We start from the raw sequence: 144179 nt of genomic DNA on the forward strand, positions 1-144179 counted from the left end.
AACAGCAACTATAAATGAAAAGTCTGTGTTCCATATTTTAATGGCACTGAAAGTATAACATATAACACAAATACTCCAAGACAGCCAAAATAATATCATTCCAAAGTCACAGAGCAGAATATCATAATGGCAATAAAGATAAAATAATACCAGAAGCATATCATTTTCTAGCCATGGTTCACGTGACGCTTGTATACGGGCTAATCATTTTCCACACGAAGCGACCATGTCTTATTTGAATTTCACAAATAGAGTGTGGAGTTTGCCAAGTTCCAACTAACTAGATGCTGCGCACAGCTGCTGCCTCTTAAAGGGTTAAAAGCTGGGTTACAAAATGACCCGCCCCCACCTGCCTCTGATTGGCCTACCGAACTTCCGCGTGTGTGACGCACACGGCAGCCCTGCAGAAGCAGGAAGCGCGCCCGAGATACAGACGCTTCAGAGCCGAATGAGGCGTCTACCTTTATATGTCTATGTAGCAGACTGTCTCCAGTGAGCCAATATCCACAATATCAGCACCCTGACTCTGGTGGACCAGAATGGAACAGAGCCTTCATTAGTATCATTGGTACCATAACACCCTGAATGAGTTAAGGAAGAGGCCCAATATGTCTGCTGTGCATAGAGCCTAATCCAAGCATATGGTCTCAAAGCAGATGGTTAAACTGTTCAAATATTTGTCTCAATTTTATATAGATTATAGGAATAATAATATAATATAGTCCCCACTCCTTGGGGTTTTTTTGTCACTGTAGATGTATGAATATGCACAGTCCTGCAGGGACACACATCAACACATAATAATAATAATAATAATAATAATAATTAATAATAAAGTAATCAACAAATCTCTCAATAGCCGCCTTGGAATAAATAACAATAATTAAGTATTTGATTAAAAAACTAAGGTTATATGACCTTTTAAAAAAGTAGGCATATTTAAAGTTGTGATCTGTAGTTTCATGTCCTACCCACCAAGGATTCAAACCCAGGACTTTTGGGTTTGAATTGGAGACCAAACTTCCAGCACTTTTCCAAGAGCACATCCCATTTTGGTCAGGAGTGATATTATGCGTAAAGGAGCATTTGCTTTCACTTAGTTCTCAACGTATCTTCATATAATTGGTCCTCACTAATGCTTTAAGATGTCACTATTTCCATCTAGTCACTCTCTGTGTTCCACTGGTGGGCTGTGGACAATTCCAAAACCCGCCTACCAATGACATCATCAATGGGGATTGATGAAAGTGAATGGTCCTTTTAAAGGGATATTTCACTTTCAAACATATTTGGTGTCATTTTATCGTCTACTCAGGCTTTTGAGAGCACCCCAGACAGTTTGAGTTGCTTGATTCAGTATTTAGACATCTGATATTCATTTTATCAGACACGCCCCCTTCCTATACAAACCCATTGTAACTTGTTGGTAGACTCATTGAAAACATCCTTGGTTCTTGTGACTGATGTTGTCCTTCTAATGCGTGAGGGGGCCGTGTTTTTTCAATTACTTTTTTAATTCATAAATTTTGTATAATTTTTTTCCCCAAAAGAATTATAAAAACTCACAAAAGCCTGAGCAGATGTTAAAATGACCACAAACATGTTTGAAAGTGAAATATCCCTTTAAGAGCTTCAGGCAGTATACCGTCTGCATCTAAATTTCTCAAAGGAAGAGAGACCACCTCCAACCACTGCCAATGGGCTATTCATATTAGCATTATACTCTGCTACCATACAGATTAAAATAACGTTTTATTCATTAAAGGTCCTTATTGCAGCTTTAAAAGCTGTAATCAATAAAGAAGATCAGATTTTTTTTTACAGTATTTCATGGAAAGTGAATATTTTATACACTGAATAATTCATACTGCCTTGGACTCATGAGCTCAGTCATTCTCTGTCTGAACTTTGAGATCAAGATGAGCTTTGAACGACTGGGATTACTATTATTGAGCTTCAAAGTATATCCTGTTTCCACAAAAAAAAATCATCCTATTTAGCCATTCCAGTCATTTAGCACAATGGTCTGCATGACATTAGATAATGGGTGGATGGACAATAAGGGAGACGGCAGTGAATGTTCATTATTAGGCTAGTGCGTTTCTAATCAGTGGTGCGGGACCCAAAAGTGGGTCAAGAAATGTTCTGACACGGTCCACAGTACAGAAACGTCCATAAACAAAGACTCCCCTAACAAGTGCCTCAACACACAAAATGACCACAGCACTTCAGTCATAAAGGGGAACCACATAATAGTCTATATTTTGTCTGGTAAGAGTAGATAAATAGAATCAGAATATTCGTCATATAGGAAGATCAAAGAAGAATCCAAACAAATGGCAAAGCAAATAACAAAACATGCACAGTAAAGTCCTCTGTGTAAAATATAGATATATAGAATGTTAGACAATATGGAATTAATAGAACAGTTCCCTGCCATTAGAACAGCACCCAAGTACCGTAGTAGGATTCTCAGTGAATTGCACAATGAGGTCTGCTAGCATTGCAGAGCTCCTCTGAAAAGCTGTCTCAACACACCACACCTCGTTATATATAGCAGTGAGAGGGAACCACAAAGGACAGGCCTTTTCATTCACTATAGTTTGTCTTTACGGGTCTCCTTGTTTGATCAGACATGTTCGACACGCATGATCCGCTACCTTTTGAACTGTGGTCAATTGGCCCTGTACCGTGCATTTCCTATCCTGGACAAATTGTGAAACATTCACTTCAGTGTGCGAGAGTAATTGAGAGACTAGAATTGACACAAGAGGTTCCCTGTGTACCTGGTATGCCTGCATACACTGATGATGCAACACATATTGTTACTTGGCATAGATTTATCACTACTTTCAACGCTGGTTGTTGCAGAAATAGCAACTGCATTACATTTTCCATGCTCTGTTGTGGCCACAAATTAGAGGACTGCCTCTCAGTTATTTTCCCACACCACAGCACTCATTACAAAGATAAGCTTTCCTCAGTGATTCTGTAGCATATTTTCTTTTAATGAAAACCAAATTCATCTGAGAGAAATAATAGGTGGTAAACTAAACTTGAAAGTGCAGCGATGTTGGAGTGGGCAAAAAAAAAAGGAATGATTCAAGCAAAACGAACCACAGGGTTTTTGTTCTTGCCTTATCTCACTGTCACCATCGACCATAATGTGTCCTCCCGCTATAGATTAATTTAAAGATTGCGAAGTGCCATACATTTGCACAGCAGAGAGGAGCGAGGGAACCAAAGCACATGAGGAATCACGAATCATATAGCCGGGTTCTTTCTCTGCACTGTACAGTACGGAATGCACGGGTCTGTATCCCCTCGGCGTTCATTGTCTGATCGCCTTTGCTTATTCTGTCACAGTGACATATGAAAGCTTTTCCCTGAATCAAATCCACAGGCACAGATAATGTAATGCGACAATGTAACAATGGTGCTACAGTGTTTATTTTTATGTAGGGATATTTCTATCATTCACAAATGTCTTTGAGGGGTATGCAGTAGTGAGAGAGCAGGTGAAAGTTCAGGTCGGCAGCCAATCATATGGCACTGTGGGGGGAAATAAATTAGGTCAAATCAAAATGTTGTTTTTCTCCGCCTATAGGCATGTAGAGGGCTGCATGTATTCCTGCACAGGTGCCTTCAAGTTGTTATGCAATTCGTTTCAAACTGGCAGCCAATTTTAAACATGCAGTCTACATGCCACCTCTCTCCTACATAGTCAATCTATCAAGCCTAACCCGGGCGGTTCATGCATATACTTCCCTATCACAGGAGAAGTGACTGTCAGAGATGGCATGATTGAATTGTTCCCTTGCACTGTCACCAGAGGGGCTATTACTTCAAATTAGCATACAAATTCAAACCAGGACAGATGGATTTGTCACATTCCAGTCGCCATCTTCCTGCGAGATTGGCTGCGCTTGTGCTGCGTGATGGAGATAAGACACCTGTCTGAGGCTCCAATTGATGGGGGGGTGGGGGTTGGGTGGGGGGGGTTCCAGGCTGGCGTAGGGATGGTAGGTGGGCTATATGGGGCGGATGGATGGATTCCCTGGAATGCTGAGGTGTTCAGGCAATAAACTTCCCCACCTGCGGCCCTGAAATGATGATAAGGCACCATCCAGGGCTCTGTGGGTGGTAGAAGATTGTGCCCACTGCCTTTTTGGAGGTGGTGATTTGCGCTGTGTTTAGCAACTGGCTGAACAATGCACTTCTGACATTTGTTGGCCGTATTGGTATTTGCTGTTTTTTTTTAGGTGAGTTATGTTCAAAGCCAGCTCTCTCCACACACAGAATGGTCCCTTTTGTCTCAGCGGGGCATCTGGACGACTCTGTCAGCAAGAAGAGGTCGTACCTATTGAGGCTCAGCAGTGTCCTGTGTCCTCACGTGACCCCTGGCATTTACATGCTGATTTTAGGGGGGATAAAGGGGTACAGCACCTACTATCTACCTAAATTTTGATGTAATTCCAATAGATTCCATGTTCATTAACCATTAACCGAAACTAGTCAAGTCAAGTTCATTAGTGACTGCAGCTGTATGTACAGGTATGAGTAGCAGACTCCGGTCATTGACACTCCTTTGTAATGTAAACATAGGTGGAGGTCATTGCTAAGAACCAAATGGACCCGTATAACTGTGATAATAATACAATACACATTATAATGTATTACAACTATGCAAATTATAATACACTATAATGGATTATAACTGTGATCATAATACAATATAAGTTATAATGTATTACAACTATGATAATGAAAATACACTATAATAGATTATAACAGTAGTTATAATACAATATAATCTATCTATCATGTATTACAACTATATCCTGGTCTAAATAAAAAGTGATCAGTCATTATGAAGTGTTTGGCCCGGTTTGGCCTAGCTCAGACCTACTCTGGAGTGGTGGCAAAATAGGCACCCATTACAGACCCCTTTGACACCACTAAGACCAGGTCCTTGTAATGGAAACGGCAGCACAAGTAGGCGGTGTGGTGCCATGCCAGTGGACATCCGGCTAATGTGTCACATTGCGATGTGTTGAGCTTGTAGATCTTCCATTTTCAACAAATGTTTGCCTATTTTCACAGAATGTTTTGACATACCCAGAATAGATGCTAGCGTTCATGTGGTTAATAGCAAAGGATTTCACATGTACAAGTAACTCAAAGACCACCATTTGGAATGGAGAACGGGGCAAAATAATTATAACTGTTTCTACTGTGTAGCTTCCCTTCAGACACTCACTAACAATATACAAATTGGAAAAATAATGATTTTCTTTTGTAATTATGGCAGTGTGAATCAATGGGAAGTATTGAGCATGAAAAAAATGCTCTTACCTCAGGATCAATTCCATATAATTTCCTGATCAGCTCAAACTAATGGGTTTTCTATTGTCTTCGGTTTGGAGGACTAATCTCCCTAGCACAATTTTACTGCACGTTAAAGAGCAAAGTCATCCAAAATTGTCACCCAATATTCCGATACACAATCTATAGGTTTTTAAACTCACTATTAGACCTATACAGTATCTGCATTCGAAGCGCTACATCTCAAATGCCTGCAGCACATTGTTGAAAGCGCAATCCACCATGGGATGTATTAAAAAAAAAAAAGTTTATGAGATTAGCCAGTTTTAGCCCAGATCAATGTCTTATGTGAGTCACCAAGTCTTAAGAGTTAGCCAAAGTCTGAACACCCCATTAAGTAGGCCCCCGAAACCCATCACCACCATTCACCCAAGCAGCCACAAGGGAGCCCTCTGAGGGCCCCCCCCGACTGTGTTGGTTCTCAAAGACCCAGACTGACCTGATCTCAGGGGGAGAGCTCCCATCTTCACGCTTCTCATGAGTCCTGTTGTTCAATTCCTGCTGGAACTCATGCTCTGCTACACACTGCCAGCTCGCCTCATTTGGGCTGCTGACCCATAGAATGAGAGGGGAAATCTTCTCAAGAAACTTTTGTCAGTGCTCATCCAAACTTTCTCTCTGTTAAAGACTGTGCCAAGTTTAGTCTTGGAACTGCTAACCCAAGTGTGCACTGACAAGTTCAGTGTTTTGCCCATGTGCGGATGAGTACACAAAGTGTTCATTTTTTTTGGCATGGCCGAAGGCCAAGCACTCACCAGGGTTTGTCTGTATCTAGTATCTCTGTGCTCTCATAAGTAGTCCAATCCCAGCTCACACTGCAAACAAACAATACAAATAAAATGCATGTCATGAAACAGAACCACCTCTTATTTACACCAACATTGTCCTTGTGAAGTATGATTAGATTTATAAAGATGGCCAATGGAGACCATCACCACTAAATGACATACCCAAAAGCAGCCAGTTTGTCAATATGGGGATGTGATCCCGATTGTCCTCAGCTGTATAGTATCGACTGGTGCAAATAGTAACTTATTATCCATGATTATAAAGATTGGACAGAGAGGACACGATCATTTGATTCCGTCTCATTTGTCAAGTCACGTATTACATGTAACTTGTAATGTGCCTCTATGAGCTTAGCACGATGGCATGAAAACAAGCACATTTTACATTGAATTTCTTCTGTGACCTTCCTAAATCAATTTAGGTGTGCAATCATTGACATAAACTGTTTAACCGTTGTTTCCCGTCTATGCTTGCGCATTTGCACACCCTGTTCTGGGCACACCTACACCTACCGTAACACCTATTATTAGCTGCAATGCTTACTAGCCTGCCATGTTTTTAACCTTCTGCTCTTTTAAACCCGTGCAGGAAAACAAACTACAAAATGAGCCTAGAGTATCATCCCCCTTTAACCAGGGAAACGATTTGGCAGATTTAACTTGATGACATGATCTCACTGTGAGATGAACACATGCAATGGGATGTAAATTATAGACATACAGTAATATTATAATTTTTTCTCATTATTTTTTACTTCTAAAATGTTTATCCCACGATTTTGTAACCCAATTTTTTACACCCAGTGCCAATTGTCTATGTAATCCTGGGCACTACCTTCCCTCTGCCAACCTAGGGAGGCCAGGGCCGAGCTCATGCCTCCTTCAATGCATGAGCTAACTGACCTTCTTATCACCTGACAGGGGAGAGGTTCCCTGGTTAGACGTAGCGCGTGGAAGGAACACGTTATTCCAACCAGTTCCCTTCCCCTCCATCAGGCGCCCCGGCTGGCCAGGGGGAGGCAGTATAGTGACCAGGATTACTGCATGTTTTTGTGAGGGTACCTACCCTAGGGAACACGGGGAGAACATGCAAACTCCACACAGAGACATACAGTAATATCATCATTCTAAAGCCTAGAAAAAAGAAGCACATGTTTATTACAAAGTCAGTTTAATGTAATTTCAATGGTTTACAGGAAATCTGACCAAATTCCCACATCTCAAAATGCATACAAAATAATTAACATCCAATCGCACTCAAGAGCCCCTCCTGCTTGGACTTCAAGCAATTGTTAAGTATAATAGATGCGAATCCACTGACGTGATAGCAAGGTTTATTACAGATATTTGCTCTTCAAATTAGCGTATTAACATTTTCACAAGAGGAATGTTGATATCTACATGAATGGTCATGCTTTACACAGACATGGTGAGCAATGAAGTTCCTGATGGCATTCTTAACATAGTGCTGACCCCCCCCCCCCCCCCCCCCACACACACACACAGCTAATCTCACAAAATGACAAGACATGGCCCTTAATAAACAGGAGACAGAATTCATCAGTCGTTATGAAAAGAATACAATACAGAGTGAGACAAAAATAGAATCCAAAATGAAAAAATAAATCAAGAGTGCTCAGATGAAGTGAGTTCAGATTCATAATTTGTACAGAGAATGACGATGCTGTTGTTGCCCTATACACTATCATTTTAGTACTGAGAGTATTCCTTGGTTGAGAGCTTTGCGATGATGCGTTCCAGCTGTCTCTTTGCCTCACACTGGGGGAAGTTGCCCATTTCATAGTACTGGGGAGCGACTTTGATCAGCCTGAGAAAGGAGGCAAGTAATCATTAGTCTTAAAAGGTGTGTATGAGTTTATTTGTACATATGTTCTTCTGCCTTCATGCAGTAACCACCACAGGTACACAATATCTAACATATTAACACACAAACAAAGAAAAAAATAATAATAATAATATTTGATTTGACAAAGAGCTTACCACTCTGGCTTGATGTCCGTGCAGGTACGGATGTAGTTCTTGGTGGTGAGCACAAACTCATTGTAGAGGACCCATTCCGGCTTGTGGTCCAGAACTGTGGAGGGGTGGAGTTGCACCACCTGGTTGTCCTTCACCGTCAGGTAATGTCCTGTGCGCTCGAGGTGGGCTATCTGCTCACAGCATGAGAGATGGAGATCAAAAAGGCAAACGGTTACATAACAAGTGGCAATTTTGGCCTATGGGTGGCACTACTAGAGGAAAGGCCAGGGAGTCACCAAAATCAGTAGGGTCAATTAAATGCTTAAGAAGTGTTAGAAAAGGATAACCGCACCATGTCCTGTTTACATTCCTAGTGTCCTGTGTCTCACGCACAAGGATTGAGGCACAGACCCCATGTCCGACATTAATAACATCAATGATCTGTGTTGCCATCACCCACAATCCCTCTTCAACCTGAGGAGTGTAAGGTTGGTTTGCTCTGTTGTTGCTCTATTCTGTCCAGGAGTCCAGGGTATTTTCAAATGTCAATTGAGTGTCATTGACTGTTGAATGTCAACAGCAACAACCATTTTCATGTTTTAACTGATGCACACCATGAAATAACTGCAAGTAACCATAACCTACAAGTATAGGTCAGGGTTATAGCAATTTGTATTGATAAGTGTGATTGTCCATAGGCCAATTGACCCCAATTTGACATATTGAGGGGCCTCCAAAAAGGATTTAACTTAGACCCAATGCACCACAAGTGTGAAATGGTTGAACCTATGTCGTCGGGGGAAACCACTCTTTGTAATTTCTCAAAATTATCTAGTTTGAATTGCTATTGTCACTTGTGATTTTCATTTCCTGTTAAATCTGAATCTTTTTCAGGAATGTTTCATGTCATGTCTAATCCAGAAATGTCCAACTACAATCCTGTGGATGAATTAATATAAGGCAGGCTACCATCAAGGTTAATTCCACATCCACTTAGAGTTTATTAATGATGACTGGGGGTGCCTAGCCTTTGTCATAGATTACTTTAACAACCTTGCAGTAGGTATTCTAATTAAGTTGACCCAACACAATCACTAATGGTGCTGAGCCAAGAGACTTTCTAGACCAAAGACATAAAACTTGTTTTCAACTGGCCACTGAGAGGTGTGATTTTTCCTCTGTGTCTTGCAGAACATTGCTTAAGCGGACAGGGGCTGTTGTGATTAACCAGGGCAATCAGTCTCAATAAAGACCTTTCCAAACAAAGATGCGAGCTCAAATGCCCCGAAAACTCGAACATGAGCCGCAAATTTGTCACCAAGATAAAGGTTAATGTTGACAAATATTTAAATATTAATGCCGTAATTCAAGTTGTCAGGTTGCTTGTTTCAGGTACGCCAAGAAAATGGGTTCCTGCAAAATGCCATTTATTTCCCTGAGTGGGTAGCAAATTGACTTGATTTCTTCCTATGTTTAAATGCAACCAACTGTGCATGTGTGTTTGTGCGTGCATGCGTGCAAGCCCACACATTAGAGGGGGCCATCCATTATAATGAACATCTCACTGTGACTTTTTAGCGAGCGCAAATACTTTGCACACATTAAGAAACATAAATTCACCACATTATCCAAATAACATCCTTTGAAAAATGGATGGAGTTAAACCAGGACAAACACTTAAAACGGGTGAGCATGACAAGGTACAACAGTGTAGTTGGATATAATTAAATGCATTAAATACATTCCAAGATAATAAGATATAGATTGCCAACGTGCATCTGCCACATACATCAATACAGTAACAAGGGGGAAGATCTGATATAGACGATGAAAAAAGTTTAATTATAATCAGGTTCAACTCTTAGATATATGGCCCACATTTTCCCAGAGCATCATTTGTTGAGTGTACTCTTTACAACTAGAGATACCACATAGGAAATATGATTACGTGCATCACAACTGAGGAGCACTTAGTCAGCACATACACTTTCTCAAATGCTACATGACTTGGAGTGATCGATTTCACTTCCATTTCTTAAAATCAGCCTTCCCAGAGCTGTGTATGAACACTGTACTATAGATAGAAATATGTGCTTTGGTGAGCAAAAAACACCTTTACTTAACCCATTAAGACCTGAAGCCGATTCTACAAATGTCTTCTAAATCCCAACAGTTTTCTTTAAAAAATTATGTTTCTATATCAGTGGTGCTCAAACTTTTTCATGTCAAGGACCCCCAAAATTGTATGTATTTGGCCGCCGACCCCATCTCAAAATGTTTTGTCCCAAGGACCCCCAGAAGCAAAGATCTGAGTTAAAAATGTTCGCTTTAAAATAATATATATATTCAAAGATTTGCACACATTTTCACGATTTCTCAAAAATAGCAGATCTACAAGCTCGTAGCGCGGCACTCGGTGCCGCGCTATGAGCTTGTATTTCTGCTATTTTTGAATAGCCGAAGTGTAAAATAAGGATTTTTTTTAGCTCAAATCAAAAAATGACACAGATGCGTTCCAGGTCTCAATGGGTTATAAGTGCTACTGTAACTCCACACTGACCTGCATGAAGAATCCAGTGACCAGTGCTCGGCGGATGTTGATGTAATAGTCTCGGCTGTTGAACTCTGTGCTGCGGCGCGGCAGGCTGAAGCGGTCCATGATTCTGGACAGCTGGCTGCGCACGTTGTCGGCCGACATCAGCGACCGGTAGTTGACAAAGTTGTCGTAGCACCACTGAGTCGACTCGTGGTCTGTGTGTGAGAGACAGAGAGGACAGAATTTTGATTTAGTTTTAGTCATAGTCTTTTCAATGAAATTCCATTTAGTTTTAGTCATATTTTAAGTCATCTGAAAAGTTTTAGTTTTTGTCTGGTTTTAGTCGACTAAATATCATAAGATTATAGTCGACTAAAACTACAGTTGATTTAGTCGACTGAAATGTATTTTGGCGGTGCCTTGATTGCGTCGTAATGGTTTACGACTGATTTTACACTCGTTTGCATGCTGAAAATAGCCGATCTACAAGCTCACAACACGTCGCAGCGCGACGCGTTGTGAGCTTGTAGATCTGCTATTTTTAGAGCGCAACACCCGAGCGCAACCAAACATAAAATGACTTGTCTTTTGGTTCTACTGGATCTCTTCTCCACTTGCTCCTCCATAACATTTTTGTCTAGTTTTTATTTGTTGACGAAATGTTCAATATATTTAGTCATAGTTTAAGTCGTCATTGCTTAGTTTGAATTTAGTTCTTATTTCTTATTTCGTCAGTGAAAAAAGGTAGTCGACGAACATTTTTTCGTCATAGTTTTAGTCGACGAAATCAACACCGTCTGCTGTTGAGCCAATCAGAAGTTGCTACGTGAAAATGAACTGGAACGGTAAATGGGTATGCCACCTTGTGAAACTGGGACTACAGTTTATGCACAGAGCCTATTGTAATGCCTGACTTGACAGCAGCCACTACATTTTACAGCTGAAGATATCAGCTACGTTTCATCTACAACCACATCCTGTGACAGTGGTGGAAAAAGTACTCAAATGTTGTACTTAAGTAAAAGTATCAATACTGCAACGTAGAAGTACTCTGTTACAAGTAAAAGTCCGGAATTAAAAAATGACTTGAGTAAAAGTACAAAAGTATTGGTATCAAAATGTACTTAAAGTGCCAAAAGTAAAAGTACTAAAATGTTTGAAAATAGCAGATCTACAAGCTCACAACGCGTCGCCATGCGACGCGTTGTGAGCTTGTAGATCGGCTATTTTCAAATAGCCTAGGTATAAAATAGGGCTAAAGTGGTTAATGTATGTTTTATATTGTCATACTTTATATCTGCAAAGTAACTAGTAACTAAAGTTGTAATATAATTGTAGTGGAGTAAAAGTACAATATTTGCCTCCGAGATGTAGTGGAGTAGAAGTAAAAGTACTGAAAATTGGAAACACTCCACTAAAAATCCAGTACTCAAAATTGTACTTAAGTACAGTACTTGAATAAATGTACTTAGTTACTTTCCACCACTGCCTGTGGCACACACACACACACATGGGGTTTTATATCGTTAACGGGGGATCACCACGTACTTTGTTTGAAGGCGTGGTAGACGTTGAGCAGCGTCAGGTGGTCCCCGTCGATGTGGGCGAAGCGCATCTTGGACTCGTCGGCCGCCTTCTTAGCCTCCGTGGGCCGGACAAAGCACTGTGGGACTAAACAAGGTTGGTATGGGCCCCAACACAGCCGCCCATAGGGATGAGTTAAGCAATTCCCACCAGAGAGGAGAACAAGGCCTCAGGTTCAACCTGAGGCACAGAGCACCACCACAAGGCACTTTGTGGTGCACGTCGGAAAAGAGGGATGGAGGATGGCCCGAGAGGAAGGAGAGGAGAGTGACGGGAACACACAGGGCTAGATCTCTTGAGTTCATTGGGTATCTAAGTTCACTATTTATACAGTGCGGTATATGGTCATCTGCTGTAGTCAGTGTTGCCAGATTCTGTGAGAGAAACAAGCAACCGGGTCTAGGAAAACCAGCCCAAAAGAAGCAACTACGGGCCACATGAGCACTTTAACATATACATCAGCTATTTGAAAATAGCAGATCTACAAGCTCACAACGCGTCGCGATGCGACGCGTTGTGAGCTTGTAGATCGGCTATTTTCAAATAAAATCTTGCGGGGAAATTGTAATAAGCAGATCTGGCAACCCTGGCTGTAGTAAACCTGTCTGCCGTCTCTCAGCTGTGATGCAAGAGCACTGGCTAAGTAGCACAGCAAAAAAAAATGCTGCTATCCTAGGTTTGCTACACTCTGATGTCATCATCACAGTTATTAAGTCCTGAGGATTTAATGCTACATTATGCAATATTTTAAAGCCAAAACGCAAGTGTTTCGTCAAGCTAAGTCGCGCAAGGGACCGAAAACGTATAAGATCGGCCCCGTCTCTTCTCTGATCTAAAATGCTGTGTAGATTTACATCCATCAGTGGTGTGCGTGGTAGTACCAAAAACAACGTAGGCGAGAGTGGGGAAACTCTCCGGTGCAGCTTTAACAACAAAACCTTTCCTGCACTTTCATCAAGAGTCATATTTTCAAATCTAGCCGACAATATTGTTTTAATATTTGACAGAAACAAAAATCACAACACCAAAAAAATATATATATATTTACGATATATGTGCAATACATGTGTGTACAAATACGTGTGTTTTTCTTTATTTGTACTTTTAGCCCTTGCAGAGAAAAAAAAACCAGGCATCCTATTCCATAGTTTATTTGTTTCTTTTGTGTGTCCGAGCGCTACAGTAAGTTTAAAAAAAAACGGATTCTTCCTCTAAACCTTGTTAATGCGTTATGGCATGGTAAAACTGTGAAGTAGCAGTCGCTGCATTCAAAAGACCCCATTCTTCCGGTTCCCACGTCAAAACATCCTTGATTGTGGCTTTAACGGTTATTTATCGAGCCTCGTGCCCGGGCTGCCGAGGCCCGGGACATGCTTGGTTGTGCGTCTGCTGCTGACTCGGTAATGAACTCAGCAGAAAACCCCTCGCTTCCTGACACACCTGTTCTAAGAGCACGCCATGTCCAAAACAGCTAGTTAAGTCCATTTTCCTCCGTTTTCACAGAGCTCGCCTCACGCTTTCTCCCCTTCACGTGTGTCAGATTCATCTCAACGAGCAGCATTCTGCTTTGGCAAGGCTAAAGTGCAATTACTGCTGCGGCACATTGGTGCTGTTCACACTATACCTATTAATTTGCTGTGGACACGCACTTTTTGTCCGCCGCCTGACAAATATTAACCGACACCCCCCCCCCCCCCCCCAGGTTCACTCTCCTCTTGCTGGGCTGCATCAAGTCGAGTTCAGTAGGTTCCCTTTTAGTCTCTGACCAGACTGAAATTACATTTCTGTGGTGCGACTTTGCTTAAAAGGCTGAGGCCTGTTTAAATGACAGTTCAATATGGGCCAACAGCAAGTCGACATTTCGCAGGAACTTAGCATATGAAAGTTATTTGAAGCAGCACGGCAGTATACTACCCTTATCTGTACATTTAGCCAGGCATGAGTCCTCATTTTCGCACCGGTTCAATACGTTGGTGACTCATGTTTAAGACAATAGACTCATGTTTAAGACAATAGACAAAATAAAAAATGTCCTTTTTTAGAAACATTCAGCCATTTCTCAGCGAAAGCTTTATGAGCACAGCAGCACATCGGAACATTTCAGTGAAGCTCAAACACCTTGCCACAGTAGTGGGCCTCCTGTCTGTCCCGAAGCATTACCTGACAACATGGCGGTGATGGAGAGGATCTCGTTGGAGCAGTTGAACTCGCAGCTGGCGATGACCATCTTGGCCAGCTGGGGGTCCAGCGGAAACTCCGCCATCATGGAGCCCAGCTCCGTCAGGTCGCCGTCGTCGTTGAGGGCCGCCAAATAGTTGAGGAGCTCCAGCGCTCGCATCAGGGTCTCTGGGGCTGGAGTAAAAAAAGAAAAAAAAAAGAATAAAAGGCAAATCTATCTATGTCTGCATTTCCTTTTGCGTTATGTTGAGAACTGTTCATCCCAACAACTTCGGCACTTGGCAGGTGTGTTGCTGATGACCGAAGGAAGTGCGGTGTCTAGTGTTAACCCATTAAGACCTGGAACGCATCTGTGTCAGTTTTAGATGCGAGCTAAAAAGCTTTATTTTACACTTTGGCTATTCAAAAATAGCAGATATACAAGCTCATAGCGCGGCACCGAGTGCCGCGCTATGAACTTGTAGATCTGCTATTTTTTGAAAGATTGTGGAAATGTGTGCAAATCTTTTAACTCTATAAACGCCATTGACTCGAAAACGCGTCAATAACTACTTAATCCACCCACGCCATTGACGCGTTTGACGCGTTGGATTTGCGTTCATTGTTTAATCTCTGATCGCGCTATGCTGCTTAAAATTCAATGTTATTCTCGAGTTCCACTTACTTCACCCATATCTGCATCCGGTTTCATGTCCTGGGTTCCGTTTCCGGTTTTTGATTATTTTCCCCCGGTCATTTCGTCCAAAATAGGTAAACAAACGGTTTTTCACACGGTATGACGGACAAACGGACAGTTTCTCTTCTATAATCTATGGTCTGGGTGACGATCAGTCATCGCCGTCGTGTATCACAACGTAATTCTGACGATCAAAACAATGTGGGAGGACGTCACATCCGTTTTCATGGTTTTCCCTGTCTAATAGCTCAAGAAGGTAAACAGTGACACCAGGAGCTGATCAAGCTATCATGTGCTGCTCTCTGGTGGCGGATTTGTGCGGCGTCTTTAAAAAACAGTCTGTTCAATTATTTTCATAAAATTTTTCAAAATATAAAAATAAAAAAAACACGAAAATTGCTGGCAATGGGGGAGTACTTTATGAAAATACTCTGGCAGTCAAAGAGTTAATATATATATATTTTTAAAGCGATTTTTTTTTACTCAAATCTTTGCTTCTGGGGGGTCCCTGGAACAAAATATTTTGAGATGGGGGTCCGCGGCCAAATACATATCATTTTGGGGGTCCTTGACATGAAAAAGATTGAGCACCACTGATATAGAAACATACGTTTTTTCAGAATACTGTTGGGATTTAGGAGACATGTAGAATCGGCTTCAGGTCTTAATGGGTTAAGTCGAATGGATGAGCAGTTCTACTAGCTCGCGCCGAATGGGCAGGCGTATGTCACAAACCGCTCGTCCGATCGACTTCACACTTGGCGGGTGTATTGCCGAGGACTCAAAGGAAGTGCAGCGTCGAGTGTTAAAGGTAGGGTACGTGATATTGTATGTTTTTTTTTGTTAAAAGGTTAAAGTACTAGATTCTGATAGTAATCATTGCTACAGAGCGTTTGTTCGGTCACAGGGGTCTCTCCAACTCTTTAGTTAAACAGAATATAAATACATTTTCCGGTAGGTGACAACGTTTAAGCCAATCAGGAGAGAGCACTGAAAATGCTTTTTCTGTTTAATAAAGAGCTGGAGAGACATGGGAGAGACTCCTTTTACTGAACAAACACTCTATAGCAATGAGTACTATCAGAATATAGAGCTATTTAACACTTATTTTAACAAAAGTAAATCACTTGCCCTACCTTTAAGTCAATCGGATGAGCTAACGGGCACCGCACTAGTATGGGGGAGGCGTGAGTTGTGTGTCTGTGGGTGGGTGGGTGGGGGGGGGGGTTGTTGGGACAGGTCAAGAACACAAAAACCTGAGGTGAATCAAAGTAGGGAGGCTCTCAGTGTGTGTGTGTGTGTGTGTGTGTGTGTGTGTGTGTGTGTGTGTGTGTGTGTGTGTGTGTGTGTGTGTGTGTGTGTGCGCGCGCGCGCGCGCCCCGAGTGACTTAGTAGTCATGGTGGTGTGGCTCATTTTTCATCCTCCGCTCTGGCGATTCAAAACAACTCTAATGCAATTACAGGGGAACCCTCTACTTAATGCGCAACACAAAAGGCTCCCATCGTTTGGTTAAAAGATTTTTCCTCTAGATGCAATTATTGACCTTTGGCTCTGCTGAGCTGAAGCCTAATGACCAGTTGCATGTTAACTGAAAATTAGCTCCCAGCTTTGGCAAAAAGGTATTTGTTTGCTTTCATTTCTCTCATGTTGGGGCGCCGGGCAGCCCCCCGACACCAAAATAAATACAGAGAAATCCATTTCACACAGCAAGGAGATATTTTCTTATGATGAAAAAAATATTGATTTGGGACATCTAAGGTACTTTTTATACGAAAGTGAGTGCTAGCTAAGCGGCATTACTTACTACACTAAGGCTGATACGCAGGTGAAAACCTGAGCTACCATGCGCTGTTAGCATGATGAAGCAGTGGGGAAATGCAATCTATACACAACGCACCTCATCAGAACGAAAATATTGACTGCCTCAATGCACGAGAATCCGATATATTAACCAAAGGGCCAAATCAATGGGATGAAAAGGCTAAAGGTGCATTAAACCACATTGGCTCTGAAATGTACTTCTCTGGAAATGTCACATGGCAAATGAATCCCAACACGCCAAGTCCTCCGGTAAATGGTAGCGATTTCTTCGTGTTATACATTTGGTTAGCTAGTTGCACGCACAGACACTACGAAGACACTTCGTATATACCAAGAAAGATGGGGCCGTGTTTGAACATTCCTAGGTAAGAGGGAATCAAGGCTCTCCATTAATCCATTAAAGCCGACCTGAAGCCGATTCTACAAATGTCTTCTAAATCCCAACAGTATTCTGAAAAAAACGTACGTTTCTATATCAGCGGTGCTCAAACTTTTTCACGTCAAGGACCCCCAGAATTATATGTATTTAGCCGCCGATTCCCATCTCAAAATATTTTGTTCCAGGGACCCCCAGAAGCAAAGATTTGAGTTAAAAATGTTTGCTTTAAAATAATATATTAAAAGATTTGCACACATTTTCACGATTTTTCAAAAATAGCAGATCTACAAGCTCGTAGCGCGGCACTCGGTGCCGCGCTACGAGCTTGTATATCTGATATTTTTGAACAGCCAAAGTGTAAAATAATGCTTTTTAGCTCAAATCAAAAAGTGACACAGATGCGTTCCAGGTCTTAATGGGTTAAGATCATGGATCGGCTCAAATGAAAAAGACCAGAAGCCAATGACATTCATGGCGGGTTATCTTTGATCATCGATAAGAAGGGGCCCCTCTTAATCAGAGGACAAAGTACCTTGACACAATACACATACACACACATTCAGCTGATTTAAGACCACTGGGATTCCATAATAACCTGATAACCAACCAGCACCGTCTTACAAGAGGAAGCATGCCAATTGTGGCATGGAAATAGGAACTCAACTCCTACCTAAACCAATGCATGTTGACATTTTAATGGATCGAGCCCAGTGTTAACACATTGAGTGCCAAAACGGGCTATAGCCGTTTTTTCAAATACACCCGTCGAGTGCCAAAACAGACTATAGCCGTTTTCCAATTTTTATTATTCCTTTCCACAAGGGGGCGCTCTAACGCAACTTAGGAATGATCCTAGGACCCTGTCAAATGGAATGGACGGATGTGAACCCAGTCCACAAAAAAACGTCACTTCCGTCCGCTCCAATGATAGGATCTTGAGAAAAAAGGTCCATATCTCCATATCTTTTTACAGTGGTCAAAACAAGCCATTTTTCGACGCGCGATCGCTCTGCAATGGCGGATCGCGCTATAAATATTATTGTTCCAGTCGTTAGACGACGGGACCCTCGACCATCACGCAGACACACTTTGTTTACATCCGGGGTCCTCGTGGTGGCTTCTACAGCTCTAAACAGATCGGTGTAAAACGGTAAGAAGCGCCGGCACTGGATGTACCCCGTGTTTAAAAAACCTCTGGCGGTCGATGTGTTAACTGTGTGCTAGTGTGGTGGTAGGCCCAAAAACATCAATATATCTGGCACGTGAACAGGCCATTTGGCATCTATAAATACTCCAAATATAAAACACAATCCAATCCAAGCCCCATTTCTCCCCTCCAGAACTGCACCTAAGCAGCAGCAGCAGCAGCAGCAGCAGCAGCAGCAGCGGCGGCAACTGCATTGTCCGTTCACTCAAAGGGTGTTCCTTTCACAGCGTGCCAAATTGATCGACTCTTAACTAGGTGCTCCTGAAGGAGGAAGTGTGGAATCTCGTAGCCTTTTCATTCCTTTATGTCTAATCAGCCCCAGCTTCCAGCCCGAGTTACTATTTAGCTGGGGAAGTATCTCTGGATGACTTACAGTGCCTCAGAGACGTTTCTCCAACGCGAGCAAATTAAGCTAATCATCCACCTTTTTCTTAATCACCATTTAATCAACACAGGCATTGGCCATACAGAGTAAGTTCACACTCTGCAAAGAAGTGTAGGGGTGGAAGTGGCGGTTGATGTGGGTGGGGGGTGGGGAAGGGTCAGTCACGTTTCACTGGAGGAATATAAAGGGAAGGCAATAGCCGAGGTGATAGCGCCGCTATTGATGTAACCAATTTCATTCTCAAAATGGCGTTTGCCACAGCGGATGGGGAGAGATGGGTTTAATCTCAGAGGTGAGATGAAAACTATATTACGGACAGAAAAGAGTGGAGGGGGAGGTTAAGACTGGAAAAGGAAGGAATGAAGGGGGGGGGGGTGGGGGGTGTGGCGTCTCCTTGGGAGAAAGAGTAGCAAAACACATGGCGTGCTAGACAGTACTACAGCTGTGTGTGTGACTTTGGAACGAGACAGAGCACCTCTGTTTCTTGGCGTGGCTCCAGCCCGGTGCAGAGATGAACAGGGAATAAGGGAGTGAATGTGACAAGAAGACAGCCAAAACATACATCGACCGACTGGCCAGAAGTGACTCCCTACAACTTACTGACTTTCATCCCCGCTGTGAATATATATAGCAGCAATATAGACTGAACCTGCAAGTGTGCATGTGGTTGGTGAAATAAAAAAATGCACACGAACACTGTGTCTTCATCTTTCGCTGCCATTATCGTCAAGTCCCTTAACCCATTAAGACCTGAAACATCTACAAATGTCTTCTAAATCCCAACAGTTTTCTGAAAAACGTATGTTTCTATTTCAGTGGTGCTCAGACTATTTCATGTCAAGGACCCCCAAAATGATATGTATTTGGCCGCGGACCCCCATCTCAAAATATTTTGTTCCAGGGACCCCCAGAAGTAAAGATTTGAGTTAAAAAATTTCGCTTTAAAAGAATATATATATATATATTCAAAGATTTGCACACATTTTCACGATTTAAAATAAATGGCAGATCTACAAGCTCATAGCGCGGCACTATGAGCTTGTATATCTGCTATTTTTGAATAGCCAAAGTGTAAAATAATATTTTTTTTAGCTCAAATAAAAAAATTACACAGATGCGTTCCAGGTCTTAATGAGTTAACATTTGGTATGCAGTGTTTGCTATATGCCAACATCATTTTATCTTTGCTCATGCATTTTTCTCAAGCTTCCCTAGTGACACAGCCGACCCACATTTGATATTATTCATCAAACAACTACAGTAGAATGAGAGATTTGTAGACTTCATAGCTAGGGCTTGTAATGGCAGACTGCATTTTTATTCATAAAGGAGACACCATTATCCAAACCAAGGCTGCGCTGTTAGTTGGTGTTTTTTTTGCTTAATTTGAATTAACGGCGTCTCTCCTGGGATCCAGTTCAATCACAGAACTTGTGGTTTAGTATCAGCGGAGAATACTCACGAAGAAAACTTTTGTTTGTTTGTTTGCTTTTTGCCTCGCAGAGATTAGTCAGGTCTTGAGATGTGTTACAGACAGAAAAACAAATAGCATAAATTCTATCTGTAGTTTAAGCTGAGCTCTGTTTTTGAACATATGGGCCACAAAGTACATAATATAAGATTCCTTTTTTTGTTTATTAAACTCCAAGTATATAATATGCTGTATAACCAAGAGGTTGAAATGCAAATATTGCTCTTGTTTGACCCAGCTGTGTGGCACTAGCAGCTAAGCCTATTGCAGTAGGACTCGCTATTACAGTCGTTCTACTCTGCCACAGTTCAATTAGCTTTTCTTTCACCTCTGTAGTCAATCTCACCCTGTGTGCCATTTTTTTGTTGTTTTGACAGAAATAGGTTAAAATGTACAGATACATAATTTTATTTTGACAAGTGCCGAGCTCCCACGGGCTAGTCGGGGCACTGCCTGTAGCACTGACGTAAAAAGAAATTTGAACTTTTTTTGAAATAATTGGGACATTCTAGTTCTGCTCAAGGACTGGATCCAGGCTGCTCAGATTGACTACAACAGCCCAAGTGTCTAAATGTCCTGACCATGCCGCCAACTTGAGGATTATCTATCTGATCTCAAAATGTAGTCTGTGATGCATGACTGGGTGAATGTCTGAGTCTAGCTCTTGATGTAGTGAAAACAAGTTTTGGCCTGGATATAAGCTCACTGCTCAGCAAAGTGCACTCCTGGCTTCATAATGTAGGCAGTTCTTTTTTTTTCTGACTGTCAGGAGAGTAAGGTATACTACTGTTCTATTTTTTGTCTGGCAACAATTCTCTATGTTACAGATAGTACAGGCTTTTGTGTTACTGAGCACAGAGTGAACATATCACCATGTACTATTGTTCAAATCCTGGTGAAACACCACATTCAGCCCGGCTAGCTGTGGGCCTATAAGGATGGCAGTGACGGTCTGTCCAACACCTGGGACTCAAACAAGATATTTCAAAAACTACTGGCTGGATTTCCATGGATTTTGCTACACACCTTCCAGAATGAACCATACCGATTTCGGTGACCCCATAGCCTTTCCTCTAGCACCATCTGTAAGCCCAGTCAACTTTGCACACAATATTTCTCATAATCTAATGTAGGCAGATTGCATGACGGACCCTAAAGAGCAAAACGCCCCTAGGAGCTGATAGCAGGGCTCTTAGCAGGGATTAAAGCAAAGACAAACTCACAAAAAACACTCCTAACTCAGTTTCTTTTTTTTGCATTGAAAACCATCCGTTTTCAACGAGCCATAGCCCCAAATTGGCTGCTTGCGGTTGAAATGTTATTGTCCCAGTGGATACGCAGTCCCTCCTCCTACCCACGGGGACTTTTTGATTTTTTTTTAATTGTTAGGATATAGATTTTTTTTAGACACGGCCTCACGTCTTAATGGGTTAAGTCTCGTTTTAATCCCATCGTGAGCTTAATGAAGAGGAGCCGTCAATTGTTCCGTTCCTTGCATCAATCAAAGAGTAAGGAAAGCCAACCTGGAGGGTCCATGAAGTCAAAGTGCACCAAGTCATCGATGCCCAATTTCTTCAACTGCAGCACCACCGAGCCCAGGTTGGATCTCAGGATCTCTGGGTATGTGTTGTCCTGCACCAGGCGGGGAGGAGATAAGAGGAGGGGGAGAAAGAGGAGGAGGAGGAGGGGTGGTGGGGGAACAACCCAGGGAACAAATCAAAATGAATTAGTCAGAGATCCTATTATCTCCTCACGCGTCACTCAAGTTAACGCGAACACAGACAGGGAAGTCGAGGGCATTTGAAGGGCTATTTAACTTGTTTAACCCATTGATACCTGGAACGCATCTGTGTCACTTTAGATTTCTTTAGGCTATTCAAAAATAGCAGATATACAAGCTCATAGCGCGGCACCGAGTGCCGCGCTATGAACTTGTAGATCTGCTATTTTTGAAAAATCGAGGAAAAAAAAAATTGGGTTTTTTTTCCAATTTTTTTTTAGGATTTAGAAGACATTTCTAGAATCTTCTCAGGTCTTAAAGGGTTAAAAAAATCCCCATTGCCATTCAGCGTGACATGAAAAAATTAGCCTGTTAAAAAGCGGAGGACCGGGCTGCCACAGGTTCATTTGTCACAGGGTTGTCTAGTGTTGCCGTGCAGGTTATGAGAAAGGGGCCGTTGGCTGGGCAGCAAGGGAACCGAAGCACTCAGAAATACACAGTCATTCAGCTGAATTACAGCTTGTGGAGAGATATTGTATAACATAAATGGCCAAGCACGCTTTTTATGGCAGCTCTACGGGCCTATGAATTGCTTGTGTCACTTAAAACGACTCAAACCCTAATTTACTTCCTCGTATTTTGGTGTTCTGCTAAAATGACACGCCCCAAAATTGGGATGAAAGTGGGTAAAGAAATGTAAATATGGGTATACTGTTCTACTCACAACATTTTATTTGGGATATTATCCTTTAACCACTTAAACCCTATATACTTGGTTACTATACTAGGCATTTGAGCCACGGACCACCATTTGATAAGATTTAGACTCTCAGAACTACCCAAAACTAAGAATATTTTGTTATCGTTGGGTACGATTTTGTCCACAATTCCATGCTGTGTTGATACCATGTTAGCCATGGTTCACATGACAGTCATGTCATGTTTCAGGGCTATAGTAGCATATAGGAGAGATAAAACAGGCAAACGTTGATCAAAATAACAATTCTTCTACATTCTCTAAGTGTGTAGACCAGGGGTCTTCAACAGGGGGTCCGGGACCCCTAGGGGGTCCTCAGAGTTACTACAGGGGGTCCGCCAAATCTTTGTGTGATAAGATTTTTTTTTTTTACATTAACCACTTGAACCTTAGCATCACTTTTCTGAGGATAACTTTAGCCAAAAATAGCAGATCTACAAGCTCACAACGCCTCGTGAGCTTGTAGATCTGCTATTTTTTGGCAAAGAGGTATAGGTGTAGAGGGAAAAAAGAGCAGGCCAAGTAAAAAAAAAAGTTTAATCTGAAACACAATTTTATATAGAGGGGGTCCCTGCTTCATCTCTTTCTCAGCTAGGGGGTCCTTGGCCTTAAAAGGTTGAAGACCCCTGGTGTAGACTTCTTGTAAATTAAGTAATGCTTATGTTTAACAACAATTTAACTCTTGAGAGCGTAAAATGAAACCAAATTTGGTTTCATTTTACGCTCTCAAGCGTTAAAGATCTATAAGGGTCCATTTGATTAACAACTCTCCATCATTTAGCTGGGGACCACCTGGAACCCCCTCAAGGACCACTGGTGGTCCCCGGACCACTGGTTGAGAACCACTGCTCTACACCAAATCTCTTTTCAGAAAATAGCCAAAGATATTCTCTTTTCGCTGAATGTTCGCCCCCCCCACAGTATAGGGACGCTAAGGGTTCATGGGGTTACGTTTCAGGGTGCCGTTATTACCCACCTGCATTTCAGTCTTGTACGCTTTCTCCGTGTACAGGCGGAAGCACTTCCCCGGGCGCGTCCTTCCGGCGCGTCCTGCCCTCTGCTGGGCTGAAGCTTTGCTAATGGCAGTCACCAGGAGTGACTCCACTCTGATGCGTGGGTTATAAACCTGACGGAGAGGGAGGGGGGGGAAGGCACATATTTAAAGTCAACACATTGTCCCGAGAGGTTGTCAGGGGCACGTTTATGCCATTTGAATACGGCATGCACGAGGGAAAAAAACAAACAACGAACAACGTTACGTTTTGCACACACCAACACAATAATGATACATAGATGGTAGCCAGCAGACATAACACACACACACGTTTGTATTACTATACTTGCAAGGACATCAACATTTCAGGAAGCCGATTTTATGATTGATTTATGACTTCTTTGGGGCATTTTCAACCGCAAGTCTAAAGCCGGGAAATAGCAGATCTACAAGCTCACGTGTCGCGCTGCGACACGTTGTGAGCTTGTAGATCGGCCATTTTACGGCGTGTGCCATCGCCGCACAACTAAGTATACTATAAAATGGGAAAAATCTACAACCCGACACCCTAAACCTCTATATGTCTAACCCTAATCCTAACCCCAACCTGAATCTTTTTTTAATTGTAAACGTATCTAAAAAAACAAAAAAAAATCAAACATAGAACAAACATTTTTCTTGCGAGGACCAGGAAAATGGTCCTCAACGTATATTCCTCAAATTCGACTATACTTGTGAGAACGTTTGGTCCTCACAAGTATAGACACACACACACGCACACACAGACACACACACACACACACACACACACACGGTGCATGCATGCATCATCCCCTGATTGAGCCATGTGTATGACTTGGCTGCAGCCTGGAGAAATGTCAGTGGAATAAATAACTGGCTTTTCCATCTCTGCTGCTGTCAGGTAGCGCAGCACTGTGTGTTTATCTGGGGATTCTCAGGCAACAGAAGCAGATGATCGCAGCAGATAAAGAGAGGCATGGAGGGGGTGTGTGTGTGTGTGTTTGTGAGGAGAGGAGGGGGAGCTGGAGGTGGAAGTGTGTGTGTGTGTGTGTGTGTGTGTGTTAGGGGGGAGGCTAACCTTTTGCTTGGCAAATCCGGGATCAATTACAAACACCACGCCGTCAATGGTCAGGGAGGTCTCAGCGATGTTCGTCGACACCACGACCTGTGGAAATGAGAACAGCAGGATTCAGAGAGACGTCCACCTGGGGGAGACGGTGGGGCGGCGGAGCCATAGGCCGGACAAAGAGGCGAGTTTAGAGTCACGTGGTAATTCCTGCACACACACACTGACACAGTAAATACACTGCATGAATGGAATGTCTGTTCAAAAAAACATTCCAAACCACCCTCAACAACGCCGCGCTTTGAAATAAATACAATTGAGAGTTGAAAAAGTCATATAGGGATGGGCAATATGTCAATATTATATCGATGTCGTGATATGAGACCAGATATTGTAGGAGAGGTTGGATTCTGAAAAACGCATGTTTCTATGTCAGTGGTTTTCAAACTTTTTCATGTCAAGGACCCCTAAAATGATATGAATTTGGCCGTGGACCCCCATCTCAAAATATGTCGTTCCAGGGACCCCCAGAAACAGATTTGAGTTAAAAAAAATTGCTTTAAAAATATATATATTCAAAGATTTGCACACATTTTCACTATTTAAAAGAAATAGCAGATCTACAAGCTCGTAGCTGTAGATCTGCTATTTTTGAATAGCCAAAGTGTAAAATAATGTTTTTTTTAGCTCAAATCTGAAAGTGACACAGATGCGTTCCAGGTCTCAATGGGTTAAATAAATTTGGTCAAAAACAACCGATCTACAAGCTCACAATGTGTTGCAAGGTGACACATTGTGAGCTTGTAGATCTGCTATTTTCATGAAAACTTGTCAATTTTTCATGATATTATCGTCACAAAACTATCTTATCTCAAAAGAGACATTGAGGTATTTGGTAAAAAAATATATTTATATTAGATTTTGTCCATATCAGCCAGCCCTGAGGTCAGAAAACAAGTATTCACAAACGGGACACACAGGTGTTCTCACTCAGCATTACCCCCCCAACCCCCAAGCTAGTGGCAAAAGCTCCTCGAGGGCATCGAGCTCTACATATGTCACTGCGTCATCTTAACCCATTAAGACCGGGAACGCATCCGTGTCATTTTTAGATTTGAGCTAAAAAGCATTATTTTACAATTTGGCTATTCAAAAATAGCAGATCTACAAGCTCGTAGCGCGGCACCAAGTGCCGAGCTACGAGCTTGTAGATCTGCTATTTTTGAAAAATCTTGAAAATGTGTGCAAATCTTTGAATATATACATTTTTAAAGTGAACATTTTTAACTCAAATCTTTGCTTCAAGGGGTCCCTTGAACAAAATATTTTGAGATGGGGGTCCGCGGCCAAATACATATACATTTTGGGGTCCTTGACATGAAAAAGTTTGAGAACCACTGACATAGCAACATAAGTTTCAGAAGGCATTTGTAGAATCGGAACCTCAGGCCTTAATGGGTTAATGCAAGCCAGCAGTACTGCAACATATATGGGGCGGCCATAGCTGGCGGCCATAGCTGAGTGGTTAGTGAGCCCGCCTAGGGAACCAGCTGGCCCTGGTTTCCCCAGGTTCGATTCCAGGCTATCCCAGCATATGTGCCGATGATATGAAATTTGTCCCTGAGCAAGACTCTTAACCCCAATTGCTCACAGGTTCTCATTGGAAACAAGACCGCAAGGACTTTCATGAACGACCTGTTAAAAGGAATTATCCTTATCCTTAACAGTTGCGGCAATCAGGTCGAATGTGCCTTTCCAAATACATTACATCTGCTCTTTTTGGTAGAAAGACGAGGAGGATGGAGGAAGGAGGGAGAGGAGAAGAGAGGAGAGACTGTGCCCGTCTGCCCCTAGCATGGTAATAGTCTCACAGAGACAGCAGCTTCTCTCCTGGAAAGATCTTCCCACTGCTCATCAAACTCGCGTCCAAAAACTGATGTAATAGTTTCTCCTTATGTGGCAAACTTTTAAAAAGACGGGAGGAAAAACGAAAAAGCAATCCCCGGGTTCTTTGAAACAAAAAGGCCATGATGACAAGATCCAGGACATTTGTTTTAGAGGAGTGTGTTTAGCAAATATTGATAGTGTGTATTTAAATCGCAACAATCTGGTACGATTTAAGTCAGCCGAGTCTGCAGCAAAGTAAACGCTGACGAGCGCCAACAGCAAACTCATAACAGGTAATGACGCAACATGCTGACTGCACGTCAGCATGTCTCAGTAACAAGCCTGTGTTCACAGGTATCATCTGTGGAGATATTTTTGACCAGTTTCACTGATCTTTATAAGACCTGGCGCGAGTGGGGTAAAGTACCTGTCCACCAGAAAGAAAAAGAAAAAGTGCATTACAAAGAAACCCCTTCTAAGGTTTGTTCTGGTTAACGTGAGAAACAAACCAAAGTCAGAACTTCACAGGTTACGGAAAGTTTCAGGGTATGGAAGGTTCTGGGTTTACTCTTCATAGTCGAAAAGAGCCATATATGACTTGCATTAACCCATTAAGACCTGAAGCCGTTTCTACAAAATGTCTCCTAAATCCAAACAGTTTTCTGAAAAACGTGCGATTCTATATCAGTGGTGCTCAAACTTTTTCATGTCAAGGACCCCCAAAATGATATGTATTTGGCCGCGGACCCCCATCTCAAAATATGTTGTTCCAGGGACCCCCCAGAAGCAAAGATTTGAGTTAAAAATGTTCGCTTTAAAATAATATTAATTTGCACACATTCTCGATTTTTCAAAAATAGCAGATCTACAAGCTCATAGTGCGGCACTCGGTGCCGCGCTATGAGCTTGTATATCTGCTATTTTTGAATAGCCAAAGTGTAAAATAATGAATTTTTTTTTCTCAAATCAAAAAGTGACACAGATGCGTTCCAGGTCTTAATGGGTTAAAATGAAGATGCTGGGAAGACGGTTTCAGTGACAGCGTGTGTGCGTGTGCGTGTGCGTGCGTGCGTGCGTGCGTGCGTGCGTGTGTGTGTGTTGTGGGGATATGTCACAACCAATGCCACTTGAAGCTGTGTGAGAGCTGTGGGTTGTGTTCCGTGTCAGCTTCAAAAGGGAGGCTACAGTTGTTGCAAATTTATTTTTATTCTGTTTTTCTCCCCTTTTTGACACATTACTGCTCGGCTTGAACAGACATTCAACCAACAGCAACACATGGTAATACAGAGCTTTGAGAAAGCCGAGGGTGCCGCGGTGTGCGCACCAGCGTGTGCTACGATGTTGGGTAAGTGTGTGTGTGTGTGTGTGTGTGGGTGTACATGAGTGTGTGTGTGTGTGAGGGGGGGGGGGGGGCAATTCCTCAGCTGTCAGGGTGGTACGCGGGCTGATCAAAGCAGCAGGGCTGGCTGTAACATTTATTTTCTATCAAATTTAATAGGGCACAGACAAATACTGCAAAAGGAGAGAGAAGAGAGAGAGGAGGAGGAGGAGGGGGAAAAAAAGCTGAAATGAAAAGCCGTTCGGGTTTGTAGAAGTGATGCGAGCCTACAAAGCTTGCGAAGGAGCCCCCCCCCCCCTACATCTCTCCCCCCCCCCAGTCCCCCAGATCTTTTTCTATTACAATTATCCCACAGCAAAGGCTTGTCTATGAGAAATGACAGCTGAATGGGAGCAAAGAAATCAAATGAGTCACATCACACCATTGGGTCTCTCTCTCTCTCTCTCTGTCAGCCTGTACACAAACAGAGGGAGTAGAGGAGGAGTGAAGACAAAAAAAGGAGGGGGGAGAGGGGAGGAAAAAGAAGAAGACAGCTGGGATGGCCGCTGGGTGGGCTAGCTAGCGCTTCCCTTGTACTGTATGTATCAGGGGTTCCCAATCTTTTTTTCGTGCCAATGACCCCTCAAAAATAGCTAATAGCATCTGGCTGTGTGGCCCCCCCCTATTGCAGTATCTACATTTTTGTAGATCTGCTATTTTTTGCAATTTGTGTGGAAGAACATTTACAATAATGACATGGCCAAAAGAAGGGGTGCCAGGTTGGAAAGTGGTTAACCCATTAAGACCTGGAACGCATCCGTGTCATTTTTTTATTTGAGCAAAAAAAAAAAAAAGCATTATTTTACACTTTGGGCTATTCAAAAATAGCAGATCTACAAGCTCGTAGCTCGAGCTTGTAGATCTGCTATTTTTGAGAAATCGTGAAAATGTGTGCAAATCTTTGAATGCATATATTTTTAAAGCAAACATTTTTTAACTGAAATCTTTGCTTATGGGGGGTCCCTGAAACCAAATACTTTGAGATGGGGGTCGGCGGCCAAATACATATCAGTTTGGGGGTCCTTGGCATGAAAAAGTTTGAGAACCACTGACATAGTAATATACGTTTTTTTTTTCTTAAAAAAAAAACAGTTAGGATTTAGAAGACATTTTGTAGCATCGGCTTCAGGTCTCCCATTTGCTTCCAATTAGCCCCCTGTGGACAACCTGGGCCTTACGTAACAGCGGAGCCCGACTGGCCACAGAGATACCTTCCCTTTTGGACTCACTTGTGTTTATGCGTCACAGCAGGGTCACACACACACACCACTGTTGTGGGAAGAACTGCCACTTCCAACTACGCCTGGCGTTCATTTGATTTCTTTTAACCCATTAACTCATTCACTGCCACTGACGTAATTGACGTAATTTCTCCCGTTTACCAATCCTGCCACTGACGTAAAAAACGTATTTTTTTTTTTTTTTTTTTTTTTTTTTTTTTTTTTTTTTTTAGTTTTTTAGTTTTTGTTTCAAATTTGACCCAAAGACCAAGGAGATATGATTGTTTAAAGATCTAGACTCCCATCCACTTCCTTGTTAACTTAAAACTTAAAAAATCTGTATCTCGGCTCCTGAGTACTTTTTTTTTTCGATGAAAAATCTCTGGCAGTGGGCAAACGCGGCCAGCAATAATTGTGGCAGTGAATGAGTTAAGACCTGACTGAGGCCGATTCTACAATAAAACAGTTTTTAGGAAAAAAAAACTATGTTGCTGTATCAGTGGTGCTCAAACTTTTTCATGTCAAGGGCCCCCAAAATGATATATTTTTGGCCACGGACCCCCCCCCCCCCCCCCCCCCATCTCAAAATATTGTGTTCCAGGGACCCCCCAGAAGCAAAGATTTGAGTTACAAAGAAATATATATATTCAAAGATTTGCACACATTTTCACGATTTCTCAAAAATAGCAGATCTACAAGCTTGTAGCGTGGCACTCGGTGCCGCGCTACGAGCTTGTATATCTGCTATTTTTGAATAGCCAAAGTGTAAAATAATGCTTTTTATCTCAAATCTAAAAATGACACAGATGCTTCGGTGCCGCGCTATGAGCTTGTATATCTGCTATTTTTGAAGAGCCCAAAGAAATCTTAACACGACAAAGATGCGTTCCCGGTCTTAACGGGTTAATGTAAAGCCGGATGAAAAATGCCTCGCTGCACTTTTTTGCAATCTTTGACTTGCTCGTTAATTGCAAAGACAGGAAAGAAGTCGTAGGCGGTTACAAAAAAAAAAGAAAAATAAATAAATATCAGAGGCACTTGCCCTCGGTGCATACGGGGAGGGTTTAGAGGGGGAAACAGATCCGCGCAAAAAAATGTTGAGCACGCAATTTGTTTCCGGAGAAGAAGACCGTCTTGTCTGTGTGTGCTAAAGTAAAATGTGCCGGCGTTTGGCAGTATAGCCTCCCCGGTTTCTCCAGTGCACTCATGATTAACCCATTAACACATCGGGTGCCAAACACGGTCTGAACCGTGTTTGCGCAGAGTAGCGGTCCGGTGCCGAACACGGTCCAGACCGTGAAATATGTCTTTTTTTTTTCTTTTTTTTTTCTCCACACGGGCGGGGCTAGAGCAGCTCTGGGAGTACCCATTGTGATCTTGAGAAGGATAGGCCAGATAGATCACCGGAAAAAAAAACATGGCTCCCATCCACTTCCTGCCTATTTCCTTCTTTAAAACACCTATATCTCCGAATCTGTTTCCGGTGGGGAAAACCGGTCATGCGCGATGCGCGATCCCCCCCCATTGTAACTCGCGAGTGAAATGTTATCGTTCCAGGCTGTAGCCAGGGTCATCGTGCAACATGAATGGATGTTTTTTTTTACATGGATTTGCTCCTCGTGGAGTCTAGAGCTTTAAACAGCAAAGCGCAGTCAATGGGGAGAATGCTGGCACCCAACGTAAGTTGTTATGAAAAAATGCTGGCACCCAATGTGTTAAGACCTGGAACGTATCTGTGTATTTTTTTTTTATTTGAGCTAAAAAAAAATATTTTACACTTTGGCTATTCAAAAATAGCAGATCTACAAGCTTGTAGATCTGCTATTTTTTTTAAATCGTGAAAATGTGCGCAAATCTTTGACTATATATCGTTTAAAGCAAACATTTTTAACTCTATTCTTTGCTTCTGGGGGTCCCTGGAACAATATATTTTAAGGTGGGGGGTCCACGGCAAAATACATATAATTTTGGGGGTGCTTGACAATTATGAAGAAGTTTGAGAACCACTGATATAGAAACGCTTTTTAGAAAACTGTTGGGATTTAGAGGACATTTGTAGAATCGGCTTCAGGTCTTAATGGGTTAAACATTTTGAAAGTGCAAACCCAAACAGGCTTCTGTAGTCTTGGCTGATCATACATGGTCCACAGAACCGATTGCTGCACACTGGCCTTTGTAGCCTCGTCTCTTGGGTCGTCTTGGAAGCTGTGAAGCCCAGGAGACTTTTAAATCCCACCTTTTAAAGCGAGGATTTCTCCCCCCAGCCTGAGAATGCCTGACTGTTTAGTTATTAATGCCAAGGACGACCCTCTCCCTACCCCCCCCCATCCACCTTATTCAGCCCTTGACCTCTTGTAATTCAACCATCAAAAAAAGACCATCCTCCCTTTTTATTCATGCAGAGAAATGAAGGGATGGCAAAAAGGACTCACATGAGATTGGAAGATGGTGGGGCTGAAAGACACGAGGACGCCGATGGCTTCTACATAATTTCTTTCTTTCTCGGGGAGAGCGAATGATAGCATTTATATCTTGCTCAGTCTGAATTAAAATGGAAGAGCAACTTGATGCTTAGGCCTCACAGCATAGCACAACTCACGTTTCCTTTTTTTTCATTTTTTTTTTCAAATTTGACCCAAATACCAAGGAGATATGATTTTTCGAAGATTTAGACTCCCATCCACTTCCTTGTTAACTTAAAACTTAAAAATTCTGTATCTCGGCTCCCGAGTACTTTTTTTTTTTCAATGAAAAATCTCTGGCAGTGGGCAAACGCGGCCAGCAATAATTGTGGCAGTGAATGAGTTAATGACTGACAAGAGCACTACTGACCTGTGCACTACCGTTTCCACCATTTTCATCATAGTGGAATCATACTATCAATAATTACAGCCAAACCGTATCGTGTAGGCAGGCTCTGACAGAGGAATAGATTATAAACTTTTACTTTAATAATAATAATAAATGTAATGTTTTAATTTAATGTGAGAACATTAAGTTCACTCACTTCCATGACATTTACTGAAATAACCATAAACCTCGCTGATCCGTGGCCAGTCACAAGAGAGCTGAGCAAAATAACGTTCGCCATCGAGTGCCATAGCTCCATAGTCAAGTTGTCATTTCAATCTACAAATTTCAACCTCCTGCTGTGTTCCTCAAGAATCTGTAGTGTCATTCTTCAGAGACGATGAGAACAGTATTAGCTATTAGCTCAGTAAATAATGTCCTGAAGAGATATAAGTATCTTACTGTAACTCTGATCCAACATTCTTTCAAGTTGTGTGACTTTGTAAATGATAAAAAGCCAAACAGCTCTTTGGCTCTAGGCTCTCCCTAGGCTGGCAGAAGGAGTGTAGCACCCAGGATTACTTAGATAATTGGCACTGGGTGAAAAAATGGGTTACAAAATCGTGGGATAATAAAAAAAATAAAAAAGCCAAACAGCTATGGACAAAATCAGGCACTAAACACTACACCATCGCTACGCTAATAGCCTTTTCTCTCACCATTTGACCACAGTGCCTTTAGTGCCTCTCAGCTACAGTATGTAGCCTTAAATGGATGATGGAAATTGTAGTTCTTCTCCGTTTTTGCGGCATTAGTCTCGTACGCATACGGTGGTATTCTTAACAAAATGTTCCACCCCCAATCACTGTGATTGGCCGAGATGTGTGCAAAGAGGGTGCTGATTTTGGTACATGCATACAACGTATTCCATCCACTACCGCGGCTCGCCAACTCTGGATGCCAGGGCTCAGCACGGGCACTCGCTCACCTGGCAGCTCACTCGGGCGATGCCTCACGAGTCTCGAGAATAGAAGACGCACGTCAAGTTAGGCCGTTTGGCTGGTGGCACTTGTAGTCATTGGCTGGTGGCACTTGTAGTCATTAGGTTTAAAAAGCATTATTTTACACTTTGGCTATTAAAAAATAGCAGATATACCCACGCTATGAGCTTGTAGATCTGCTATTTTTTAATAGCCAAAGAACATTTTGTGCAAATCTTTGAATATACATATATTTTAAAGCGAACATTTGTAACTTCTTTGCTTCTGGGGATTTCTGGAACAACATATTTTGAGATATTTTGTATTTTTTTGTATTTTTCATATTTTTTGTATTTTTATATATTGTATATAAAAAAAGAAAAAAAAGATTATTATAATTTTTTTTAGTTGGAACTGAAAAAACGAGAGAGATTGTACCGAACGTGACGTCACGTTCGGGTGAAAATCAGTTTGGTCTGTTTTGAGACCAATTTACAGAAAACCCCAGATATACTGTGAAAGCCTGAGTGTTCAAACTGGGGTATTTTTTGGGATAGAAGGAGAGGTAGGGGAGACCAAAAACACACAAAAAAGAAGGAAAAGTTAAAATTCATGGTGTAGTCCCTTTAATGGGTTAATACAACTACAAAAACTACTGTAGTGTACTTGACATGTGTGTGTTCTCTCGGTATTTGTATGTATCAAACAGTGTGAGTGAGAGTGTGCATCAGTGCGGGGGGCTCTACTCTGCTGCTCTCTTCTCTCCATTCTTGAACTCGGACCTTTGGTAGTCAATGTGTTTCGGTGCTCTGTGCCACGCGTTGACACCTCAAAATTAGAAACCGTGCTCTGAGAGACGCGTCAACAGGTTTTGACGTGTGTACTTGACGCCTCCAATGCGCACGTCTGACACTTTAACCCATTAAAACCTGGAGATTCCGATTCTACAAAATGTCTTCTAAATCCCAACAGTTTTTTGAAAAAACCTATGTTGCTATAATCAGTGGTTCTCAGACTGTTTCATGTCAAGGACCCCCAAAATGTATATGTATTTGGCCGCGGACCCCCCCCCCCCCCCCCCCCCATCTCAAAATATGTTGTTCCAGGGACCCCCCAGAAGCGAAGATTTGAGTTAAAAATGTTTGCTTTAAAAAAATATACATATTCAAAGATTTGCACACATTTTCTCGATTTTTCTAAAATAGCAGATATACAAGCTCATAGCACGGCACTCCGAGCTTGTATATCTGCTATTTTTGAATAGCCAAAGTGTAAAAGAATGTTTTTTTTAGCTCAAAACTAAAAATGACACAGATGCGTTCCAGGTCTTAAAGGGTTAAATGTGTCAGGGCCTTAACACATTGACTGCCAGAGTTTATTCATAATGTACTCTCCCCTGTGCCAGCAATTTGCGTGTTTTTTAATTTTTTTGTTTTGTAATTTTTCATTCAAATACATTCTCTGATTGTGTTGTCAAGCACCTACGATTGTTCCACCAGTAGAGAGCAGCACATCCAAACATTGATCACCTCGCTCACCCCCTCCCAAACAGGCCCACGTCATATCCGGTCATTCAAAGGATGTGACGTTTTCGACAATTCCCGGCCCGCTGATCGGCCTGAAAACGACGTGATACACTACGACGATGGCTGTTAGTCACCCGGACCAAAGAAAATAGAAGTTGAGCTGTCCGTTTGTCTTTTCTACCGTGTGAAAAACCGTGTTTTTCCTTATTCTGGCCGAAAATCACCGGAGAAAAACAACGTGACCCGGAAATGATTTTTTTTTTTTACATCCGGCTCCGGGTGAGTGTGACGTAAGTGGAAAACGAAAGTGTTGATGAGAAATAAACACAGCCGTGCGATCACAGATTAAACAATGAAAATTCAAAAGAACGTGTAAACAGGCTCTTATGAATCCTGGCACTCAAGCGATGGATTTGAAAGAACGTGTAGACGGGATCTTGGCACTGTATGTGTTAAGAATGACATTATTGTCATTATACCACAGTACAATGAAAAAAAAAAAAAAGGTGCGATCCTAAATGATGCTTTGAACAGGCTATAGAAACTAAAGACGGTGATACAAGGCCTTGTTCTCCAAACATCAAGTGGTTTAAAAAGTCATGCATTTTGTTGTAATACCTTGCTCATTAAATTAGCAGACCGGGTGCTTATGTAACGCCCGGGATTCGAACCCAGGGGCTCTCCCGCATGGAAAGCTAACATCTACTAGCCTAAAGGGGAATTCCCTTTTGGCCGAGGGAGATATTAGACTTTTGGTCATCAGAGCAGAAGCTCTGAGCCATTACTGGTACACTTGGACCGAAAAAAAACAAGCACTCCCTACAATGTTTTTGTTGGGAATCGCATACACACATCTTGTACTCATTTCTCAATCAATTGCACTAATCTCTGCTTCAGGCACATTTCAGACCACTTGAACATGGGAAACCATATAAACCCGGCTACCTTAACTCTCACTGCCAGACTTATTTCTGGCCGCGTTTGCCCACTGCCAGCGATTTTTCGTTTTTTTTCTCACCTTTTTCAAGTAGTCACAGAATATTTATCTCCAGTATAATCGATCCCCTGATGGTTGCTAATCACTGAGGGTTGCACTGTGTGGTTTCACAAATGTCAACGAGGTCATCGCGACCTCGTGACATTAATTGTCTGCCTTTGAAAATAGCATGTCTGGGCCAAAAATACATAGTAAAAACATAAGTGCTCAGGAGCCGAGATACAGCCTTTTTCAGTAAAAAGTTAAACAATAAGTGAATGGAGCAGCAAATCTTTGGATCACGATATCTTGGGTTCTGAACTTTTTTTTTAAAACTCGTGAGAACTCGTTCTTGGCACACTACAGAAAAATGTAGTAGAGCACACAGGCAAAACTGTTCAAGACCCACAAGGGTCTCAGAGTATCTGACTGCCAAGGTCTAGATTACTTGGAATTTGACTACAAGCCTCTTTCATCGTGCGAATAATTTAAATACAATCTCTCATATTGAAGATTTTTCTAAAATATTGCAGAGAGACCGTAACCCGTTAAGACCTGGAACGCATCTGTGTCACTTTTTTCATTCGAGCTAAAAAAGCATTATTTTACACTTTCGCTATTCAAAAATAGCAGATATACAAGCTCATAGATTTGTAGCTCTGCTATTTTTGAAAAATCGTGAAAATGTGTGCAAATCTTTGAATATATGAAAATATTTTTTTAAAGCGAACATTTGTAACTCAAATCTTTGCTTCTGGGGGTCCCTGGAACAACATATTTTGATATGGGGGTCCACGGCCAATTACAAATAATTTTGGGGGTCCTTGACATGAAAAAGATTGAGCACCACTGATATAGAAACATACGTTTTTTTTCAGAAAACTGTCGGGATTTAGAAGACATTTTGCAGAATCGGCTTCAGGTCTTGAAGGGTTAAGAAACAAGCCAGGTAAACATTGGAATTTAACCAAAGCCAACTGCTTGGTTGAAGGCTATTAGTTACACTCAGTGGCCCATAGGTGTGGGGGGGGGGGGGAATCATCACATCTTTGTGCAGTCAATGAGCCACACTGTCGCAGTCTGGAAGCTAAGTGACTGGCCAAAAAAACAAATAAGATAGACCGGTGATGTCTCACAACAGACACCGTCAGTCGAGCCAACAATTTGCCCACGAGGAGTAGGAGTGGATGGCACAGAAGCACTCCTACGATGTCCTATTCAAAAAGGAGCTATGGGGGGGGGAAGTTGCCACTGTCCTCCTGCATGCGAGGGGTCAGTTGATGCCCCCCCTGATGGACACCATGCATGGCAGCCCCCTCTCACATTTCATCACAATCATATGGGAGAGCCCTTCATTGACCGGCATTGATTCTGAAGGCATATGCAGGCCAGGGGCTTGGGCCCATTACACTGAGCACTGGGCTGGCCTGGCTCCTTCCAGTCTGTTGGTGTACCGGGGGTGAGTAGTAGTTTCTTCATCAGTAATACCATTAGAGCATCATCTAACGCACGTTATTTCTGGGTTATTAAGCCATTGAGGCCTGAGGTTTCCGATTCTGCAAAAATGTCTTCTAAATCCTAAACGGTTTTCTATATCAGTGGTTTTCAAACTTTTTCATGTCAAGGACTCCCAAAATGATATGCATTTGGCCGCGGACCCCCATCTCAAAATATTTTGTTCCAGGGACCCCCAGAAGCAAAGATTTGAGTTAAAAATGTTCGATTGAAAACAATGTATATTAAAAGATTTGCACACATTTTCACGATTTTTCAAAAATAGCAGATCTACAAGCTCGTAGCGCGGCACCGAGTGCCGCGCTACGAGCTTGTAGATCTGCTATAGCCAAAGCGTAAAATAATGCTTTTTTTTTAGCTCAAATGAAAAAGTGACACAGATGCGTTCCAGGTCTTAATGGCTTAACCAGTTTGGGGTGGGGGTGGGGGCTTGGCACTATGGCTAACACAGGCCATCTTTCACCTAAACCGCGCTGGGAAAGGACATCTTGTTGACAAATAAAGCCTCCCCTCTGATTGGTAAAAATGGAGAGCATGCCTCTCCAACGGTACCGCATTAGCCTCTCATTGAAATGGATGGCAGGAAGGGGTCCAGCGCTGACATTTGGGGGAGCAGCATCTAAACCGCGAGAATGCGCCGCAAAACAAACCTGGCCCGCTGAACAAAGCCCATTTGTCAGAGACAATCTACGATGCGCTAGGAAGCGACAGAGCAGGGATTATAGTCTTTGTTAGTAATTACAGTGAATTGCAGCTTTGCCTCTAAATCATTAAACTGTTCAAAAAACGGGAGATCAGTGGCTTTTTCAGGGGAGAAATGGAGAGATGACGAATGAGCATGTTATGATAATTGACGGATGCTTAATGCAGTCGTTAGCATGCGTGGCAGCAGTTTGCGGCGGATTCTTCCACGGCCCTTCCTTTAAAGGGTGATTTATACTTAGTTGCACGCCGGTGTTGCACACAGAAGATAGCAGATCTGATCTACAAGCTCACGATGCGTTGTGAGCTTATAGACCTGCTATTTTCGGTGCGCAACACAAGTGTGCAACAAGTATAAATCTGGCATTAGCTTGCTTGGGCAACATACACATATCTCAATCACTGGCTGTCTCTGGTGGACAGGAAGGGGCATTAAACTGAACTTCAACTCCCCAACCCCATCATTGTCTCCGCCAGGCCGAAAGGCATGGCGAGAGAGTATGTTTTACCCCCTGTCCGTCCGTCCGTCCGTCCGTCCGTCCGTCCGTGTGTGTGTGTGTGTGTGTCCTGTCTGTGTGTTACCAGCTAATCTCCGGCACCGTTGGCCCGCTCGCTGCAAAACTGTGCACACACACTCCCTCGATGCCAATTCAGAACCTCTGCCCCAAATTTTTCACATGGGCCTGTTATAGCTCAACCAGGAGGCCGATTTGTGCAAAACCCATTTTTTTTACATTACCCCTACAGATTCTATCCAAACCTCATGCAAATTGGTACACAGTATCTCTATAGTCATGTGATCAACCCGGATCTGCCCGATTTCCCATATTCCATCCTGATTGGCTAAGGATGGCTTCCAAAGTTTGCAGGATTGGTCCGTTTTGAACAAAATGCCTCAAATCATGAACGCAGCTTGCAATTTCCGTGAAATTCCACACGCACATTCCCACTAGGCCGAGGAATAGAAATGCCACCCATTTGACATTGGCCTGTTATAGCGCCACCAGCAGGTCTAATTTAGCAAAACACATTTTTGGAACAAAATGCCTCAAATCATGAATGCACTGTCTGATTGCTGTGAAAGGCCTCAGAAGAAATGGCACCCTTTTCACATTGGCCTATTATAGTGCCACCAGGAGGCCACAATAACGTACCTGACCTGGCGGAGACCTGTGCTCCGAGGAGCACTTTATCTAGTTTTAAATGATTTTGAGGTGGGGGAAGCTACCCAAAAAAAAAAAGGTTCGACAATTTCACCAGATGGAGGCAGCACTGCTATCATTTCTGTGGAGAAATGCGCTTTCCTCACGAAAGCAGTGAAAGCCCAAGCTCCATAAATCAAGACCACCGTAGCTCAAACTACAGGGACCACGAAGGCGCCGCCATCTCCTGGGCCAAGTAATACTCAAAGCCAGTCCCTCTGTGTAACCGTGCACCTTCTTTCATGTCTACATCGCTTTGAACCGTACGGTACAGGCAAACACGAGGGATGATGTTTGAACTTTGGAAAAGATCCCCATCTCTGGCTCTGGAATAATCAAGCCAGTGAGAATGCTGAGCGTGTGTAGTATATCCCATTAAGACCTGGAACGCATCTGTGTCACTTTAGATTTCTTTGGCTATTCAATTATAGCAGATCTACAAGCTCATCTACGAGCTTGTAGATCTGCCATTTTTGGAAAATCTTGAAAAAAAAAAAGTTTAGATTTTTTCCAAAAACTGTTAGGATTTAGAATTTTTTAAAGAATCGCGTCAGGTCTTAACCCATTAAGACCTGAGACGATTCTTAAAAAAAATCTAAATCCTAACAGTTTTTGGAAAAGAAATCTAAAAAAAATATATATTTTATTTTCAAAAATAGCAGATCTACAAGTTCATAGCGCGGCACTCGGTGCCGCGCTATGAGCTTGTATATCTGCTATTTTTGAATAGCCAAAGACATTTAAAGTGACACAGATGCGTTCCAGGTATTAATGGGTTAATGGGTTAAATACACTCACACACACGCACAGAGACAGCTGGTTGGGATGAAACGATACCTCACAAGGGGGGAGGGGAGAGCCCGTGGTAGACAGTGGGTGGTGGACATTAACCACATTAAACCCTCTAGGACTTAGTAAACTGGCCCTGAGTTGGCGCTGTACTTGGATCGCTTTTTTCCGTCTACACAGACGGAAGATCACACTACACAGATTTCCCATTTTTGGCTAATGTTCCCCTCAGAATATGGATGCTGGGGTTCATTTGGCATTCAAAGTTTTAATGCATAAGACCATACACACACACACACACACACACACACACACACACTCATGCACAGTTAGGGAGGATGATGGCGGCGACAACGAGTCGCTCATCAAATCACCTATATCAGATTGTTGCGGGGGAATGTTTTCTAATTCAGTTGGCCCCGGAGAAGGGCCCTGATATTTCTGTCTGATCCCAGGCCAGCCAACCTGAATGGCCGGCCAGGTGGTGCCACTACTGCTGCGGTGATGATGAGACCATCTGAATAGATGTCGTCAGACAAAAAGCCAGACGAGTCCATATGTCAGTAATAATAAACTGGGGCTTGTTCTCCCTGCTCTGTGGCCGTCGTCTGACAGCAGTGGACGAAAAAACAAACCAAAACAAGGACGTTTTCAGTTTGGTTCGTCGTAACTGACCATAAAAGGTTCATTGATGCCTCATTTATACTCGATTGTGCATCTTGTCGTGCACAGAAATTAGCCGATCTACAAACTGAGGCATAAGACCACATACACCAGGGTTAGGCAACACAGTATATGAGAGAGAGGATTTTTCTTTTAACCCATTAACAACTCATTCAGTGCCAATGACGTCGCCGACGTCACGTTTTACATAAGCCCAGAGTGCCAATGACGTCTCCGACGTCATGAAATAAAATAATACATTTTTTTGTTTTTTGAAAAAAAAAAAAAAAAAAAAGGTTCAGAACCCAAGATTCCCCAACTTCAAGATTTGAAGATTTGCTGCTCCATTCACTTCTTGTTTAACTTCTTACTGAAAAAGGCTGCATCTCGGCTCCTAAGCACTTTTTTTTTACAATGTATTTTTGGCCTTGGCACAGGGGTGATATAGCCAGAAATATTTTTGGCACTGAATGAGTTAAGACCTGAGGCCGATTCTGCAAAATGTCTGTTTTGAAAAAACTTACGTTGCTATATCAGTGGTTCTCAAACTTTATCATGTAGAGGATCCCCCAAAATGATTATGTATTTGGCCGCGGACCCCCCCATCTCAAAATATTTTGTTGCAGGGACCCCCAGGAGCAAAGATTTGAGTAACAAATGTTCGCTTAAAAAATATACGTATTCAAAGATTTGCTCAGATTTTCGCGACTTTTCAAAAATAGCAGATATACAAGCTCATAGCGCGGCACTCGGTGCCGCGCTATGAGCTTGTATATCTGCTATTTTTGAATAGCCCAAAGAAATCTTAAATGACACAGATCCGTTCCAGGTCTTAAAACTCTGACTGGGGTGGGTGAGTCTGGAAGATAGGTGGGTTGTTGCTCCGAGTCAGTTATATAAGGTTGTTATATATATATATATACATATATATACACACACACACACCGGTAGATATATATATGGAAAATCACAATCTGTTGGAAACATCTGATTTTGATGTGGTGTCATAATTATAAGTTAATGTTGATACGGCACACTGACTATCAAGAAAAATGGCTCTTCATGTCAAAAAAGGTTGCCGACCCCTGCCATACACAACTTGTAGATCTGCTGTTTCCTTTGCGCAACAAGGACGCAACTGACAGCAAAGTATAAATCAGACTTGAGTTTGAGAAGTCATAGGACTGTTGGCCTATAAGACCATATTTACACGGCGGCCATGTTGCTATTAAGTCAATGAAGTGCCACCCCGGTTGCCACGGCAACGGGGTGGCACTTTCAATGTTAAATTTCAAAATGGCCGCCGTGTGAATATGGTCTATACTCTTCCAAGTGACTTCAGAGCAGAGGCCCTGCGCCGAAGAAGCCAGTACTGGAGAGATTAAAAAAACACTGAATGCAGTGCCTTCTCCTTGGGCCTCAGAGGGTGTGAGTAATACCCCGGTTATAATTTAGAGCAGGGAATCGCACGCTGACAAAAGCACGGCATATGTTGTATGAGTCAGTTCTGCGCCAAAGCTGGGCGAGAGAGAGTGTGGGGGGGTTGAAGGGGGTAGAAAAGTTTTGAACCCCCGCCCCCCCCCCCATGAGCTTTCTCCCTCACCCAACCTCCTTCCCCCTGTCTTCATACATCGCTCACTCTCAATTTGTCTCTTCCTGCCGCGCCCCCCAACTTCCAGTCACCCACTCCCACTTAACGCTTTGAGTATTTTCATAACGTACTCACAGTGCCAGCGATTTTTCGTGTTTTATAACCTTTTCAACCGGTCACAGGATTGTTATATCCATTAAAATCGTTTGGTCTGGCTGTGTTTATAAACAAACACGACAGATCGACCAGCACTCAAAGAGTTACGTTTTTTCTTTCTCTCTCCGTTGTCTCTCTCTCTCAGCCCCCTCCAACCAGGCTCCAAAACTTCATATCCGCTGGTGTGATCGTATTTCCACCCCTCTTCCGCAGGCCATCTTAGCTTAGCTTATGATCGGGTTTCAGATCGTTGGTAAACGCAACGGCGATAACCGTTCGTCGTCCAGAGAAAAGAAAATGTAACCGGAGCTCTCCGTTCGTTTTTTCTACCGTGTGAAAAAACAAGTTTTTCCCTATTTTGGCCTAAAAATCTAAATTTTCAAGATAAAACCGAGAACCGGAAACGGAACCCATTAATTCTGCATTCGGGTGAGTAGGAAGTGAGTAAAAAGGGAACCTGATGGTGGAAGTTACATAGAACAGCGCGATCGCTGATTAAACAATTAAAAAGCTATCAACGCGTCGACGGCGTGGATGGATTAAGTAGCAATTGACTAGAAAACGCGTCGATGGCGTTCAAAGAGTTAAAGAGCATAGTGGGGCATAGTTTCATAGCAAGTGGGGCGTCCATACCTTCCTTCCGATGGCACCGCTTGGTTTGGGGGGCGGCGGAGGCTCAAAGATCCGTTGCTGCTGTTGAGGAGGCAGCGTGGAGTACAGCGGGATGATTTTGATGTCGCCGACGTCGGGCCCCAGGTCATCGATTTCCCTCTTGATTCGCTTGCAGGCCTCGTCAATTTCCTAAAAAAAAAGACAACAAAAGAAAGAGACCAAAATAAATAAACAAGGCGTCAACTTAACTGCGGCCGTTACCTGGGCACGCAAACAGCCTCAGATAACACACGGAGAAACAACGGAGGTGAATCTCGATGACAGGGGAGCGAAGTGGGAGGCGGCCCGGGAAGCGGTGGTTCCCCGCTACAGTACATTTGTTCTGCCTATCGCTCCATCTGACGGAGGAAATTAACCCATTAAGACCTGAGAAGATTCTAGAAATGTCTTCTAAATCCTAAAAAAAATTTGGAAAAAAAACCAATTTTTTTTTTTCCTCAATTTTTCAAAAATAGCAGATCTACAAGTTCATAGCGCGGCACTCGGTGCCGCGCTATGAGCTTGTATATCTGCTATTTTTGAATAGCCTAAAGAAATCTAAAGTGACACAGATGCGTTCCAGGTATCAATGGGTTAAACCTGGACTGCAGTGTGCTTTGCCGAGCTCCCCGTGGCTTTGTTGTCAAACGCAGCAATCATGGAAAACACGGTGTGCGCGCGCGCGCGCGCACACGCACGCACGCACGCACTCTCACTCACACACACAGCCAGACAGACACAAACAGGGTTCATTATTCCACAGTGCAGTATTGTAAGGAGAAGGCGGGGGGAATGTGAGATGAGACTGCAGCACTGATGCATAACCGGCGGCAAATCATGGCAGATCAGTTTAGTGAAGCTGAACGTTCTAGAGCCGGTGGGCTGGCAGACAGACAGAGAGGACCTGAGCTAGCGACAGGAATGGAGGAAAAACACGATGACAACCATGAAGCCCAACCCAGTACAAGAACATTTATATTTATTAAAAAAGGCACAGAATAGATACACACACCCTGCAGATGGCCTCTGTATAACGTATTAAAAGACAGCCTGACTCATGAGTTATTCTTATTTCTTTTTTTTTGTTCAAACCCTGAGTCTAACAAAATACACAAATAAGCCTTTTATTTTTCCAAGCAATTCCAATAACCAATGTAAGCGCAACTTTCTCTATTTTTTTCTCCATCAAAGACACCAGACTGAACCGACATGCAAATCCCTCACAGCAGGGCCCCATTGTAATCATCTCCAAAACACACCCTGTGCTGTTGCACCACCTACAGGCCAGTAGGAGTAGTGCAGAGGTCCCCCAACTGTTTCGCACCGAGGACCACTTTTATCCCATTAAGACCTGGAACGCATCTGTGTCACTTTAGATTTCTTTGGCTATTCAAAAAGAATGGCTATACAAACTCATAGCGCGGCACCGAGTGCAACGCTATGAGCTTGTAGATCTGCTATTTTTGAAAAATCTTGAAAAAAAAATGTTTTTTTTTTTTTTTTTTTAAACAGTTACTACTACTAAACAGAGAGTTTACTCTCCCTATTCTTTGTACTTGGGATATTTAAAGGTAGGGTAAGTGATATTTTTTGGTTAAAACAAAAAGTATTTTGTTAAAAGGTTAAAATACTATATTCTGATAGTAATCATTGCTATAGAGTGTTTGTTCAGTAACAGATGTCTCCCTGTCTCTCCAGCTCTTTAATAAACAGAAAATACATTTTTCGGTAGGTGTCAAAATCTCAGCCAATCAGGATAAAGTACCCATTTTTAAGCTTAATTTGTATAGTGTTCCAGTTAAAATTTTGTCTGCTCATTTCTTAGTGTCATCACTTCCAATTTCACTTGTTTAATCTATATCCTGATTGAGTTCTCTGTCCTGGTTAGATAAAATTGGAAATGAAACTACAAAAAAAAAAAAAAAAACTACAAAATACATTTTCTGTTTTATAAAGAGCTGGAGAGACATGGAGACTCTTTATATGGACAGGACACTCTATAGTAACGAGCACTATCAGAACATAGACCCATTTTGCAATTATTTGAATAATTGCAAATCACTTACCCTACCTTTAATATTGTTGTCCTTATTATCTGACTTTATTTCTTCTCTATTCTATATTTTGTAACTCCAAATCATTGTACATTGTACAGAAAATAAGGTCACTGGTTTGTTCCCTCTTCATTTACTTCGTGGGTCTGTGGTGTACAGTTGATTTAGTCGACTAAAATGTATTTTGGCGGTGCCCTGATGGCGTTGTAATGCCGGATTTTTCACTCTGTTGCATGCTGAAAATAGCCGACCTATAAGCTCACGACGACGTTGTGAGCTTGTACAACCGAACCTAAGTTTTTATTTGTTGACGAAATATGTCAATATATTTAGTCATAGTTTTAGTCATCGTAGCTTAGTCTTTATTTAGTTGTCTCCGCCAGACCGAAAGGCATGGCGAGAGAGAGTATGTTTTACCCCCTGTCTGTCCGTCCGTCCGTCCGTCTGTCCGTGAGCAGCTAATCTCCGGCACCGTTAGCCCGGTCGCTTCGAAACTGTGCACACACTCTCCCTGGATGCCAATTCAGAACCAACATTTTTTTTTACATGGGGCTGTTATAGCGCCACCAGGAGGCCAATTTGTGCAAAACAATGTTTTTTATATTACTCCTACAGATTTTATCCAAACATCACGCAAATCGGTACACAGTATCTCTATAGTCATGTGGTCAACACGGATCTGTCCGATTTTCCATATTCCATCCTGATTGGCTAAGGTTGGCTTCCAAAGTTTGCAGTATTGGTCCGTTTTGAACAAAATGCCTCAAATCATGAACGCAGCTTGCGATTTCCGTGAAATTTTACACGCGCATTCCCACTAGGCTGAGGAAGAAATGCTACCCTTTTCACATTGGCCTATTATAGCGCCACCAGCAGGTCTAATTTAGCAAAACACATTTTTGGCACAAAATGCCTCAAATCATGAATGCAGCGTCCGATTGCCGTGAAAGGCCTAAGAAGAAATGAAACCCTTTTCACTTTGGCCTATTATAGCGCCACCAGGAGGCCACAATAACGTACCTGACCTGGCGGAGACCTGTGCTCCGAGGAGCACTTCTTCAAGTTTTTATTATGTTTTTGTCAGTGAATTTTTTTTGAGCATTTTTCGTCATAGTTTTAGTCGACTCAACACTGCTGTGGTGGTTGGGAAGAAAAAGTCCAACTCCACTGACAGTGAAGCCGTCTCATCCTTCTCACCAGCAGGGAGAAGGATGGTCTCAGTCAGTCTCACAGGATCCCTGCTAATGTTTGGAAGATATCAAACATTCCCCGGGGGTGTAAAGTAACTAAGTACATTTACTAGAGTATTTCCCATTTTTCAGTACTTTTACTTCTACTCCACTACATCTCAGAGGCAAATGTTATACTTTTACTCCACTACAATTATTTGAAAACTTAAGTTACTAGTTACTTTTCATATATGAATTATGATATTATGAAACATTAACCACTTCAGCCCTATTTTATACATTGGCTATTTGAAAATAGCCGATCTACAAGCTCACAACGCGCCGCGATGCGACGCGTTGTGAGCTTGTAGATCTGCAATTTTCCAAACATTTTAGTACTTTTACTTTTGGTACTTTAAGTACATTTTGATAACAATACTTTGTACTTTTACTCAAGTAAGTTTTGAATTCTGGACTTTTACTTGTAACAGAGTATTTCTATATTGCAGTATTACTTAAGTAAAGAATTTGAGTACTTTTTCCACCACTGCAAACATGCCCCTGTTCACTCACCACAGCTCAGCTCATAGCGTGGCACCGAATGCCGCGTTATGAGCTTGCAGATCTGCGATTTTTGAAAAATCATGAAAAGTTGTGCAAATATTTGATTTTTTCCCTTTTTATTTGTGGACATTTGTAACTCAAATCTTTGCTTCTGGGGGTTCCTGGAAATAAATATTTTACAAACGTTCGCTTTAAAAAACAGATAATCCAAGATTGTGCCACGAATTTTCACAATTTTTCAAATATAGCAGATCTGCAAGCTATGAGCTTGTATATCTGCTATTTTTGAATAGCCCAACGAAATCAAAAAATTACACACAGATGCGTGTCCCGGTCTTAAAGAGTTAATGTGGTTGATTTGAGGTTTTCAGGTTCACATTTCGCCCGTTTCTGGTTTGATACAATCATTGCGTAACTGTCACTAGAGAAAAGGTGTCATTTATGGGCGAGTCGGTGTGACCATTACGCACGGCTGTGAATATTTATAGCTCCCATCGCGCTGAGTGAAGACTTGGAAATGAATATGAATCTCACTTTCCAGCCGTTAAATTTGGTCATTGTACCTGTCATCACATTCTAATTCTACTATGAGCTACGCGCACAGATGGGCAATGTGGTTGCACGTTGTAATATCCTGTAACAAGTTTGTTGTGGCCGTGCATGTTAACCCTTTGAGACCTGGAACGCATCTGTGTCACTTTTTGATTTGAGCTAAAAAAGCATTATTTTACACTTTGGGCTATTCAAAAATAGCAGATATACAAGCTCGTAGCGCGGCACCGAGTGCCGCGCTACGAGCTTGTAGATCTGCTATTTTTGAAAAAAATCGAGAAAATGTGTGCAAATCTTTGAATATATAAATTCTTTTAAAGCCAACATTTGTAACTCAAATCTTTGATTCTGGGGGTTGTTGGAACAAAATATTTTGAGATGGGGGTCCGCGGCCAGATACATATAATTTTGGGGGTCCTTGACATGAAAAAGTTCGATAACCACCGACAGCAACATCGTTTTTTTTTCAAAAAACTGTTAGGATTTAGAAGACATTTTGTAGAATCGGTCTCAGGTCTTAATGGGTTAATATCAGCATTTAGCACCCTGTTGAGACACTGGACAGACAGACAGACAGACAGACAGACAGACGGGGGAGGGGGGGGATTGCACACTGCACACAATGGGTTTCAATGGGTTGTTGTCTTTTGATTCGTTAACTACCCACAACAAAACAGTAGGCTTAAGGCAGGTACACACTGTAGGATATTTGATCCGATTATGCTGTCGGGGACCTTTTTTTGGGGCTCGCCGACAAAACCCCCCCCGATCTGACGCAGATCGGGCTGTGATCGGCAAGGTTTTGGTCGCTGCGTGTGAAAGACTCGAAGAGGATACGGCCACGATAATTAGTAATAGCGCTCGGCGGCGATGGCCTTCCCAACCGTTTCAAATATCTAGCAGGTTAGATATTCGGCCCCGTCGCAGACTAGACATCATACAATATCATAGAGTTTGAAAGGGTCTGAGATAAGTCTGCGAGGAGATGCACGCTACAGCCAATGAGAGCACGTTACACAGCCACCGTGGCTATGGAGGGTCGCTGCCTGGATCTGACCACAACGAACAGATCTACCGAACAGATTTACCGTCCAGTCCTGTATTGAAGTTAAACATTATTATAAAACAGAATGAATGATGAATGAATGAGTGTGAGCGAGCGTGCTCGAAGGGGGATGTTTATTTGAGAAGAATTGCACACAGAGAGAGAGAGCAGCCGCTGCCTCGCACACGGAGCCTGTCTGAAATGTTGCCAGATTTTGCGAGGGAAATAAGCAACCAGATCTATGAAAACAATCCCAACAAAAGCGACCACATGAGCACTTTAAACCTATACAAATACATTGCATATTTGAAAATATCCAATCTACAAGCTCACAATGCGTCGCAGCTATTTTCAAAGAAGAATCGTGGGGGAAAAATGAAAATTGTGGAATATTTTCCAAATCCACACAAATATGGCACAACATTTGCAGAAGGGGGGGGGGGGGTCTGCGGACAAATACATATGTGTTGTTTACTTTAAACCACTGGTTTAAACAACATTAGGAAACAAGGCCAAATAAGCAACTACACTTTAAAAATAAGCAAAAAAAATAAAATAAGCAACCCGCAACAAGCAATATTTACAAGCAACTCTACAGAAAAACAAGCCCAAAGTCGCTTATAATAAGTGGACATGGCAACACTGTTTCTGAGTTTCATTGCGTACTTTTAAGCTGGTTGACTTGTTTCAGAGCGAGAGAGAGATAGAGGCATACAGAGAAATAGATAATTAATTATTTAATGTCAACAATCAATAGCGTCCTGTCTCGGTCTTGCGCGTATCACTGGAGCCGTGCACGTTTTCTTGAGACGTCGGTTGAAAATGAAAACAAATGTATGTATGTATCGGGTCTGGATAGCATCCTAGTGAACTATCCTACAGTGTGTGATCCCTTGTCTGCGCTCATTCTATAGGGTGAAAACCAAAACGATATATGACAGCCGATTTGCAGTCCTCCTGCAGTGTGTAATGCTTATAAGACCTGGAACGCATCTGTGTCACTTTAGATTTCTTTGGCTATTCAAAAATAGCAGATATACAAGCTCGTATACAAGCTTGTATATCTGCTATTTTTTGAAAAATCTTGAAAAAAACGTTTTAAATTTTTTTCCAAAAACTGTTAGGATTTAGATTGTTTTAAAGAATCGCCTTAGGTCTTAATGGGTTAACGATCAGATGACTCCCCGACCACTTTAAAAGTCCTACAGTGTGTACCTGCCCTTACTGAGACATAGCAAGAGATTGGACTGAGGGAGGCTGTTCAACAGAACATTCTGAAGAAGACTATGTGTCGAAACGTTAATCTACAATAAAGCCTTGATTAGGAGCTTTTGCAAAGTCACAGTGTGCGGACTTCTTTTTTTATTCAGGCTGTTCATCAGATACATGCGTATTGGTCGTGATTATTATATATAAAATAAAATAATGAGGCTCCAGTTGTCCACGGACCACAGGCTGGGGACCCCTGGAGTAGTGCACTAAGAATCAGGCTCTGAATATAATATGAGCACTTTTGAACTTCAACGCATAATGTTATCACGTGTCGTTATTGGCTCATAGTTTACCAAATAATGTATTCATATACACTAGATATCAGCGATTCCCAACTTGTGGGCTGTGAGGGTATTGCAAATTGGCCCCCAAATCACTGGCAAAACACTATGATTTTAATGATAACTAATGCGACGCCCCTTCGATTATGCAACACTTGTAAGCATCGTCAGAGATACCCATGTTGTTGTTATCATTCGTTTAGTTTTTTTTACCAGGTCTGCTCGCGTGCTCGCCCGGCGTCCCCAGTCTCGTCTCTTCCCGTTTGGTTTGGCCACAACCCCCCACCCCCCCCGGCCTCGACTCGTGGCCAAAAAACGCTTCTCGTTCCGCTTTCCCCACATGAACTGGTTTCCTACATGTACTGTAAAATAATGTTACGGTACATTTTGAAAATCAGTCAGATTGGAAAAAGGACACTTTTTCGACGCCACGGCCTGGCCTTTTTTATTGTCTCTTCTTCTTGTCTCGAGAACGGGGTGGGGGGGAGCTAAACCAATAAGCTAACAGGACTCCTCTGGGTCCCCATCTCGTCTCGGCTCCTGGACCGGGGTCTTTCTTTCTACGCTCCGTCGGGCAGTGCGTCGACGACGAAATAATCATGCTCGCGGATCGGCCGTTGATGTTTATTTCGCCGTTGGGAGTTCGGCCGAACGGTCGGCATTCGACTTTTAACTGGCCGCGGACGGTATGTATTGTATACACTGTGTATATATATACGTGCGAGTGTGTGTGCGTGAAATTATGTCATTTGTATTCACACATGAAGCCAACATCCACTTGCCTCAACACGAAAAAGTTGCAAACCGTACCGCTTCCCCGTTTGTCCTCTGGTTTGGCACCGTCCCCGCCGCGTTTCACAGCATTAATTCGTACCCAGCTGACGGGCATGTGCCTCTTAATCAACACATTGACAAGTCGTCAGGAGTGGAAGAGAGCAAATCTGAATGGATTGGTAAAATTACTCTGTGTATTAATAGCCTATCAAGCCCCTGGATGCAGCAGCTGCCATGAAAAATGGGCCCGTTTTTGCCAGAGCGCTGCGAGCGAGCGGGGCTGGCTGTCCCCCACCCTCCCGATGGAAGAGAGATGGGGGGGAGAGCGTGAGGAGCGGAGGCAGTCGGCCAGTGGCGGCACAACCTGTCCACCGGCGTTCGTCGAGACACCCAGGAGCAAACAATCTACAAGCCAAGCCCCGCACAAATACAGTTAAGAACAGAGGACTACACATCTCAACTAGCGAGCAGCACGGCCCCTGCCAATCCCCATGTTCTGATGGTAGCCGCTGTGGGGGCAGCTTAACATTAGGACTTATCGGAGCTCGACAGCTGTGATAGGTTTGGATTTTTCTTGTTTATGGAACACATGGTTTCAGTTTTATTTGTATAGAGGAGTGGTTCTCAAACCTTCTCATGCCAGGGACCCCCAAATTGATATATATTTGGCCGCGGACCCCCATCTGAAAATACGTTGTGCCAGGGACTCCCAGAAGCAAAGAGTTGTGTTAAAATGTTCGCTTTAAAAGAAATATATTCAAAGATTTGCACAAATCTTCGAGATTTTTCAAAAATAGCAGATCTACAAGCTCATAGCGCGGCACTCGGTGCCGCGCTATGAGCTTGTATATCTGCTATTTTTGAATAGCCAAAGTATAAAAGGTTACAATTATTGTGATGCTATATTAACACATTTAGCCGGGGACCCCCTGGAACCCCCTCAAGGACCCCTAGGGGTCCCCGGACCTCACTTTGAGAACCAATGGTATAGAGGGGAGGTAAAGAGCCCTGGCCATCCTTTGCTTTCGTCGGTCATATGTTATTAAACACTTCAGCCCCTATGTACTTTAAGTTTGCCATATGATAAATAGCGGTAAATAGCTGATATGATGCATTGTGAGCTTGTAGATCTGCAATTTTTTGCCATTTTTTTATATTCTTCAAATTTTTGTCTATTATGACATGCCCAAAATATGGATGCCAGGGGGTTAATGTGGTTAAACAGGGGCTGGATGAAAAGGCTGTACCATAGATCCTGCCTCCGGATCATTAGGCCAACATCAAAGTTGCCAGGAGAGTGAAAGGGTTAAGAAACATCTGAGGGCGTGCTGCAGCACCCTTTGAACGCCGTTCTCCCACCGACCAACACCGCATTAACTTAGTTAACCCAATTAGGGCCGTGTTAATGAAGGCTCCATTAACGCCTTAAGACCTGGAACGCATCTGTGTCGATTTTTGATTTGAGCTTAAAAAAAGCATTCTTTTTTTGAGAAATCGTGAAAATGTGTGCAAATCTTGGAATATATATTGTTCTGAAGTGAACGTTTTTAACTCAAATCTTTACTTCTGGGGGGTCCCTGGAACCAAATATTTTGAGATGGGGGTCGGCGGCCAAATACATATCATTCTGGGGGTCCTTGACATGAAAAAGTTTGAGAACCACTGATATAGAAACATAGGTTTTTTTCAGAATACTGTTGGGATTTAGTCAGAAGACATTTGTAGAATCAGCTTCAGGTCTTAATGAATTAACAGCGCTCTCAAACTGCATTGGTATGAAAGCGAACGGATCCACCGCTATTGAGGAGAAAGGAGAGGCAGGTGTATGAAATAAATAATAATAATGAAATAGCACCTGCTTTCTCCACATTCAAAAAAGCTATAGGTGTCCCTGGAAGCACCAGTAACATCTAAAAGAAAAATCAATCACAAGCCATCCAAGGAAAACACTGTCCCTAACTTCATCCCTTTTCGCAGCAGAGAGCCTCCCTGCCATCGATCTTGCATTGGCAAAATGAAAACGTATGTTATACGCACAGAGGCGCAATTGCTGCCGGGACGACATAGGCGGCGCTTTTTGGACGAGTAATTGCTGCTCATGAATAGACAGCCTGTATTGTCTGATAGGGTAGAGCCGCGAGCATGTGGGTTTCCTTTTTACAGATGGCTCGTGTGTGGTTGAATAAAATTAGGAGCCATGTGTGTGGAAAAAAAACATGAGGGAAAACAAATCTAAATATGAAAAGAACAATGCGACAAGTGGGGTAGGTCCTGGGAGCAATAAGGCTCGTGGTATTCACACCAACGTGGGGCTCTTTCTCAACCACAAGCAATCAACCAACCTAAATACCATTTTGTGAGAATGGTGGCGAATGTAATCACACCAACACAGGCACCAATGGGTGTAACAAGCTGTCAGCACCCATGATCAGGTTACCGAAACATTTCTGTACACTGTGTGGGGGTGTGTGTGTGTGTGTGTGTGTGTGTGTGTGTGTGTGTGTGTGTGTGTGTGTGTGTGTGTGTGTGTGTGCGCTCATTTCTGGCTGCCCAGCTGGGACCGAATTCATCATTTTGAGCTTGAACCTCGCCCTCCATTACACACCAGTGGACAACATTTGCAGGAGTTTTGAAAAAATAATAATAAATGACTTAATCTCGGGGACGTGTGTGGAAGGGGATCTGGGTCAGAAAAAAAATAAATCTGGTGGCTTCCAAGCTGGCATGGAAACATGCATTAAACATCTCTATCAACATCGCCATTGTTCATTTATACTCTGCGCGTGTGTGTGTGTGTGTGTGTGTGTGTGTGTGTGTGTGTGTGTGTGTGTGTGTGTGTGTGTGTGTGTGTGTGTGTGTGTGTGTGTGTGTGTGTGTGTGTGTGTGTGTGTGTGTGTGTGAGAGAGAGAGAGAGAGAAAGGAGGAAAGGGTGTGAGAGGGATAGGATTATGTGGCAGGTATGGTAATGAAGACTACTCAGGAGAATTATTAAAAAGTACAACAGAGAACAAACCAATAATACAATGATATAAGAATGACGTCATTCTTCCCTGTGGACCGACACATGGGCACAACCTGGGCCTGGGGTTGAATCCTGCTCTACCTGGAATGCATTCTCTCCTGTACCTCCGCCCTACCTGTCTAAATAAAGGATATGGAAATACAAGATTTAATTTGAGTGTCCACTCACACACACTCGCCTTTGGACCACAAACTTCTAGGTTCGATCCCGGGCACCGCCAACTCAGCGTATGAGTAGCACAGCTTGGCTAACTAAGTTGTGCGTTAAGTATGGCTGATGGTGGCTGTAGCACTCCACCAAAAAATCCATCTCCCAGGGGTGTAGCGCATTGAATGGGTGATATACACTGTCGTGGGGCTGATACCGACAATACACCACTCCGACCTACTTACTTACAGTTATTTAGATGAACCCTAGCATTCCTATTCTGGGCACGGCATAATGGGCATGCATTGGCTATTTTCAGGGAGGAGATTTGGTGTAGAGGGAAAAAAAGGAGGGTGTCAAATATAGAGCCCTGAGGAACCCCAGTCAACGAATCATATGTTTAACCCATTAAGGCCTGAGTCCGATTCTTACAATGTTTTCAGTTTTTTGAGAAAAAGAAAAAAAAATGTTCACGATTTTTCAAAAATAGCAGATCTACAAGCTCATAGCGCGGCGCTATGAGCTTGTATATATATTTTTTAATAGCCGAAGACATCTAATATGACACGGATGCGTTCCAGGTCTAAATGGGTTAAGTGGTTAAAAGATTTTTTTTTCTTAGCATCAATTCACCTAATTATGATTACTTCTACCTTAAACTAAGATCAGCGAAAACACTTTGGTTCCGCCAGTGGCCATCATCATCTCCTGACTCTGCCTCCCGACCAAAGTAACGTCTATGCTGCTTACAGCAGCACTTTTCAAAGAAAGTATAAAGCTCTCCCAGGTGGCGACTACAGGACAACAACGGAGGCCAACGAAAGCACAACCCGACAAAAAAAAACATACATTAAAAACGTTACCTCTTGTCCGGTGAGGAAGAGCAGGAGGTCTCCCTCGTCCTCCTCGCACATGTGGATCTGGATGACGGTGCGTATGGCCGCCTCCAGGTAGTCCCTCTCGGGCTCCGGCGTGTAGAAGATCTCCACGGGGTGCGTTCGCCCGGGGATGGTCAGCAGCGGGCAGCTGTCGAAGTACACCTGAAACTTGCCGGCGTCTAGCGTGGCGCTCATTACAATGACCTGATGGATCAAAGAGGGCGGGGGGGGGGGAGGGGGACATTTATTCTGGTGAGAAAGGGAAAAAATAAAACCTAAAACCACAAACCGGCCAAGGGTAAATGAGGGTGTTATGGGAGTGGGCAGTCGGTCGCGTGAGGAATGAGATGGCATTTGATACGGCTCGGTGGTGGCACTAAAAAAGGGGATGATGAGGGCACATTGGAAGTGGAGACGTCGTGAATGACTGTGCTACCAAGTTTAGAATGGCAAAGTAGGGTAAAAGAAGAAGAACGCGCTGTGCTTGCGAGGAGGAGAGTTTAGAAGAACAAGGGCACTGGAGCAAACTACTGTATCACTTGACATTAAACGTTTAAGTCCTTGACCTATACAGAGCCGTGATAGTCCTTGCAGAAGTCAGGTACACAAGCTACCCTCCCCGCCCGCCCCCACGAGCCCCATTAGGATTGTGATGCGAGATGCTGCATCCCTCATATTTTATCTCTGGACATTTGCACGGACGGGGACAGCGTCTCGACATTTCACTCAACGCTCCGAGAGACATCATAATTGCTCTTAATCAGGGCAAATTAAACATGCAAATTTTGAAAGGGGAATGAGGGCAGGGGGGAGGTATAGGAGAGGAGAGATGGAGAGCGTGTGTGGACAGGAAGATCATTCCCTGTAACCTCAACCTCATTTATCAGTCCCCCCCCCCCCCGAATGACTGTCTAACCTTTTGATTCCACACTGACAAACAACACCGTCATTACCCATCTGCTTTATGAGAGTCGCGGTCAGCACATTCCACCCATAAAAAGCCACGCTTGCCTCCGTCCACCCTGCCACGACACAATTATTACCGCGACCCGTCTGGCTGCCTTAAAATGGCCTGACCCCAGGAGCAAGGATCTACTGCTGTCACTGAAGGGGACTCGCTGTGCCATTTCTGGGGCTGAACAACACCGTTTGTCTTTTCCTCAAACAAACACCCAGCTGTCAGCCACAGAGAGAGAGAGTGTAAGCAAAAGGTGACAGAACGGAAGAATAGGGGAGAGACGGAAGAAGGACAACAGCGTTGTTTGTCAAAAGTTCATGCTAGGGGAAGTAATACTTTTGGGATGGAACGATGTGTTCTGTTGGAATGAACTGGGTTGTGTGAATATGAGAAACACCGCAATGTACTCAATTGCAGGGAGACTTGGATTTGGAGAAACCAGTGGCAAACTAGAGCAGAGTGTCTAGACTATTAAAAAAAAACTTTTAAAAAAAACAGTCAAACTGGGTACTGAAAGTCACATGCACAAAAATGTGTTTTCGTTTTTGCTGAAAATTCATTTTTTCCTTTTTCTCCCAATTTGGTTGAATCAATTGTTGTCGGTAAGTAAATGTGATGTTAGCACAGGTTTCTGTTGTAGACTATTTTTTTTACTTGCCAGAGTCGCATAATGACGTTTACCAGTTCAGTCGATCTACATAAAATCTAAACAGTTTAAAGGTTCTATGTCTATGACATTCATTTTCACTTTTTTTATTTTTTATGTTTTTTTGGGGGGTTTTATGATCTCAATTACACCTAAAAAAATCTAAACTTTGAACATTCAGTGGATTTTCTGTGGTCTGGGGTTTTCTGAATAATTAGGCTGAAAAGTAATCTGTGCTTGGCCCTTAGAGTGTGAAGTCATAGGTCATTAATCCCGCCCACTCTCCTCCTCACCCCTCCCCTCCCCTATCCTTTCCTTTGGGGGGGGGGGGGGTGAAGCAGTGGCGATGATTGACAGGCAAAATCCCTCAACAGCGACACCGCAAGCAAAGATTCCTTTTTTCATTGCAGTTGAAAAGGCTTTAGAAATGTGAGAGAAAAACACCTGCCATGGATCACTGGAGTGGAATTTTTTGTTAAAACTTTTTATACACATTTGAAGGACCATGACAAAGACTTTTAATGTGTGGTAAAACTGAATGACCTTTAAGCTCATACACCGGACAAACCCAAAATCAAACTAGCTCTACTATGATTACAAGGTTTTGAGGGTAACCTCAGTGCTCATACATGCATGCCTAAATAAAGGTTTGAAATGAAATGAAGCACAAATACAGTTTGACTTGACATGACTAAACAAGACACACAAGAACATACAGGACTACAAGTGTCAGGGTTTACCTTGAGATCATTCCTCTGACGGACCACTTCCTTGAGGACACCCATGAGGATGTCGGTGGCGAGCGTGCGCTCGTGGGCCTCGTCCAGGATGATGACGCCGTAGCGCTCAAGCAGGGGGTCGTTCATGGCTTCACGCAGCAACATTCCATCTGTCATGTACCTGGTTGACGGTGCAAAGAGCCAGACCATACGTTTTTCACATAATAATCTTTGCACAAAAATGAGACCGTGGCCCCAACTCTAGAAGTAACTGATAACGATTAAGTAAGTAAGTAAATAACAGTACAAAAAAATTGCAAAAAAATCTGCAAAAAGTTGAAATTTTTCTTTAACTCTCTCAGTGCCAAGCCCCGAGTTATCCCGAGTTTTTTCTGAATGCCCTCAGTGCCAGAACGAGAAAGTTTAAAAAAAAAAATGTTGGGAAAAAAATGTTCAGAACCCAAGATATCATTATCTGAAGAATTGCAGCTCCATCCACTCTTTGTTTAACTTATAACTGAAGAAGGCTGTATCTCGCTTCCTAAGCACTTTTATTTTACTTTGAAAAAGAAAAATTTGCTGGCAGTTTAGAGAACATATTTTTTTATTTCATTGGCACAGAGAGTTAATGTCGTATTTTGTGCTTTGTTTGCGTTCCTTCATGTGTTAAAAGAGTGACTTTGAGAGCGGTTTCACTGTGCAATGTAAGTCAATGAGGAGACTATTATTGGAAAACACATTTCTAATCAATGTAATCAAGATATCTCGCCAATATTTCAACTTTCAAAAATAGCGAAAATAGCAGATCTGCATGATCATCATGCATCGCACCGCACTGCATTGTGAGCTTGTAGATGTGCCATTTCTGAAATTATCGTCACAATATTGAAATAAGAGGTATTTGGCCAAAATATTCGGATATTTGATTTTGTCCACATCACCCAGCCCTAGTTTGAGACAACAGGAAGTCCCCTTCTCTCCTTACTTGAGGATGGTCTTTGCTGAGCTGCAGTCCTCGAACCTGATGGAGTAGCCCACCTCTTGGCCCAGCATGATGTCCATCTCATCGGCCACCCTTTGGGCCACACTCATGGCCGCCACTCTCCTGGGTTGGGTACAGGCCACGGCTCTCTTGGGACCCGGAATGGCCTTCTGCATGTCCACGCACCACTGGGGGATCTGAAGAAGCAGATACAGACGGTGGTATATATCAGAGAACAGCAATATATGGTGATGTTATGGTCTGTGACCGTCTAAGACAGTGGTTCTCAACCTTTTCATGCCGCGACCCCCCCAAAACAGTCATATTTGAACTGGGGACCCCCCCCCACCCTGATAAGCACTTGGAATGTAGGAGTTGAGGCATTCAATTTAGTTTGACTCCGTTCCACCGATAAATATTGTGAAAATAGCAGATCTACAAGCTCACAACGCCTCGCAAAGCGAGGCGTTGTGAGCTTGTAGATCGTCTATTTTCAGAATTTTTGCCTCTTTCATTAACCATTTGACAATTTGGCCAGTGTAGTTTGTTGATTACTTTTGATGCAGTAATGGTCTTTTTCGAGGTAGTAAAACATTCTTAATAGTCATAATAATTAATAATAATTGTCATCTGGGGACCCCTCCCCAAAATCATGTGGAGACCCCACCTGAGGGTCCCGAGTCCCGACCCACAGGTACTTCACACAGAGTGTGATTTTTACTTTTGAATTGCCTATTCAAAACATGTTCAAAATGAAAAACTACAGTAGCTATTGTTTTCCAAACGGGAAAGGAAACTGTGTGTACAGGAGTTTCATTTCCTCAAGTTGCGTGCTCTCGTCTCTCTCTATACCGCTAATGAATAAAGGCTTGAAAATGCCCTGCGATTTTTTTTCATAAAGAACACGGAAAGATGCTAAATGTATGCAGCGTAAAGCTTGTATATGTGATAGCAATATTTCCCATTTAATAAAACATTTATGAAGACATCACCCCACCCAGTGAGTCTGATGACAGCACAAGGAGGAGTTGGGTAAGAGAGAGCACTTCCTTCTCCCCGTAGCATTTAAACAGCATTTCCATGCAGATTAACCCTTTAAGACCGGGAACTCATCCGTGAGTCATTTTATAGATTTCTTTGGGCTATTCAAAAATAGCAGATCTACAAGCTCATCGCGCTATGAGCTTGTAGATCTGCAATTTTTTGAAAAATCGTGAAAGTGCGTGCAAATCTTTGAATATATATATATTTAAAGCGAGCATTTGTAACTCAAATCTTTGCTTCTGGGGGATTCTACAAATGTCTTCAAAATTCTAACAGTTTTTTTAAACGTATGTTGCTATAATCAGTGGTTCTCAAACTCTTATGTCAAGGACCCCCAAAATGATATGTATTTGGCTGCGGACCCCTCCATCTCAAAATATTTTGTTCCAAGGACTCCCACCAGAAGCAAAGATTTGAGTTAAAAAACATTTTTCAAAAAATATATATACTCAAAGATTAGCACCAAATTTCAAGATTTTTCAAAAAATAGCAGATCTACAAGCTCATGAGCTTGTAGATCTGCTAATTTTTTTAACAGCCCAAAGAAATCTATAAAATGACACGGATGCGTTCCCGGTCTTAATGGGTTAAGAGTTCAAACAGATCAAAGTCCATAAGTAACGCATTGGGGGGTCTATAGTGAAACATATGCATCCATATGCAGTAGTGGAGAATATTGGATCTCAGCATCCTACACTTGCAGAATACAGAGTGGTTCACAAACCTATTCCTAATAGATCCTGTCCATTGCAGTTGTTACATAGGACTTTGAAATCACATTGCACTTCAAAATGATTCTGACAAAAACTACAAACCCCAAATATGCTACTTCCAACAGCATATGAGTGGATAACAACAACACAGTTTACTTGCCAATTGCAAAGCAAACATCCATTTACAGTCACATCTGCGCGATTTCTTTATTTCCACCTGACATCACACACAGTAGGGGTCCCTTCTTGACAGTTAAAAAGCAGATGCAGGCCTGATTAGGTCTAAAGTTAAGGGAAAAAAATCTTGTTTCCAGGCTATTAGGCTCGGGTTATGGTTCACTGCCAGTAGTACGAGGCAAACATAACCAAGTCTTTGGAATGTCAACCCATCAGGAGGAAAACACGCAAAATGAAACTAAAACACCAGATGTAAGCGAGGGTAGGGAGAGAGGAACATTTCACATTAATTCGTGTATTTTCCTCAGGGCCTTGTTTATTAGCCTAAAGACAACAATAAGTACTCCAGCTTGAACTCCAAAACAAGACTTTTAACCCATTAAAACCGGGAAAGCAACGGTGTCATTTTAGATTTTTGCTATATATATATATATATATATATATATTAGACCTGGGACTCGATTAAAAAGAATTATCTAATTAATTAGAGACTTTGTAATTAATTAATCGCAATTAATCGCATTTTAATCGCATATCAATACTTGACCTGAGAACAGTGAAAATCATTTTTTTCAAATGGATTTTGGCATACATCTTTAAGTACATGTACTCAAGAACTGTACTTAAGTACAATTTTGAGGTACTTGATTTGCACTTGACTCGAGTATTTCCAATTTGTAATACTTTTACTTCTACTCCACTATATCTCAGAGGCAAATATTGTACTTTTACGCCACTACAATTATTTGAAAACTTTATTTACTTTGTAGATTTTGATTATTACAAGTAAGACGTGCGAACGCTGGAATCGAACGCAGCTCGAAAATATTGTGTATTTACGGACTTGTAATCCGTGTTATTTCACCGTGATGGGGAGAGAACATTGACTGTGTGTGTGTGTGTGTGTGTGTCAGGCTGGTGTGCATTGTCTAAATTCCTGCACTCTGGCGCACTCTGGAGGCTGCTTACAGGCAGTGCACGCATGTGAGTCACATGGGGGAGCGAGCCAATGAGAGCATGAACACAGACAGAATCACAGACAGACAGACAGACACAACCTGAGCAGGGTTACATAGTAAGCTCCACTTGGTCGGCTTCACCGCGCCTCCTTCCACGTTCGCAATTACAAAACAATACAGTAGCCACTTAAGCCCTATATTGGCCATTTGAAAATAGCAGATCTACAAGCGCAACGCATTGTGAGCTTGTAGATCTTTTCCACCACATTTGCCCAGCCATCATTATCAAGCAGGCTATGCAGGCGTGTCTTCATTCATGTTTTAATGCACTGTGCTGGCTGCAGTTTACTTTGTTGTTGTCTGAGAAGTGAGAACGCTTAACTCTATGTGAGAGCGACGTCGGTTGGTGCGCTGGTACGATCGGTCCGTCTGAAACTCATCCAGTGAGAAACGTTCCGCGGTGCAAAAACGGGTGCGATTAAAATATATTTTTTTCTGTAATAATAGTTTTTCAGAAAACACTTAGGATTTAGAACAGTGGTTTAGAGCAGTGGTTCTAAAAAAAATAGATATACAAGCTCACAGCGCGTCACTTTGTGCCGCACTGCAATTTATTTTTTTACATTTTGAAAAATCTTGAAAGTGTTTGAATTTCATAATTTTGAATTGTTTGACACAAATCTTCTCTTCTGGGGGTCCCTGGCACAGTCCGTCCTCATTTTGGGGGGTCCTTGACATGTGAAAGTTTGAGAACTACTGATTTGGAAGGCATTTTGTAGAGTCGGCCTCAGGTTAATAATTTATTCATTTAACCCATTAAGACCTGGAACGGATCTGTGTCACTTCTTGATTTGAGCTAAAATAACCTTATTTTACACTTTGGCTATTCAAAAATAGCAGATATACAAGCTCATAGCACGGCACAGAGTGCCGCGCTATGAGCTTGTAGATCTGTTATTTTTGAAAAATCGTGAAAATGCGTGAAAATCTTTGACTATGTATTGTTTAAAGCGAACATTTTTTACTCAAATCTTTGCTTCTGGGGGTCCCTGGAACAAAACATTTTGAGATGGAGGTCGGCAGCCAAATAATTTTTTTTAGGGTCCTTGACATGAAAGAGTTTGAGCACCACTGATATAGAAATAATTTAGAAAGAAGAATTTGTCAGGTCTCAATGGGTTAAGTGCATCATCAAACCCCAGCCCTCCCCCTTTGTCTTTTTTCTCCTACCTGCGTGGTCTTCCCGGAGCCCGTCTCGCCCACCAGCACGAAGCTCTGGTTGCGTGCCAGGATCTCGTTGAAGGTCTCTTTGTACTCCCAGACGGGCAGCATCAGCCTCTTCTTGAGGATCTCGTAGTAGCGCGGCGTGTGCGGCAGGTTGGTGAAGGGGTTGATCTGCTGCTGCATGGCGGTCTGCTTCAGGAAGCCCGTTCCGACGGTCGAGTTGAGGGGCGTGTTGAGGGGCATCGTGCTAGGCATCTTTATGGTCCTTTCTCTGTCCCTGTCGCGGTCTCTGTCTCGGTCCCTGTCCCTCGGCCGCTCGTCGCGCTCCCGGTCCCTGTCGCGGTCACGCCTGCAATGGCAAATGCACGCTGGGTTAGGCCACTTGAGACTAAGGCAGAACAATGAATCGAGGAAAATGCTGCGTAAAATCGTTATTTGCATAAGAGGGGATATTTTAGCCCATTGACCGAAAGCTGCCACTCAAAATAAAATGGAAAAATGAAAAGAAAATAGAAAGAAAATAGGAAAGACATCTTTTTTTTAAGAGTCGACTTTATTTTCCATGTTCGACTCTCGTGCTATCGAACGAAGCTTCAAATATTCGAACAAATTTTGGGTCAGCCCTAATATATCCTATTCCTACCTTCCAGAGAGCCATTAGTTTCCAATCATTTCAGTACACAGTATGAAAATCAACTTGTAGAATTCCTGAAACTTTCTTAAAATAGAGTGAACTTGGTTAAATTCACCTTTATTATTAGTCCGTTTAGCTTACATTAGTGTTGCATTTCTAATGCAGTTGAAGGTAGGTACAGATTAATTTGAAAAGTCTAGCCAAAAATAGTCCCAGGAAAACATTGCTTTATGAATGAAATTCCAAAGTCCAAGACTTCATCAAGGCGACAGGGAACATTAGCCGGGGAAGCAGATACTTTTATCTGTGCTTTTTCACCTGAACCTTTTAATGGAAAACATTTAAGGAAGAATAGGGGACAAAATAGGGAAATAAAAAAAAACGAGCTGTGCTTTGGAAACAGGAAGTGGTCAAAAGAAAGGCATAAAAAAAAAAAACACTGCAGACTGCACCCAAATGTTAGGCCATGTCAATTCCTTGTCTTCAAATCAAACAGAAAAGGTTACTGCACATCCCCTTATTCATGCTGGAAAAGCCAGAGCCTAATCAAGTGTAGCGTACAAAGGTCAAGACAAAATTAATTGTCTACAATGCAAATCATGTACAAAGAACACTTCTTATTCTCAGTCTAATAAGAAAGCAGTTCTCTCTGTCTCAGAATCAGGCCTCTAATCAATGATGTTATCTGACACTGCTGTATCAATAACAACTGGAAGACAAAGCTTCATTTTACATCAACTGTCTCTGATCTGAACCATAAATATCTCTCTCTGAGGGCGCTGTCATGACATCATGACTTCACAGTTTCACATATTTTTCGCAGGTGTTGAATAAAAAAACAACAGCAAGGGTGACAGCATGAAAGCCATGCATTTTGACTGATACTGTTAACTGTAAGTGTCCCAAGAAGTCTACACCAGACAGTGCATAGGGAAACATGTGCACTGTAGGCTAAGAGACTACAACTTCGACACCAAGTCTAGTCCTAGTTTATGCGAAAACGTACAATCAATAAATGTGACATCTGAGCCTGGATATTGAACTGGCAGCATTGTTCCTACAATGCACTGCAACCTAAATTCAGGTGTAGCCATAGGACTAAGTGCACTTTCATATCTATTGGAATGCAACATGTTTAGGGCACAGATTGGTTAGAGATAGTTTAGGTTAGGGATAGGGTTAAATGGTTGTTTAGAGAAGGTTTAGGATTTGTTTAGGTATGGGTTTGGCGTTAAGGTCAGGTAATTGCATAGGTTCAGAGGACACGACCAAAGATGGTTCATTTTTAGGAAGATCCTTCATCCCAATAGGAGCCACTAGCGCAGAAATGGTACACAAATCCTACAAACGGTCTCCTAAGTGGGCGCTGGCGTCTGACGGACATTCTCGCGGACGTCTTGTGTTTACTGGTGCTAGATACCGCAAGAGTGTGTTGCTGGGACAGAGAAAGGTTGATAATATTTTTTCTCCTGATTTGTCTCTCTGAAAAAAAGCCATTTTGAAAATCTTGGGAATAGTGTGTGGCTTGTAACGATCGGGTCCAATATTTAGTTCAGTGACCATGGAGCTATGGAATGGTTCATAAGCTGTGTTCACGTTCACTCTTCCATTGGAATTAATAGGCTCCAACCTGCTTCCGGTCTCCTAAAAAGGCGTTCACCTAACCGGAGATGGCAAGTCTTGACATTTTTGTCTTGGACACGACTTTGACATGCCCTGTGCCATGGGAATAGCAGATATCAAAGGCTGTATTGTACTGTCACATTATATTTGGCATAATGTGTAACCAGTTAAAGGTTTGACAGTCAAAACGAGTAGTAGTAGTAGTAGTAGTAGATTTTATTTGGTCTGTAAGGCAGTTATATACATACACTTTTCTTTTCACTCTCTTTTTTTTTCCCATCAATAATAATTACAATAATCGTAGTAATAAATAATAAATAATAATGATGGTAATACACAGACCAAAAGGTGTAGGCTGAAGCCTAAGCTTATTATGCCTACCCTTTGCACATGTTAATAAACATCATGCTTAAAGGAGATACTAGCATACTGGAGTAATACAAACACAAAACAACCAAAACAAAACAAAGATCAAAACATACAAGATGTTTTGACAGAAACGAGTACAAAAAAATAAATAATCAAAGTACAATCGCTTGAATTTGCAAACAATAAGAAAGAGAAGAAAGCAATGAAAGGTGCAAGAAGTTTTTTTTTTTTTCTTTTCCTTTTTTTTTGTGTCACCTGATGTCTTTTTTTATAGGACACGTATATATATATATATATATATATATATATACATACACATACATATATATATACACATTCACATATATATATATACATATTACGATTATACTACACCTAGATCCTCATTTTGTATATACAAATTAGAATATACTTCACTCTAAGGTTCTATATTTATGTATTACTTTTGATTTGTACATCTTTTTAAATTTATATATAGAGCTACAGTTTTTTAAATCGTCATCTAAACTATTCCATAACTTTACCCCTATTACCGATACACAGCTGTTTTTGTTATTTATTCTTGCGTTATTTTGTTTGAAAATGGCAGTTCCTCTGAGCTCATACTGGCTCTCTCTGGGGTGAAACAGTTCCTGGACACAGGTAGGGAGCATATGATTGTGTGCCTTGTACATTATGATTGCGGTACTCAAGTCAACTAGATCCTGTAGTTTTAAAGTTTGAAAATCAATGAATAATGGATTTGTTGGGGCAAAGTAGTCTGATTTGCTTACAATTCTTAAGGCCTTTTTTTGAAGTAAAACTAATGATTTAATAACCGTTTTGTAGTTGTTCCCCCACACTTCCACACAATAACTCATGTATGGGAGTACGAGGGAACAGTACAATAAGTACAGTGACTTTTGGTTTAGTATTGGTTTCATTCTGTACATTACTGCAATGGTCTTAGATATTTTGGTCCTTAGGTTATTAATATGCGTTTTCCAATTTACTTTACTATCTATCGTAATACCCAAAAACTTAGTTTCAAATACGCGTTCTATTTCTACGTTATTAATCGTTATTTTAGCCCCTTTGGTAATTGGTCTATTACCAAAGATGAAGCGAAAAGAAGAGGAGGAGAAAAACAAGGAACAAGACACTGACGCCGATGCTGACGCAGACGCCGAAGAGGGTGAGGAGGAAGAGGATGAAGATGAGGAGGAGGAAGACGAAGAGGAGGAGCCTGCAGAAACTGGAGAAGAAGATGATGCTAAACTTTACAAAAAAGTACAATCACTCAACTCTTGCCTCTGATGGTGTGCAATATAGAAAAACAATGAAATATAGATTAGATTTTGGCAGAATTTTGTTTGCCACTTTAAAAACACAGCAGTTTTTTCACCGGTAAATGATGTTGAGATTTTGTTAAAGAACTTGAATAACAGCAGAGACAGATGGAGGAAAGTAACTACTCAAGTACTGTACTTTCGGAGGTATTTTTTACTTGGAGTATTTACAGTTTTCAATACTTTTACTTCTACTGCATTACATCTCAGAGGCAAATATTGTACTTTTACTCCACTACAATATTTGAAAACTTTAGTTACTAGTTACTTTGTAAAACATATATTAACCTTTTCAGACCTAAATATACACTTTGCCCATTTGAAAATAGCAGATCTACAAGCTCACAACGCATCGCAAATCTGCTATTTTCAAAGGATTTTATATATTTGGAAACTTGTGAAATGGGATATTGTGCATAATGAGTATTTTTACTTTTAAGTATATCTTGATGTCAATACTTTTACTCAAGTACATTTTGAATACTGGTACTTTTACTTTAACAGAGTATTTATACATATATTGCCGAGTACATTTTCCACCACTGACAGTGACAGATACCGACCCACAGCCGTTAAAGTAAATGTGTTGGCATCGTTATCCCCATATTTGCAGAGCCATGATAACAGGGAACGCTTAGCCGTGTGGCTAACACGTGTAGGCCACACTAGCATGCTAAATCCATTCAAAACACGTGCACCAATGTTCAAAAAACTAAACAACCGCTTAAGTGCTGTGTTTGTTTTTAAATTAGTGTGGTTGTTTACATTCCACACAGTGTGTGTGTGCCTTGTCAGATGTCGCTCACTAACAGACAAGTCGCACACACACACACACACACACACACACACACACACACTGTGGAAGTAGCACGTTAGCCGCAGCTGGCCTAGCATGGTGGTCAATTGCCGTAGAAACACTAACTAGGGGCTACATTACTACAACAAACACTAGTGGTGTCTTTTGTATTAGTGTGGTTATTGTTTACATTCCATATTGTGTGTGTGTGACTTGTCAGTTGTCACTCACAAGACACAGACACTAGACACACACACTGTGGAAATAGAGTGACTAGCACGTTAGCCGCCGCTAGCATAGCATGGTGGGTAACCTCGCTTCACCAGGCTTTTCCTCAGCACCCGCGGGAAGCCTGGTTTCTATTGAGAATCAACCAGTGTGATCCGGTCTAGAGCCCGCCTACTGTATCCGGTCTTGTTTCACGTACACACACATGCAAGAAACCGTTTCCGTATCCGGTATAGACCCAAACCGGATCAGCAACATGTTGAAGCAACTTAAGATCCCGGTCTAGCATGGACGGCTATTGCCGTAAAAACGCCGACATGCGGGGCTACATTACCACAACAAACCCTCCAGAGCTTTACATACCCGTCAGAGGACGATTTCTTTTTACCCGCCGCGTGATCGTCGCCCAGATCTAACCGATGTCGCTTGTTCATGTTCACCCGACTCTATTTAAGTACTAAAACAACAATAAACAGGCTGGTTGTGTGTGAATGAACAATAACCATGCAGTCTTTTTACTCTCTCATCAACAACGCGCTAAAAAACACACCCGGCAAAATGGCGACCGGAAGCCCTTCGATTCTCTTACCTCATCGTTATTATTGTTAACCTTTCTTGTTGCTATAAAACGACAGAGAGGAGAAAGTTGTGGTGATGATGTCGCGCACGGTGCGTGAGAACGGTCTCTTTGTTATTGATGTGTGCGGCACATCATCCTGATGATCCGTGGTCCTTCCTAAAAGCACGGACTGGGATGATGCTGCTGCTGCTAGTGATGATGATGATGATGCAGGCGGTCTCCCTGTCGGGGGGGGGGGGGTGTGATGATGATCATAATCAACATGCACAGACATATGCCTGCAGTGGTGGAAAAAAAGTCAGACACTCATATGTTTTACAATTACTTAAGTAAAAGTATCAATACTAATAGAAATACTCTGTTACAAGTAAAAGTCCGGAATTCAACAAAAGTATTGGCATCAAAATGTAGCCTACTTTAAAAGTACCAAAAGTAGAAAGTATTCATTATCAGGGAACTGTCTTTATGCCTACCTCTGGAAAAAATCACTTATATACTTATAGGGACAAAGATGTGAGGTGTGGGGTCGTTTTATACAGTACATGGAAAACAATAATCTGCCACATTTAATGGAAGAATCTGGAGAGGAGTAGTGCTGATGTCAATGTGTGTTTTACTTTTGTTTTTCTTTTTTCATTGATTGTCTTGTAATGTTTTAATGTAATTGTCCATTTTGTTTTCTGTTTTGTTTGTAATATAATGTTGAAATATTTAGTGAAAAGAAAGGAAAAAGAAATAAACATATTGTTGAAAAAAAAAGAAAGTATTCATTATGCAGAAGGTCCCCATTTGCAAGTTTTCAAATGTTTTACAATCTTTTGAAAATAGCAGATCTACATGCTCGCGAGCTTGTAGATCGGCTATTTTCAAATGGCCGAAATGTATAGGGCTGAAGTGGTTAATGCATGTTTCGTAATAATAATACGAATCTACAAAGTAACTAGTAACTAAAGTTTGGAGTTAAATTATAATATTGACCTCTGAGATGTAGTGGAGTAAAAGAAGTAAAAGTATTTGAAATCGGAAATCAAGTAAAGTACACGTGCACATGTCTGTGGTGCCTAGCCCCCTACAGTTGGATGCTTCAGTTTCACTGCAGTAGGATGCATGTGTTGTGTGTTGCTTCTACAGACAACATGTGGTCTTGGAAGTGTATGTGTATGTGTATGTGTATGTGTATGTGTATGTGTATGTGTATGTGTATGTGTATGTGTATGTGTATGTGTATGTGTATGTGTATGTGTAAGTTGTTGTCTCTTGTTTTATTTTTGTATTGTTTTATTGGATCTTGTTTAGTCAATACACTTATTTGTTTTAGCTTGTGCTCATTTGATTTTGCTATTTTGTCTCATCTGGTTAAGAAAGTAGGTAGCTGATATATTGCACTTTTACCTTAGCGCTAGGTATACTCTTGGTTGCTTGTTTATGCAGGAAATGCACTTAAGACTTCTGGTGATTAGTAGTTTCGTTCCCTACCTATGTTGAATGCACTTATTGTAAGTTGCTTTGGATAAAAGCGTCTGCTAAATGACTGTAATGTAATGTAATGTAATGTATGTGTGTATGTGTATGTGTACAACATGAACATACACATAAATATCATTGTGGCAGAAAAACTAAAACAAGACTTGCCAGAGATGTAATCAAGCAACATAACAATCACCAATCAAAAACAAAAACAAATAGCATGCTTATGAATAGTAGTCTATACTATTTGTATCAATATTCCACAAATGTATGTGGGACCATATAACTTGCATTTTAGTTGTGGTATTTATGTGCATGGCATAATAGCAGTCATTGATAGTAGGCTACGCATCATCATAGTGTTCAGCTAAAAACATCTGAAAATGTTCAAAGGTAGGCCTGGCCATAAACAGAAGATTATGGGCACCTCAATGTTACATTGGGTATTTATTTCCAAAATAGTAATTTGACAATAATTTGAACATGCTTGAACATTTGACATTTAAGGCCTTATATTTCTACACTTGCTTCAACTCCCTGCAAAACCTGTGGATAGCCAGTCATTATGGGTAGGTATTAACAAGAAATTGAAGGGTACGTACATTTAGGGCTGTTAATGATGTACCGGTCCGTGCATGTTTAAATCATGTGTACTTACATTACTTCAGACTATTTTCCAAATTCTTTATTAAAATGTTTTATATTTTGGGGAAAAAATGACATTTTGAGGTGACCCACAATGTTTAGGTGCCCACTCTTCCTGTTTCCGGCCTGGTCTACCGAATACCAGAGAAAATATACGGTTGCAAGTGATGATTCAAGGCTGTTAGAAGCCCCTTTTCAGCCTCTACGATTATAAGGTGATGAATAATCTGTCACTGAAGACAATCATTGCCATTGACACAGGTAATTACACAGCCTGGACATTGCTAACAAGCTGCGTAATGGCAAAGGGCTCATTGCTTATATAGCTAGGGATTGATGGTGATGGCGAAGGAGAAGTCAGCGGTACAACAAAGCCATATTAATGCTCTGATATTCAAAGATAATTTAAAATACCAGCCTTTTTTTCTATCTGTCTCTCTTTCACACGCTATTAAATAACAGTCCAATTGTGTGTGAAATAGCTCTGCCAAACAGTGTTGCGGTAAGGAATGTGCAGTTAGATTGTTGCACATGCTGGGAACTGGAACTTGATTTCTAGTTTCAAATGAGCAGAAGTTAGAAGACTGCACTATAACACTGTAATTCTCATTATAGAGAATGATATTAAGTGGAAGCTGTGTTTTGCTGTCCATACATGCCCCCTTCATTGGGTCATTGAGTTTTGTACACTAGAGGAGGAATGTGATGAATGAAAATAAGTTAATTTGATAACATTGTGAATCGGCGTCTGATGGAACAGAAATAGATAATGATGTTAGAATACAATAATGTCTGGTATCATACAGTAATTATGTATGAGACAAAGCCAAAAAGTAATGTTATATGCAAACAACGGTGTGTTGCATAACTCTGGGATTCTCAACCTTTTTTTGTTTTACTTTCAAAGACCACCAGTTTGAAATGCACTATAGGACCCCCATTTCATACTTTGGGGGTATCATATTTTCTTTTTCTCTGGTAGACTGGGATCTCAAATCTACACTTTAAAATCCTCAGTGTTCATTTAATAGTGTAAATGGAACCAAATATCATTTATTTTATTTAAAATATTTAAATTGTGTGGATGTGGGGGGGGGGGGGGGGTAGAAAAAGAGAGAGCAATGGTGGTGCAGTCGGTAGCGCTGTCGCCTCACAGCTAGAAGGTCCTGGGTTCGATTCCGGCCCGGGGATGCTGTGGGCGCTGGGGCCGTGTCCTCTCCTCAGCGTCATCAGTGCCCATACCCTATAGGTGGGGTTGGCGAAAGGGCCTACTCTGTGTGGAGTTTGCATGCTCTCCCCGTGTCCCCTAGGGTAGGTACCCTCACATAAAACATGCAGTAATCCTGGTCTCTATACTGCCTCCCCCTGGTCAGCCGGGGCGCCTGATGGAGGGGAAAGGAACTGGTTGGAATAACGTGTTTCTTCCACATGCTACCTCCTACCGGGAAACTCCCCCCTGTCAGGTGATAAGCAGCGGACTGCTAGCTCCTCATGCATTGAAGGAAGCATGAGCTCAGTTCTGGGCTCTCCCCAGGCTGGCAGAAAGAGAGTAGCGCCAAGGATTACATAGGCAATTGGCACAGGGTGAAAAAATGGATTACAAAATATATATATATAAAAAAGAGAGAGAGAGCATGTGTTATGGGCCAACTGCCTTCACTTTTGAAAAGAACAGCAGACTTGCATATCTATGAGCTATTTTCACTTAATTACTCTATGAACTCTATGCCTCTTGCTTTTTTTCTTCTAATGCTTTTTGTTTCTATCTCCGAGACCCCCCCCCACACAATCGCTTGTTCTCTCTCGCTCTCTCTCTCTCTTTCTGTCTGACTGATATAATCTCATTTACCTCTCTCTCTCTCTCACACACGCACGCACGCACGCACGCGCGCACACACACACACACACACACACACACACACACACACACACACACACACACACACATACACACACACACACACACACACACACACACACACACACACACACACACACACACACACACACATGTCTCCCCCCCTTGTTAAGGCCCCTTGAGGGCGGCTGTCCGTGGTGCTGAAAAGTTTGGTCAAATATTTTGCACATAATGCCACAGTTGAATTCCTGCCAGTTCTGCTTCGCTCTCTTCAACAAAACCATGTATTCAGTTCTTCTTCCGGACAACAAGAATGTCAGTCCTCTGCATTCCAGCTTGTTACGACCCTGAGGTCGGACGAGGGGAATTGAGTGAGAGCGGCAAGGCTCCGTTCTATGTGTGATCACGAGAAAAATGCGGAATAGGTGAAAAAGGGTGCAGAGCAGTGGTTAAAGTAACTAAGTACATTTACTCAAGTACTGTACTTAAGTACAATTTTGGGGTATTTTTTACTTTAATTGAATCTCTTCCTGTACTTTTATTATTTTAAAACTTGAGTTACTAGTTTCTTTGTATATTTTGATTATTATTACAAAACATACATTAACCACCTCAGCCCTAAATACATTTCGGCCATTTGAAAATAGCCGATCTACAAGCTCACAATGCGTCGCATCGCGACGCATAGAGCTGCTATTTTCAAAAGATTTTTATACATAGATACCCTGTGAAATTGGACATTCTGCATAATGAGTACTTTAAGTACTTTAAGTATAGTATAAGTAAAACATTTGAGTACTTTTCCCACCACATGGTGCAGAGCCTTCAGAAGGCTCTGTAAGTAGCACACCACGCTGTGAGAAGCAGCGAGGACTAATATGGATTGATTGATTTATCTTCATTTGGAGTCTCTTTGACCCTACAGCACGTTTTATCCTAGAGCGAGGCTCAGGTTCTGATATATACTCAATCTATAGCCTGGTTAAATGAAAGTGTTTCTCTCTTTTTTTTAAACTTACTCTCAGGTCACATTTCACTATGTCATACAAGATTTACAACTCACTACAGAATTGTGTAGCAAGTCAGCATCTGACGTAGTTTGATAGAGGAGCATGAACATGGTAAACTTCATTGAATTATATTTTTGTGACTGCCTCTTCATCGTAGCTAGCCTGTAACCTGCCCGTATCTTGCGTATACATGGATACAACAGGTCTTATTGCAGCAAGCCTATACGCACAAAACCAAACACAAATAATCGTCAAACTCCCAGGTTTTCATATCAATGACATTTTTACATATGCTGTCCACTTCCTCCAGTTTGGCCACTTTGGTAGTGACTGCACTTCAACTACGACTGTGCATTCAGCACCATCCCAAATACCCATGGGGGATTTGGGCAACTTTGGTTCCTGTCATGGCCATGTCCACAAATTGCTACAGTACTAGGAGCAGTATTGTGCAGTGATGGAAAAAGTACTCAAATGTTTTACTTAAGTAAAAGTATCAATACTGCAATGTAGAAGTACTCTGTTACAAATATAAGTCCGGAATTCAAAATTTACTTGAGTAAAAGTACAAAAGTATTGGTATCAAAATGCACTTAAAGTACCAAAAGTAAAAGTACTAAAAGGTTTGAAAATAGCAGATCTACAAGCTCACAACGCGTCGCAAGTTCGCAACGCGACACGTTGTGAGCTTGTAGATCGGCTATTTTCAAATAGCCTATGTATAAAATAGGGCTAAAGTGGTTAATGTATGTTTTATAATGTATTCATTTATAACTGCAAAGTAACTACAGTAGTAACTAAAGTTTTCAAATAATTGTAGTGAGTAAAAGCTCAATATTTGCCTCTGAGATGTAGTGGAGTAGAAGCAAAAGTATAGACAATTGGAAATACTCCGCTAAAGTAAAAGTACCTCAAAATTGTACTTAAGTACAGTACTTGAGTAAATGTACTTAGTTACTTTACACCACTGGTATTGGGACATTGAGTAGTAATCCATGAGAGGGAAGCAGTTCCACCCTGTACTGTGGTAGAATACAGTGAACTCACAAGGCTCTATTACTACGGAAGACCGTTTTCTCAAAATGCAGTAATTACAAGTATTACATGTTTTCTAACCTTGTGCGGTATTGAATGTACATACTGGTACCCTATGTGTGAGTAGTACACTTGATTTGTACTCAATACATGAGCAATCGTTATTTTATTCATTCATGCATCGTGTAATGTTTATACTACTACACTCTGTGTTCTTTAAACATGCACAATATGTTTTTATCTACCTACTGTATGCTACTGTACTATTCTACACTCTAGTGTAAATTGTATATCGTTCGTGGCTATTTCTGCTGATTTTTATATTTTATGTAATAGTTATAAATAATTGAAATGATTCTATGCTGTTGCTTCAGTTTAATGCACCAATCTGACCGAGACAAATTCCTTGTACTGTATGTGCAAACATACCGATCTGAAATCAGGCAGTTAATAATGCATTGTATAAATAAAGACAAATAAAACTACTTCACTACTTCATTATTGGAAAAATGTATGTCAATCCATCTGATGCTTTGGCTTCATTTTGATGTAAACATTAAATCAGCTTATATTGCTGAATAAAGTTTTTCATTAAAACATAGTTCTATGTATTCACATAAACAAACTTAAATATGATCAGCACAAATTCTCTGATGCTTTGAAAGTGAATGTAATCTACAAAGCTTACCTGCAGAGTTTGTGGTAAAGTGATTTTATATTTACTGTATCTGCAAGTTCAAATGACAAAGTTACCTGCATTTGGTAGATTTAAAGGTCAGGGCTGATAAAAACATCTAAAGAGAAAACCACTGAGTCATCATACACCAATGTAAATGAGTACGACATCACTCTTTCAAGACACTTTAAGACATTTACATCTTAAAACATTTTCAACTTTGTGTCATTCACTGGGCCAGGAGAGGATTTACAACATAAAATACAGTGTCTCATACATGCTGGTTAAGCCTGATTTATACTTCATCGCACTACGGTGTCGTACGCTGAAAATAGCAGAACTACATGCAAGTTTACACCTTAGGCATTAAGCCAGTGGTTCTCAGGGGGTCCTTGGGGGGGTTCCAGGGGGTCCCCAGTAAAATGTGTTAATATAGCACCAAAATCAGTGTAACCACTTTAACCCGTATACAGTAAGTACATTGGCTATTTGAAAATAGCCGATCTACAAGCTCACAACGCGCCGCCATGTGTTGTAGATCTGCTGTTTTCAAAGAATCTTGAAACATTTTAACAACACAAATCTTGCATGGGGGGTTCACTGGCCCAACATACCTATATGTTCAGATGGGGTCCACGGCCAAATACATATTAATTTGGGGGTTCATCGACATTGACAAAGTTCGAGAACCACTGCATTAAGCCACTGAGCAAAATGGCTGTCATTGCAAAAAGAAATACAGAGGCATTTCTACCAGGTTAACCGCAGGCCACCTCATCTAGCGACACTGTGAACACATTTAGTTCAGTCCGAACCCCCCCATGTTGGCAGAGGACAGCAGCATGCACTGCTGCTGTGCTGTCCCATCGCTGATATCACCAGGCCCTGTCTGCTCTTATCACGCCGGCCCACCATCTCCTATCTTAATAGAGATCTGACTGTTCGCCATGGCTACGTGCTGACCCCGAGCATGGCCTTTCCGCTTATCATCCATCCACAAGCTCTCCCACCTCCAGCACCAAATGCGACTTCGCCGGCCTTGCTTCTCAGCAGGGCCTAGGGGACCCGTGTTGACGCTGTATCCATTTTTCCTCCATTAAACTTGGAAACTACTGAGGTAGGTCAAAAAGTGACAAAGGACTATTCGATGGCAGTGCAGGCACCATAGTGGAAAACCTGCTTCTAGGGTTTTCTTTGTAGGATGGCGATGTCGGTCGGACCGTCGGCCCGTCTTGCGGTTCCTTTGTGCTTCCTGGAGGATGAACCCAACTGATTTTGGTGACCTCATGGCCTTTCCTCCAGTGTCTCCTTCAGTGTACTTAAAATATATATGCCCCCCTTCCCCAATTCTGCCACTATAACATGTCATTTTCCTTTCTTTTATTTGTATCCCTACTTGTGAGAGCATGGGGCTCTAGGGATGGCAATGTTGGTCAGTTTACACCACTAGGTCTGGTTGAGCATAAGGATCAGCCCAGCCTCAAGGGGGCGCTAGCTTAGGGTGCTAAGTAATGATCTCATACACTCAAATATTGACATAGTCTCAGAACAAAATATACAAACCACAAATAGCCCTGGCACTTAATTAATTTGTTTATTTGTTTTCTCTTTCTCTTAAAGTTTATTAGAGAATCGAGATGGTAACTCTAGTCTCCAGCCTATTCAATTAATTGATGATTCTGAAAGACCACAGAGAGATGCTAGGAAGTTCACTTATCTTGAGGCCTCCTCTCATTCATGACTACGATTTTAGACACTCACAGAAACATTCTCCTATTTATCCAATCATAATATATATTGCTGTATTGATTAATACTTTATTCCCTTATTTAAAAAAATAAAATAAAAGTAAACCTCTGCATCAACATTGTGTCTTCAGTTTGTATTGCTACAAACCTGCCACCTTGATTTGTTATTGATGAAGCATATTAATAGTGGCATAAAAGTAAAATGGTAATTCCTTTTGAAAACCACTGATTTATAGCATCTGCAATTGGTTTAGGCTAACGCTCAAAAAAACCATTTATGATCAGAAAAATTTGCAGCACTCAAGTAGTTGCCATGTCATTAAATCCAGGTGCCCACAAAAAAATTCATGATGCGAACATGCATTAAGCATCCATGATGCATCAAAATGATAACCTCCACTAGAAATGGGTAGGAAACAAGATGACTGACACACTTGTACTCCCCTTATCTGAGATAATAACAGCCCTGTCACGCGTCTGAGTGGAAAGTTACAGCGTTCAAATCACATCACCAAGAGAGCAAAAACCCGCAGGGTTTGGTGAACCTGAGTATCCAAGAGACACCTCATGATAAAACTCAGGTAAGCGTAAAAAAAGGGAACAGACTGAAGGGTGGGTTATGGGGGGTTACAGGTCGTCTCTAGCTGGGTACTCTTGGTTGGTAGAGTAATTAACCTCACCAAGTGGTTGGCCTGGAAACCGGTGGCTCCCAATGCCCCCTGTTCAACCCCATCCCTTGATTCTTCGGAAGGACCCAGAGCTGACGGGGTGTCAAACCATCCCACACCTAGCAGTCCCGTGGCTCTTTGATCACACTTATTAGAGTCAGCAGATACTGCTGTGACCTGCATGGGCTGTCTCACAGCATCCAGGTTCTGTGGCAGGCAGAGTGGGGGGCTGGGAATTAAACAGCCAAAAACTGGCCCAGGGATAAGATTAGCAGATGGATGATGTACTGTAACGCATTAAAAGGATACCGGCTAATGCTAAAAATGCAGTTACTAAACACACGGAGACGTGCGTAAATAAACGTACCGTATGCAAATGCACGCTGACGTGCGTGCGTGCGTGCGTATAGAACCACATAAGGAGTTAAGCATCTACCTCAAACATGTAGATTGTAATTTGTGAAAGAAAGTGAAAAAATGAAATTGAAATTTCTTTTAAACGTCTTTTAAAAGTGGTTAATTGGCCCATAATGCAAAATCAGGCTGAACCACAAGAGAACTCTGACATCCAGCCCACAGTGCAAAGTGGCAGGCTGTAAAAACTAGGCTATAGCGGAGAATGGTTCGGAGGTATCCCTGAAAGTTTCTGCGCTATAGTCTGTTACAGAGCAGGAAAAGAAACAAGAGAATTGTCAGCTTCAATTCATATCACATCTCAAACAACCCCAGGAGGGCAGCCAGCCCCGTTCACTTCTAGAACAGCGTCAGTCTGTTGGATTGCCAGGCACAATGCGGTGACAAACCGCATACCCACACACTATCACACAATACATCTCTCTGCCATGTACCGACTTCTCTGATAGAGAAGCAAAAGCTCACTAATTTGATGAAAATATTCATGCTCATGCAACCCCCCCCCCCCCCTAAAAAAAAACTAACAGGCTAGACACTTTATGAGGTGCCCAAAGGCACACTGGTGTTCCCTTACAACTTCATTAACTCAGATTCCATCTGCTTTATAAACTTATCAAATTTCTCTGGAAAAAAAAAGAAAAAAAGACTCATTGCAGAATGCCCAAATCAGCTGCCTGGCAGTGGGCCGACACAGTGTATACTACTGCCTCCCAGCGTTATTTTCTCTCTCTCTCTCTCTCTCCTTGCCTCTATTTTGTGTCAAAGATTAAAAATAGCAAGTGGCCTTCTGCAGAATAAGCAGTTCATGGATTCTGGCTTTGACGTTGTGTTTGCCTGGAGAGGCCAGCTGTCACCTGCATGGCGGGAGCGGAGGGCTCAACACTGATTCCCCGTACGCAGCAGGTTTTGGACTTTGGCAACAAGACAAACACGGGTGTGTTCGTTTGTTTTATTTTACAAAGCTACAAACTTTTTTTTTTTTTTTTTGCATTTTTTCTGGGTGGCTAACAATACTCCCTTATGTTATGGAAGCGTGATGAGAATCTTTAGTGCCAGCATGTGCTGAAACAAAGAATCTTTGGACTCAATTGTGGATTTAAAGCAATTAAATGTGAAACAGATGACAAGCGCACCTCCCTCCTGTTCAATAAGTAATTGCTTATCCTCCCATAGGTCAAAAGCAAATATACCCTGCATGAGAATTTGTGTTGGTCCGCACTCCGCACCATACTTAATCTTAGTCAGTGCCCAAGGTAAAAAGAAAAGAAAAGGAAAGAAAAGAAAAAAAGTTAAACCACTTTAATCCATAATGTCATCAAATGACAAAAGAACAGAGCTGTTGCAATTACACTTAACGGGAGACTGGCTTTGAGAACACTGGTGATGATGACATTGTTCAGGGTGATTTTCTGGGTTTATGGGCACATTTTCTGGCTCAGAACGTTCCAGGTAAATAAACCTCATTTGTGCGTGAAAGCTCCAACTAACATTTTATGAGTGCTCAAAGTCAGCCTCCCAATGAATGCTATATTGGAGCAGCCTCATACTCAGTCTGTTAATGAAACCAGAAACGATACAGCGTTCTAGCTTTGGGAGAGAGCAGATCATTTTGATGAATATTGATATAACTTTGGGTGGGTGTGAGGATGGTGCGTTTAGGGGCATTAAGAGAAGAATTTATGTCTCAACCCTCTATTCTCTCTTTTTTTTCCTGACTTGATATGATTCTGCCCTTGGCAGGATATCCTACCTGTGGAGTTGCACTTGTTGGAGAATAAAAAGAACAAACATCGCTTCAGGTTCAGGTTGTATTTTTATGATTCAAAGATTTAGAAATACCAGCAGTGTATATTTCTATGCATAAGTCACATTCTAATGTCAACAATAATCCAAAATGTTTTGGACACATTTTTTCACCAGACGGCAACAATATATATATAATATATTTGTGTGTGTGTATTACACATACATACACACGGTATATATGGACCTTGTCTAATGTCCCAACTGATGACATTTGGCCATCTACACACCCATGCACAAAACATTCATAAGAACTTTTTTCTTGGATCCCATACCAGAGTAATCAAAGACACAGAATCCTAAGCCTTTATACAATAATGTAAAAATTAGGCTTTCGGTAGAAGCAGAAAGCAAATAGCTGGGATTATCTCATCACAGGGGAATGGAGGAGGAGAGCAGGGTTGGACAAGTGGGAAGCTGCCATATTTGATATTTTCTTTGCTAAACTCCTCCCGTGGGGCACAAAGCGTGTAACTGGATTGATTTCAAGATGGTCTGCGCAGCAACAAGCCTGTTTGGATGCAAAGTGCACCTCAGGCTCTGTCAAAGGCAGCTGAAAAAGCATTTTATCCATCGCATTGACTAAAACAGAACTGCCAACAGTGGATATGCGAGCTGTGTCGCAAGGTGTGTGTTGGTGCAACGCAATCACCAAATAGGAATAGAAAAGGATTCTAATAACTTAACGGCATCTTTCAGTGAACGTGTGACTACGCCAAGTTGTCACCACGGCAGCTGTCACTTTGTCTCGATCGACAGTGAATGTCCCACCCCTCTGTGCTTGTATAGTTCGGCGACTGGCGCACAGGAAAGGAGTCTGAGACTCTGTTACCTTTAGGTTCGCCATTAGACCCTGCCGCCTGGGAATGGCAGGGTAGGGGACCAGTCTCTGTCTCCTGGGAGTGGCAGGGCGCAGGACCAGTCTCTGTCTCCTGCGAGTGGCAGGGCATAGGACCAGTCTCTGTCTCCTGCGAGTGGCAGGGCATAGGACCAGTCTCTGTCTCCTGCGAGTGGCAGGGCATAGGACCAGTCTCTGTCTCCTGCGAGTGGCAGGGCACAGGACCAGTCTCTGTCTCCTGCGAGTGGCAGGGCACAGGACCAGTCTCTGTCTCCTGCGAGTGGCAGGGCATAGGACCAGTCTCTGTCTCCTGCGAGTGGCAGGGCACAGGACCAGTCTCTGTCTCCTGCGAGTGGCAGGGCATAGGACCAGTCTCTTGGGAGTGACCACCAACCGCAGCGTGTACAACCGAAAGCCACGCCGCGTCCGCCTCCGTGGGCGGGGCGGCGTCCAGCGCCAAGGCCGCCTCCTCCCCCTCCTCCACCGTGGATCCCAGCTCTCCGTCTTCGTCCCCTTCCTCCTCGTGTCCTTCCTCCTCCTCCACGGGACTCCGCCCCTGCTCGAGGTCCGAGGCCGCCCGCTGCTCCGCGCGGGTCGCCGTCGTCTCTGCCCCTCTCCCGTCAATCACGCTCGTCCCGGCTCCCCCTTGGGGCTCGTCAAGCGGCGCAGGTGTGTCCTCCTCCCCGCCGCCGCCGCCGCCATCTGCCCCGGCGCCGCCGCCAGCTGTGTTGTGTTCCCGCGACGACACATGTGTGCTTCCTGTTCTGTCAGCTGATACACGAGGGAGACGGGAGATGAGAGAGCAGGTCATTTTTAACCCTTTAAGACCTGAGAAGATTCTAGAAAGGTCTTCTAAATCCAAAAAAGAATTTGAAAGAAAAACCCAATTTTTTTTTCCTCGATTTTTCAAAAATAGCAGATCTACAAGTTCATAGCGCGGCACTCGGTGCCGCGCTATGAGCTTGTATATCTGCTATTTTTGAATAGCCTAAAGAAATCTAAAGTGACACAGATGCGTTCCAGGTATCAATGGGTTAAAAGGCACATCACATCATTAATACATGTCATTGTCTATTCACACAGTTATACATTGTATGTAAACATAGACCATTTTCCCATTACTGGATTTATTTAAAATGTAATTACATTTAATTTTTTTTACATTTTCTTCAAAGTCATTAAAATGTTACCGGACTTGTCTGAATAATTACAGTCAATTTGGCTAGACATTGACTGTTAATAAGTGATGTACATTTTAATAGCGTCTGTAAATCAATCTTTCCTCCAAGGACCATTTTTGGCTAGACTTTTCAAATAAATCTGTGCTTTAAAATGCATATAAAAATCCAATGGCAATATAACTTTGACTCAAACTCAAATTGCACAATGAAATTTAGTGTGTTGGATTACCTCAAGCACGCTTTAAGTCCCTGCAAGTTTATACTGAAATGAGATAAAAGCTTTGGAAAGTGGTCGGCAGCAATGTCAAGTATATTACGTGAATCATAGCCGGTCTAAACATTTCAGACGCCAGAATAGTCCTCGAGCCCCCCCCCCCCCCCCCTCCAATGACAAGGCATTAATATTTAGAATGAATGATTTATGTACAGTATTTTTCCTTAACGCTGAAGTTAACCCATTGAGACTTGAAGCCGATTCTACATGTCTCCTAAATCCCAACAGTTTTCTGAAAAACGTATGTTTCTATATCAGTGGTGCTCAATCTTTTTCATGTCAAGGACCCCCAAAATTATATGTATTTGGCCGCGGACCCCCATCAAAATATTTTGTTCCAGGGACCCCCCAGAAGCAACGATTTGAGTTAAAATGTTCGCTTTAAAAATATATATATTCAAAGATTTGCACACATTTTCACGATTTTCCAAAAATAGCAGATCTACAAGCTCATAGCGCGGCACTCGGTGCCGCGCTATGAGCTTGTATATCTGCTATTTTTGAATAGCCCAAAGTGTAAAATAATGCTTTTTAGCTCAAATCTAAAAATGACACAGTTCCAGGTCTTAATGGGTTAAAGTTGAGGTATTTCTTGAGGCAATAGGCTACATCCACAAACTCCATAAAAGTGTAGAGAGGCTTGTAAACAGGGTCATCCAAGACAGAAGACACAGTAGCTGTTCTGAACGTCTCTGGATGTGCTTCACCAAAGCCAAGCCATGTTTTAAATCATGAGAGAACTGGAAATTTAATTTAATGCAAGAGGGAAGACATTCCTCTTTTGAAAATTTGACCACCGAGAGAGAGCGGAGAGTTATTTCAATTACTTTATGACAGAAGTGCCTCCATGGCAACAGGCTAAATATAGCACCTAGTCCTACGCCCCAGACAAGGGGACACAAAGCGTGACGCCCCGCATCTTGGTGACGGCAACAGCTTAGTTCTGCCTCCACGCTGCAATAAGCTCTCACATGGGGGACTACTGACCCATATTTGTGAATGTGGAGCCAAAAAGGTTAAAGACTGCTCATAGACCAACCCAGCACCCCAGTATATACACATAAAGAAACAGAGAGAAACATTGTATGAATTAGCATCCATATTTATGGGTCCCCCCTCCCTCTAATCCATTAAGACCTGAGGCCAAATCCACAAATGTCTTCTAAATCAGTTTTCTGAAAAACTTATGTTGCTATATGAGTGGTGCTCAAACATTTTCATGTCAAGGACCCCCAAAATGATATGTATTTGGCTGCGGACCCCATCTCAAAATATTTTGTTACAGGGACCCCAGATGCAAAGATTTGAGTTAAAATGTTTGCTTTAAAAGAATATTTATATTTGAAGATTTGCACAAATTGTCACGATAAAAAAAAAAATTTGCAGATCTACAAGCTCGTAGCGCGGCACGAAGTGACGCGCTATGAGCTTGTATATCTGCTATTTTTGAATAGCCTAAATATAAAATAATGCTTTTTAGCAAAAAAAAACTAAAATGACACGTATGCTTTCCCGGTTTTAATGGTTTAACAGAGAACACGGCAGAAGTTTTCTGAATGTCAGCGGGCGAGAGTTTGCTCTCACATTTCCAAAATGCCACGGCATTTGGACAGCTTGCACCACTGAGGAGCCGACATGGACCAAGAGGATGAGAGAGAAAAATGGATCCGGGGTCAAAAACAAGGGGAGGACGGCGGGAATTGTTTAGCGGGCGCCCGCCAGCTAATTACAGTGTGTACACCATCGGGTGTGTGGGGCACTGTTGACGATGAATCCTGTTACACACAATTACACACTCACCTTTGGTTGGCTGCATTCTTGGCTGAGTGCGGGGCTGAAGTGTAGCACCTGCTGGATGCAGCTCGGTCCGTAGGTTCTCAGTAAGGGTGATGCTGTCTCGGCGCCCTGTACGGCCCCCGAAAAGAATAAAGACCACCGTCACTTTCGTGAACAAACGCACAAGAAGAAGTGGCTTTCAGAAGTTGGTGGGTGGTAAAATGACTCAATGCAAGCTGTACGTTACTTGATGAAGACCAACTAATCCACGCACGTAAAACATGCACACAAACAACTAAGGCCTGATTCATACTTGCGTTGTCATGCATCGAAAAACTGCAGAATTACAAGCTCACAACGTGTCACGCTGCAACACGTGAGCTTGTAGATCGTCTATTGTCGATGTGCGTCACAATGCGCAACCAAGTATAAATTAGCTATAACAGCGCGCGCACGCACGCACACACACATACACGTGCGTGCGCGCACAGCAGTGCTCACAGGAAGTGGCTGCAGCCCGCTGTCATCTGTCTTCATTAGTGATGGCTGCACGGCTCCTGGGCTGACGCCATATGCTACTCACAGGGGACCGTGCACTATATACTAGACACCAAAAACACACACGGCCTCCCACACACACACACACACACACAAAAGCCTGCAAGCACGCACATAGGACTTTGCACTCCCAAATGATGTGAATAGGCAAACCTCCCCCAGTTTCTGTGACCAGTCAACCATGAGACACAGACACAAACTGAAGAATGAGAAAATGGATGACTAGATGACACAATGTGTGAAAATCATGAATGGTGAATGGAGACCATATTGTTATGAATGCTGGCCCCATAGTTATGAATGCACGGCGCTTACATTGACGTAGGAAGGTTGGTAGGCACCGAGTGGGTGGGGGTGCAGCTAGTACATCTCAGATTGAGTTGATGGTTCTTAGCTGACCAGACAGTTGCTCAATCTCAACACTCATCTGGACAATTTTCTTTTTTAATAATTGAAAATCTTTGTCCCAGTTTTTAAAAAAAGTAACCATTGATATGCAGGTTACGAGTTGGTTGACATCAACATGATTGAAGACGACTGCTGAATGGAAGCTGTATTTTTCATTAACAATCTAAATATTTTTTTATGCTCTACTTTTGTGTTTGCCTTGAGAGTCTAATAATTCAGTGGTTTATAACTTTGGCACAGACTGAACAACAGTCTCTCTCGTCCCTCTGTGCCTGTCATTGTGGTTCAAAGTACAGGATTAAAATGACCCCCTTTCACACAAAAACATGGTGGTGCTTCTTCAGCGGTTCTTTGGGGTGGCGGAGGTGCTACGTACTGTACATATAGCACAGCTGCCCTAAAAAAAAAAACTGGTTAAACCCCCATTATTTTTTTTAGAGGCCCTCTACTGGTTCTTCAGCATAGTTTAGTTTATTTGGGGAAATAATTTGAATAGAGTGTATTTCCTGGGTTAACACATTAAAGCAATAGTTCTCAATTTCCTTTTCCTCCCCAAGTAAATATTCCAAGGCCCCCAAAGGAGACATGCCTGTTATCCGGCGATGCACACTCCAAACCTCGAATGGTTCTATATAGCACCATTTGATGAAGGTGCTACAGTATATAGCACCTATGATTACGAGCCAAAGAACCACATTTAGCGCCATTTAGCACCCTTTCGGTTTAGGGTGTATGTATGTGGCCTGTACATTCAAAACGGATGTCAAAAATCTCTCAGATGTAATCTCTGTGCGTCTACCTCAGGCTCAGTGAACATACTATAGATGGGGGTCTGTAGCTTTAAAGCCTTCCTTCCAGACACGGCCCTGCTCTCACAGTTTGTTGAATTCCACAGCCTGCCTTTTTAAAGCTTATAGGTGGTGATGGTGATTAGGTATGCAGAGCGGAGTGCAGACTGAGCACAGCAGTACGTCTGCATGAACCAGCCAGCGCTCATGAGGAGTGCCCAGAGACCAGCTGCACGGTAAGCTGCCAGTCCATCCGTCCAGCCTTCTCTTGAACACTCACAGTTACTAATTTAAACACAAACGCACGGGTACATCGTACTGACGGAAAGTGAGAAGGAGCTGAAAACACAGGCACGCACGCACGCACACACACGACCTCATATTTACATTACAAAGCCAAGGACACAAAAAAGGAGGCAGGTACACTCAACTGTCAACTATTCGTATAGTGGCAGGTTGAGTAAGCACTCGCACTCACTGCTGTGTGTCTACTGCTCAAGACAACACAAACGCTGCGTCATTGGACCACAACAGACTCTGTAATGATGATACAACCGCCGGTACCGCACGTGCATGGAGTATCCAGCATATGTGAGTCACGCAACACGCCTCTGCTCCTACAGGTTTTTCGGTCGGTGCGCTATACGTTCGGGACACACACACACTCCTTTGGCAGGATACAGGTCTATCATAACTCTATCTGAGTCAGCTGACAGTGTTATCCCCCCAATACATTCTCTCTTTTTCTCTCATCCTGGCTTTCTAGTAATAGACCATGGCCCTCGGTGCCATCCTGTTTGCTTTAATTTTAACCAGTCCAACAACTTCATATCTCATCAAGGCCGCAGACTCGCATTCTCTTTCTCTGTCTCTTTCTCTCGCTGGTGGACAGCGCGGTTGCGAGGCACTTTGGGCCCTCGTCTACAAATTCCCTAATAACGGCACATTCCCCTAAATGTGTTTGTAATGTGGGCAATCATTTTCAGTAATGGATGCTTGTCAGTTTTATGGCTGTGAGAATGACGGTCTCATGACAGGGTACCTCCATCCAGCCGCAGCCCCTCCACCTCTCCGTTTCTCTGCTGTGGCTCATTGTCGGCGTAACATCGCCCTCCAGTGGCCGAGAGGAGAACAATCGTTTTGAGATGCTACTTGTGTATTTGTTTCAGTAGGAAGATATTTTCTGGCTGAAAGTGAGGTTTGGTGACTTTACACTTTTCCTGCATTTTCCGTTCAGTATTTGTTTGACTCACATATGCCATATTTGTTTCTGCCGTATGCTCTCAAGTAAGCATCAGTATGTCTGAGGAGATCATACTTCATAACAAATGACTATCTCTGCCAGTTGTATGAATTGCTTTTTAGGGCCCAACAGTTAGTATTACTGGGTCATATTGGCTTTAGAGATAGCCTACTTTGGCTCAACATATATCACTATTGACATACACAGCACCAGTAATGCCACCAATTAATTTTGTACTTGGTCATTCCATGGTGTCACATGGTGAAAATAGCCGATCTACAAGCTCACAATGATGAGCTCGTAGACTGGCTATTTTCCCTCTTTTTTAAAAGGTTCTCTGGAATAGGGACACCGGGTTGAAAGTGGTTGGTAAGTAATTAACTCAATATGTTACAACAATTACTTTAATTCATTTCACATATACTTCAACTTCTGTTTTAAAGTGCCATAACTGTATATTTGTGTTTTAGAACGCCATTTAGATCCAGTGGTGTAAAGTAACTAAGTACATCTACTCAAGTACTGTACTTAAGTATAATTGTGAGGTATTTTTACTTTACTGGAGTATTTCTAATTGTCTATCCTTTTACTTCTACTCCACTACATCTCAGAGGCAAATATTGTACTTTTACCCCACTACAATTATTTGAAAACTTTAGTTACTAGTTACTTTGCAGATATAAATTATTACGTTATAAAACATACATTAATCACTTTAGCTCTATTTTATACATAGGCTATTTGAAAATAGCAGATCTACAAGCTCACAACGCGTCGCATTGCGACGCGTTATGAGCTTGTAGATCTGCTATTTTCAAACATGTTAGTACTTTTACTTTTGGTACTTTAAGTATATTTTGATACCAATACTTTTGTACTTATACTCAAGTAAATTTTGAATTCCAGACTTTTACTTGTAACAGAGTACTTCTACATTGCAGTATTGATACTTTTACTCAAGTAAAACATTTGAGTACTTTTTCCACCACTGTTTAGATCTCACACGGCCTGTGATTATTGTTAGCGCAGTTAGCACAGCATCCGACTCAATATAAGAGGTATTTTACAATCCGTGTATAAGCATCCGTGTTGGCAGTCGGCCTATCGAGTAGAAAATGATATCACGAGCACAAACAAATGGGCGGTCAATGGAGTGGACACATTGGAAAGGTGGGCATGAGGTGGCACGCTTTCTGGGCGAGTGCCCAGGTTTGTGCTGGCATGACATAGTGGAGGGCATGGATGGGGTAAGTAGGGCAGAAGGAACACATACTCCCAATTCCCAGAGATATGTGGTAGGTCAAGCCTGAGATGCAGCCATAGAGGGGAAAAGACACACTCTGTTAATGACACAGCATCTGACATTTGCTGGCAGAAAAAAGGAATCATTATTTTCTCGATGCGACTTGATAGTTGAACTAACTTGACGGGGACTTGGCGAAGGCGGCTAAGCATCGTTTCTGTACAAGGTACAAATTTCAAGGTAAAAAAACTAACAAAATGTATAGACATAGTACTACTAATACTTAAAAATGTTACTGTGGAGATCATTTTGTTTAGTCTAATTCATTGGTTCTCAAAGTGGGGTCCGGGGACCCCCAGGGGTCCTTGAGGGAGTTCCAGGGGGTCCCCAGCTAAATGATGGATAGTTAGGAACCAAATGGACAAATGGTCTGTAACTCAGAGAGTGTACAAATGGAACCAAATGGACCCTAACGGGTCCATTTGGTTCCATTTGTACACTCTCAGAGTTAAATTAAGATTGATTTTCCGATATAAATTGGGGTCCAAGAGATAGAAATGCCATTAGATGGGGGTTCGTAGCCTAATGCATGTCAAACTGGGGGTCCAAGAAATGAAAATGGTTGAAAATCACTACTATAGAGCCGTAAAAATCTTCTCTTATGGGGGTCCTTGGCATATCTTTTCAAATGGGGGTTCGCGGGCTAATAAGTGTCAATTTGGGGGTCCTTGACATGAAAAGGTTTGAGAACCACTGGTCAAATTCATGCAAAACCATGTGAACTGTGTACACTCAACACACAAATGTTTGTTACTGGTCACATGTTCTTTTCAATGTCTAACATGTATAACAGGGAAATAGCATCCTGGTAAGACAACATTGCATCACACTCATAGTTGCACAAAGAACAGGGTAATTGAGGGTAGAGCTTACATGTAACAAGAGTTTACAGTTGTTTGATAGCAAAAAGGAAAGCTCTAGTTCATTACCATGTATGATGAGATAAAGTTCTGTTCTGTATTCTGTAAAAAGCTGATAATAAGCAGTAATGAGCTGTAATAAGCTCTCGGTTTGTGCTTGAAAATTGGGAACAGAGTTGCTTATGGCTCGTTTCCACCAGACACATTTTGTGAGCATACGTCTGGTGGAAACGGGCCATTATACTAGCTAAAAAGAAGAAGAAGAAAGCTTAGGATGCATCAAGCTGTCAGTCAGCTGAAAACAGTGGGATTTCAGAGCTTTTGGGAGAGAATGTGTATGCGTGAGTTCGGCTGATGGCTATCATCTGTAGAGGGCGGCAGCATTTTCCGCAGAAGTGCTTAACACATTGGGTGCCAAAACCGTATATATACGGTTTTGCGCATACTAACGTTGAGTGCCAAAACCGTATATATATATATATATTTTTTTTTTTAATATTTTTTTTTTTTTCCTTCACAGCAACAGGAAATATCACTCCTACAAGATTTAGACTCCAATCCACCTCCTGGTTAACTTATGACTTCAAAAACCTGTATCTCGGCTCCTGTGCACTTTTTTTTTTTACAATGTTAATTTAACTATTTTCAACTGGCTGCAACTATGGAATGGATTTCCGAATGTTTTAAATTTTTTCCCCCCGATTGTACGAGACCTGTATGTGTGTAATGAGGGGATCACCGTGAGGACGGTGATCACTGAAAATATTTTGTGACTACTTGAAAAAGGTTCAAAATGTTTAAAAAGTCCTGGCACTCAAAGTATAATATTTTAATAAACCTCTGGCACCCAATGTGTTAATATGGTGGCTGTAATGTAAATGAGGAGCTCGGCGATCCACTGGCGGAGTGACAGTGTTCTGTCTGAGAATGTATTCTTTTTAAGGTTATCACTGCAGACCCTTGCTGCTATGACCCCCAGTTGTCGTGGCAATGGTCAGCTGGATCTATTTTGTGCTTAAGAGTCTAAAAGCCCTGCTTAGTGGCCCCTAGAGGCCGTGCCACTCATTACGCCCCGCATGACAGGGGTGTAATGAGGGGGATTGAATGAACTGAACCTTCATTAGAGCCTCGCGGTCTCGCTACGATGACGGACAACGTATTCATATTAACATAATATTACACATCTCAAATTGATTGCGAACCAAGATTGTAGACGATGATAATGGCAATGTCCAAATTCCGGTTCATAAACTGGATAGATTGCCGTGTTATAATTCTTTTCTAATTAAGTTTGAAAGACTTGCAAGGCAGAGACTGTGTCACAGTAGTCTGGGCACCACATTACAGAGCTACGCCTATGCCTGAAACCCACCTGGAAGACTCCACAGGCCTGACAGCTCCAAGGTCTTTAACTTCTTCTCCAGGTCTGCAACTCGGTTTCCTAGAATCCTTATGGAGACACGTCAACTCATGTTACTTAGGATGCGTGCATGCATGTATGTGTGTGCTGCAGTGGTGGAAAGTAACTAAGTACATTTACTTAAGTACTGTACTTAAGTACAATTTTGAGGTATTTGTACTTTACTTGAGTATTTCCAATTTCCAATACTTTTACTTCTACTCCACTACATCTCAGAGGCAAATATTGTACTTTAACTCCACTACAATTATTTGAGAACATTAGTTACTAGTTACTTTTCAGATATACATTATGATATTATGAAACATACATTAACCACTTTAGCCCTGTTTTATACATAGGCTATTTGAAAATAGCCGATCTACAAGCTCACAACGCGTCGCGAAGCGACGCGTTGTGAGCTTGTAGATCTGCTATTTTCAAACATTTCAGTACTTTTACTTTTGGTACTTTAAGTACATTTTGATGCCAATACTTTTGTACTTTTACTCAAGTAAATTTTGAATTCTGGACTTTTACTTGTAACAGAGTATTTTTATTTTGCAGTATTGGTACTTTTACTTAAGTAAAGAATTTGAGTACTTTTTCCACCACTGGTGTGCTGTGGTATTTGACTTGGAGGCGGAGGAGGATTCTCACAACAGGTAGATAAACATTATGCAGGGGATTAAGACGGTGGGGCTAAAAGGGTGGCTTTATAATTCAGGTGTGTATACAGAATGTTCTCTCTGTGAAAGGGGAGGCGACAGCAATGTTCATCAGCTATGTACGTATACGCCAGACGAGGAAATGGGAACAATGGCAAAATGTGCTGAGCTAGCTGCCACCTGCACCAGCTGTGGTAATGGTGGTCGTAACGATGAGACGTCACCTGTTTCAGCTGCTACCGTCTGGCAAGCAGTTTCACAGCCCTAAGGCCCAGGTGAGCAAGCTACTTCCACCAGGTTTATGAACAATAAGTTAATTGTTGCCTACTTTCCCTTCTGCCCATAGGGAGAGTCACAAATGTGAATAGTTGCACCGTCTGTCATACAAACTATTTCCCGACACAGCTTCCTCGTGTCCAGACCTGGCAGAGAGCTGCGCTCCGAGGAGAACACTTTTCCAGTTTTTGTTTGTTTGTTATTGCTGCTACAATATTGAGAAACCGAAACACAAGAATGTTACCCTTTGTGTACTTACTTGTATAAGAGATGTAACAAATACAATCTTGAGTTATACTATACTACATAATATCCCCTCAAGGTGTATCTTGTGGGGAGATTTTTCTGGTCTCCATGAGGGCAAGGGACGTTTTTATGGTTATGGTCCACAATTAGGAAAACATTCAGACTGGGATAGGATTAGGGATTCAGGGATTCAGGGATATACATAGTTAGGGTTAGGTGTGGTTAAGGTTGGGATGGGCCAGCATGTCGAGTAAACATTGCTTTTGATGTTTCCACAAGTAATGCAAACGTGTGTGTGTGTGTGTGTGTGTGTGTGTGTGTGTGTGTGTGTGTGTGTGTGTGTGTGTGTGTGTGTGTGTGTGTGTGTGTGTGTGTGTGTGTGTGTGTGTGTGTGTGTGTGTGTGTGTGTGTGTGTGTGCGTGCGCGTGTGTGTGTGTGTGTTTTCCCCTGTGCCTCAGGTCCTACCTGTTGGTGTGTCTCTGGTGCTGAATGACCAGGTTCTTCTCATGGATGGTCTCCAGCAGAGCTGTGGCCAGAGACTTGAGGTCAGCGATGGACTGAGGGGTGGCCGGCAGGCTGCAGCCCTGCTCCTCCATCAACAGCTCTTGGACTGAGGGAGGAGAAAGAGACCGCGAGATTTACGTCACACAAGAGAAACCGTGTGTGTGTGTGTGTGTATATATCTTGAGTTGCCAAAATACTCCTAAAATATATGTATTTATTAATTGTGTGCGGTATGCATGGGGAGCAGGTGGCACGGGCCAGGGGAAAGAAATGAAAGACGGAGAGGTGATATAAAAAGACGCAGCGTGAGAGGCGTTAAAGAGAAACAGAGAAATACAGTATATGTCATTCTCTGTACAGCTTTGACTCTGAACCACACTGTGCTGCTTCTACCTGCCACTGTGAGTCAACACTGTGAACGCCACCTACTCATAGTACACTCATTGCTACCCTATTGTGTGTCCCTTGTTGGCGGTTTGAAAGTTATGCACAAGAGCATTCATATGGACTTTATGACTTTAATGCGTAAAGATAAGGGGGTGACTATTCAAATTGGCAACTTTTACCAATTTACAAAACTGTAAAAAAATCACATGGAAACTTGAAATTGTGCGTAGTATGTATATGTTACAGTATGATTGGAGAACCAGTATGATTGAAGAAAGCGCGCTCGTTTTTACCACCCACCCAGCACTAGAGGGAGCCACAAGCCAGGCTTGTGCACAAACATATATGGCCACACACACACACACAGTCACACACACACACACACACACACACAAGCGCACACACACGCGCACGCGCTCATGCTTTTTTTGGTTTATTGAAAACAGGACTGTTTAGATACTTTTATTGTGTTCTGGCTTTTGTTTTACTTTCTCCCTGACACACACACACACACACACACACACACACACACACACACACACACACACACACACACACACACACACACACACACACACACACACACACACACACACACACACACACAGTGATCCATGAAAAGAACTATTCTGTCCCTATCGGTTTACAATTCAAACGGCGCTGAGTCGACTAGTAGAGCATCGGCCGGTCAGCGCGGGCACTCGCGCCTGGGGGCGCGAGGGCGCGCTTCCTCGGCCTCAAGCTCTACTAAGGCGGCGCGCCTCCGTCATGGACAAGCGTGTGCGTGTGAACGCGTGTTCAGCGTTCCCCTCATAGATATTATGGTTCCCCTGGTTGCTATGTGGGGGGGAACAACAAAAGACAGGTCTGCGTCGGCGCATCAAAGCCCCGCCTCTCCGCGTTCTCCTTCTCCTCCTCCTCCTCGGAGGAGAACGAGAGAAGGAGAGAAAGAGGACGGTTTATTACGTGAGGAGGAGGCTCCTCTTCCTCGCGAGCCTCGCGTAATAAACCCCCGCCTCGCAGCGCCGCGTCCTCCTTCTCCTCCTCGCGAGCCTCGCTAATAAACCCTGTCTCGAAAAGCCCCGCCTCGCCCCGAAGGAGCCCCGTGCCTAAAAACGAGCGCTCTGTCTTCAATCGTACTGGTTCTCCAAACGTACTGTGACATATACACCAGAGTGTAGAAAAGAGAGTAGCGACACGCTTTGATCTCGCCGCAAAGCGGGCTCCTATGGGCTATAGTTCCAAACATTGGAACTATCTCATTGAGATAGACAGAGCACTTCCGCATTCCATTCTTACAATGGGAGTCGACGCTAGTGTCAGAACTCTCTTTATGGCTCTGGTATACACCTACCAGTGTTGCCAGATTCTGTGAGAGAAACAAGCAACCAGGTCTAGGAAAACCAGCCCAAAAGAAGCGACTATGGGCCACATGAGCACAAATACATCAGCTATTTGAAAATAGCAGATCTACAAGCTCACAACGCGTCGCATCGTGAGCTTGTAGATCGGCTATTTTCAAATAAAATATTGCGGGGAAATTATAATAAGCAGATCTGGCAACCCTGACACCTACTAGGAGAAGTAGGTGCCATGATTTGTCTGACAATGGCTGCGGAATAGATTGTGAGAAAGCGCACCATTATGTGATAAAGTGATTAGATGCCAGAAAGTGACATGATGGATTGTCAAGTCACATGGTGTCGTTAGACTTGAGAAAATGAAAGATTATCAAGGATTACTTCCTCTGAATTGTACTCTTCCTACTTTCCTCCTCCGATCCCATGGTGCATGGCCTGTTTTTCCCAATGCACTTCTGAAAATGCCCAACAAAAGGGGTGGCAGGCTTAAAGGAGGAGTTCACCCAAAAAAATACTTATTTTCTATCATTTACACACCCCATGAAGCCTTGATTTCATGGATTTATTTTTGTTTTTGTGGCATTCCTAAGACAATAATTTGATGACCGTGTGTATTTCCGGTAGGAGACACAAATAATCTACTTTGTGTCTCCTACCGGATACATTAGCCGGTAGGAGACGGGAATCAAATTATTAGCTTAGGAATGCGACAAAAACAAAAAAGAATCCATGGATTCAAGGCTTCATAGGGTGTGCAATTGATAGAAAATAAGTAATTTTTTGGGTGAACTCCTCCTTTAACTTTTAATGCACAGTAAAGGTTTAGCGTGCTCCTTAGTAGACACACCCACTAGATCAGGCAGTGTAACTCTACTATATCTTTTAACTCTTCAAGACCGGGAACGCATCTGTGTCATTTTAAAATTTCTTTTGGCTATTATAAAATAGCAGATATACAAGCTCATAGCGCGGCACCGAGTGCCACGCCATGAGCTTGTAGATCTGCTATTTTTGAAAAATCATTTTGTGCAAATCTTTGAATATGTATTTTTTTTAAGCGAAAATTTTTAACTCTCCTACAACTTCTGGGGGTCCCTGGAACAAAATATTTTTGAGATGGGGGTCCACGGCCAAATACATATAATTTTGGGTGGTCCTTGACATGAAAAAGTTTGGGAACCACTGATATTACAGCAAACATACGTTTTTTCAAAAAACTGTTAGAGATTTAGAAGACATTTTGTAGAATCCCCAGAAGCAAAGATATGAGTTACAAATGTTCGCTTTAAAAAATATTTATATATTCAAAGATTTGCACTCGGTGCCGCGCTATGAGCTTCAATATCTGCTATTTTATGAATAGCCCAAAAAAAAGAAAAAAATTACACAGATGCGTTCCCGGTCTTAAGGGATTCATTCAGTAGATTCCCACCTTGTTTGGCAGACAGGACTCCAGTGAGCGCGCTGCTGTGGGAGCTTCCATATATGTTCTTCCTCCTTTCCAGAGCTGTCTGTAGGAAGCAAAAAGGAAAAGAAAGAAGAGGAGGAGGAGAAAAAAAGAGAAAAGAAAGCCTGTCTGTTTAATTAATTCTAACATTACGTTAAGTGTTTCTCTATATGCACATTATTGTTGTGATTTAACCCTTACTCTGTCCACACCACAATGCCATGAAGAGGTCCCATCTCTACCTTGTATTTCATGATGTTTGCTTTCAGCAGGTTCACCTCCTCTTGTACTTGGTTGAAACGCTCATGCAAATACCTAGCAATGGTCAAAACCACAACCAGATAACAGCTATAAAACAATCAGCAGTACTATATGCTAGCAGTATATGGATGTAATGTTAAACTGAATGACACAGTCGTTGCATTGAGTTCAAACTTAACCTACAGTATATACAGTACCTCGTTGACAGGGGTCCCCCAGGGGTCTATGCTTGGCTCCTTAATCTTTTCTATCTACAACAAATCTAAAAAATACCAGATCTACAAGCTCACAAAGTAAAGCTTTGTGAGCTATTTTCCCAGAATGTTGACCTATTTTCCCAGAATGTTCATCTATTATGCCCAATGGACTGCCCTGATGGTTGATCCTAGGTTTGATTCTAAGTTTGGAACTGGTCTCCATCCTCACTTTTCCTTTCTCTCTTCACTGTCCCCAACTTCAGTTAAAAAGAAGAAATGCCTTAAGAAGCATTGTCTTTAAAAATGTTAACCGTTGTAATGTCATCTATCAGGGACAGGGTGAGGTTTGAGTACTAGAGGCATTTTTCATGACATACAACCTCATGTTATGCTGACAGCTCCATGCATCCCTCACAATTCAGCTTGCCACCAACCTGTTCTCCATGCAAAGTGCGTCCACGTCCATGATGCGCCCGTCATGTCCTCCCAGGACGTGGTTGAGCTCCATGTTGAGGCGGTGTGCCTTCTCCCTGTACACGCCACCTTCTGCCTTCATGTCCTGCAGTTCGTCAGTCAGAGCTTTCATGTTGTTCTCCATCTCCTCCATCTTGGGAGAAAAAAAAGGGCAGACGGCTACAGTAGCTGGAAAAACTGACAGAAAATGGTGACCCATATTTACAATTTTTGACTCGAGCAACACAGGTGTTACTGGTGAGCAACACGGGTGTTACCGGTGAGCAACACGGGTGTTACCGTTGAGCAACACGGGTGTTACCGTTGAGCAACACGGGTGTTACCGTTTAGCAACAATGGTGTTACCGGTGAGCAACACGGGTGTTACCGTTGAGCAACACGGGTGTTACCGTTGAGCAACACAGGTGTTACCGTTGAGCAACACGGGTGTTACGGGTGAGCAACACGGGTGTTACTGGTGCACAGAGCCCTGGTGGAGAGCTTTGTAGGATGGCATGATAACAACCACCTCCAGCTCAACTTCAGAAATACCAAAGAGCTTGTCTCACGGTGAGGCCCCCCCCAACTCCCATCACAATCTGAGGGGAGGAGGTACAGATGGTGGACACCTACAAGTTCCTGGGAGTACACATGAACAATAAACTGGCCCTCTATAGGAAGGGATAGAGCAAGCTGTTCTTCCTGAGGAGACTCAGGTCCTTCAATGTGTGAACCAGGCTGCTGCAGATGTTCTACCAGTCTGTAGTAGACTAGTCAGTGTCCTCCTCTTTGCCGTGGTCTGTTGGGGGTAACATTAAAACAACTGTACAAGCTGGGTGGGGAAGGCTAGTTCCGTACTTGAAGTCAAACCGGACAATATGCAGGTGAATGCGGAGAGGAGGACAAGGAGGAAGCTGAACTCTGTCCTGATGAACTCCTTTCATCCCTTCTATGATGTGCTAGAGGGGATGTGGAGCACATTCAGCCACAGACTCATCCTCACCACTTGGGAAGTTGGGATCAATAAAAGGTCGGTCTATCTAAACACAACGTCATATTTAGGACCATTAATACCCCCTTGTTACTCACTCACCTGTAATCCTGCCTTCTCTAGCTGTCGTACTAAGTCCTCTCGCTCGTGCGCTGGGAAGTGGCGTGACCCAACCTCTTCATCGCCCAGTCTCTGCCGGGTAATGGTCATTCTCAAGAGCTGTGTTCAAGGGGAGAGGACATGTTACATTCAATGCTGTCCTGAAACAGAGATACAATACTTGTAAACTGTTCTATAACATTTAACATTCACCAAACCATTTGAATTAATTCGTTTTGAATTTGTCAGTTGTTCCAGTTCCAAAACGCACACCAGTCCATCATAAAAAAAAACTGCAACGTCTGACAACAAGGGAATCTTTCACATTTGACCATTTTCTGAAAGATTTTGACGGCATACTGTACAGTACTTTTTCTTTTACTGTAGAGACAGGTTTAGTTTAAACAGGGAAGGGTTTGACAGCTGTTTTACCCATCTCTCAAGGTTACATTATAAGTTAGTGTCCTGTATAGACAAGTACTTCGCTGAAAACCCCCTGTTATTTTACGTTTCTTATACTTTTTCCACTCCTGAGCGACAGGAGAACCGCAAAAGAGAATTTTGCAAAAGTGTCAGGCAAGGTGGGAATGTATGTCTTGTAGGGCTAGACGATATGACTTCAAATCCATATCACGATTATTTCAAACTTTTGCCTTGATTGCGATTAATGAACGATTATTAAAAGAAAATAAATATAGTGAAAATAGCAGATCTACAAGCTCACAACGCTATTATTGCACGCCACCATTGCATAAGGAAGTGTAATATAGGGCTTAAGTGCTTAATCAGATTATAAAAAAACAATTACATGTTTTCGTGTATTGACATTGATGTATTATAAATTAGATTAAATATAAAAAAATAAAACTTTGCTTCGCGATTATTCGATTAACCTAAGGTTATTGGTTACAAATGTCGGTTTTGATACATTTTCAGTTAATTGCCCAGGCAGCCCTACAGTAAGCCGGTCTAGTTTGTGTACAGTATGTGCCTGTTACACCACCAAACCTTGTTATCCCCCTGGGCCTCAGCCAGTCTCTGATTCAGCTCCTTCACCTCCTCAGCGAGCTGTTTTCCTCGCTCCCTCGAGTCTCTCAACAGCTGAGCCAGGTTCACCTGGGGAGAAAGTGAAGTGGTAGAGAGGGAGCAAAGAATTATCTGGCAGCATGCTTAAAATGAAGGGGAAAAAATGTTGGCTCGCCGAAACCGAACAAGTTCTCTGCTGACAAAATTGTATTTTTTTGCTTTGCTTTGAGTGCCGCCCAATATATAAAGTGCTGTAATGGTTGATTTTGACACCTGGATTTCCGCTCTTTGTGCACATCACCCCCCAATGCACTGTGACTTCGACATAATGTATTTCTGAGATTTCTCAATTTCTGGCGATAGACACAGTGGACAATGTGTGTGCTATCTCTCTCCATTAATTAATTGCCATCTGGTGATGTTTGTAGTCCCTCAAATAGTGAATATAGAGGTTTGTACCTCCTAACCTCCGCAGCGAACCTTTCTACAAAACTATCCAGCAAGCTATGCCAGCAAACAAAGCAATAAACAAAGCACAAGCATAGCGTTTCTGACCAATCACAGTGACTAATCTCTGTGCTAATGTTCGCAAGGTTAGAAAATCTTGGAGATGCAAGAAGTGCTGAAACGAACTTCGGCGAGGCATTTGTTTATTTACTCCGCAATGATGTCATTTTGTTCTTACTACCTTGCCGAACTCTGTTTTAGCAAGAAGTATGCTTCAGCCTTCTTTTAGCCTTGCATAGTCATCCTAAAATCTCACAAGCTCAGTTTGAACTATGAGATATACCGGTACTGTATTAGGCTGGAAAACATCCACTGAGAATTGACTGAGCCCAGCAATCAGCAAACTAAATCAAGCTACTAAGAGGACGAAGGGATGTTAACTTAACCTATTCCTAACCTTTTTTAACCTAATTGTGTATCTTATGTTTTTAATATTTCTTTATTTGTATTTGATTCTATTTAATTAGAGTCCATTACTATTATTATTTTGTATTGCTGCTGTTGCACAGTCTTGCGGACAATGTCACACCAACATTTCACTGTTTGTACCTGTACAAGTCAATAAACCCTCTTGATTGGTTCCTTCATTGACCCTTTTTTTTAAATATTTTTTCTCCCAATTTAGTTGCCATTTGCATTTTTTCCTCACATGTGTAGGCCCTGTCATGTTAACCCCTCCAGTTGGACATATGGGAGGGCATGTGTCTTCTCCGATACACATGAAGTAGCCCGCCACTTCTTTTCACCTGACAGTGAGGAGTTTCACCGGTATGGCATAAACGCATGCGGAGGAGCAACACTTATTTGTTTCCAACCCCCTGAACAAACACCCTGACCAACCTGTAAGAGTTGTTAATGCAGCGAGAGAGATCGCTCTCCTTACCTAGCCTGAAAAAAAAAGAATGATTGAAGTGTTGTGGGGGTTGTACATCATGACATGGTTTGTGGCTCTGGCTGGTTAACAGCCTTGTGAGTCTTGCCAGACACCCAGACTCACTATCAGCAAAGTGAAATTTGTGGGCTGGCATTGCCAGGCTAGACAAGACTAGAGTCAGGAGAATGATGTAGAAAGAAGGATGCAAAGCAAAATGTGTAAAAGTTCAATATGTTTTTATCCATGCCATCAATGTGCCACTCAGTGGTGTTCAACTTTAGTTTATAATATAAAGAAGTACTATAACACTGAAATACTGTATACAATTCTCAATGGGATTACATTATGCTTTACATCAACTGTAGTAACTATCATGATCAAATCATTAACTACTCAGCTGGGCACAGGGAAACTGTTTTTAACCTAGCTCCCCCCCCCTCACGACCTGTTTACTGTACATATTTTTTGTTTTTTACTATTTTTTAAACTGTTTATATGATGTTCTGCATAGCAGTCTATATCGGTCTGTCATTTAATGTCACTATGAATTGAGAAGAAAGGACCCCAATGGAAACAAGCCAATGACTTTCTTGGGTTTTTTAATTCTCATTAGCTGACCTTGTATTGAACTGTACTTTCATGTGATTTTTTCAGCAAACTTCTAATAAAGTATTCAATCAATCAATCAATCAATTAACAAACGTGTTCAATAACCAAATGTCGAGACCGAAACTGCCTGTCGGGTGATGTTCCCATTAATTAAGAGAATAATTAATCACAGCATAGTTTTCGTCATGCAAATAAAAGCAAACGATCATCGTATGAAAAACCATATGATGGATGGCATGGTATGGGCACACAGGGGGCTCTGTGCCCATACCATGCCATCCATTAACTGGCTTTTTGCACCTGTCCTTATCCACCTGCCGATTGCTACGGCACCCCACCCCTCAAGGTGAACCCGCTCACAATCAACCAGAGGCACACAAGTAGAATGCAGGTTCCTTCATCAACATTATCTTCAATGCATTCATAAGCCACTGATTTGGAGCTTGAAACTAGAAACTACAACAAGTAAGGAATTACCTGATTGCGTTTCTCCGGTGGCAAAGAAGGGTCATCATCCTGAAATATTACACATTCACATAATACAGATTAGCTACCCCTTTTGTACAATATTACTCATATTTAAGGATGTGCCTATTGCCCCTATTCAGAACACACAACCAACATGGATGAAGAAAATATGGTCCACATTAATATCAGTCCAGGTTCGATTAGGCAGCTACGTCCACAGTGCTACCAGTAAACACACACACATCGTTGTTTCGGGTGGAAACCTTGTATATACAAAACTGTTATAAGGAAGTGGAAAACAATTAACCTGTGTTCCAATGGATCCAATTTAGTTATTATTTAGTCACAAGCTCTTGTTGATACTTTTCATTGGTTCAATATTTATAAAAAAAACACAAAACACACAGAATCACTTTCACTCTCAAAATGTTTCAGAAATAGCTAAAATATTAGATCTACAAGCTCACACTGGGTCCAGATGCGACACGTTGTTTTTTACATGGAGATACAAGGTTTTTGCCTTATAATCTCTCTGTCTCTGTGTATAATAGATAATAAATAATGAATTAGAGTTAATGTCAACTCACAATGAGTTCCCTGTACTTGTATTTGAGTCCCTGGTGGCGTTCCCTCAGCTGGTTGGCCATCAGCTTGAACTGATCTCTCTCCTGCTGGCAGGTGTCCAGCTCCTTGGAGAGGATGAGCAGGGCCTCCTTCTTACTGTCCAGCTTACGCTTACACACCAAGAACTACCACACAAACACACACACAGAACAAAATGGAAACGCTGTGTCAAATGAAGAATTATATTAGCTGACACAGACACACAAGGAAACTCTGCTACAACAACACACAGGGCAAGAGAAATTATGTATAATCAGTGAAAGCAGATTGATGATTTATGTGCTTTTACAGCTGGCTTACACATCAAAAGTAGACACATTTACTGTACACCACAGTATCAGAATAACACAGGCCCGAGAGTACAGAATGATAGGAATCACAACTGCCATAGCTGTGGTGAGATTGGTCACTGAACTAATAAAATAACAGGCCTGAGACGTGTGCCATTAGCACAATCTCCTCTCTCTAGGCAGTGGTGGAAATCAACTAAGTACATGTACTCAAGTACTGTACTTAAGCACAATTTTGAGGTAATTTTACTTTACCGGAGTATTTCCAATTGTCTATACTTTTACTTCTACTCCACAACATCTCAGAGGCGAATATTGTACTTTTACTCCACTACAATTATTTGAAAACTTTAGTTACTAGTTAATTTGCAGATATAATTTATTATATTATAAAAACATACATTAACCACTTTAGCCCTATTTTATACCTAGGCTATTTGAAAATAGCCGATCTACGTGTTGTGAGCTTCTATGTAGATCTGACATTTTCAAACATTTTTGCACTTTTACTTTTGGTACTTTAAGTACATTTTGATACCAATACTTTTGTACTTTTACTCAAGTAAATTTTGAATTCCGGACGTTTACTTGTAACAGAGTACTTTGACATTGCAATATTGATACTTTTACTTAAGTAAAACATTTGAGTACTTTTTCCACCACTGCCAGTAGGAATAGTAAACAATGGGAGCCTACTGTGTAAAGAAAGAGTAGAGATAACAGCCCAGGGTGCAGGCTGAACCTTAACAGCAAACCAGATCATCATATAACCAAATGAAATAGCAATGACACTGGGCTAATGTAATCTATAAGGCATGAATGGCAAAGGCCATCCATGGCTGGCTGTTACTATTTATATAGAAACACCTCATAGCCAATTCAACACATTGTATAGCCCCCCCCCCCCCCCCTCTCCTCTTAAACCACTGGTTTAAGAGGATGGGAGTCGCATCGCGTTCAGAGTAATGTCAATCAGTACAATTACACAGGCCTCCCTGCAAAATAAGTCAAAACAGAGAGAGTCAAACTAAATGTGATTCCTACATTCCAAGTGCTTGTCAGGGTGGGGGGGGGGGGGGTCCCCGGTCCCCAGTTCAAATATTATTATTTATGGGGGGGGGGGGGGGGTCGCGGACTGAAAAGGTTGAGAACCACTGCCATATGGAACAGCCAGCATTATTGCACGCACTGGCCTAGCCCTGAAACATGATTGTCATGGATAAACTTCAACATAGTGTTTCCACGTTCTCCCTTTTTGGCCCGGACATCTACATAAACGTTCAGATTTCAAATATAAAGTGCTTACCCCATGGCCACGGATGTTGCAATTATGTACGGGCTCTCAAAATAACCCTTATCTTCCGTATTGTTCAATAAAAAGCAGTTTAATCCGATCGGTGGCCATTTTCTCATAAAGTTATGATGTATCAGAGTGCAGTACACCTCCCAACCAATAGGCTCACTTAGTAAAACAAAATATATAGGAAATACGGAGAAATGGCCACTGATCGGATTAAAATGCTTTTTATTGAACAATACGGAAAATACGGGTACTTTTGCGAGCCCGAACATAATTTCAAGATCCGTGGCCATGGGGTAAGCACTTTATATTTGAAATCTGAACGTTTATGTGGGTGTACGGACTGTAAATGGAGAAAACGCAAACACCGGGTTGAAGTTCATCCATGACTGTCATGATATGAGGTATCATGTGGCTGCACTTACCTCGCTTACAAGCCCCTGCCAGTCACTCTCGCTCCTTTTGGAAGTCTGCATCATCGTCAGAAGAAGATTTTCAGACAATGTTTGGATCAGGATGGAGATTTGTCGTCTATTTTCGTCCGATCAGACCAGACAGTGTCACCGATTGTGCGTTTGTTTGTTTATCCGGAATACAGCGTCATTCATACGGTTTGTGTGCAGGTGGGCGGGTCGCCTGGGGAGGCGTGGTGCACAGTACTACACTACACTAACAGAAGAGGCTATCCCTTATTTTTAACGCTATGGCCTATCCTCAACATGACAGCATGACACTATTATTACATTGTGGAAAAAGTACTCACAATTTTATTTAAGCAAAAGTAGCCTACCAATACTGCAATGTAGAAATACTCTGTTTTAGTGAACAGAAAATAGCCTACTTATTATTATTTTCAGTTAGGATAGAGAACCCCCAAACAGATATTCTAATCAGCTTGTGTTCCCAGTTCAAACTGTGTCTGCTCATTTATTTGTTTCATCACTTCCAATTTCACTTGTTTATCCGGATGTATCCTGAGTTATCTCTCCTGATTGGATAAAATTGGTATCTTCCTGAGATGAACATTTCTGTTTACTATAAAGAGCTGGAGAGATGGGGAGACCCCTGTATCTGATTACTGGCGGAATATATAACTGTAGCCTACTTTCATTTGGTCCAATTGTATTTAATGAAGCAGTATTCTTTGTTTAAATCTCAACCTTAGTGTGTCTCACATTTGTTGTGACCAAAGCCAGGTCATAACATAATCATTAACAGGAATGTGGGAAATAAAATGTAGCTACAGTTTAATGTTCACTTTTACTCGTCATCACATAAAACCAATCAATCAACTGCCAGTGTAAAATGACAACCCCAGCATATATATTGCAACAACAGCTTTATAATGGATAGTCACTCCGCAAAGGAAAACATATTTTCTCTGAACTATAATGATGTCATTCATGACAAATGGATGTAACTACAAGAAAAGGGTGTCAGTTGAAACTGACTGACCTGTTTAATGAGATAAACTGGTGCCAATGACCATATAATATTAATGATTTAATGATTTAATCTAAACATTGAAACACTAAATGCAAGTGCAACCATCACTGCAAGTAGGTATATGACCTCAAACAAATGTAGGCAGATGTATTCTTTTTATTTTAATGTATTAAATAAATAAATAAACTTACTATTTATAGCTTTCTTGATACTGTACTTACTATTTATAGCTTTCTTGATTTGGGATTTGTATTTTATTTTTTAATCGAGAAGTCATTAAGAGGAAAGGGAATGTTAGAATGCTTGATCCAAGCTGCAATATGCTGTCATTTCTATTTGAATAACAGGTGAATGGGCTGTGACTCACTGACATCCCACTGAAAGAGACAAACATGATGGACATCTTAAATAAATTTAACACTTTTTATTTTGGTACTCAATGGAATAAGCTTACAATATAATTTTAGAGTAACATTCAGTATATTTTTTTAAAAGCAAAAGCATATTTAAAAAAGACAATGCGTTGCGCACTCATATGCAGTTTGCATATCGTTGCTGTCGGGAAGAAACCTTGCCTCTCCAAATTTCAACTATGTATGTTTTCTTCTCGTAAATTGACGCCCTAGTTCATCCTACAAGAGTGTAGCACAAAAGTAGTGAAAATAGCAGATCTACAAGCTCACAACGCATCACGATGCAACACATTGTGAGCTTGTAGATTAGCTATTTTCACAATTTTACTTTTGTTTAATAATAATGATAATAATAATAATAATAAAGTAAAGTTTTTTGGACATACAAGGTTTCCACCCAACAGCGACGATTTGGATTGGCAACACCTTCCATCCAAAAAATAAGTAGAAGCACGTTTTGAGAGTTCTTCAGTTTGTTAGTCATATCTAAAAACAACATGGTGAACATTCTGTTTAGACGGGCATGCTCTTGCAAGCTGCGGGGATATTTTCAAAGTCGAGTGCAAATATGTGTTCTGTTTCTTTTTTTGTGTGTGGTACAGAATGACAATCGGGTAGTAGTGCCATTTCAGTCTTTCACATTGTATGTACAGTTTGTAGTTTTTGTATTTCAACATTCATTTCTTTCAAAGAGATGTAAGACAGAAGGGAAAAACATTTCAACGCAGGCTCACAATCAACTTCAGGACCTGATACTTTGATATCTTTCTTTGTGGCCTTCAGAAGTCATGTATTTCTTCATAACACATACCTGTGTTATTTGTTATTTTCTATTTCAGCCTTTATCATGGGGTAAATTTCCCTGAATTTCCGAGACAAAGACCTCTCAATGGAATGGAAAAGGTGACTTTCTACCCCTTATCACAATATGACATTTAATTCTGACCTAAAAAATATATTTTAATGGGAAGTCTGGCAATATAACCATCTCTAAATAGTTATCTTCCTAACACAACAAACCACAATTTCATATTTTGCTGTATGCAATATAATCTATGCAACTACAGTATCAAATTTGACTTAACAACTATACTCTAGGGGGTCCATAATTAAAGGTTTGTGCTTTCAATTAAATATACATCCCTGCATTTAAAAAGCAAAGGGGTGTGATCGTTCATTATGGCCAGAAGGGGGCACCACAGGCCCACCAGAACATTGTACCCCAGTGCTGATAAGGCAACATACCGTACATCAACATGGGCACGCAGATATGAGGTACATGATGGCATATGGATGAACAACTAAACTCCATGCTGCTTAACTTCACCCCAATTTACCATTAGAGTTAAACAAAGTGAGTAATGTTATGTTAGTGGGGGTCTAGTGTACAGTTTTGTTTTGGGGTTTTCTGAGTATAAAACAATAAGGACCAGGACTATGAAATTGATTTGAAAATTCATACTGTACATCCAAAACAGCTCAAAATGTGTTTCAAAGCCTTCAATGAACCTTGAGTTTTCTAGAGGGTGCCTATAACGGGAACCGAAATGGCCATGTCTAGCTGTTTCCCCGCTTGACTGTCTTCCACATGCTTTCCTAAGCTGCTGTACTTCTCAAAGTCCATGAGGCCACAAGAATAGATCATAAAACAAGGCTTGTTTTCTATTGTACAAGAAAGATACACTCAACCAAGCTCAGCTGAATGCTCCAGGTCTAATATAAACAACAGAAGAACCAAAGAAGAATTGACACTTATTAGTAAATATCCCCTCCCTCCCTCTGTTTCCCCTTCAAAAATGTTATCTTTTTTTTTACGTGGAAGACATTGGATGCATGGGGAGGGGGTGGGATGGAGGGGGATGGAGGGGGGGGGCAATAAGGCACAGCCCCAAACTAGCTTACAAGCTCAAGTCAATGATAATGTGTTCGTAGATCTGGGTGTTGCCCTTGAAGCTGGAGGCAAAGAGGAAGTCCCTGCGGTCAGTGGACACCACAGTGAAGGAGCGTGGCGCCTGGATGTAGACCTCCTTGAAGCGCTCAAATAGTTTCTGTTCATCGTCCCACAGGTAGATCTGAGAGAACGTATAGTCACTGCCCAGGGCCAGGTAGTAGCGTTCCTTGAAGGAAAACGGCTGTAGGATCATGGAACCTCGTGACGGCAGGGCCTGGATCTCCGTAAACAGCTTGGCGCCCCAGCGCAGGACCTTGGAGTCGCCGATGTAGCGAGTCATGGCCAGGTAGAGCTCCTCCTTGATGCGGAAGTGTTTCACGGCCACCACGTCCTCCATGTTGGGGATCTCGCCCTGCAGGGCGAACTTCTGGTTACTCCGGCTCCACTGGTAGATCACCGGCACCTGGGAGCGACTCGCCAGGATGAGGTGGGCTTTGCCGTCCAAGTCTAGGAACTCTGCGTCGGTGTCGCGGAACCACTCGTGCAAGGACTGGTACGAATAAAAGCCCTTGTCGTTCCATTTGTACAGGGTGGACAGCCCTGCTTTGGAGCTGTCTGCGATGACAAAGTACCAGTCGTTGTTAATCTGGAAAGACTCGATGTCATTGGGCTTGGAGATCTTGGATACTTCAATGTCCTGGAACTTGTTGAACCTGCTCTGGTCCTCCTCAAACCTGTAGATGTGTGAGCCACCAAAGAGCTGAGCCACAATGACAAATACCTGATCCTGGATAACCACCGACTTGCACCCGACAATGGACTGACCTAAAGAGCAGGGAAATGACAGCCATGGCTATGATCATCAATCAATAATCAATAATATTAGGGAATTAATTTGATCATTTGAGTGTAAACATTAACCACATGAACCCTAGCATGCCTTCTCTAGGCATGTCATACATAATACAGTTGGTGAACATTTGGCGAAATTAGCTGATGTACAAGCTCACCGCGTGTCACAACGCAACGTGTGGTGAGCTTGTAGATGTACTATTTTCGACTAAGTGATTTGGTGTAGAGGGAAAACAGGTAGGTGCCTAGTATAGATCCCTGGGGGATCCAGGTCAAGGAAGTATACCTTGACCGATTGATTAGTATAGGGTTTAAGTGGTTAAGCGATTCATGAGTAATTTGCTCTAATGTTTAAGCCAGTGGTTTTCAAACAGTGGTCCAGGGACCACCAGTGGTCCTTGAGGGGGTTCCAGCCAGGACAGGTGATCCCCAGCTAAATGATGGAAGAGTTTGGCTGTTATCTCTCCTATGGTACCAACATCAATACAGAATGGAATTGTGGACAAAATCTCATCCAACGACAACAAAATATTCTAAGTTTTGGGTCAGAGAGGCTACATCTCATCAAACGGTGGTCCGTGGCACAAATGCAGAATAAACTAGAAAAAGTGCTCCTCGGAGCCCAGGTCTCCGCCAGGTCAGGTAGGTTATTTTGGCCTCCTGGTGGCGCTATAATAGGCCAGTGTGAAAAGGGTGCCATTTATTCCTAGGCCGTACACGGCAATCGGACACTGCATGCATGATTTGAGGCATTTTCTTCTAAAAATGTGTTTTGCTAAATTTGACCTGCTGGTGGAGCTATAACAGGCCAATGTTAAAAGGGTGGCATTTGTTCCTCAACGTAGTGCAAATGTGCATTCAAAGTTTTACCGCAATCAGACGCTGCGTTCAAAACGGGCCACTCCTGCAAACATTACATGTCAATGTTAGCCAATCAGGATGGAATATGAAAAATCAAACAGATCCGTCTTGATCACATGACTGATCATGTGTACCGATTTGCGTGAAATTTGGATCAAATCTGAAGGCTTAATATCAAAAAATGTGTTTTACATAAAGTCTGCCTCCTGGTGGCGCTATAAAAGGCAAATGTGAAAAATGCAGGGCAAAGGTTTTTCCTTGGCCTCTAGAGAGTGTGCATACAAAGTTTTACACTGATCGGTGCAGTTATAGGTAAAAACACAAATCGGCCTGTTACAGCGCCACCATGAGGCTGATTTGAACATTTTCAAATGGCATTTCTTCCTCGGCCTAATGGGAATGTGTTTGCAAAATTTCACGGAAATTGCATGCTGTGTTCATGATTTGAGGCATTTTGTTCAAAACGGAGTACTCCTGCAAACTTTGAAAGTCAATTTTTGCCAATCAGGATGGAATATGAAAAATCTGAAATTAGCCGTTTCTTTTAATGACTATAGAGATACTATCTAGCGATTTGCGGGATTTTTGGCCAAAATCTGTAGGAGTACTGTCCAAAAATGTGTTTTGCACAAATCGGCCTCCTGGTGGCGCTATAAAAGGCCCATGTATGTGAAAAATTTGGAGCAGAGGTTCTGCTCTGGCATCCAGGGAGTGTGTGTGCACAGTTTCGCTGCGATGAAGCCAACGGTACCAGAGATTAGCTGTACACAAAATGACAGAATGACACACGGACACACACACACACACACACGGACGGACGGACGGACAGGGGGTAAAACATACTCTCTCGCCATGCCTTTCGGCCTGGCGGAGACAATAATGGACCTTGATATGAAAAGGGTTGAGCCATAGCCTTACTGTACCTGTGATGTTGTCGTAAGTCCTATAGTTCATTTCTATGTGGTCCCATTGGAAAACCAAGCAGCTCTCCGCATTGGGAGCTGCGATTGTCACGTAGACATCGTTTTTATAGTTGAATGTGTCGACAGATAGAGACTCGGATACCACGGACTGGTGGAGGATGAAATCTACGAAGAGAAAAGATTCCCAAAGTGAGTTCAGGCTTTAGGTATGAAGTTCATCTAACAAAAAAGGTTGATACAGGAATGTCAATCTACTTCAGTCTACCCTGCCTATTTATAATATTGCTTGTTGTAAGTCACTTCCTGATGCTGACGAATGAAGCCTATAATTTATTCTACAACGGTGTCACTTGCTGGAAATAACTGATTATTATTTATTACTTGCTTGAATCCGATGCACTTATTGTTATTATTGGCGAGCAACAATGTCGTACGGCAAAGTATGAATTAGGTATTCAGCAGTGGTGGAAAGCACATTCACTCAAGTACTGTGCTTAAAGTAAAAATGTGAGGTATTTTTTACTTTACTTGAGTATTTCCAATGTTCAATACTTTTACTTACCTACCTAAAGTAAAAATGTATGGTACTTTTTACTCCACTACAATTATTTGAAAACTCAAGTAACTAGTTACTGTCTAGATTTTGATTAATGTTACAAAACATACAGTACATTGACCACTTGTATATACTTCGGCTATTTGAAAATAGCCGATCTACAAGCTCAACACGTCGCAAAGCAACACATTGTGAGCTTGCAGATCTGTTATTTTCAAAGGATTTTTATACATTTGAAAACTTGTGAAATGGCATATTCCACGTAATGAATACTTTTAGTATATTTAGTATATTTTGATGCCAATATTTTGTACTTTTACTCAAGTAAATTCTGAATACCAGACTTTTACTTGTATCTGAGTATTTCTACATTGTGGTATTGGTACTTTTACTTAAGTACAAAACGTGAGCACTTCTTCCATCACTGGTATTCAGCGGACAGAGAAAAAAAACACATTTCCAGCTGGCTCAGGTCTTTTTCTCACCCGTGGAGATGCATTCGTTGTGCAGACTGGTCATATCATTGAGCCGCTTGTCCTTCATCTCCTCGGGCCCGGCACACACGACATCGGACACCGTGGCATTGGTGCTCTTCAGCCACATCATCAGCCACTTGGCACGGCAGTCACACTCAAAGGCATTGCCTCGCAGGTCACTGCAAGAAGGGCGATGTGTCAGTGCGGATAAACAAATCGGGAGAGTCATGGAGAGATGTCGGAGAGACCGGAAACCAATAGCAGAGAGAGAGAGACAGAGGACAGACATTCGAGACAAGACGGGTTGGATTCAAACCCGGAATGAGCATATTATCATCGCTGTCGGGCACAGACCTTGTACTGCACGTCCAAAACCGTTTGTAAATGGAAAAAGAGAACCTTTGTTCCAATATGGAACTCCGTGCACCCCGATTTTCTGCACCTTTCTAAGTGGATTTCTTCATGAACTCAAGAGATAACTGCATATTAAAGAGAGTGAATTGTACATGTGTAGTGGAGCGGCCAGAAGGCAAACTTACAGCTCTATGAGTGAATCCATGTCAGTGAAGAGATCCCTGGGCAGGGCCTTTATGTTGTTGTTTGCCAAAGACCTGCGAGTTAACAGCAATGTCAGGACAATGTGGCAAATGGCATCCAGCTTGGTTTCACAAAGTATGTTTGGTATGAGTTCATCTTGATTGCAATGGGAATAGATGATGATCTAAGCTCAAAGAAACTTTTTGGGGAAAACCATGCCTGTGCAATAATGATGTATTATAGCAATATTTATATAATATTTATACATCCAAGTTAGTTTATAAAAGTTCACCATGCTGAGCATGAATCTTGTGATAGTCAAGGAAAACCAACTTTACACAGCAGTTCTAGCAGTAGTCAAAACTAGTTTATCATTCTGTTTATCAATATTTCCTCTTGTAAGACTTCATATTCAATAGTTATTTGTAGTAAATACAATATTCCCCAAATAGTATTTCTTTATGAGAGATGAGAGATGACAGCATTTGAAACCTACAGGTGAGTCAAGTCCCTGAGTCCTCTGAAGGCATATTTGGAAGCATGTTCTAGCTTATTACTCTCAATGAACCTGTGGAGCAGAGCAGCACAACAGCACAAATCAGGACAAACACTTTTCTAGCAAACAAACCACAAAAAACAAAAAGCTGTGTGTGATAGGAATTCATCAAATAGTGAATATATATTATATGGATACATTTGCATGTATCCATTCATTTGCATGCCCTGTAATATCGTCAAAGATTAATTGCTGCAATGTTTTGGTCATAGGCCTTCATCAGTAGCTACAGTACATGTCCTAGTAGTAGTAATGAAGGTATATGACAGAAAATGTTGCAACATCATACTTTGGAAGTTTGCAAGCTACGGTAGAGTACTTTTATACGGACGTGACCAGAACAAATCTTTTTAGGTGTTCATATTACAAAACTACTACAAAAATATCAAAATAAAAACTTTACAAACAGAAAAGGTAGTGGATACAGCTGACTTCACAAACTACGTAATTTCATTGGTCGAGGGGCAATCACATCACATACAGTATGCGCAGCTGGCAGTTTAGGAACCAGTATGTTTAGGCATGGGTTTGAGAGGTTAAGCACTTGAACCCTATATACTTAGTTGGCTGGGATCCTCCAGGGCTCCATACTAGGTCCACTTCTTTTTTGCCTCAGAACCAAATCTCTTTGCCAAAAATAGCCAATCTACAAGCTCACAACGCGTTGCAATGATGCGGTGTGAGCTTGTAGAGCTGATATTTCCGTCGAATGTTCATCCCTGAATAGGGGCGCTAGGGTTTAAGATTACGTGGGTAGGACTTACAGCCCTTCCTTTATAGAGGCAGAATATCTGCTGCTTACTGTACATAAAATTCCTAGTAGTAATCAAAATGCAATGTTCTTTTCTACATTGGGCCATTTGCCAACCACAGAGAGTAGCTCCAAACTCAGATGCCTGAAAAGGCATTTACAGCCACTGTCATAAACGTCTTTCCATTATAATTTGCTGGCTGGCAATGCCATGGTTGTGGTTATATTTAGTTTTACTCTCATATCAACCTCTACTGTACTTAAACCACATGAACCCTAGCATCCCTATTCTGGGGGAACAGTCTGTGAAAATAGCAGATCTACAAGCCAAGAGATATAGTGAAGAGGGTTAAAAAGGAGCACACCAACTTTTGAGCCCTGGGGGACCCCGGTCAACTAAGTATATTGGGTTTAAGTGGTTAAGATTCAAGTTGTTTTATTTGTCACATGCTCATACAAGTATGTGCAGTGAAATGTCGGTGTAGCATACTCCGCCAGACTGTGCTTACAATGTCCAGCATAAAGGTACAGTATAAAACACAGGTCTCCGCCAGGCTGGGTTGTCTACTCAGGGCCCGCAAACTTTGAAAGGCAGTCATAGCCAATTGGAATGAGATCTGAAATTCAGACTCATACATCTTGATCACATGACCCCGGGTATAATGTGTACCGGTTTGTGTGAGTTTTGGACAAAATCTGTAGGAGTAGTAGCAAAAAGTGTGTTTTGAAGAAAGTGCACTATGGCAGAAAATGTAATCTGGCACAAACGGAGCCGCTAAATTGCGTCATGATCCAAGGAATCCAGGGGGAAAATATGTTGATTGACCTATGGTTCAAGAGTTATAGGCCAAAACGTGAAGTGGGCTGTTGCGCCACCATGAGGAGATTTAAAAAATTTGGGATGGAGGTTCTTCCTTGGCTTAGTGGGAATGTTCGTGCAACGTTTCCCAGCAATCAGGCGGCGCATTCATGATGTGTGGAATTTTGTGCAAAACGGGCCACCCCCGCAAACCTTGGAAGCCAACCATAGCCAATCGGAATGGAATATGAAAAATGTGACAGATACGACTACAGAGATAATCTATACCGATTTGCATGCGGTTTGGACTAAATCTGTAGGAGTAGTAACATAAAATGTGTTTCCCAAAACTCTGTGTCATGGTGACGCTATAACTGGCCAATTTGAAAAACAATTGGGTGGAGATTCTTCCCTGGCCTACTGGGAGTGTGCGTGCAAAGTTTCCCACCGATCAGTCCATTGGTGCTTGTAGTATGTTGTGCGAAACAGGCCCCTCCAGCAAACTTTGAAAGCCAATCGTAGTCAATCGGAATACAATCCCAAAAATCTGACAGATACATCTTGATCACATGACAACAAGAGATAAGGTGTACCAATTTGGGCGAGGTTTGGACAAAATCGGTACGAGTAGTAGCAAAAACTGTGTTTTGAAAAAAAAAACGCAACATGGCGGAAAACTTGTTAGGTGGAAATAGGCGTGGCTTATTTGGGGAGTTGCGTAATGAGCCAAGGAATCCAAGGGAAAAAGGATGGACGGACGGACGGACGGACGGACGGACGGACGGAAGGACGGACGGGCGGGCGGGCGGGCGGGCCCACGCCTTTGGCCTGGCGGAGACAATAAAAAAAAACTAAAACGTTTTTTTTTAAGGTATGACAAAAACAAAGTTATCATAAAAGAGTGATGAGCATTAACTAAGTACCAGCATATGTAAAGAGTTTTAAGTGTGTAAAGTGTGTATAAAGGTCTTGGTAGGAGAACAAACAACGTATGGGTACTTACAAGTATTCCAGGTGAGAAAGGCCAGCGAATGCATCATCCCTTATAGTTGTAAGAGAATTTGAATTCAAAAGCCTGAAAAAATCAGTAAAGTAGAGAATGTATCAACACATGTCACAATAAGACTTAATGAGCTTGATCATTGAAAACATGTTTTCATGTGATGAACAGAACAGAGTGGATGCACATCAAAATTGATTTGAAAGGTCATTCACCTTGCTTGCCTAGCATTCCGGCACCCATTATAGTCCAAATGATGCAAACCTTGCCAAACGTAGCACCCATGAGCTAGTGTACAATTTCACCCATCTTCGTTATTCTCTATGACATCATGGCGATGCTTTGTGTTGGTTAAACAGAAGCCACAGGCACTCTCAACCTGGTGTCCCTATTTTGGGCATGTCATTATAAGCAAACTATTTTCGCTACTTTTGCAAGACACTGTCATATGACGAAGTATAAAATAGGGCTAATTAAAAAAAACATAAAAATATGAAATATGGAGATTACAAGTTGTCTGCATCTGACACTGATGCACACAGAACTACCTACGCAACATCTTTCCATGCACTATCCTGCTCAGTGCAACTGCACTGTTACAGTCTATCGATCCGGTTGGAGACTTGCACTTGTTATTTTCTCCTACAGTGACTATTGTGTTGCGAAAGACTGAACACCATCTTGCTGCTTTGACCCTTCTTCCCCAAACAAAAGTCATGTGCTGGCAATTAGCAGGCAGGGCGGGCCGGAGAGGACTGGCAGACTGGTCAAGTAAGCAGCTCACGAACAACAACATGGTGGAAATACAGTATGGAAACGATTTGAAAGATTATGCAAAAGAATTGCGATCATCGCAAATAACTGCGATCAGGCGATTATGTAATAATTGTGACAGGCTTAACCTGAGTCTGAGTTTCATAGACTGGAGGAGAGAACCATCGCTTGAGAGATAATGCTCTCGTGCCTGGCTTACACCTGCTGTGAGACAAAGACTGAAGAGGGCGATCATATCATATGCTTGCTTTCTGCCCACGCTCACCATTCCACTGTATTTTGGTGCTGTGAAATGTCGTGATCAGCAGTACGCTCCAGTTACCAACACTACTTGTAAGTAAAAATAAAGGCCTACTTTTAGAATGTGCAATTAAGCTGTTACACCCTCAGTGGTGCAAGCTACAGATACCCCCTATATATAATTAATGTCACTGTTTCTTCCCCATTTTGTCTATCCACACTTCAACATTGAAGAGACTGTGTCCTAGCGGTTACATTTTAAAAAGGTACAATGATAAGTAATGGGTTTGTAGTGAAAACATCGAAACGTTGGGATCCACATGGCTCCAATGTAGACCTCGGACATCATGTGGCCAGCCGGTGACATCAGTCATCTATGACGTCAGTCGACCTATCTACAGTATGATGTGTGACTCCAAATTTGGGCAAGGTTTCAGCCCGATCCGAGCCCCAATGACTACAATTACAATGAACCCCTTAAACCCCAGTGTTGCATCGCGTTGTGAGCTTGTCAATCAGCTATTTTCAGCCAAAGCTTTCCCCTCAATAACAGAAAATATACTAGTATAAAATAAAATGTGTGTGTGTGTGGGGGGGGGGTTGTAGTGGAGGTAATCCTTTGGCTTACTGCCAGTGTGCACAAGAAATGTGGTGCTGATCGGTCTAGCAGCTCCACACAAACCCACACAGCCACTCATACTACAGATCAACCCTCTCATAGACGACTAGTTTCCTGCAGAGCCACGCCATTAAAAAAAGCTCTATATTCCGATACTGATAGTATTCATTGCTACTGTAGTGTTTGTTCAGTAACAAGGGTCTCTCCATCCATCTCCCCATGGTCTTTACTAAACAGAAAATACATTTGCACTCTCCATTTGAGGTGCAAGGGGTGAAATGCTCTTAGCATACCTGCCACGCCTACATGTTTATGCTGACATCATAACAATCAATATTGGAGTAGATCAATGGCTTCCGGTAAGTATGATTAGTATGGCGTGACTTGCTCTCAAGCTCAAATCCACTACAGTTGTGGAAGATGCATGATCCACCCACTTAAGTCCGATCTACAAGCTCACAACGTGTCGTGATGTGATGCGTTGTGAGCAGGTACAGACAGTAGATCTGCTATTTCTTATTTCATTTTTTCGCCTATTATGAGATGCCTAAAACAGGGACGCCAGGGTTTAAGTTGTTAAGAACTCCTGAAGAGCTGTGAATGTTATATAACATCAGTTCCACCAGTTCATCAGCCAGTCACAGCCAGGCAAGTTAGGAGATGTTTCCTTAACATAATGGATGTAATCATTTTCCGTGGACTGCCAGGCCTAAAACAAGCACACCTATTTGTATTTTTGTATTCATATTATTTTCTATGTGGATATTCGATTGGTTTGCAATAGCCCAAATACAAGACCTTTCCATACTTTAGCAATAGCTGTAATATAAGCCACAACATGGCTACAGGTGGGCCTATATCTGTCTCATAGTGTGAATATCCATATCAAGCAGGAGCTTGTGCCAAGTGTGATGAGGCTTTAGAATGACTAACAGTGAGGTTGTAGCTATTGGGTTGGGATCTGGAACCGGAGGAACCGGAGGAACCGGATCCAACATTGAGCAACCGGAATCAGTTCCGTCACATTTGCAACCGTTTCTGGAACCGGTTTCCTCACACTGTCAGAGCTGGCATGTGGACTTGACCCTAACTCTCAGAGTTACAGACCTGTTAGGGTCCATTTGGAACCCCCCCCCCCCTATAGGAATCGTTAAAGGGAACCGTTATGGAATCAGACCGTTAAGAGGGAATCACTAAACCGAAATCTTTAAAATCCTTAAGGATCCCAACCCTGGTTGTAGCTGACCGTTACTGCTGTGTGTGGTTTCCCAAGAGGCACAGGGGCCAATCATTATAGGCTGTTGACCGTGTCTTTGTGAATGATCACAGCATTCTGTGAGCATCCAGATCATGGTTGGTCTGATCTGGTGAGCCTTAAGAAACCTCAACATTTACTGTAGGCTATATATGTCCATTGAAGTCTGAATATTAAAAGTGCCTTTGAAAACAAGATAAGGGCAGTCCATTGGCTAACTATTTTGCATAGGCTATAATATACAATAACACTGCAGGGATCATAGAGGGTGAAATATTCTTACAGTATTTGCACGTATTGGCTATAATAGTATATGCTATAAAATAACACTGCAGGGATCATAGAGGGTGCAATAGGCCTACAGTAGTTGCATGATAGGCCAGAATATACAATAACACTGCAGGGATCAAATAGCTAGGCTTACAATAGTTGCATGTAGGCTATAATATTATGCTATACAATAACACTGCAGGGATCATAGAGGGTGAAATAGGCTTACAGTAGTTGCAGTGAAGGCATGTGGGAAAACATAGCCTCTTTGATCTCAAAGAACGTCCCATTGACGATACTCCTGTTAGGAAAACAAGTCAAAAGGATTATTATTATTTTTTATAATAATATTTGTTTCTGAATAGCAGGCTACCTGAACAAGGCAAGAATTGGAGATAGCCTAACTTGCCACATTAACAAGATATTGAGATAATAGCCAAACTAACTAGGTAGGGCTCATCACCAAAACACAGGCTATCCTAATAGCCAAAAGCAGGGGTCTTCAACAGGGGGTCCAGGACCCCTAGGGGGTGCTCAGAGTTACTACAGGGGGTCCACCAAATCTTTGTGTAGTGGGGAACATTAACCTAAAATAGGAGATCTACAACCTCACAATGCCTTGGCCTGCAAGGTGTTGTGAGCTTGTAGATCGGCTATTTTCTGAGAGGGGAAAAAGAGCAGACCAAGTACAGAGCCAACGGTCAAGTTGACTCAAATATTGAGGGTTTCAAAGGTTAACTATCTGAAAATACACATTAACATGAATCCAGCTATGAAATCTATGAAAAAGTTTAATCTGCAGCACAATTTAGGCTATGTAGTGGGGGTCCCTGCTTCATCTCTCTCTCTCAGCAAGGGGGTCCTTGGCCTGAAAAACGTTGAAGACCCCTGGCCAAAAGCCTTTACAAACAGAGACACAGGTCGGGTTAATATCTATACTTACAAAGAATTGACGTCGTTGGGGGAGATCCTCGGGACATTGGAAGACCCGACGCAGATGATGGACTCCTTGGAGCAGCTGCATGCCGAAGGGCATCGGAAAGGCTTCTTGGCTGGATGGACCGGCTGAGACAACAATGACACCAAAAACAACGTCCAGACGTTACAGAGAAGTGATGGCAACATCTTGATCCGGTCGGTGTTTGCATGTGTGATGGTTTGAGACGAACGAGGCGTTTACACCCTCCTGCACCATGAAATGCTGCACTGGAACCCTGACATCAGCAAATCAGCTGCAGCTCTTCTCCCTTCGCACGATTTATTTATTTATTAAATAAGGGTTTCGTTTCGGAGTGTGTTGGCCAAACATCCTTAGGCTATTATAATGGGATTTTTGTTTTGTACCACAATGCTCCTTATTCTTTCAACACTCGAAATATCTTTATTTAATTCAAATGATTTATTTGGTGCCAGTTGGCGGAGAGATAGCCCTGATACATGACTGTCATATATTATATGACAGTCATGGATGAACTTCAACATAGTGTATGCACTTTCTTTCTTTTTGGCCCGTACATCTACATAAACGTTCAAATCTCAAATATAAAGTGCTTACCTCATGGCCACAGATGTTACAATTATGTACGGATCCTCAGAAGTACCCGTACCTTCCGTATTGTTCAAATTGTTCAATTTAAATCCAATCTGTGGCCATTTTCTCATAGAGTTATAATGTATCAAAGTGCAATACACATCCCAACCGATGGGGTTGCGTAGTTGAAAGCATGTGGAGAAAATGGCCACCAATTGGATTAAAATGCTTTTTATTGAACAATACGGAAGATACCGGTACTTCTGAGGACCCGTACATAACTATAACATCCGTGGCCATGGGGTAAGCACTTTATATTTGAAATCTGAATGTTTATGTAGATGTACGGGCCAAGAGGGGAGAAAGTCCAAACACCAGGTTGAAGTTTCGCCATGACGGTCGTGACAGATGACCGTCATGTGATCCATGGCTAGGTGGAGAGTGATTGGGGGAAACGAATGGGACTCACCTATAGGAGAGTCGTCGTGTTGAATCATCATTATTCGTACTGTTTTATTATGAGAACATGACGTGTGTGTTCCCTGTGTTAAAGTATGAGCCGATCACTGCACCGCTTCTCTAATATAGTGCATCATTTCAGAACCATGGACAGTGCCAAGTAGGTGGCAGTGGTGTAAAGTAACTAAGTACATTTACTCAATTACTGTACTTATAAGTACAATGTTGAGGTATTTTTTTACTTTACTGGAGTATTTCTAATTTTCAGTACTTTTACTTCTACTCCACTACATCTCTGAGGCAAATATTATGCTTTTACTCCTCTAGTTACTAGTTACTTTGTAGATTTTGATTATTATTACAAAACATACATTACCCACTTCAGCCCTATATATTTCAGCCATTTGAAAATAGCCGGTCTGCAAGCTCACAATGCCACAATGCCTCAGGATGCCACTCATTGTGAGCTTGTAGATCTGCTATTTGCAAAATACTTGTGAAATGGGGACATTCTGCATAATAAGTACTTTCTACTTTTGGGACTTTGAATACATTTTTATACTAATACTTGTGTACTTTTAGTTTACTCAAGTAAATTTTGAATTCAGGACTTTTACTTGATACTTAAGTAAAAATGTAGTTCTTTTTCCACCACTGTTGTTCCCTGTGTTAAAGTATGAGAGGATCATGGCTCACACCTCTTGGCTAATATAGCACATCATTTCAGCACTATGGACAGTGCCAAGTAAGCGGTTCATGCCAACTTTATTAAAGCAGAAGAATGAATCCCATCAGCCATGATTTGAAAACCATTAAAGATTTAATATTAAGGCCTGTATAGAATGATGGGGGTTTGGTAGACTGTTGTATAACAGAGTTAAATGTAGCCAGGTCTACGATATTACATAATTTAGGAGCCGAGAAGGCCGACGGGGCACTTGTCCCTGAAGCTGACACAAACCGGGTATGGTCACAGAACCGTAACCTACCTGGCAACTGCACAAATGGTGTAAAGTAACTAAGTACATTTACTCAAGTAAAATGTTGAGGTATTTTTACTTTGCTGGAGTACTTCAGTGATTTTGCTTCTACCCCACTACATCTCAAGAGACTAATATTGCACTTTTACTCCTCTACAATTATAAGAACACTTTAGTTACTAGTTATTTTGTAGATTTTGATTAATTTTACAAAATATACATGAACCACTTCAGCCCTATAAATATATATTATGGCTAATTGAAAATAGCAAATCTACAAGATTTGTATACATCTTGAACTTATTGTACTTTGACTCAAGTACATTTTTTATACAGGACCTTTACATGTAACAGAGTAAATCTACATTGGAGTATTGATACTTTTACTTAAGTAAAACATCTGAGTACTTCTTCCGTCACTGGCGATTTGTTACCTGGCAGTGTCCCTGGGGTACTTGAGACTTATGATCGAGGGCAGCACAAGTGCCAGGTGAGCTATTTTTACAAGGCGTTCTATTTAGGTGAGGATGACGCCGGTAAACAGCTTGTTTGGTATACCAAAGCTCTTACTTACATTGCCAGCTAGTTCTGGAGGTGACCGAATCCTGCATGTTTAATCAATGCATTCATGGGCTTCTTGTCACAATTGCAAAGCTTAGGGACAAATGGACAATACTGTGTAAATCTAGCTAACAATAATGTGCAGTGCACTAACTGCATTACCGTTTCCATTTTTAAATGTTCCATTGCTGCAAAACATCAGTTATCACCAACCATTACATTTTGAAGTGAAAGACAGATTCAATACATAGTATTTACATACTGCAGCATGTGGCATGGTATAGCATTGATCAATAAGGACTCCTTTAAAAGGAAATATGTCCCATCAATAAGGACACCTTTAAAAAGAAAGATGTACCTCATGAAAAAGAAAAGAAAAAAGAAAGTGACTGACTCTCTGTGCTCACAGCATCCCTGCAACATCAGCACAGCACCAGACAAGGAGGCAAGTGAGGTATATGTGAGGAATATACTAAGTGAGGAATATACTACCACTAGTGCAGTGAGTAGTAACCACTTCAATACACTCAGCTTGTGTCGATGCAGTGGAAAGCAGAGCACATAAAAAAGGAAACAACCGCAATTACAAGGAGTGCTTGTGAGGCTGAGTGATACAGACAAACAAATAAACAAACAAGCAAACAAATAAACAAATGGATACTGTATATAGGGCAAGGCGGAGACAGAGGTGGAGAGGGAACAGGGAGTTATTTCAGGATTTTTGTACATGGCCTTTGCATGTCAAAAATGCAAAGACAGGGTGGTAGAACCCAAGACAATTCCACTGCTGAGAAGAACAGCATCTCCATCTCCATCTGTTTGCTTCTCTGAACAGCCAGATTTTGTGGATTTATCCGACAACTGAATCACAGCAATTTATGCTTGAAACGGGGGGGAAAAAGAAGAAAAAATTCAAATCATTAAAATAAATCTGTTAAGCAGAGCATTTTAAGAATTGAGGCTATTTCTGCAAATATCTAGTAATCCATGTTTTAAATATTCAGATTTAAGAAAGTGCACTGACTTCTATTTCACATAGTTGCAGATTCTCAAAGCACAATCAACCTCAACACTCTCCATAAGGTGTCAGCAGTCGCGTATGGACGACTTTGGTACAGCGAGTGCAATCGAAATATAGATAAGTCAGTGAAGCTTCACTGGGAGTTTATTTTTGTGCCGCGGGGCACTACCCGTTCCGCCACCAAACCACTCAACCTGCCATCCCTATTTTTGGAATATCACCAGAGATGGAATTTTCCAGTTATTTTGAAAAATAGAAAAAATAGGAGAAACAAATAGGAGGAAAAAACAAGTGCAAGCACAGCAGACAGCGCTTTGGTTACAGCTACAATCCCCATGGTCTAGTTCAAGACCTAGATTCTCAATTCTACAGTAAATAGAATAGAAATAGAAAGCTTTGCTATTTCTTAATATGAATGATCGGCACAGACACAGACTTTCACAGAGAATAGGCTCCATTATGCTCTACAGATCTGTGTTGGATGCGTGTCATTGACTCATTGATTACCTGATTTACCTCTTTCGGTCATATCAGTTACATAGGAAAATGAACAAGTGAATTCAATAGTGGGATAAAATGGGGGTTAATGTTCCCATGGCATTTGTATCATATTACAACTTACAGCCAGCTAGAGGGCATACCAGAACACACACACGTTGTAAACACAGCATTATATAAATACATTTTATCCTCTGTAATGAAATGGATAAAAGGCAATACTGTACATCACAATACATGGCATTATGTCAGCGTGGATCATGGACAACTATTAATTTCAAATACATTTACTTTGTTTTCTTGCCTAGTATCGCTTAACAAACCAAGAATTTAGATACATTTCAATTGATAACCACACCTTCTTGGCCTTACTATGTGATGCTGTATGGATGTGTATATGTGTGTGTATACATACACACTGAATACGTAAGACTTTAATCTAGAGACAATAGGACAAAGAGGAATTAAAAGTCAGCAAAAGAGATTATTTATTTATAGGGCCATAAGTTCAGGTCCCAAATACATAAGAATAATAACCAAAACATCCTTAACTCATTTACACATGACGGTGAATCACAAGTCTCACAAGAAACTCAAGAAAAGATGTTTCCTCAATCTCTGGAGCCGTGTTGCTTTCACCATTGTCACAGTAATGTAGGAAATATCAAGGTGCATTTAATCAGCAGCTGGGGATACAGAAATAAAATGTATGGACATCATGGTCTTTGATCATATGAGAGGATTGGAATGATATCAAAATACACACACACACCAGTATACTCCCGTTTGCACATTTATCTTAGGGTGGTGATGCTTCGAGCCACCAGGCTCTTCCTCAGAAGTAAGGTCTGAGGAGACATTTTTGCAAATGGGAGTATACTGGTGTGTGGACTATTTATTTTGATTACATGTTGAAGTTTTGATCCAGCACCCAGCCTAGTAGGTTTGGGATGTCTTCTGCCTTTTTCTCATCAGGATTGGAATGATGTAGCCACAAAACATCCATCAATAAGTGCTGTGCAACATACAGTACGCTACGGATCCAAGGGGGGGCAGGTGCAATCCAGACCCCAGAGGTTGGAACGGCAGACAAAAACGAAGTTGCTTTATTTATGTCACACTTGTCCTTGTAGAAAGACTTGAGCAGTGGAATTTCCTTTTGTATATACTTATTTGTTCAGAGTGCAGTAGTGGTTACAGTGGTTGTCGTGATCATTCTTGATCATTTAAGGGTAAAACTTCACGACCCCATTGACAAGTGTCACGTGACAAACATTGTGTTTTCAGCTGATTGGCTCGACAAAAACGATGTATTACCAAATTAAACCTTTGACACGAGTCGCAAGAGTCATGCAATTAAGTATAAATTAGTCTTTACTCTCCAGTAGAGTCCTCCTTGCCCGTTGCGGTCAACGGCGAACTGCTTCGGGCAGCGCTGCTTTCTTTCTTCAGCGTCTTCAGGCACTTGTCCAGTCTTTTGATGCACAGCGTCACGTCTTCTTGCGTGATGCCCACGGCTGAGGCGGCGTTGAGGTAGGGGCAAGGGTACGCCTCCGAGTGGGACATGAAGCCGCGGAATGTGTATCCGCTCACTGTCTGCTCCTTGCCCAGGGGTATTACCCTAGAAACAACAACCAGGATGGTTTAGTACAAGGGCTGAGCAATTATTCATTATGGTAGGCAGCATAACAATATACGATGCCATTTCTGCGCTGTATTCTGCCCTCCTAAACATAACTGGGCTTAAAGGGCTATTTCACCTTATTACACTTCTGGGGTCATTTTCAGGCATGCAAACAGCCCCGAGGTGAAAAAGGTGACAACATGTTGTTTTCTTTCGGGTCAGGTGTCACACAATTGCCCTATTTGGGTTCAAAAAGGTGACTGTAGCTGAAAAGTGACACTTTTGCATGTCTGCATTTTAATGTCTACTTGGACTTTTGTATGCACCCCAGACAGATTTTAAGTTGTTTGACAGTTCTTATTTGACGCGATATTAACTCTTTCATTACCAGACTTATTTCAGGCTGTGTCGTCCCAGTGCCACGAAAATGTGCATTTTTCCTCCGTTTATTTTTTAACATTGAAATGAATGGAGCAGCATTTTTTTGGATAGCGTTATCTCCTAGTTCCTTTGAGATAAACAAAAAAAAAAACAAGACCAAAAACTAAATATATATATATTAAAAAAAAAAAATAATAATAATTTTGTAATTTCCGTCCATGGCCATGAGAGCCATAGTAGAATCGGACGGGAATTCCGTTTTTTGTCAATAAAAGAGTTAAAGACGTCTATGGGAATTCAGAATGGGGGTGGGAAACCGCGAACCAGGTAGGATGTGTAAATTACGTCAGACTTCGGTGCTCTATTTTTAACCATGTTAGACTGACTCATTGAAAACACACATCCTTGGTTCTGGTGACTGATATTACCCTTCTAATGCGTGAGCAGGCCGTGTTTTTTCAAATTACTTTTTTTCTTTCTTTATTGAAAAATATTGAATATTGAAAAAACACGCCCCCCTCACGCATTAGACACAAAAGCCAGAGTAGACGTTAAAATGACCCCAGAAGAGTTTTAAACACCCCTTTAACGCTAAGCTAAAATGATGCACAATTTGAGAGAGAGGAACTCAATGTTTGGCTAAAAATAATTGAGAATTTGTATTAGATCAAAACGAGCAAGTAGTAAACACGTTAAGTGATGTAGTCTCACCTTTGGGACAGTCAGTGATTGGTGGGTGTAGGCTACTTATAGTATGGGGGAAATCGTAGAAGCATCTTTTGGTATGGGAAAATGGAAAGGCCAGATTTATATAGTTACATCATTAAATGTATAATTTTAATAGTCCTGTTTCTATGCAATATGCTCCCAAAATGTAAGAAGTACAATAAGCAACCAGTGGGAATGAACGTGTCGGGGAAAAAATGATAATCACAGAGAATGATGAGTCAGGTGTAAGAGCAGCTGAGTTGGAGCAGGCGTGTAGATGGAGATCGAACGTTAGCCTCAGAATAGGGACTCTAGGGTTCAAATGGTTGGTTGATGGATATAACCTCGACCAAGAACAATAGATGAAAGGAGAAATACTGCAACAGCTCGACTAGGCAGGGAGGGGGTACTGTCAAAACATATCTTGAGTAGGGCAGCAGGACGAACCATTCTATCAATGGCTTTTAGCGGCACAAACCTGAAACCAATCATTTCCAAGCACGTCAACGTGCTCGTCCCATTAGTTCTTGTCTCTATGGGAAGTGAATTCACCAGTCACCCAGCAACGCACCTCTCTCTTTACGCAGGCTCCTTGTGCTTTGTCAAACAGCAGAGCTGAGACACACGAGGCACTGCAGCATCCGCTGCTGAACACACAGCAAGCCTTTAAGTCTACAGCAGTGTCTGCTTCAAAAACACAACAACAGCTACAGTGCCGCTCTACTGTAGTGAGAGCCATACCTAGGGCTGAGCGATGTGACTACAAATCAATATCACGATTTTCTACAAACCTTTGCCTCGATTGCGATTAATGAACGATTAATAAAAAAAAAGATAATAGCGAAAATAGCAGATCTACAGGCTCACAACGTGTGAGAAAAGGTTAAAGCTCTATATTTTTTCTTTAATAAAGAGAATACACATTTCCAGGAGGGTTGCCAATTTTAGCCAATCAGGAGAGAGTACCCATTTACAGCTTAACATTTATAGTTTTCCAGTTCCAATTTGTTCTACTCATTTCTTTGTGTCATTACATTCCATTTATTGAACATATTTTAACAAAACAATATCACTTACCCTCCCTTTAAGTAGTTATTAGACTTTTTGAGTCGAATACAAAAAAATCTATTGGACTTCGTTTGTGTCGATTGTCATAAGTTGGTTATAAATATCGGTTTATATATATGGGTAATTTCCCAGCCCTAACCATACCTGAAAGCTAAATATCCATTGCTTCTATTTATAAGTGGATTTTAGAGTGTGAAAAACTATTCATAATTGTACTTCAGGTACTTCAGTTCCATTCATAGTTTTACATTATGAAAATGTGTAACAGTACTGGTGGCTCTGACGTTTTGGCCAGGCTGTGTTTCTGTCAGTGCAGTTCAGACTCACTTAAATGCAAAATCAATTACTGGCTACCTTTTGAGCCTATAAGTATATGGCGGAAAGCATTATGGAGCTGAAAAGCATTATGATAAGCTGTAAGCTTCCTTTAATCTGTTTTGTTGCATGAGAGAATAGCCTAATATTGATAGTTTTATTTATTTATGTTTTAAGGCAGCTGTAATTTTGACTGGATGCAGGTCTCAGCTTAAGCAATGGTCTTGAAGACCCACAATTATTTGTTGCAGTGGTATCAAGAAACCATTAATGACCAGGTAATTCTATTCAGCTAATGAAAACTCTTTCATTAGCTGAAAGTGAAACATATTCACTATGTCTCGCTTGCATGATTGCAAACTATGAGTCCTAAGAAAGGACTAAAAGCCTGCCAGCTTGGTAACATTACATATTTACAGACTACTGGGTGACTGAGATGAAAGGTGACAATCAAGAATGGACAGAGATCCCTCTGTGCTGCGAAGACAACGGTCGAACACCATCACTGGTTCTGAGGACATGTCTCTGGACATTGGCGTAACAACAGAAACAACACAGCTCTGTTGTCAATCAACTGTCATCGTCAGCTGAGCTGCAATGGCAGCGTCCCCATCAATTAGAATATGGCCCTGATAGTGCGACGCTGGACATTCTAATCATCGTGAGTGGCGTCTGCGCCGCGCTTCGCCACCAGAGGACTCAACCCGACAGCTGGATGTTCATGCTCCATTTAAAGTCCTTTAACCACTTGAACCCTAGCCCACTGATGGGCCTTGGGGATATTGCATGTGGGCCCCCCAAAAAATTGGCAAAACAATAGGGTGTAAATGATGATATAACAATATAAAAAAAACTATGTAAAAAAAAAATGATATCATGGTATTTTGTCTTTAAAATCTTTAAAATAAACGATCAATTGATTAGTAAAATAAACATGCTCTGAAAATGCACACTGCCCACCCATCTGACCATTGCCCACTAGGGATCAACCCCAGTGTTCCCCAGTGGCCCACCCACCTGACCACTTATGGCCGTGTTAAGTGGTCAGATGGGTGGGCCGCGAACGCTTTCGAGATTTTCAAGTGGGCCCTCGTCCAGAAAAGGTTGGGGACCACTGCTCTAGACTTAGTCAAACTGACCTGTGTCGGCTCTGTACCCTCTATATACCTAATCTCTTCGCCAAAACACAGCCCATCTACAAGCTCAGAACGTGTTGCGTACAGTAGAACGGCTATTTTTTGGCTAATGTTCCCCTCAGAACATGGATGCTCAAAAAGGGAGCAGGCAATGCTTCTTTGGGAAAGCGCTCATTCTAGTGTTAAGCCCTCCGTTTCCCAACCCGCCATGTTGTGCAGGCTGTTCATGGTGCTTCTGCGGCTGCGTGAGTGTGTTTTCATACCTGGCCCCGGACACCTGCCGGGTGAACAGCATGGAGCCAAGCTGAGTCACTGCCTTGTCATTCTCAGCCTGGAGGCCGTCCAGAGACACGGCTGGAGGACACACACACACACACACACACACACACACACACACACACACACACACACACACACACACACACACACACACACACACACACACACACACACACACACACACACACACACACACACACACACACACACACACACACACTATTTAAGACGATGACTTTGTATATGTATTTTCAAGAGCATGCCTGCTCAAAATGTCACTACTGGTGTTTAATTCCCATCTGCAAAGGGTAGCTACAAGTGTGCAGACATTCATTTGCTGTTTTCAGCATTGCAAGAAGACGCCTGGAGGCTCTTTTCTCATTGTACAGACATTAGTACAACTGTAAGCAGAAACAAAAAAAATGTGACATCATGCACTCTCAGAATGTGCTTGGCTTTGTGTACTAGTAATACACAAAGCCAAGCATTACAGTAGGGAGGACATTTAACCCTCGGGACATTGGGAGGACTTTTACTGTCTATGTAGTGACCAGTAATCCAGTGTTTCCAGCTCACCCAGTGAAATGGGATTATGTGGGGTGTGCAGCAGTCTCTCCCCATGGGCCTCGGCCAGAGTCTTCAGCTCCTGAGCCAGGAGGGAGTACATCTCCTTCAGCCGGGGTAGATGTGGGGAAGGCGGCAGGGAGACAGACATACACACACACACACACACACACACACACACACACACGCAAGAAAAGTACTATTAATAGCAGCACCAATGCTCCCCTTCTGCCCCCCCACCCAACCACAAGCTTAATTTAGCAGCAGCATGCAGCTTCGGTTTATTGCTAATCGAGCAAATCTGCCCCGGAGCAGCTTGCCTCCTTCCTCAATCACCACTCTCCTCCGTTCTTTGCCGCCGCCCCCCCCCCCCTGCCTGCTCTCCTACAAGCTTCAGAACAGTAGCTCACCTGTCTAACGACAGAAATCTGGCCATGCATTCACTCCCTCTCTAGCTGTTGTCGGGATCATTATTGTAGTCTGCCTCTGGGATCAATTAAGGAGGCATGGGAGGAAGAAAGCAGGCTTTTAGCCTTAGATTTGAACATGCTGCTAAGGTGCTGACTGTGTGTCTGTGTGGTTCGGAGCCCCAGCAAAATGTACAGCACAAAGGGGTGTGTGTGTGTGTGTGTGTGTGGGGATGCTTTTCTCTAGGTACCAAGGCCTGCTGGACAGTTGCAGATATTAAGAGGAGGAAGTTAACAGGATAGAGAGCAGTGCAGAAGAAAAAAAAACTGCAGCAGGAGCTGCACGATTAATCAATACAAATTTGAAATCTCAGCGATGACTACCTTCAGTTTCCAAATTGCAAGGCAGACAATTTAGTGTATGCGTGTGTGTGTGTGTGTGCATGTGTGTGCATACACGTGTGTGTGTGTGTGTGTGTGTGTGTGTATGTACAGTATAAGTGTAATGGTTAAACCCCATGCCTAACAGAGGATATACATAATTCACTTAATGTTATCCTTATTCCCTATTTTCTAGATGCAGATGTTTTCTGATGTGATTACACTGGTATGGTCTATGACCACACCAGAGATGCACGTCAAGCATTGGCCATTAAGATGACAACTGGTGACGTCCGCATACAGCATCAGCTGTGAAAAAAAGGCATATCTGTGGCTTGAATTATTAAAAGCCATGGACTACAGTATGTAGGGGGGTTGGGGGCTATGGAACTCACTCAGTTCTGCAGACACTATGGCAAACCGGTTAAATTATGCATAATCTGGACCCGGCAAAAATCAATACGTCCTGACAGTATCAGGTCATGTGACAGGCCAGAGGAATTTCCATAGACCATTGGGGCCAGTGGTATTTCGGCTAATAGTATTTGGGTATTGCATGCCAGCCTGTAGGGAGTGCCATTTTTAGATATCACTGGGTCACTTTATACCGTGTACAATAATGTAATCGGACACTGCATGCTCAAGGCATTTACTAAGAAAGTCGTTACAACAGCAAAGTACGGTGGAGGTAATTTGGAGGGGGGGGGGGGGGGAGGAATCTATCAAAAGCATTTCAGCTGGAAATACTGTATATGTTGCAGCTGTGGTCTCACCAAATGTTGGAAAAGCAGAGTTTGAGTTTTTTTCAGCCTAGCAAAAGGCCAGGGTGTGTGGGATTGGTGCAGTGCATAACAGCATGACGAGGAGAATACTGCATTGTTAGCCAACTCTGCTTCGGAGAGGGATGCCACAGGGGGATGTTTTGGAATAAAAATAATGTCTCTCTCTCTTGCTATACCATTCCCTTCTACTGAACACAAATGGCTCACACTCACTGGAGTTGGCATGTTGTCAGAACGCAGGCGAGAGTTGAAAACCTACATAGACTCTTGTGTGTGAGCTTTGCTTCAGGATAACTAAAACAGTAACTAAGAGTAACTAAAACAGCCAGAACAACTATGAGCTTGTAGATCTGCTATTTTTTGAAAAAGATTGAAAATGTTTGAAAATGTTTGAATACATATATATTTTTTAAGAGTTTTCCTTTTTTATTCTTTTTTAATGTTGCTTGTTTTTATTTTACTATCGTAAAGGAGAACTGGTTCTTAATTAAATTACCAGATTAAATAAAGGCTTTTAAAAATAATGATGGTACATGTTTAAAGTTATATGCTTCCTGTCACAGTCAGTTTCCTGAAAAGCTTGTTTGCGCTTTTATTTCCAGTAGACTTGATTACTGTAAAGCACTTTCTGCTGGACTGACAAATCAGGTGTTACATAATCCCCAGCTTGTTGAGAATGCTGCAGCCACACTTTTAACTAAAACCAAAGTTTGAACACATCCCTCCTGTTTCACTCCTGCTTCCCTTCACTGGCTCCCTCCGGTGAAGCAAAGAATGTATTTAAAAGTACTTGAATGTGCACAAAACAGATCCCTTACATCATAAGATAAAGGTCACCTAGAATAAATTCTAAATCAGTTTGTTGTGCCTTCACCATGGTCATTATGCACTCTCTGGCATCCACTTGAATTAAGGTATGCTACAACAGTGTCTTCTTTTAAAAAGCAGACTAAATACATATATCTTTTCACAAACCTGGTTTGGTTTAAAGTATGTAGTTATCTATTTCCTTTTACATTCTCATATCTTTAAACTTATTTTAAATATGCTCCTATTTTATATGTTTTGTCATGTTTGGCCATTGCCATTGAACTCTTCTTAAACTTGTATTATATTTGAGTGTAGACTTGCTCGTAAGTAAAGACCAATGTAGGATTCATAAAAGGTTGTGTACAGCCTTGATTTGTGTGCATACACTAGGGATGTGCGCAGGGGTTCATTTCATTGACATTTCAAGTAAACAATGCATGGTTAACTTTTATTTGAATTATAGAAAATAGCCAAAACTGATCATATTTTCTATCTATTATGGCCAAATCTCATCGGAAAGATATATTAGAAGAGTATATGAAATCCATTTGAAATGCTTATAATATTCAAATAGGTTACGTAGTCTTATTTTAAATGCAGTGCAGGAAAGTAGGTCAAATCAATTATGCGTGCATGCTGCCGTGTGTCGCTCCTTGAACACGCCCGTCTGGAGCACTCTACCGGTTCCCCATAAACCATAAAATGACATGTACAGTAATTGTCATATACTGTACTACTCTGTAGTGGTGGATGTCCAGCCATCAGTTGTGATTGAAACGTACTCTGCATTCTCAATGCTATCGCCTCCAATATTTGGGTTATTTTCTTCAGATCACAGCGGCGGCAGGCAGTAAACGAGGTAATAGGTTCTGTGCATTACTGTGGTCCCAGGTTTGCAGAACGTGGCATAAAAATATCCTGCTCCGGTTAATTTCCCCATACGGCTTAATTTGATTGGCTCTGCAATGGGTTTGAACGGGAAACACACATGAGGGTGTCATTTGTGTTCAAATCTGCTGCCGAGCCAATCAAACAAAGCTATGGGACACTGAACACGGAACAGGAAATGGGTACCGGTTTGCCACCTTCTGGAAACCTGGGACTACAATTACTGTTTGCACAGAGTGCCCAGTGTTACTATCGCCTTGGAGATCCACGTCCCGTCCAGGTGTTTAAATTGGATGTGATTTCTCATTGCTCCAGTTGGATTATTATATGCCAGATTCACTGGACACAACTTACAAGCAACATTCTTCTATCTTCTTCCAAATCAAAGTGTGCCCAAAATGTGCTCTTTTGTCGTGTCTGCTTTTGGCAGATCGCATTGACAGGCCCGCAAATCACCTTTGTTCATATTTAATTGGCACATATTTTTGGCTTGCTAAAAGCAACTTTGGATGCAATACCAAAATGTATAAAACAAAACATAATGCCACAGAACGGTCGGCTGTGACAAGCCTAATTGTACTCCATACTACGACTGTGCCGCTCATCAAAATGAGCAGATCAACAATCGTGACACAGCGTCATCTTGTAGGCTCTATATACCCAATTACCCATGGTCTTTTTGGCAAATGATTCCTCAAGAGATGGATTATAAACTAAGACCAATCAATATATGAAGGAATATTATGTATAGTCCATCACCAATGAATATAGGAAGGAATATATGGACAGTCTATCACCGATGAATATATGGATGAATATACAGTATGTACAGTCTATAAACGGTTATTCCAACAAGCATATGTCAATGTTTGGCAGTGAATATCCTCATAGTCTGTATTTAAGAGTGCCAGAATCCTCGTCAAGAAGTCAATAACGCACAGTGCAGGTCTTAAGGTCTCATATATCAGGCTTGGTGGTTGAGCCTGATGGCTGCAGGCTGCAGTGGTACCACTATGGCTATAGTGCATACAGTGTATGTGTAGAGTAGATGGTCACCTTTCTCTCTGCCAGGAGTTTCTTGAAGCCACTGGCTCCTAGTGTGAGCAGGGTGATGAGAACATCAAGGGAAGGTGAAGCCGATGCTCGACCTGGACACAGAGGTGAAAATACAAACCATTCACCTTTGCTCAACGTTCAAACAAGTAAGACAATCTGGGAAGTTGGCATTCACTTCAGAAATGCTGATTTTTTTTCTGTGGCCCAAACTCATACTACAACCTTGAGAAAACAACATTTTATATGTTTTTGTCAATACATTTTTGGGTAGAAATTGATAATACAAAAGCCTGCTCTCACAGAAAAATGAGGAAAACAGCAATTCAACAATTCTGGCATGAAGAATTATCTTTGTGTAGTGAAGTTCTCATGGAAACAAAACCACTGCTAAATATAACCCAGCAGACAATCCAGAGACCCAGCTAAACAAAAACAAACATTAGGAACAACCTTGGACTTCCCAACTCAAATTTCTCTGAAGAATGTGTAGTCAAATGTTGCCACAGAGAGAGCCTACTTCCAATTTTTTTTAACTCAAATCTTTGCAATACTAGGGTGTATTTGCAAAAACGTATATCTTTTGTGAAGCTAGAGAGTTGCCTACCAAGTCAAATTGATAATTCAATGTTCATATTCAAATTCAATTATTTCTGATGTTGTACAAAATATAGAAGCTCTAACAGATATCTGCTGGTTCCAGGCTGCCAGGCTAATGGCACTCATTAGTCTTCCCAGGACAAGCCAAGGCTGTTTGTGCTTTACAAATTATGAAATAGTAGCCACTAACCTGGGTACATCTGGCTTATCTCCTGTATGAAGGACTCATTAAAACCTGCTATTATGGCGCCACCCACTGGCACCATGAAGTTCTTGTCTAAGCTCTGTACAAAGGCATCAATTCTTCCAACACGAGCACCCTGGGTGAAGACACTTCAATGAAATGATAGCCTACACAACAATACCCATGGCAACAATGAGTACATTACAACTATACTGTATGTCAGTGATTAAATGTCAAACAAAAACGTAAAATGATCGTAACAGAAAACATAAATGAAATGTTTAAAGACCCGGAACCCATCTGTGTCATTTTAAGATTTCTTTGGTCTATTCAAAAATAGCAAATATACAAGCTCTTAGCGTGGCACTGAGTGCCGCGCTAAGAGCTTGTAGATTTTTTTTTATCGTGATTTTTTGCAAATCTTGATATTATTTTTAAAGCGAACATTTTTAACTCAAATTGAAACACTGATATATAGACACATACGTTTTTTTCTGAAAAAACTGTTAGGATTTAGAAGACATTTTCAGAATCCCCAGAAGCAAATATTTAAGTTACAAATGTTTGCTTTAATAAATATATATATTCAAAGATTTGCACACATTTTCACGATTTTTCAAAAAAATAGCCAAAGTATAAAATAATGGTTGAAATGTAAAATGAAAGATGCTTTTCCGGGTCATAATGGGTTAACTCTCTCAGTGCCAGGCCCCGAGTTATCCCGAGTTTTTTCTGAATACCCTCAGTGCCAGAACGAGAGATCCTGAGTTTTAAAAAAAAATAAAAATGTTCAGAACCCAAGATATCATTATCTGAAGATTTGCAGCTGCATCCACTCTTTGTTTAACCTATAACTGAAAAAGGCTGTATCTCGCTTCCTAAGCACTTTTTTTTTACTTTGAAAAAAAACAAAAAATTGCTGGCACAGTTCGCAATATTTTTTTTATTTCATTGGCACTGAAAGAGTTAACACATTGAGTGCCAGGTTTTTTTTTAAACAGGGTACAGTCAGTGCCTGGATTTTTAACCATTTTTTAACCTTTTTCAAGTAGTCACAAAATATTTTCAGTGATCACCGTCCTCACGGTGATCCCCTCATTACACACATAGAGGTCTCGTACAATCGGGGGAATTTTTTTTTAAACATTCGGTAATCCGTTCCATAGTTGCAGCCAGTTGAAAATAGTCGAAAATAGTCAAAAATACATAATAAAAAAAAGTACACAGGAGCCGAGATACAGGCTTTTGAAGTAATAAGTTAACCAGGAAGTGGATTGGAGTCTAAATCTTCGAAAAATGATATCTCCTGGTGCTGTGAAGGTGCTTTTTTTTTTTTTTTTTTTTCAAAAACGGTCATAACCGTTTTTGGCACACAACGCATGGCTTCTCAAAAACGGTCCGGACCGTTTTTGGCACTCAATGTGTTAATAACAAATCATCTAAAATTGGTTTGGAAATGAATGCATTCAAGGGTCAAATTCAATCTTGGATTATGTGTAACAAGCTTTCACGTGTTTAATTGAATGACATTGTAGTGGGTCGCGTGTAAGGTATACAATGTACGACAAAAAGGGCATTAGTAGTACCAACCTGCTGTATCAGGTGCATACATTTGGATGACTGCACTCCATAGGCGTTGTTGACAATGTGGGGGATGTTGTAATTGGCACACATAGTGGCCAATTCCTCCACCCTGCATGACAAGACAAGAAGAGAATGGGACTTACAGTACCTACTGTACTTAGACATGATTATGATCCCAACATAACCGTGGGCAAAGACACTGGCTTTGTCTGAGATCACACTATAACACTCTGTAACACTTTGCTAGATGAGCAGACACAAGTTCTTATATCCTTACGCTTAAAGCTGCAATATGTAAGTTGTTGAGCTGAATCTCCCACGTGGGAGACCAAACATTTACCTCTCATCCAAGAGGGAATCTTTCAGGATGTCAAAGGGGGAGGTAAACTCACTTCTCCCATACAAAGGTGATGGCATTCACTGTCTACATCCGCCCCCCCCCCCCTTTGTTTTATATTTGTTGATGATATTGTATTTTGGTGTTTATTTTTATGCTATGTTGATAAATTGAATACATAGGACCACAATGGAAACAAGTCCCCATGACTTTTTTTGTGTTATCCTTTTAACCCAAATGTATGACTGTACCTCACGCTGTTTGCATTTCTGTTTAATAAAGTATTCAATCAATCAATCAATCAATCAATCAATCCTCACTTGGCATGGGGAGATATTGTGTTCATGAGCTTCAGACAGCACTATTTGTCAACCAGATGGTGTCTTACCCAACACCAGGGTCTGCATTTCTCAACTTATTTCCAAAGTTATAGCCAAAGGTATGCATAGTCCGTTTACATTATGTTGGTACCTAGCTAGCTCACTAACTACAGTTTGAAATAGGTGATAATCTATTCCGTCTACCAATTCGGACGGCTGGCTTGCCGACACGTGACGTGAGGCCTTCAGGCTCATGAGGCACGCCTCAAGGCATGTTGAGCGAGTGCCCATGCCAAGCAGCCGTTGGCCACCTCATGATAGCCTACACACAAACAGCCTACAGGCCCTCCCAACCAGTGCAGATGTGCTAGGTATATTGCATTAACATACTTTACCACACAGATTGGTTAAAATATAGTTTTATTCCTTACATAATTATAACGAAAAACATCACATGGATGCACCTGGGACGTATCATCAGTGTTGTAGCCTGGGGTCATAGGATGTTTCGGGTCTCGCAACATACACCCTCACCCAGGTGACCCAGCCAGGGTTGATCAAGCCCCGACTTACGTCCCAGTAGCTACCCACGGTCAGTCCTATAGGGCAAGACAGGGCCACTCAGTCCGCTTCTCCGGAAATACTCTGCCGGGACTCGGGGAGGCTCTGGCACGTGGAGGGACTAGGCTCTGTGGGTTGTCTCCTGGCCGGGCTCCTCCTTCGTCTCACCAGGTCCAGGACCTGAGCGTTGCACCAGACTCCCCTGCTCCAAACATTTCATTCTGGTGTGATGGTGTCTTGGCCCGTGGTGGTACTGCAGGCTCCCTTGCGTCTTACTTGAATGGTCCTCCCAAAGGCCTCACCGTGGATTTGTTGGGCTTCTTCCTCACGGAAGACACAGACTGGGGCGCCAACCCAAACTGCTCCCGGGTGCCGTCTACATTCCGGCTGTCACCCGTCTCTCCGGTGGTCACCAATCTATTCCTGGTTGTCACGTAGTCTATAAATTCCTATGAGCCACTATAAATAGAATAACTATAACGAAAAACATCACATGGATGCACCTGGGACGTATCATCAGTGTTGTAGCCTGGGGTCATAGGATGTTTCGGGTCTCGCAACATACACCCTCACCCAGGTGACCCAGCCAGGGTTGATCAAGCCCCGACTTACGTCCCAGTAGCTACCCACGGTCAGTCCTATAGGGCAAGACAGGGCCACTCAGTCCGCTTCTCCGGAAATACTCTGCCGGGACTCGGGGAGGCTCTGGCACGTGGAGGGACTAGGCTCTGTGGGTTGTCTCCTGGCCGGGCTCCTCCTTCGTCTCACCAGGTCCAGGACCTGAGCGTTGCACCAGACTCCCCTGCTCCAAACATTTCATTCTGGTGTGATGGTGTCTTGGCCCGTGGTGGTACTGCAGGCTCCCTTGCGTCTTACTTGAATGGTCCTCCCAAAGGCCTCACCGTGGATTTGTTGGGCTTCTTCCTCACGGAAGACACAGACTGGGGCGCCAACCCAAACTGCTCCCGGGTGCCGTCTACATTCCGGCTGTCACCCGTCTCTCCGGTGGTCACCAATCTATTCCTGGTTGTCACGTAGTCTATAAATTCCTATGAGCCACTATAAATAGAATAACTATAACGAAAAACATCACATAATTTATATGTTTCGGATTGCAGGCATTGAATGTTTTCAAGGAAAACTTGCATAATAAAATGTACGTGTAAAGCCTATGATTACCTGTCAGGGACACGTGGAGCAAAACAGGACGTTGTAGAGTGGACACACAGGATGTTCTCTGCACCAAGCTCCTCAATTTTGCGCTCGACTGCCTCCAAGTCTGTCCGCAACTCGTCACCTTCTAGAGTGTTCTCCACCACCACTGGCTCAAACCCTAACAAGGGTGGAGACAATACAGTAAGAAATTAGCTAGATATGATGGCTGTTTGTTGCTTGCAAAATAATGTGTTTGTATGATAAGTACTGTAGGTGTAAATTACTCTAAGCAAAAACTGTCTAGCAACATAACTGACTCTTGAATTATGGTGGAATTTACACTGTGCTGTATTTAATGACCTAGTCTGTATCCAAAGATGAATAGAATATGTTACTGGCCACATAATACATTTCCACATATTATGTGGAGATACAATATATGACCCATGTATCTGTCCAGGACATGATATCTACATTCACCTTTCTCTGACCAGGGTTGATTATTGCAAATGTACACCAGAACAGAAAGGCTAATGGCAGGCACACACTGCACAAATGTCAGATCACTGTGCAGTTCACACTACACAACTTTATGTCTTGTAAATCGGCTGACTACATCACACTATATTGATCTTTCACCAGGTCATCTCTGGCAAGTCTGGTCATAAGAACAGGACATTACGTGATGAGATACGTGACACTATTGTTGCCCGGAAAATGACAGCATAAAATGTATAAAATTACATCCTGTACATTACTGTAGAGGTCAGATTGTAATCACTGACATTTTTCATTCGTTCCTGTACTCTGTCTGCTGTACACGCCAAAGAAAGTGTGCAGCATTATTCTAGCCTGTGAGTTTCTGTACAATAAGCTACTGCGCAGGATGTGACAAAAAAACAAAACAAATTTCTTGTAGGGTCATGGCTACACCATTCCGTGATACAGATTCCAAATAGTTTTAACTTTTTAGCTTAACTATATTTAACAGTGCAATTGTTGCTTTAGAAACATTTATCATGGCTGGATTACACTGGGATCAATCAAGCTTTCTATCTTTTTACGTATCCATCTTGTCCTTATATCTGTCTGTCTGTCTGTCAAAAAAAATACATTGGTCACGTCTTTGAAGAGTTCACATATAGCGATCAAAACCTCAGGGAGCGAACGCCTATTTGCCTAGGAAAACCAACATATAATGGCTTACAACCACTTGAGACCAACTTGACACATCGGTTCTGCCATGAGGAAAACACAGTTGGTGCTCTCACCTGCAGTAATCATGGCTTTGAAGCATGACTTCTGGTCGATGCGGGGCCAGATGATGTAGCGAGCCTTGGGCCTCTGGTGGCGAAGAGTCAGGAAACACAGGGTCAAGCTCATCCCGGTCGCCATGGGGACCACAAAGCAACTAGCCACACTTCGTACACCTGTTGTAAATAAAAACAAAAACAAATAAAACATTCAATAACATTAAAATATACATATTTTTTAAATATATTTTCATTCGCACCTGAGATTTTAAATTTGAATGAAGAGCTCTATTTTCCTTGAAAGTAGGACAACATCTTGCTCAAATAACTAGGAAACATTTACACGATGATTTCAACAGCTTTTCAACATTCTAGAAAAAGACAGGATGCTTTAATTGGACTGACAATGTTTGGTTGTCTTTGACTATGTCAGTTCAAACACTGATATGCTGTGTACACACCTGACAGTTTCAGAATGTCCAAAACAACCGAGTTGGTCAACTTATTAAGCAGGCTGGATCCTGCTGCTTTGGGCTGAACTGCAGCAATGTCTCCAGATCGACCTATGCCATGGATCAACCTGCGTTGCAATGCACAGGTCCTTATTAGAGCCATCAAATGTTAAAATGTGAGCACATAATCATTTCTGAACAGATCTGGGCCTTTGGCGAGGATTTACCTACCTTTAGCTGTACACTAAAAAACAAACATAATATACAGTAGTTTTGATCAGATATCATAAGTCTAATTTGTACTTCATTTTATGTCCGTATCACTGTACAAGAATAAATGTTTTCCAACTAAAAGACAGTTATTCTAGTATAACGTCTCCCAGACTCTACTGAACCACAGTAAGACCTGTAATGTCGTCTAGCCACCAGGCTGGATGCCACTCTGCCTTCCCTCTCTCCTACGCCACAGTTTCCAAGGAAGTTATTGCTGTCCATCACAGCCAGCTCATTCAAGAAAAGCTCTATGGTGCTCTCGTTCCATCCTTCCTCTGGACACTTGCCCTGGAAGGAACAGAAAGCAAATAGCCGAGGCATTTATCTATTAAGCCTATATGGTCTGCTACTATCAAATTGAGGCCAAATGCTGATTTTCTAGTTCAAGAGAGGGAGATGGCTGCTTCTGGGATAAATGTGACGCGATGTGCTCTTTCATAAACGGTAGGGGTTTTGAATAAAATTGAAAAGGATCACAGCACTCTCAAAATAAAATGTATTCATCAATCTGGCAGAGTTCATTTTAACATAAAAGTCAGAAATGACGACACATTATGGCCACATCATGATCCCTTGGGAAACGATACTGACCTAAAAACATATGTTTTTGTTGTATAATTTAATTTTCTTATTGATTTTACCTGTTCCAATAAGTGCCTGATCAGCTGCTCATGGCTGCGACGTGCCTGACACCCTTGTCGGATGTAGGAAGGTGAGACTATCTTCTCACACAGGGTGAAGTTGTCACCGTTCATCTCTGCTTAGGCTGTCAATGACACAACATGTTATAATGACTAGACAATCATGTTATGACTCATGGATCAGACTAGGGGTGCAACAGTTAATCGAACTAATCGATTGAATCGATCATAAAAAATATCGATAATTGATCGATTAATAATCAATCGCTTAAAATTACACTTCTTGATTATACGATTAATCGAAAAAGTAATCGATAGAATAATCGCTATGGAAAATATACTATATATACTACTACTATACTACTACTTTAACAGTTTGCAAAAAAAAGGCACGGTGCCACAGATTTATACAAAAGAATGCTAAGAGGATAACCCAATAAGCCCAGGGCTTGTTTCCATTAAGGTCCTGTGTAATCAATTCATCAAGACATTTAAAGACAAACATTAATATACAGGTATACAGAATATTTTTAATCCTTTGTTTTGCTGGATATACATCTATTGATGTGGTATAGATAGATAACATGCTAAAGATAAAAAATAAATAAAAAATGACAACAACGCGTGAATGTCGCGATGCGACGCGTTGTGAGCTTGTAGATCGGCTATTTTCAAATAAATCTTGCGGGGAAATTTTAATACGCAGATCTGGCAACCCTGCTTATAACGTGCTAGCAACCAAGCTACCATGCTAAACTTCTGCTTCCATTCACAGAAGCCAGCTTAAATGAGTCTAAAGAAGCAGGTCTGTCTGCCCTGACCAGTGTCATGGTGTTATAAGTCTTACCTTTACCACTCTCCTACAACGATACCGTTTGCATTACTTTGTCACGGTAACGTAAAGGATTGACTGCATGTAAACAACGGGCACATTGGGGAGCTGTACCTACTACTAGAACAAACACACCAAGGATTCGTCAGTGACGTCACAGCAGCGTCATCTAGCGGCGGAAGTGTTTCAGACTCAGCCTGACCAGTGTTGCCAGATTCTGTGAGAGAAACAAGCAACCAGGTCTAGGAAAACCAGCCCAAAAGAAGCGACTATATGGGCCACATGAGCACTTTAGTTTAACATATACACCAGCTATTTGAAAATAGCAGATCTACAAGCTCACAACTTCAAATCAAATCTTGCGGGGAAATTATAATAAGCAGATCTGGCAACCCTGGTTGTCGCACATATTGATCATTTCACTCGAAAGAAAAATTGAACTTGAAATTAAAATGTTCAAATGTGTAATTTTTAACTAGCAAAACTTGTAGAAATGGTCACGCACTAGCACAGCGGACATACCGGGTAATAACAACAACGCACAGTCGCACACCTACATCATGCGGACACAACCACAGGGTGGAGCTGTTGACTAAACAATCATAGCTAGATGCCAACAAGAGATCAACACATCTAATGGCATTGTAAATGATCAACATCATGGTATTGTAATCAACTCAGCGGCGGTAATTATATTGGGCTGCAATTACCTGGTAGTACTTTGAACAGCTGCCTATAAATCAAATGAAATATTATTATTCAGTTATTAGTTATTTATTATATGTCCATACGTGTGATAATAAACAAATCACTTCACCTCCCTAGACTCCACTGATACATCTCTCAACTTAAAGGTTTAGTTCGGCCACTCTGGTACATGGGGATGTTCCTCCATGACTGTCACTGGAGGCTGAAGTCTTCCCTGCTGTCCCTGCTGCAGTGCAGGGCCTCTCTGTTGCATGTGCATATCCCCTGGCTGCTGTCTCCGCTCCCCTATCAGGGGCATCATTTGGGGTCTCACTGATGACAATTGCCACCTTTATAAGTGTTCATATCCAACCTCAAATTCAGTTATTTTATGCATATCCCAACCCCAACTCTGAACTCTTTTTTTTGGCAGATTTTAATCTGATTTAAGATCAACGCTGAGTGCATCTCAAACCATGCCTGTCTTCATGTGACATATGACTTGTAGTAACTTATTTTTGCTGCCCCATACTTTTTCTGAAATGACACCTCTGCCCCCTATGTAACTCCACAGGGCCTGCCTGCTTCAGGCACACACCTTTCCATCATCGGCCCGTCAAGTCCCCGCAGGGAGTGGTTTCATGGGCTGGCCGACATTCACCTCAGCCAGAGCTGATGGTCAAGCACTTATTATCAGTGGTGGAAAGTAACTAAGTACATTTACTCAAATACTGTACTTAAGTACACCTTTGAGGATGTTTACTTTACTGGAGTGTTTCAAATTTTCAATACTTTCAACTATATTGTACTTTGTTACTCCACTACATCTACAAGCTCACGTCAATCTACAAGCTCACGACACGTTGTGAGCTTAGGCTAGCTGTTATTTATTCCCCAGAATAGGGAAGTTATGGTTCAAATCAGTTCGGAGGATGAGTCTTTCCATTCACTTGCAGTGGTTCAGTCTTGGAACATATCAGTTTGAAAATACTTGTCTGTGTGGAATTAGCACATTAATGCTGTGATAACATAATACAAATCTGGTCATGAATTTGGTGTGTGTGTGTGTGTGTGTGTGTGTGTGTGTGTGTGTGTGTGTGTGTGTGTGTGTGTGTGTGTGTGTGTGTGTGTGTGTGTGTGTGTGTGTGTGTGTGTGTTCGTGTGTGTGCATATTATTTTTCATGCTTTTGTGATTCTGTAGTTTTAAAAGATTTTAACTTCTAACTGTTAAAACTCTTTGTCTTTAAAGAAATAAATACTGGTTTAGAGATTCATTGATAGACACAAGAGAGCATTATAAAACATGTCATAGTTGTAGGCTACTATAAAAATTAAATGTTTTCCATGATCATCATTGATCAGATTTGATTTGAGTGTAAAGGTAATGAATCGTTTCCTCAACAATGGAACAGGCTGTGGTGATCATTCGTGTTCTGCATCACTGTTCCCCTCTGCTGCTCTGAACGGGCTACGAGATGGAAGTGAGGCTCAGGAGCATGTCCCCCAGGTGAGCTGTGTAAAACTAAATTACATTTTCAACTGTCCAAAGCAATGCAATTTGCACTATCGAAAAGGTTATACAGTAGCTGAAGGTTAAGGTGCTGCATGTTCCCAAATGCTCCTATTTACATATATTCTAAGCCTTCAAAAGGCGGGAAAAACACGGAAAACATGAGATGAGACACTTTATTAATCCCCAGTGGGAAATTAAGGGTGTTACAGCCACTAGAAAAAAAGAAAACACAAAAGACAATACAAAAAACAACAACGATACAACCAACACTCAACAATACAAGAAAACTGAGCAAAGGTAAGGGTTCTCACACTTTGTATAGACTGATAGCTGTTGGCTAAAAGGAGAGTTCGTACCGCTCCTATTTGATCTTAGGTGGAATGAGCAGTGGTGGAAAGTAACTAAGTACATTTACTTAAGTACTGTACTTAAGTAAATTTTTATAGAAAAAAATATAGAAGGACATATCGAAGTACCTCAAATGCTGGCTCATCCGAAAGAGGATGACCAGTATGATCAGTCCAGAGGACAATGGGAGATCGGCCAGATACCTGTCAAAACCAGAAATTACAGCTATGACAAAGAGAATAGTAGTAGTAGTATACTACCACATGCTGCAGGGCTGAACAAGAAAAATGGGAACGTGAAATGCATCCGGTTGTTGAACAAAGTGTTTCATGTTTGGCATTTGTATAAATGCGCTTGTTACAGGTCACTGTGTGTACACACAACTATACAAAATATTGCAAAACATGAGACCCCACCAAAAGAGCATTCCAGATAGGAGACATTCAAAGAAGCACTGTCTTGAGCAGAGGTGAGAGGTGACCATAGCTAAAATGGGTAGAGAGGCCTTCTGGGAAACAGATGGTCCCCGGTTTGCGCCCCCAGTCTATGTGTCTAAAAGTGCCCCTGAGCAAGACACTTGCCCTAACTGCTCCCTGGGCGTTGCCCCCATAGCGCCCGCTGCTCCTAATTTACAGCTAGGATGGGTTCCATGCAGAGGACAAATTTAATGTACGTGCAAATGTAGTGACAAAACAATTCCCCTAAGGAGTGGTGCATATTATTATTAGAAGTGACACAGATGAACTCAACAATCATTCTAGATCTATCCTTCAGAGGGGAATAGCATTAATGAAAGAGTAAATACATTTACCCTTTGAGGTTCATATTTCTGTTAAAGTCTAATAAATCCACATTATTGTGTCTTTGAAACAATGTAAAACAATTATGTACATTTGTGATATTTCACATTCTAAACATTTTGGTGTCCTTGCACTCATAAAATAAGATGTACGGTGGTACCAACAAAGTGTCAGTCATGTGATATTGGCATATCGTATGTGCTTTCTGTGACTTGGAAGTATTCAAACTCTAGTGTGTGGCAACCTTTACTACTTCCTATAATCATTCATACCAAATAATGGCATGTATTTAATATGTATGTTTGTGTCTTATAGTTCTTGTGACAGTCCAAACCACGACAGGATAAGACCCTATAAGATCCTCCAGGCCAAGTCCAAACCACAAATCTGTCCCCCGGCAACTGGATTTGGAAGTTAAAGCCAGAAAAGTTCAGTTTAGTTCAGTTTTTTATTTATTTATAGTGCAACATCACATCACCCCAAGGGTTCTCTGTACACTTCACAACAAGTCATACAACAAAACACACTAGCAAAGAATACACAGTAAAATGTGCCAGCACGTACTGTATGGTCAAACAGTCACCATGCGGCAGTGCACAGCTGAAAAATGTACAGATCAGCAAAAAGTTACGTTTTACAACACTGTGAAAGGCACTCATTGATTCCTATTCGGTTAGCAAGGAGGGCAGACACAAGAAAATTGTAGATGCATATCCTTGTT

General features: G+C 41.9%; 4 protein-coding genes across 7 annotated transcripts; all 4 read right to left on the bottom strand.

The window, feature by feature from the left end:
• Positions 1 to 7327: 7327 nt before the first annotated feature.
• On the bottom strand, positions 7328 to 67915 carry dhx15 (DEAH (Asp-Glu-Ala-His) box helicase 15). 2 transcript variants are annotated; one of them, XM_080451369.1, is made up of 14 exons: positions 67723 to 67915; positions 62162 to 62504; positions 58042 to 58235; positions 57078 to 57237; positions 54719 to 54937; positions 42958 to 43125; positions 24962 to 25048; positions 23845 to 23994; positions 21915 to 22023; positions 14434 to 14625; positions 12238 to 12360; positions 10714 to 10904; positions 8175 to 8344; positions 7328 to 8001 (listed from the first exon to the last, which is right to left on the bottom strand). In XM_080451369.1, the coding sequence occupies exons 1-14, from the start codon at positions 67725 to 67727 to the stop codon at positions 7884 to 7886; spliced, it is 2229 nt and encodes a 742-aa protein (XP_080307495.1). In that variant the 5' UTR covers positions 67728 to 67915; the 3' UTR covers positions 7328 to 7883. The 2 variants fall into 2 exon arrangements, with proteins under 2 accessions (XP_080307495.1, XP_080307494.1); XM_080451368.1 differs by lacking the exon at positions 67723 to 67915 and adding an exon at positions 67497 to 67684.
• Positions 67916 to 79078: 11163 nt separating this feature from the next.
• Positions 79079 to 102820, bottom strand: LOC308101862 (uncharacterized protein). Of its 2 annotated transcripts, none has more exons than XM_080451371.1 (12): positions 102679 to 102820; positions 100627 to 100788; positions 100049 to 100087; positions 97612 to 97671; positions 96559 to 96675; positions 95447 to 95619; positions 94797 to 94869; positions 94540 to 94618; positions 91321 to 91465; positions 89639 to 89715; positions 83131 to 83235; positions 79079 to 80646 (listed from the first exon to the last, which is right to left on the bottom strand). In XM_080451371.1, the coding sequence occupies exons 1-12, from the start codon at positions 102730 to 102732 to the stop codon at positions 79748 to 79750; spliced, it is 1983 nt and encodes a 660-aa protein (XP_080307497.1). In that variant the 5' UTR covers positions 102733 to 102820; the 3' UTR covers positions 79079 to 79747. The 2 variants fall into 2 exon arrangements, with proteins under 2 accessions (XP_080307497.1, XP_080307496.1); XM_080451370.1 differs by having other exon boundaries at positions 97564 to 97671.
• Positions 102821 to 106010: 3190 nt separating this feature from the next.
• On the bottom strand, positions 106011 to 117597 carry LOC308101648 (leucine-rich repeat LGI family member 2-like; the record flags this gene model as incomplete). Its single annotated transcript, XM_080451075.1, has 8 exons — positions 106011 to 106828; positions 108640 to 108804; positions 109681 to 109850; positions 110211 to 110282; positions 110705 to 110776; positions 113318 to 113389; positions 116702 to 116773; positions 117416 to 117597. The coding sequence occupies 8 exons, from the start codon at positions 117595 to 117597 to the stop codon at positions 106011 to 106013; spliced, it is 1623 nt and encodes a 540-aa protein (XP_080307201.1).
• A 4306-nt stretch (positions 117598 to 121903) lies between these two features.
• sepsecs (Sep (O-phosphoserine) tRNA:Sec (selenocysteine) tRNA synthase) lies at positions 121904 to 140238 on the bottom strand. Of its 2 annotated transcripts, none has more exons than XM_080451373.1 (12): positions 140126 to 140238; positions 139279 to 139403; positions 138771 to 138925; positions 138374 to 138492; positions 137931 to 138089; positions 136684 to 136837; positions 134293 to 134395; positions 132709 to 132838; positions 131922 to 132013; positions 127610 to 127700; positions 127018 to 127108; positions 121904 to 123143 (listed from the first exon to the last, which is right to left on the bottom strand). In XM_080451373.1, the coding sequence occupies exons 2-12, from the start codon at positions 139390 to 139392 to the stop codon at positions 122897 to 122899; spliced, it is 1455 nt and encodes a 484-aa protein (XP_080307499.1). In that variant the 5' UTR covers positions 139393 to 139403; positions 140126 to 140238; the 3' UTR covers positions 121904 to 122896. The 2 variants fall into 2 exon arrangements, with proteins under 2 accessions (XP_080307499.1, XP_080307498.1); XM_080451372.1 differs by having other exon boundaries at positions 121906 to 123143; positions 127610 to 127703.
• Positions 140239 to 144179: the final 3941 nt, after the last annotated feature.

The sequence above is a fragment of the Gymnoscopelus braueri genome (genome assembly GCF_963280865.1).
Source record: "Gymnoscopelus braueri genome assembly, chromosome: 15".
NCBI classification, from domain to species: Eukaryota; Metazoa; Chordata; class Actinopteri; order Myctophiformes; family Myctophidae; genus Gymnoscopelus; species Gymnoscopelus braueri.

Coding starts and splice junctions, on each gene's coding strand:
- dhx15 (XM_080451368.1), bottom strand. CDS start 67,567: ATGAACAAGCGACATCGGTTAGATCTGGGCGACGATCACGCGGCGGGT. Junction 25,049..42,957: donor GCGGTGCCATCGGAAGGAAG/GTATGGACGCCC, acceptor TCATTTCCACAG/GTCGTGGTGTCGACGAACAT. Junction 8,002..8,174: donor ACGGACATCAAGCCAGAGTG/GTAAGCTCTTTG, acceptor CTCCTTTCTCAG/GCTGATCAAAGTCGCTCCCC.
- LOC308101862 (XM_080451370.1), bottom strand. CDS start 102,732: ATGATGCAGACTTCCAAAAGGAGCGAGAGTGACTGGCAGGGGCTTGTA. Junction 100,088..100,626: donor ACAAGTACAGGGAACTCATT/GTGAGTTGACAT, acceptor GTAATATTTCAG/GATGATGACCCTTCTTTGCC. Junction 95,620..96,558: donor TAGAGAAGGCAGGATTACAG/GTGAGTGAGTAA, acceptor TTTTCTCCCAAG/ATGGAGGAGATGGAGAACAA.
- sepsecs (XM_080451372.1), bottom strand. CDS start 139,392: ATGAACGGTGACAACTTCACCCTGTGTGAGAAGATAGTCTCACCTTCC. Junction 138,090..138,373: donor GGACATTCTGAAACTGTCAG/GTGTGTACACAG, acceptor TATTTACAACAG/GTGTACGAAGTGTGGCTAGT. Junction 123,144..127,017: donor CGGCAGGTGTCCGGGGCCAG/GTATGAAAACAC, acceptor TGTTGTTTCTAG/GGTAATACCCCTGGGCAAGG.